Source organism: Dromiciops gliroides, chromosome 6 (genome assembly GCF_019393635.1).
Source record: "Dromiciops gliroides isolate mDroGli1 chromosome 6, mDroGli1.pri, whole genome shotgun sequence".
Taxonomy (NCBI): Eukaryota; Metazoa; Chordata; class Mammalia; order Microbiotheria; family Microbiotheriidae; genus Dromiciops; species Dromiciops gliroides.
Window position 1 is genome coordinate 17,356,235 of NC_057866.1, and position 139,447 is coordinate 17,495,681.

At 46.7% G+C, this 139,447-nt stretch overlaps 7 protein-coding genes across 19 annotated transcripts; 3 read left to right on the forward strand and 4 right to left on the reverse strand.

The window, feature by feature from the left end:
• Nucleotides 1–1,433: 1,433 nt before the first annotated feature.
• Nucleotides 1,434–15,469, reverse strand: SERPING1 (serpin family G member 1). 2 transcript variants are annotated; one of them, XM_043969534.1, is made up of 8 exons: nt 15,348–15,469; nt 14,699–14,785; nt 12,532–13,099; nt 9,984–10,118; nt 8,507–8,710; nt 7,184–7,329; nt 6,164–6,383; nt 1,434–1,941 (listed from the first exon to the last, which is right to left on the reverse strand). In XM_043969534.1, exons 2-8 carry the CDS (start codon nt 14,759–14,761, stop codon nt 1,688–1,690), a joined length of 1,590 nt encoding a protein of 529 aa, XP_043825469.1. In that variant the 5' UTR covers nt 14,762–14,785; nt 15,348–15,469; the 3' UTR covers nt 1,434–1,687. The 2 variants fall into 2 exon arrangements, with proteins under 2 accessions (XP_043825469.1, XP_043825470.1); XM_043969535.1 differs by having other exon boundaries at nt 14,699–14,788; nt 15,348–15,458.
• Nucleotides 15,470–20,007: 4,538 nt separating this feature from the next.
• Nucleotides 20,008–39,933, reverse strand: LOC122730410 (tigger transposable element-derived protein 1-like). Of its 3 annotated transcripts, none has more exons than XM_043969531.1 (5): nt 39,918–39,933; nt 33,662–33,852; nt 31,744–31,891; nt 27,785–27,914; nt 20,008–25,456 (listed from the first exon to the last, which is right to left on the reverse strand). In XM_043969531.1, the coding sequence occupies exon 5, from the start codon at nt 24,451–24,453 to the stop codon at nt 22,687–22,689; it is 1,767 nt and encodes a 588-aa protein (XP_043825466.1). In that variant the 5' UTR covers nt 24,454–25,456; nt 27,785–27,914; nt 31,744–31,891; nt 33,662–33,852; nt 39,918–39,933; the 3' UTR covers nt 20,008–22,686. The 3 variants fall into 3 exon arrangements, with proteins under 3 accessions (XP_043825466.1, XP_043825467.1, XP_043825465.1); XM_043969532.1 differs by having other exon boundaries at nt 31,739–31,891; XM_043969530.1 differs by having other exon boundaries at nt 31,723–31,891.
• Nucleotides 39,933–48,378, forward strand: UBE2L6 (ubiquitin conjugating enzyme E2 L6). 2 transcript variants are annotated; one of them, XM_043969537.1, is made up of 4 exons: nt 39,933–40,063; nt 45,564–45,659; nt 46,197–46,377; nt 47,950–48,378. In XM_043969537.1, the coding sequence occupies exons 1-4, from the start codon at nt 40,037–40,039 to the stop codon at nt 48,105–48,107; spliced, it is 462 nt and encodes a 153-aa protein (XP_043825472.1). In that variant the 5' UTR covers nt 39,933–40,036; the 3' UTR covers nt 48,108–48,378. The 2 variants fall into 2 exon arrangements, with proteins under 2 accessions (XP_043825472.1, XP_043825471.1); XM_043969536.1 differs by lacking the exon at nt 39,933–40,063 and adding an exon at nt 40,552–41,095.
• Nucleotides 48,379–55,746: 7,368 nt separating this feature from the next.
• On the reverse strand, nt 55,747–71,938 carry SMTNL1 (smoothelin like 1). 5 transcript variants are annotated; one of them, XM_043969675.1, is made up of 9 exons: nt 71,785–71,938; nt 63,503–63,852; nt 63,083–63,460; nt 62,718–62,850; nt 62,575–62,605; nt 61,257–61,415; nt 60,104–60,218; nt 59,737–59,888; nt 55,747–56,975 (listed from the first exon to the last, which is right to left on the reverse strand). In XM_043969675.1, exons 2-9 carry the CDS (start codon nt 63,848–63,850, stop codon nt 56,831–56,833), a joined length of 1,461 nt encoding a protein of 486 aa, XP_043825610.1. In that variant the 5' UTR covers nt 63,851–63,852; nt 71,785–71,938; the 3' UTR covers nt 55,747–56,830. The 5 variants fall into 5 exon arrangements, with proteins under 5 accessions (XP_043825610.1, XP_043825606.1, XP_043825609.1 ...); XM_043969671.1 differs by having other exon boundaries at nt 55,748–56,975; nt 63,083–63,897; XM_043969674.1 differs by lacking the exon at nt 71,785–71,938 and adding an exon at nt 66,787–66,923 and having other exon boundaries at nt 55,748–56,975; nt 63,083–63,852.
• A 7,123-nt stretch (nt 71,939–79,061) lies between these two features.
• On the forward strand, nt 79,062–83,026 carry TIMM10 (translocase of inner mitochondrial membrane 10). Of its 2 annotated transcripts, none has more exons than XM_043969781.1 (3): nt 79,062–79,210; nt 81,933–82,044; nt 82,760–83,026. In XM_043969781.1, exons 2-3 carry the CDS (start codon nt 81,974–81,976, stop codon nt 82,959–82,961), a joined length of 273 nt encoding a protein of 90 aa, XP_043825716.1. In that variant the 5' UTR covers nt 79,062–79,210; nt 81,933–81,973; the 3' UTR covers nt 82,962–83,026. The 2 variants fall into 2 exon arrangements, with proteins under 2 accessions (XP_043825716.1, XP_043825717.1); XM_043969782.1 differs by lacking the exon at nt 79,062–79,210 and adding an exon at nt 80,664–80,818.
• A 1,682-nt stretch (nt 83,027–84,708) lies between these two features.
• SLC43A1 (solute carrier family 43 member 1) lies at nt 84,709–108,554 on the forward strand. 4 transcript variants are annotated; one of them, XM_043971028.1, is made up of 15 exons: nt 84,709–84,907; nt 86,593–86,759; nt 92,506–92,692; nt 95,921–95,976; nt 96,206–96,282; nt 99,595–99,687; nt 100,072–100,205; nt 101,764–101,942; nt 102,642–102,788; nt 102,915–102,947; nt 103,588–103,726; nt 104,206–104,347; nt 105,800–105,873; nt 107,207–107,330; nt 107,813–108,554. In XM_043971028.1, the coding sequence occupies exons 2-15, from the start codon at nt 86,606–86,608 to the stop codon at nt 107,948–107,950; spliced, it is 1,677 nt and encodes a 558-aa protein (XP_043826963.1). In that variant the 5' UTR covers nt 84,709–84,907; nt 86,593–86,605; the 3' UTR covers nt 107,951–108,554. The 4 variants fall into 4 exon arrangements, with proteins under 4 accessions (XP_043826963.1, XP_043826964.1, XP_043826965.1 ...); XM_043971029.1 differs by lacking the exon at nt 84,709–84,907 and adding an exon at nt 85,605–85,726; XM_043971030.1 differs by lacking the exon at nt 84,709–84,907 and adding an exon at nt 85,987–86,101.
• A 12,973-nt stretch (nt 108,555–121,527) lies between these two features.
• On the reverse strand, nt 121,528–137,618 carry RTN4RL2 (reticulon 4 receptor like 2). Its single transcript, XM_043971031.1, has 3 exons — nt 137,559–137,618; nt 130,374–130,855; nt 121,528–122,980 (listed from the first exon to the last, which is right to left on the reverse strand). The coding sequence occupies exons 1-3, from the start codon at nt 137,587–137,589 to the stop codon at nt 122,228–122,230; spliced, it is 1,266 nt and encodes a 421-aa protein (XP_043826966.1). The 5' UTR covers nt 137,590–137,618; the 3' UTR covers nt 121,528–122,227.
• Between the last annotated feature and the right edge of the window lie 1,829 nt (nt 137,619–139,447).

Below are 139,447 nucleotides of genomic sequence, written 5' to 3' on the forward strand. Positions count from 1 at the left end.
CCCTGAAAGTGAGCAAGGGAGAGTGAGGTACTTGGAGGACCATAGCAATCAGAAAGTGATATTAGGAGATAAGAGAGGCAGAAATCTAGCACTAAGAGATAAGAGAAAGGCAAATACTGAGACATAAGAGGACCAGATAGCAGGAGATAAGAGACCTGGACACCTTGAGAAGTAAGAGAATAGAGGAGAACTGAGCAAAGGGGAAATCAGATGGGGGACAAGGGCAACGACTGGGACATCAGAGAAGACAAAACAGAGTCCCCAGCAGAAAAGTGCTGAGTGAGTACATCAATCAGTCAGCAGGCTCCTTGGGCCTGGTCAGGAGACAGCTTAAGAACTCTGTGCACCAGACTTCTGATGAATAGGTCCCTGGGTTTAGAGTCAGGAGGTCCTATGCTCAAATTCTTACCCATATGTTTACAGGCAAGTCGCTTACCTCTTTCAGCCTTGCTTTCCTCATCTGTAACATGGGGATAATAGCACCAACCTCATGAGTTGTTTGTGAGGCTCAATCAAGACTTTGCAAACCTTAAAGGTCTATATATCTATTATAGACATGGAGATATAGAGATAGAGACAGAGACAGAGACAGAGACAGACAGACAGACAGACAGATAGATAGATAGATGACAGATAGCTAGCAGCTAAATAGCACAGAGGATAGAGCATGGGATTTAGAGTCAGGAAGACCAGAGTTCGAATCTTCCCTCAAACACTTATTAGATGTGTGTTCTTGAGCAAGTCACCTAGCCCTATGTGCTTTAGTTTCCTCATTTGTAAAATGGAGATGATAATAGCACTTACCACACAGGGTTGTTGCGAGGATCAAAGAGTTAACCAATGTAAAAGTGCTTTGCAAACCTTAAAATATTAGAGAAGTATTAGCTGCCCTAAGAGGAAGAAGAGTTGAGCAGAAAAAGCCCTGAACTTGGAGTCAGAGGACCTGGATTTGAATTCTGGGTCTGCTTCTTTATGTTCATATGAGTTTGGGCAACTCACTAAACCCTCCCGTTTCCTCATCTGTAAAACCAGCCTTTTTTTACGTCAAAGGCTGCATATAGCAGACTAGTGCAGCCTATGGCTTCCTTTTCAAAATTGTATATGTAGGTATATGTAGGTATGTATGCATACACATACATATGCATGCATTACATAGACATACATATAGACATGTGGAAATACTACTACTGTTTAGTCAGAATGTAATGAAAATTAAAATGTAATTTTTCTTTTTCCTATCCAAGTTCACAGGCCTGCTGAAGTCTATCCACAGACCCCAAGAGGTCCTTGGATCCCAGTTAAGGGCCTCTGAATAGGACGGTCTCTAAGACCCCTTTCAGCTCTAGAAGTATAATCAGTGATTCATGGTGAAACTGATCACTCCCACAGTTCCATATGCAAACCCTGATGGGGATAAATAAACGTCCAAAAAGTGTCTGCCCTGCCAAGTTTATTAGTAGAAGCTGGGCTCACATGGGCCCTCAAAGGTAGAAAGGAAGGTTGAAGAAGTTGGTGAGATGTAAAGGTGTTGTTACTCTGCAGTACCCAGACCCCAAAGTCACCTGCTTGAGGCCTAGAAAGGGGAAAAAGTGGCTTGGGCTGGCCTGGGGTGTTCTGCAGCCTTGGAAAGTGGGGGTGAAGGCTGGGGGGGTCAGGAGCTGGTCCTGCCCAGGGGTTCCCCCAAAACTCAAGAGCTGGGGTCATACACACGCCCCATGAAGATAGGGAACTTGTACTTCTGGTGCCACAGCAGGAAGATGAAGGGTTGCCTCACCTCAAAGATGGACATTGTACGGGCTAGGGACACAGTGGAGGCTGCCACCGCCTCTACCCCTGCTTCATTCAGCTCTAGCGTGGTCTGGTGACGGGCAGCAGAAACCTGTATCTCCGGGTCATCGGTCAGCCCACACAGGTTGAGATCATAGGAGAAGTCAAAGAAATCTGGGCCGAAGATTCCAAGGGAGAGAAAGTCAGCATCAGTGACAGGTGGGAGACCAAGGGGCATCCCTGCCCACAGACAGGGGATAGGTCTTGACTTGTGCTCTCAGGCCTGGAGAATGAAGTCCCTCCTACATTCCCACCTCCCAAGCCCAGGAAATGAACTCACAGTCTGCCTCCAACCTCCCTCTCCAGCCTCTTCTACATTCCAATGTAATGGGAGCTCTACCTATTTCCAGAACTCGACATTCCGCCTCCTTCCATTGTATATTGGCAAAGAGGCAGCTCAAACCCTCTGCCTGGAAGGTACTCTTTCCTTGGCTAGGCCTGCTTCTCTCTCTGCAAGGACCAACCCAGGTACCACATCCTCCACTAAGCCGTCCTTGATGCCCACAGCTAGAAGTATTCTCTCCTTCCTGATACATCCTTGAAACACTCAGTCCAGGCCTCTCCATAGCCCCTGTCATATACTGCCTTGAATTATGCTGCTCCTCTAAAGACTGTCATTTTGGGGTCTTTTTTTTTTATCACTAGTGCCTTTACCCAGTAGGTGGTTAATCAATGTTTGTTGACTTGAATTGATTTGAAGTGAGATCACAAATGCTAATTCCTTGAGAACCTTCCAAAGATGTTTTAAGTGATTGCTTCTTCTCATCTATTGAATTCTTCCTCAGCCTTTAAATTCCAACTCAAATCCAGCCACTTCCACAGGGAAGCGCCCAGCTCTTAATGATATTCCCCCACTGGACCTCACATAGCACTTTGTCAGACTATACAATATATCCTCGAGAGCAGAAATTAGACTTTTTCCTCTCCCGTACTTTATTTAAATTTTCAATTAACAAGCACATCTATGGGGCGGCTAGGTGGCACAGTGGATAAAGAACCGGCCTTGGATTCAGGAGGACCTGAGTTCAAATCCGGCCTCAGACACTTGACTTACTAGCTGTGTGACCCTGGGCAAGTCACTTAACCCCCATTGCCCAGCAAAAAAACAAACAAACAAACAAACAAAAAAAAAAACAAGCACATCTTGTTTTTTCCCTTCTCTCCCACCCACCTCAAATGAGATAATATTTGTAAAAGCACTTAGTATACTGCCCAGCACTTTAAATGCTCATCTCCTTCCTTCAATCCTCCAACTTAAAAGTAAAAAAGAAGAGAATGTAGAAATTGTTTCATTCTTTTATTTGTATCCCCAATGTCTTGTGCAAACAATGTGTGGCATACAGTAAGTGCTTAATAAATGTTTGTGATTGATTGATTGATAACTCTATGATGCTTAAGAAATATTGTGTTTTCTAATCATTTATACACATGTCATGTGACTCCTAGACGATAAAGTATTGGAGGACAGTGCCTTTATCTAAATTTTGTGTCTCCTCCCCAGAACAGCCACAATGGGGAGGGGTTGGTACACAGTAGGCATTTAATAAATGCCTGTTCTATAGGTTTCTGTTCCAGCTTCCTGTGCCTGACTTACTCCTGTTATTGTGACTCCTCTTCTTATAGTCTACAAATAGTCCAATCTCTATCCAGAAAAAAGCCTTTACTCTACCCTCCTATCTCCTGCTTCCTTTCTCAGCCAAACTCCTGGAAAATGACTCCTTTATTCCTTGCCTCTCCCCTCCCTTACTTCTTTTTTTTTTTTTTTTTGTGGGGCAATGGGGGTTAAGTGACTTATCCAGGGTCACATAGCTAGTAAGTGTCAAGTGTCTGAGGTCGGATTTGAACTCAGGTCTTCCTGAATCCAGGGTCAGTGCTTTATCCACTATGCCTCCTAGCTGCCCTACCCCTTCTTAACCCTTTGCAAAATGACTTCCAACCTGGGCACTCCAATGAAAGTAATGCCTTCACTGACGGCTTATTTACTAAACCCAATGCTCTTTTGTCTGTTGTCCTTAATCTCTGTGGGGCATTTGAAACTCTCAGATCACCTTGTTTCCCTGGACTCTCTCTCCCCCGAGTCTGGGTGCCGCTCCTCTTTTGCAGGATTCCTGTTTGTCCTTTCTTTCTTGGGTTATTTTGCTGGCTCATGTAAATCAAGTATCTGTGGATGGATCCAGTTCAACATTCTTTTCTCCCTCTACATCTCTCCTGATGACCTCATCAACTGCCTCGGGTTTAATTTTCATTTCCATGCCCCTGATTCTCTATATCCTGCTCTGGTCTCTTTCTTGGGCTCTGCCTATGCATGTCCAATTGCCTATTAGACATTTCAAACTGAATGGCTTATAGATGTCTCAAACACAACGTGTTTAAAGCACAACTCACTGTATCTTTCCCCAGAACCCACCACTCTTCCAAAATCGTCTATTTCTGCCAAGGGCTCCACCATCCTCCCACTCTTCCAGGTTGAAACTCAACTAACTCTCTCTCTCTCTCTCTCTCTCTCTCTCTCTCTCTCTCTCTCTCTCTCTCTCTCTCTCTCTCTCTCTCTCTCTCTCCCCCCCCCCTTCCAATCAGTCGCCCGATCTTGCAATTTCTACCTTCACAATCTTTCACATTCATCCAGTTCTCATTGTTCATTATTATTTCTCCCATGGATTATTGCTATGACCTTATCAGTCTCTCTGCCTCATACCTCTCTTTTCTTCAATCTGCAAAGGATTTCCTCAAGTACAGATTTGATTATGTTACTCTCCTACTCACTGAACTACAGTGGCTCCCTATCATCTCTAGGTTAAAATATAGACTCCTCTGCTTGACTTTTGAAGTCCTTCATGACCCAAGTGGAACTTAGTAGTTTTCAATTTCATTATACGAGACTCTCCCCACAATCTGCTCTGCCTACACAAACAGACCTTCCTGCTGTTTCTCATGAATGACATTCCACCTTATTCCTTCATGCACAGGCCATGGGCTTTATAACCCCAGTGTCTAGTACAGTGTCTGGCTCATAATAGACTTTCTCTTTTTGGAGGAAATTGGGATTAAGTGACTTGACCAGGGTCACAAAGCTAGTAAGTGTCTGAGATTTAATTTGAACTCAGATCTTCCTGACTCTAGGGCCAGGTGTTCTATCCATTATGCTGCTTAGCTGGTCCTCATAATAGACTTTTTTTTTGGTGAGGCAATTGGGGTTAAGTGACTTGCCCAGGGTCACAAAGCTAGTTAGTGTTAAGCGTCTGAGGCCGGATTTGAACTCAGGTCCTCCTGACTCCGGCCAGTGCTCTATCCACTGTGCCACCTAGCTGCCCCTCATAATAGACTTTTTTTCTTTCTTTTTTTTTTTTGGTGAGGCAATTGGGGTTAAGTGACTTGCCCAGGGTCACACAGCTAGTAAGTGTTAAGTATCTGAAGCCAGATTTGAACTCAGGTCCTCCTGACTCCAGGGCCGGTGCTCTATCCACTGTGCCACCTAGCTGCCCCCTCATAATAGACTTTTTTTCTTTCATAATAGTCTTTTTTTTTTTTTTTAGTGAGGTAATTGGGGGTAAGTGACTTGCCCAGGGTCACACAGCATAATAGTCTTTTAATGAATGCTTGTTGACTGACTGATTGATTCCATAGATTACAAGCATGAAAAGGGATTCTCAGACATCCTTTCCATTCCTACCCTCCCAGAGGAGGCTATACTTTTCCCTTGGGGCTGACCAGAGCCATCCATTCCTCCCAGCGTCTTCAGCACAATGAAATGGATCCTGAGCATGTCACTGAATTCTAGGTTTCAGCTCCCTGATCTGTCAAATGGCTTAGAGCTGGAAGAGACTTTAGTGGTCCTTGAGTCTAACACTCTCACTTTACAGATGAGGAAACTGGGGCACAAGGAAGTTACTTGCTCGGGGCCGTGCGTTTAGTATCTGAGGCAGGATTTGAACCCAGGTCTTCCTGACTCCAAGTCCAGTGCCCTCTTCACTCTGCCATGTTGCCCATCTTGGGGGATTGTTGTGAGGACCAGATGTGACAGTGGGCATCAAAGTGTTTAGGAGGGTCCCAAGGCCTATCTGGATGGGCAGCATTCTTTTTTTGTTGTTGTTTGTTTGTTTTGTTTTGTTTGTTTTGTTTTTTTTAGTGAGGCAATTGGGGTTAAGTGACTTGCCCAGGGTCACACAGCTAGTAAGTGTTAAGTGTCTGAGGCTGGATTTGAACTCAGGTACTCCTGACTCCAGGGCCGGTGCTCTATTCACTGCACCACCTAGCTGCCCTGGCAGCATTCTTTATTGCCTCGTCACCCCCGTTCCTGCTCTACACTGAGGAAAAACAGTGAGGTCACAGGGCTTACCCATCTTCTCCAAGATCTCGAGCAGGTCCTGGTTGGTGTTCACCTTGAGTCGAGGCATGGTGAGCAGGGTCGGCTGACTCTTGCTTTTCTCCAGCTTCTCCAAGATGGCTCTGAAGACTTCGATGCTGAAGTCCAGTTCGACCTCAGCAAGCTGAATGCCCAGATGCTGAGGCAGCAGGATCACCAGACTCAGATCATCCGAGAGCTGCAGACGACCGACCTGGGGACCAAGAGATGCGGCCCTTCAGCTAGATCTGAGGCTATCTCTCCTGAGCCCCAGGAAAGGCCTAGTGGGCTACAGGGTCATACGATGAGAAAGCCAGTGCTGGGAGATATCTCAGAAGTCAGCCAATGCAATCCTCCCATTCTTCACATATGGAAACTGAGGCCCAGGAAATGAACCGATTTCCCAAAGGCCACACAAATGTCAGAGAGAGGATTCAGACTCGGATCCTTTGACTCCAAATGGGCAGAAGTTCCTCAAGTGGTGGCAAACATGAACTCTAATGCTTCTGAGGAACTCTGGGGAAGAACAAGTGACCTCAGTTTTCCTCATCTGCACAATGGGGATAATAAGGAAAGCGCTACTTTGGAAGTATGAACTGTGCTTGCTAGTCTCATTCTGTGGAGGAATTGAGGGCAGCACACACATGAATACACATGTGCTCACACACATATACATGCACCACATAGACACATCGCTTTCTCAGCCTTTTTGCTTCTCTCATAGCTTAGCCAGAAAGGGATACCAAGTCTCAATGTGACTCATATGAACTCAGATGCTGCTAGAGAGGTGAAGGAGCCCAGCGACCCCCACTTTCCTCCAGCAACTATTAGAATGAAGAAAGTTATAAAAAGCAGAGTAGAAAGAAGAGGAGGAGGAGAGCTCAGAGGATGAATGGGATTCTATGGTCCTGGAGGGAGGGCAACTAGGCATCTACGAAAACAGGGAACACAGAAAGAGCCCCAGGTGGGGAGTGTAGGGTCGAGATGGCTGGTAGCAAGACCCTTTGTTCTCACCTTAGCTTTCAAGTTGGGGTCTGTGAAATGGGTCACCGGGTATTTCTCACTCTTCATCATGGACACCTTCACCTTCACCTTGGAGGATTTAGGGTAAAAGGGCTCCTGGGAAGTTTTTTTAGGATCAAACTTAGTCTTCCATTTGGCTGAAGGAAAGAAGAGAGAGAGAGTGGGAAGACAGAGGCAGGAAGACAAGGGCCTTATGCTGGAGAAAAGCTTACTAATAGCTCACATGTGTAACCTACTTTCAGCGTTCCAAGTGCTTTCTTCATAATGACAAAAATGTAAATATTTATTAAATTAATAGTGAATGGTGTATTTGCTTAAAATTAAGTCACTTTTTTTTTTTTTTTTTTGCTGGGCAATGAGGGTTAAGTGACTTGCCCAGGGTCACACAGCTAGTAAGCGTCAAGTGTCTGAGGCCGGATTTGAACTCAGGTACTCCTGAATCCAGGGCCGGTGCTTCATCCACTGCACCACCTAGCTGCCCCCAAATTAAGTCACTCTTAACAGTAAAACTAAACAATTAATTGTCCTATTCAATTATTAATTAAATAAATCAAATAAGTTAATTAAATAATTGGTTTAAATAGGTATCTGATTGATAAATGACTGGGATCTGCATGGGTGGCAGTAATATCCACATCCCTGAGTTCACAGAGCTCTCTCAAAGTTTAAACATGGGGAAAGTAAGGCTCAGAGAGATAAAATAATTTGCCCTTGGTCACACAACTAACAAGCAAAAGAACAGGGACTCTTGAGCCCAAGTCTCCTGAACTCTAAATCCCATGCTGTTTGCACCATGCCCAGCAGCCTCTGGGACAAGAGGTATTTTTCAGGCTTTCTAGAGGGTTTTGTAGTGCGTGAACTGTTAACTCTGAGACAGTGTGGAAAATCTTGAGGGGAGGAAGAACCTGTGGAGAAGGGGAAGTTCTAGGACAGGAAGGGGTTGTCCTTGGGGCTCCAACTTGTTCCAAACTTTTAGGGAGCCAGGAATGTAAGGTTATAAAAAGACCCAAAGGTTCTGGGATTTCCTCTGCATAGGGAACTCTTGGTGTGGGAACTTTCCCACAAATCCAGATTCATACCCATTTGTGACTGCGGATAAGCCCCGTGGAAATGGAGTGACTTACCCAGGGTCATACAACTAGAAAGAATCAAGGAGATATTTGAACCCAGGTGTTCCTGACTCCAAGCCCAATGACCCATCCAGTGTGGATGTGGTCTCTGACAGTGGGCAGCAGCAGGAGCTGGTGTTTAAGTAATGCTTTGAAAAACTGATCGTGACTTTTACACAAGTTCTCCTCACATTTGATCCCTTACCGTTAAGGTAGACAGTATTGACTAGGACAAGGCTGATGTCTGATGACAGGCTCTTCAGGACGTTGACGATCTTGTTATTGGTCTGGTTGGCCACCCATGAGTTGATCAAAGCCAAGTTCGCCTCACTGTCATTGTTCAGAATCACGGGCTGGTGGCCGTACAGCATCTGGGAAGCCTTCACAAAGTTCTTCTTTAGAATCAGGTCTGGGAAAAGGATAAGCAGCAAGCTATGGTGAGAGGAGAAGATGGAATCTCCTTATCCCCTTGCCAGAGCAGCCTTTAGTTAAACACATGCATGGACCAGTCTTCCTCTTTCCTACTCCAGAGAATCATAGAAGCTGGCAAGGGACCTTAGTCTACCTCTCTCAACACACAGAGAAAACCGAGGTCCAAGGGGTTTGCCGGAGTGAATCAATCAGCTGGGAGCAGAGCTGGGATGACAACAGTGACAACATCATCAGTCTCCTTTTCTTATAGATGAGGGAATTGAGTCCTGGGATAAGAATCCTGCATGGGCAGGATCTGAATGGATCCTTCCTTAAGCCAAGTCCAAACTTTAACCCTCTCTTTTCCTGTCCCCCACACTGCTACCCTCCCAATCTCTATATTAACATTTTACCAAAGCTGCAGTTTGAATTACACCTAACTCCTAGTCTAGTGCTTAGCCCATTCATCCTCCTCCTCCCAGCTGTTCCATTCCCTTGGGCTCCCCCCAAGTCTTCCCAATGTATACCACAAGCACCTTGGCAATCTTCCTGCCTTGCTGTGCTGATGCTGTTGTACCCTCCAAACTGGACCTCTAGATCTCCCTCCCTGGGACAGTGAATGATGAGAGCCCATTGTATCTAGGTGGCACCCAATCATGCTGCTTCCCATCTATCTTCCTGCTGTGCTGGGGTCTGTACCTAGCTCCTTCCCCTCCTCCTCTTGCTCTGGGAATGGCAAGGAAACGAACACTACCAATGCTTCCAGAAAGAGTATGTGTGTCATGGATTGCCCTATGATCCTACTCAAGATCCCTGTCATTTCCTTTATTATTATTATTATAGCTTTTATTAGCCACTACTCCCCTATATGTGTTATCTCCCACCATTATAATGTAAGCTCCTCTAGGGGAGTTCTCTTTTGGGTTTCTATTACCAGCCTTTGACATAATGTTTAGAACCTAGGAAGTACTTAATAAATGCTTTTTCATTCATTCATTCACTCATTCACTCACTCATTCACTCATTCATTCATTCATTCATTCATTCATTCATTCATTCATTCATTCATTGTCATAAACAGTTCTACCAAAGTCCTACACTTTGGTTTAGCGATTCTTATTGTGCCTCCACCTCCCCATCCTTTCCACTGCTAGGATCTCAACAGGGACTCGGGACCAACAGCAGGCAGTTGCCAAGTACAGAGGACCCTTAAAGCTCCCTTCAGCAGTGAGAAGCAGCTGACTGGTCTACCCTCGGCGATGGCCTCTCACCAGGACTGTGGAAGATCTGAGAGGCTGAGATGAAGCCTTTGGATGATAGGTTCTTCAGGGCCTGGTGGACACAGTCAGAGTCATTGGAATAAGAGAGAATGTCTTCCAGGTTTGCCTTAGTGTTCTTTCCAGCCCCTGGGGTAGATGAGACAAGGTTGAGGGTTAGTAGCTGAGACTGGAGTCAAGGCCAGGACAAGTCACAGAAGAAGGATGTGATGGCATCTGCTGCCTATGGAAGGATCTCTTCTTTTGGGGTCTAGGTTACCCTTTTGATTCTCCCTGCATAACAACTCTCCCACAATTCATCTCTTCCTGTCTACTCACACTTCCAAAACCCAAATTGAAACTCTCTTCAGATTTCTCTCTCCTTTTCATAAAAAAAGGTCCGATGTATGTATGTTTTTCCTATTAATCTCATTAATAAGCAATATGGAGTGGATAAAAAGCTGGCTTCTGAATCAGGAAGATCTGGGTTCAAATCTTATCTCTGGACATGCACTGGCTGTGTGACCCTGGGCAAGGCACCTTACTTTTCATTGACCCCAGGCAATTCTCTAAGGTGATATGTGGCAAATCAAAGGCCAACCTGAATTGGTCAAGGAAATTCCTCACCAAGAGTTCCCTGCACCCATGAAAATCTGCAGTATGCATATATAAAACATATTATACAGGTATAACATATGTATGTGTATCTGTATATATATATATATATGCACACACATATATACATATATATTTACTTTTTACATGACCATAATTTCAAAAACATCCCTCTTCTCTGCTCTATCCATTGAGCTAGCCCTACTTGTGATGACCTCTTACCAAGGCTGTTGAAACAGTTTTCTGACTGTTCTTGCGGCCTCGACTCTTTATCATCTCTGGCCCATCTTTCACAGAATCATGAATCACAGAATCTGAGTTGGAAGGGATCTTATTGGTGTCTCATCTAAGCCACCCTTCAAGAAGAAGGTTATCCACAACATTCTCACCAAAGGGAAGTGGTCCCCCAGGCCCAGGTTGGGAATCTCTAATGGTAGGGAATGAGTAAGTGAGTAAATGAAGCATTTATTTAGCAGTATTTAGCAGCCACCTCCTCCCATATACATACACACACTGCTTTGGTCAGAAGGAAACCACTGTTCTCCTTCCTGAAGGGAGAGTGATGACTAGTCCTTGATAAGAGCGGAGGAAGGGGGCCATGTTAGCTCTGTGCCCTTCTCTGTGGAGAGCACTGACAAGCCACAAAGGGATCCACCAACCAATCATAATGATTGGTTTCTTTTGTAATCCCATGTATTTTATGCTTCTGAGAAGGGTTCCAGGATACAAAAAATGTTACAGATCTCAGTTCTAGAAGCTGACTCTTTTCTTCTAGGCTCCAGGCCTGTGAGTTGCGGTGCCCTTAGATACAGTGGTAGGGGTAAAATAATGAGCTTCCCCCAAGCCTGGAATATCACAGCAACAGCTGTTTCCTAGGATAACCAGAGAGCACTGGAGCAAAGTCCCTAGCATTCTGGTTTGCCCTCCGGAGCCAAACTTATAGAAGGACGTGGATGAAAGTGGCACAGGATGGCCAGGCATGGATTGCCATGGTTGCTATCTATATCAATGGAATGATTCATCAGATTGATGAAATCACATGTCTGGTGGGCTGGAGTATTAACCTTTAGGGTTAGCAGCTCACCTTTCTGTGAAGTAGATAGTGCAAGTATTATTGTTATCTCCATTTTAAAAATGAGGAAATTGAGACATGAAGTGATTTGCCCATAGTCACATAGCTAAAAAAGTAGCAAAACTAGGATTTGAACCCAGATCCTGCACTCTTTCCCTCTATAGTACTATTCTGCTTCTCTGAATGTCCTTCTCCCCCTACCCCATGTTTGTCCTTATTTAATTTGTATTTCTATTTAATTATCTATTTCCTTTTAAGGTCTAGCAATCTTGCTCCATTTTTCACAGAGCTGACCTCACCAGCTGTTTGTTTCTCTGATCTCCTATAACACTTTGTTTGTCCCACTTACAGGGTACTCTTCACACATTGCAGCATACTATCCTTATGTGGGTACATGGCTTTTCTTCTCTACTGGACTGTGGGCTTCTTATTTGTTTTTTGGGGGGTTTTTTGGGTTTTTTGTGGGGCCACACAGGGTCACACAGCTAGTAAGTATCAAGTGTCTGAGGCTGGATTTGAACTCAGGTCCTCCTGAATCCTGGGCTGGTGCTTTATCCACTGCACCACCTAGCTGCCCCTAGACTGTGGGCTTCTTAAAGGCAAAGATAATATCTTGGGCATCTTGATATCACTTGAAACCCCTAGCAAGGAACCTCACACACAGGTGGTGGTCAAGAAACGAGCTAGAGCAAAAAAGGGATGATCAGGAATAGGTTAGCACCTGATACAATCACCACTGTTTATAAGACTTCCTCTTAAAGCCATATTGTTATGGCTGTACTGGGTGTACTCCTCTTCAGTGTGGCTGTGACTGGGGCAGCCGTGAGGACATGGGGGCAGCTGTGAAGGGGAGTAGCCAGGTAGGCCCTTCCTTACCTAATAGGATGTTGGTGAGAAGGCTTGCAATGCTGAATGGAGAAAAGACCATATTGGAGTCTATTTTCTTCACTGACGAAAAGGCATGGTAAAGCTTTAGGGAGAAGTCTGTCAGGGCTCTGCCCAACATGTTCTCTGCTTCTTGAATCTTGGTCTCAGAGCAGGAAGTATCAGGAACCAGGCAGATAGGCCCAGGAGGGGCCTGAGTGGTTGGCTGGGAAGTTGATTGAGTAGGGGCCTCTGTAGGGGATTGAGTAGTTGTTTCGTTGGTAAACTCGATTGGATAGTCTGTTGTGGGGTGAGTTGAGAGGTTGGTGGGAAGCTCTGTGAGATGTTCTGTGAGGGGCTCTGAAGGAGATTCTGTTGAGGAATCCACAGATGACTTCTTGTGCGGTCTCAGGTGGACTTCCACAGTCTCCTCTCCAGTTCTATTTTTTCCCATTTTCTGGGATTTAATGTAGTCTTTAGAGTTATCCAGATCAGCCTCTGATTCATTCTTTCCACTTGGCAGGGTCAATGATATATCAGCCTTATTTGTCTGCTCCTTCTTTCTGCTACCACGGCCCACCTTCAAATGCCCAGAAAAAAGGGAGAAGTTGAGTCTTAAGGACATAGTCCAGGAGAGCTGGCTGCTTAAAAATGTCTAAAGCCACGAAAGGGCTCAGATAATCAGTCACAGAGCAGGAAAGGACCTCAGAGACCAGGAAACCTCATCAGACACAAGACATCCCCAAAGTGGTCAAGTAGCCTTTGTCTGAAGACTTCAAATGAGTGGGACAACCCACCATCTTCAGGGGCAATCCATTCCACTTTGAGATGACTCTTCTTGTCAGGAATTTAGTCCCGACACCAAACAGCCTGTCATAGTGTAAAAAACACTGGTTCTGGAATCTGATGATCTGAGTTCAAGTTCCAACTCTGCCATCTATGTGACTTTGGCCAAGTCACTAACCTCTCTGGGCCTTAGAATCCTCATCTATAAGGGGGCAGCTAGGTGGCGCAGTGGATAGAGCACCGGCCCTGGATTCAGGAGGACCCGAGTTCAAATCCAACCTCAGACACTTGACACTTACTAGCTGTGTGACCCTGGGCAAGTCACTTAACTCTCATTGCCCTGAAAAAAAGAAAAAAGAATCCTCATCTATAAAAAGCGGGGATGGGAAGTCCATGAGGCTGTCTCCAAATTTAACTTTCTGAAACTTCAAGTGAGGAATGATGAGCCAGGTTAGTCTCTAAACTGAGGCTTCTCACTCAAATTCTGGAGGCCTGAAGTGAGGACTGAGTCCTTGTTGTTTGTCCTTCTTTCTCCAAGGTTATGACTTGCTCTGAATTGGATTTTAAGTGAGGGAAGGCTGTGCAAGGTCACCAACCTCACTCTCTTCTCCAGAGCCATCTGGGTCCAGTGGCGAGATATACATGGACATGGCCCTAGATGTTTCGCTTTTTTTTTTCTTAAGGCAATTGGGGTTAAGTGACCTGCCCAGGGTCATACATCTATTAAGTGAGAGATGAGATTTGAACTCAGATCCTTCCAAGTTCAGGGCCAGTGCTCTACCCACAGTTTCCTTCCAGCTCTTTACTGTTCGGGGCATTTCTCTGATCCATGGTCCTATTTCACCCTCATCCCCCTTTCACGTCTCATCTCTAACCACACACACACACAGAGCCACCCACCTTAAGGGCAGGTAATTTGCTTCAGGAAAGGTCTGAAATCATAAGTCCTGGCCCATATTTTAAATGTTTCTTTTTTCTCCCCAGCACTACAAGGGACTCCCCAGGGTCACACAGCTAGTGGTGGCAAGCCAGGCTTAACTCCAGTGACTTCAAAGGAAGAAAGCATGAAGGGGTGCGGTGGAGTAGAGAGACTATCAAATTTGCAGGCTTAAGGGATGGGTCCGATTCCTATCTCCACCACTAACCAGCTGTGTGACCCTGGACAAGTCTCTTCCCCTCCCGGATTTTCATTTTCCTCCCCTGCAAAACGAAAGGGTCAAACTGGACAATCCCTAAGGCTCCGTCCAGTTCGAACAGCCCTACAAACCGAGCGCATTTTGGGCTACGCCACGGTAGCTCCCTGCTCCTCGTCGCGGCACACAAAGAGTTAATCACGTGCCCTTCTTCCCTACCCCGCCCCCAGAGGAGTGTGCATTGGGGTGGGGGCACTTACTTCGGCCCGGGCCACTAGAAAGAGCAGCAGAAGGGTCAGCAGCGGGGTCAGCCGGGCTGCCATCTGGGCGTCGCTGTCCGCCTTGACCTGCTGAACCAATGCCGGGGGTCCCGGGTCAGTTCCCTGCCTGCTGAGACCAAGGGGGCGGGCTCCGGTCCTGGGGGACAGGGGATTGGGGGTGGGGCCCCGGGCAGCCTCAGCCCTCCTTTCTCCTCATTATTTCGTTCCCGATCCTCTCTCCCCGGGCCTTCCCCTCTTGGGCCCCTCCCCTCGGTTTTGTTTTCCTGTAATCTCTTCCATTTCCCAGCACAGCTGGCCTTCCCTCTCCCCTACCCCCACTTCACCCCACCCCAACCCAGCACCTCCCCTCCTCCTCTCCTCCCAGGCCTGGGTCTCTGTCCATCTGTTCAGCGGAGGGGGTCCAGGCTCTGGCAGAAAACAGAAACAGGGCAGCAGGAGATGGGGCCCGGGATTAGGCCGGGGGTGGGGGGTAGGGGGACAGCTGAGGGGCACAGGGGAGGAGGAGAGGAGTCGAAAAACCCTAGGGACGGCAGTGGGGGTGGGATGGGATGGGTTGAGGCTCTAAAGTAAGAATTAAGAGACAAGAGGCCATCCTCTCCTCCAGACCAGGAGAGGTGACCATTCCCACCTTGCCCAGCACCAAACCTGCTCCCCAGCTCCTGATCAGTGAGCAGCTTCCGAGAAGAGTGACCCCAGAGTCCAACCCAGATGGGGTGGAGAGGACCAGCCCTAGCCATGGGCTGGCCCTGGACACTGGCCTGGCCTGTTAAAAATTAAGGATGATTGATTCTTCTGTGATTTCCTGTAAATCAGGCTGGGCTGAAGGAGGACTCTCTGGAGAGCCCCAGATTGTAACCTGCTGGCTGAAGGCCAGGGATGCTGCTAGGACCCCTTTGGGTTGCACAAGGTCAGACACAACAACATGGAAGAATCACCAGCCCCACCTTTTGCAGGAAGTTTGTTTTTCTTCACCAGGAATTCAGTTAGTGGAAAGGATATTGGGTTTGAAGTTGGGAGTTGTGGGTTCAAATCCTAACCTTGCTTTCTACTACCTGTGTGAAGTTGTTCAATCTCTCTAGTCCTCAGTTTCCAAGTCTGGAAAACAAGATGGTTAGACCTCAATCCTATCCCCCTTAATTCTGTGTTTTTCTCATCCTTCTGTAAAGGGAAACTGAGTTACAGATGCTGGGATGAGTTTGTTTGTGGTAACTCAGCAAATCAAACTGGGGGTTCTGACTCTTGGATCTGCCCTCTAGCTACCCCTCAGATGCAGGAGGAGATACAAACACAGTGACTGGTCCCCTAATATCACCCACAGAGTGTGGGCCAATGTCAGTGAATAAGCCGAGGGGCCAGATGATCTCCAGAGAGCTGATCCATGCCTCTGGAAATACGTCTGCTCTAATGATCAAGTCTCTGGGTATCTCAATATTCACTGTTGGTTGGGAAATGGAAGGGGAACCCCTATATGACCTGTTAGGGATCAGTCCCCAACAGATTGGTAGAGCCAGCCCAGGGATTGTGATGATAGCTTTAAATCAACCAGACTTCTCACCCTCGATGACCACTACTTACTTATTCCTGTTGATTCTCGTGGGGACAAATGATACTATCAGAAGGCATATGAAAATCATTGCTGAGTATTACCAGGTTTGGGGCTCAAACCAAAGACCTTAGGAAAAATGGTGGCTTTTCTCATGACTATTGTTAATTAAAGTAAAGGAAATGGGGGCTGCTAGGTGGCGCAGTGGATAGAGCACTGGCCCTGGATTCAGGAGGACCTGAGTTCAGGTCCGGCCTCAGACACTTGACACTTACTAGCTGTGTGACCCTGGGCAAGTCACTTAACCCCCATTGCCCTGCAAAAAAATAAAAATAAATAAATAAAAATAAAGGAAAGGAAATTAGTTCCAAATAGGAAGGCTGACTTGGGAAGTGAACAGCAAGCTAAGAAGATGGTGTCTGAGGATAGGAATTGGATTTCTGGACCACGGTTAGTTTAAAATACAGGAATAATAAGTATTTGATGTAGGATGGAGTACACCTAGCAATAGTCTGTCAAAACATATTTTTCAGGAGATTTTCTAATCAAGAAAATTTTTAATGAAAAAGGGGAGAGGGAGGAAGAAAATTGCTCACATATATCTCCCAAGCCTGATGCCAGAGAAAGGAGCAGTTATAATGCAGGAAGGACTGTAGAAGAAGAGGGCCGGTGATTCATAGAGGGACAGTATCCAGGAAGAGAAGCAGCAGTACCCGAGTGGCCTGGGGCAAATCATGTCTCTTCCCTGAGTTTCAATTTCCTCATCTGCAAAATGAGGGGGTTGGACTCGGTGGCTCCTGTGGGCTTTTTCAGCTCTAGAGCTGAGATCCTGTGATAACATGAGCTAGTTTGCCTGATTCATTACAGGTGCTGACATGCAAATGCACAAATGCATAAGAAACTGGATGAATTAGAGATCCTTCCACAAGGAGGCCAACTTGCTCATAAGCATCATTGTGCCATGATGGCAAGGGACTCAACTGGAATATGGCTCTGGAAGGATAGGCCTTATCACAAAGAAATAGACTAGTTTAAAGGGACAGGAAAATAATAGCATTAACTATGAGGACATGAAGAAAATCCAAAAACCATAGCAGAAAACATTTAGGGGGAAATCAACAGGGGGGAGAAACAGAAACTATATTGTTAAGGAAATATGCTACAGCATGTCTGAACACAAGAGGGAATTAGATAAATAGTTTGGGGAACAGATCAGAAAGCTGGAATGGAGGTGTGATATAACAATAATGGAGGACTTCAATTATTTAAGTTTCTTTTGGAGCTCTCTCCCTGATGAAAGCCAAGCCAAGAAATTTAGATATTCTTCACTCACCTAGATTTGTTTGTTCTTAAAAAAAAAAAATGGAGCAAGTGCCAAGGAGAAGTGTTATTTTGAATTTAGTTCTGACCAGTAAGGAGGAAGTAGTTTGGGGGTGGAAATGATGGGAACTTTGGGGGAAAGTGACAATTTCATTATAAAAGAGGAGAAGAAAGCCAGGAACAGTCTGTTATTGGAGGAGCAGATTTCAAAGAGCTCAGGGAAGATTTAGGCAGGATCAAATGGTTTAATAATCTGTAGAAGTCAGTCCAAAGGGGATAGAAACCTCTCCTGATTTCTTTCCTTCTTCCCTCCCTTGGGGAATCTATTAAACTATACTGACTGGCCCCAGGATTTATGAGGACAAGCTGACAAATACCATTAATGAAAGGTAAACTCAGCAGCAGTTTAAAAAGGTTGACAAGACAACAGAGATAACCCTCTCTGATGATTATCAGAAAAATAAATCACATTTCTTTAAGTGCTTTTAGTCAATAAAACACCTTTCCAACAACAACCCTGTGAGATAGAGAATGCAAGTATTATTCTTAGGTAAGGAAAATGAGGTTCATAGAGGTGAAGTGACTCGCCTAAGATTACACAACTAATATAGTTATCTGAGCTTGGATTTGAACCCAGGTGTCTTGACTCCAAGTCCATTACTATTTCTACCATTCCATGTTGATTTCCCCTTATCAAGAACCAGAGAACTGCCTATAACCACCCAGATTCCCAACCACTTTTTATTTTTTGTCTTTTTTGCAGGGCAATGAGGGCTAAGTGACTCGCCCAAGGTCACACAGCTAGTGTCGAGTGTCTGAAGTTGGATTTGAACTCAGGTCCTCCTGAATCCCAGGCCAGTGCTTTATCCACTGCACTACCTAGCTGCCCCCCCCAACCACTTTTCACATCCACATCCATTTAAAAATAATTACTGCAGTGAGTCCAGCAAATGTGGAGGCCTCCCTACCTCCCAAATGTGTGTCCCAACCAAAGCTGGATGGAGTGCCCTTACCAGCTCTAGGATTCCTGCTAGCTCTCCTGAATCTGAAGGAGTTCAGCACAACCTCCTCACATTCTGAGAAAGAGTAAGCTTCTCTTGGAGTCATGGTCTTTTCAGAAAGCCATTTGCACTGTCTCTTTGAGGGTCTGGCAATTGTGTTCTATTTTTTTCAACAAAAAAATTGTCTCTTCTTCCCACACTCCCTCCTGCCACTGGTGATGGTGGGATCAAAAAGCAAAACCATTGTAACAAATCTGCATAATCAAGCAAAACAAATTCCCCCATTGTCTGTGTTCAAAAATATGTCTAATTCTGCTTCTTGAGTTCCTTATTTCTCTCTCTGGAAGTGGGTAGTATGTTTCATCATCAGACCTCTGCAATTTTGATTAGTCATTTCACTGATCATAGTTTTTAAGTCTTTTAAAGTAATTTGTTTTTATGATGCTGTTGTTATTATATAATGTTTTTGCTCACTCTGTATCAGTTCATACAAGTCTTTTCAGGTTTCTCTGAAATTATCCCTTTCATCACTTCTAATATTCTATTACATTCATATGCTGTATTTTTCAATCATTCCCCAATAGGTTAGTTTCTGGGTTTTGCCATCATAAAAACAGTTAACATAAACATTTTTGTACAAATGGATCCTCAAATTTCTTTGATCTCTTTGGGGTATGGGTCTAGTCATGATATCATTGGGTCAAAAGGGCATGCACAGTTTAGTGACTTTTTGGGGCACAGTTCCAAATTGATTTCCAGAGTAGCTGACAGCTCCACTAACAATGCATTAATGTCCCTATGCAATCTCTCCAACATTTGTCATTTTTCACTCCTGTCATCTTTACTAATCTTATAAGTCTAAAGTGGAACCTGAGGGTCACTTTAATTTTCAGTCTAATTCTTAGTGATTTGGAACAATTTTTTATAAGGCTATTAATAGCTTGGATTTCTTCCTTTGAGAATTTCCTGTTCATATCTTTTGACTTTATCAAGTGGGGAATGATTTTTATTCTTTTAAATCTGAACTATGCCACTGTTCTTGACTTATTCAACTAAAGAGCACAAAAAGATCTCTGAAGGTTTTAAGCCCCCTGCTTTCAGAAAGGAAGCATGCTTAACAGGTGATTTTCTAGCTTATTTTAAGAGGTTTCCATGGAAGGAAGTTAGGAAGTCCTACTACTCTCTTTTCTATGCCATTGTTTAGTTATGCTGATAATCAAAAGTACTTCCTCATGTCCACTTAAGACTGTCTCAATGTAATTTAAGCCCATTTGTTCCTTTTGAAAAGCTTTTTTTAGTGTTTTTATTTTTAAAATTCATCTTTATTTTTATTTCCAATTTTTCTCACTCCCACCTCTCCTTCCTTACTCATTGAGAAGACAAGAAAAACAAAACCTGTTACAAATATGTATAGTCAAGCAAAACAAATTCCTACATTAGCTGTGTCTAGAAAGAAAGAAAATCTTTACTCTGAGTCCATCAGCTCTCTATCTGGAGGCATACAATGGGTGCTTATTAAATGTTTGTTGATTGATTGATTGATATATTAGTATATTTTATTATGAATCGTTTGGATTGTGATTGATCATTGTATTGATCAGAGTTTCTAAGTCTTTCAACATTATCTTTACAATATTATTGTTAATATATAAATTGTTCTCCTGCTTCTGCTCACTTCACTTTGCATTTGTTCATACAAGTCTTCCCAGGTTTCCCCAGAACTTTGCCCTTCATCATTTCTTACAGCATAATAGTATTCCATTGAATTCACATATCATCACTTGTTTAGCCATTCTCCAATTGATGAAGACCATTTGATCTTATCCAGGGCTCTGTGGAGACAGATGACAGGTGCCTGGAGCGGGGAATAGCCATAAATGATGCAGTGTGTTGCAGTGGACAGAGGAGGAAGACCTAGGTTTAAATTCATACTTATATACTTACTAGCTAGACAAGTCTAGGTCTCAGTTACAGAATGTGTAAAATGAAGGGTTTAGAAGAAACCTGTAATCAATCAGTCAATCAATAAGTATTTGTTAAGCACCTACTCTGTGTCAAGCACTGTGTGAGGAGTTGGAAATGAAACTCCAAAGAATGAAACAACCCCTGATCTCAAAGAGCTTTTCTTCTAGTAGGGAAGAAAACAAAAAGATTTAAAATATATACAGCACAAATATAAAATTAATGATACAAATTATTAAAAGAAAGTTAAGTATAAATTATTTAACTTTATAAGTAAAGAAGTTAAGCATAAGGAATTTTGGGATGGAGGGCACTATCAGTTGGGGAATAAAGAAAATCTTCATGCATAAGATAATAATAACTAGAATTTATATAGTACTTTAATATTTTCAAAGCACTTTACAAATATTTTCTCATGTTATTCTCACAACCCTAAGAGGCAAGTGCTGCTATTGTTTCTATATAACGGATTAGGAAATAGATTTTTACAGGTGAGGAATCTGAGGCAGATAGAGGTTAAGTGACTTGCCCAGGGTCACACAGCTGGTAAACATCTGAGGCTGGATTTAAACTTGGGTCTTCCTAACGTCAGGTTCAGCCTTCTATCTATAGTGCCACCGAGCTGCTTTGATGGTGCTTCGGCTTAGTCTTAAAGGAAAAGAGGAATTCTATGAAGGAGGTAGGGAAAGAATCCATTCCAGGTCACATGGAACCTCTAAGATCTCCTTCCAGTTCTCTCACAATCCTTCATCTATCTAAAGATGTATGTTTCCCTTGAGCTTTCTCTTTCTCAAAGTTGAATAACCTCAAATCCTTTCTCCTGTCCATATAGAGTCTATTTTTCATTTCTTATCACTTTGTTCTTTTCTCTTAACCTCCAGGTTTTTTATTTTTTAAAAGGTGGCTCTCTACATATTTCTGTACACAAACTGTATACAATACTCTCATAAAGTTCTGACCCATGACAAGTATAGCAGAAGAATTAATTCCTGGCTCTTATACTTCATATTCTTGAGTCCTTGGAGAGAGGATCTGGGAGGATGATGATCCAAGAATATTACCCATTTTATTCAGTGTTGCTTTTAAGAACTTCAGTCATTTCAAATAATCCAAATGCCTTCCTTGAAGTTGACAGAAGCAAATTCATTTTACCCATCCCAGCATTCAGGATGGGAAACCTGACAACACTGTAGGCTGGGAGACTCTGGAAGGTGGTAAATCATGGAAAGGAAGATTGTGATTGGTGGCCATGCTAAGTCTCTGTTAGGGTGCTTTGTTTAAGATGGAGACGTGCTAGAGGGATGTTTTCACAGTACAGGTAGGAGCATTGGAATCATGTTTATTTTCCAGCTAACTTCTTAGTCATGGCTGAGAGCCAGAAAGGAACCTGTTTGCCACTAGGAATGGCAGAGACCATGAGATCAGATACACCTCTGTTGGCATGGATCCATGGACAATTTTTTTTTTTGAGTCTGTATGTCTCGATGTGTTCAGCAACTTCAACTCTCTGGCCAAAGCTATCCTCATATTCATAAAATTTATAAGTTTTCTCAGCTGTTTGAAGTCTCTGGTGCCTTAGGAGGTTGGAGTTGAGGCTGAGATGTTATCACACTGAAGACACTTATAGGATCTCTTCCCAGTGTGGCTTCTCTGATGTTTGATGAGATCTGACCAATGAATACATTTCTCAGGCAGGGCATGTACAGTCAGTTCTGCTATAATACAATATATACATTCCTAAAAATAACCACACTACACAAAATTGTGTAAGAAAAGCCACAGGGCTATGAGAAAATGGGGTTGGGGTACAACATTTTAAAAACTTCAGCAGCGACACATAAAAAAAGGTAGGAACTTATTTAAAATGGTAGCATGGTTTTTATACATGTCAAGTGGTTAAGAAATACATAAATACTATTGTAGATAATGGTGGGGTCCACAGCCTTGGGTTACTGCTGAGCCTGTACCTCATTTCCCATGGGGGGCTGGAGCTGAGAGGGGTGTAGTGCATGGGTTTGGCCCAGCCCTTCTCCACCCAGAATTCTGCATCAGAAGAAGTGGCATGGATATGGCACTTTACCTTGACAAAGATCTGAAGTTTTCGTGCAGAAGTGGGCTTCTGAAGAGTTGTAGCTTCTGAGTTATTGTGAAGTGGTAGAAGGGGGTTTATTTGAAACAGGACAAGAAGTTGGAATGCCAGATGTGGATGGGTGTGGCTCATTGTCTTCTAGGTGTTTCTTCCGTACTAGCTTAAAATATATATCCAATTTCTGCTGCTTTGCTAGCTTCCTCCTTTCATACAGAAGCTGCCTGTAAGGTTCCAAATTTGTGCGGATGCCATGCACGACTATTCTACTTCGTTCAGCATTATAGTCATTATCTTCGAGCCATTGCAGCTGTTTTTCAATAACACTTAGAACACCCGATAGCTGTGATGTGGCAAGCTGTCGCGGTGTAGACTGGCTTTCGTCATCATCATTGTCGTCACCTTCCTCATCGTCTGCCTCCACTTGGCCATCAGCAAGTTGTTGTAAGTCTTCTGTGGTTAGATCATTTGAGTGAGGTTCCAGAAGCTCGTCTATATCTTCATCGTCGACCTCCTCAAACCCAACTTGTTTTGCCAGCTCAACACAGCTTGCTTTGATTTTTTTTAATTGCTCCGAAGGTTCAAATTCTTTAAAGTCGTGAATCAAGTTAGGGAGCATTTTCTTCCACGCACGATGCAAACACTCTTTGGTGACATCATTCCAGGCTTCAACGATGATATCAATGGCCAATTTGATGTTAAATCTCTTCCAAAATTCGATAACGGTTTCTGCATTCTCACCTCCAGTCGCTGCAATTAACAGCTTAAATGTTCTCTTTAGATAGTAAGCCTTAAACAGGGTCATCACACCGAGATCTAGTGGCTGTATCAGAGACGCGGTTTCTTGAGGCAAAAAAATGAATTTTACTTTCGGGTTGAGTTCAGCTATTGTTGGGGGATGGCTTGGAGCATTATCAATAATTATAAGAATTTTAAAAGCCAAGTTCTTTTTCTTGCAATAGTACTCTATAACAGGGAAGAATTCAGCAAAAATATCAATGCAGATTTGGGCCGTCAACCATCCTTTCTTGCTATATCTGTAATGAACACCGAGGCTGGCTTTAACGATGCCCTTTAAGGCTCGTGGGTTGTCAGAGCGGTAAACCACCACCGGTTTTAGCTTCAGGTCTCCACTGGCATTGGCCCCGAACATCACAGTTAAGCGATCTTTGGAAGCTTTATATCCCGGGGTGTGTTTTTCTGCCTTTGAGATGTAGGTCCTCTGAGGCAGGCGCTTATAATAGATAATCGTTTCATCAAAATTGAAAATCTGATCCAATGTATAGCCTTCTTCTTTAATTAATTTCTGTATCACTGCTGGAAATTCCTTGGCGCCTTTCTGCTCGGTGCTAGTGGTTTCGCTAGAGAAATGAAGGTTTTGGAAATTGTAGCGATGCTTGAAGCCACTGAACCAGCCACAGCTAGCCCTAAAAGGGGCCACTTCGGCTGGATTTGGCGATTTCCGTTTAAGGTCCGCATAGATTGAGAGCGCTTTCCCTTTGATGGTGAGAAAGGTAGTTCTCGATTTTTTCCCTTCGATCCATATGCTCAACAATCTTTCCATCTCTGCTATTTCTTTAGGCCTGATTCTTACTGACTTTGCAGAAATTGTGGTTGTTCCAGTCATAGACGTTTCTTTTATTCTCACGGCGTTGTCTCTGATGGCCCGCAGTGTAGATTCCTTTATGCCTGTTGCTCTGGCGATATCACACGTTCTCTCATTTCTTTCAAAACGCTTTATTATTTCAAGCTTCTCTTCAATACTGAAAGTTTTTCTTTTGCTTCCATGGCTTGATGGTTTTGAACCAGGACGCTTAGACATGTTTGGGATGTAGAATGGGTGTTGTTTTTATATACATATATAGAAAAGTTCACAAATGTAAAAGAAAAAATACAGCAAAACACAACCTTATAGTAGAACACAGTGAACTCATGTAACTGGTTGATATGTAAGGGGTGTGTGTGTTTTATTCTTCCACGACTCTGTTCAGCTGGATGCAGTTTTCTGCATTCTAGGTATTTCTTATGGATAAAATCACGCATAAGCAAATTAAAATTAGCATTATGTTCAAATTGTTGCTTGATATATCAATCATATTGAAACAAATTCCTATTTTCAAAACAAGAGTTATAGCAGAACTGAGTGTATGTGGTTTTTCTCCAGTGTGAGTCCTTTAATAAGTGATGTATGGTGGGTAAAGCTTTTCCCACACTGGGGACATTTATCTTTCCTGTGTGGATTCTTTAGTGGATATGGAGAGATGATATCACATTGAACTGATCTCCAAACTTAGTGCCAGATAGAAAGTAGGGTTTCTCCCTTCATTTGGATTTTTTGATGTTGGAGTTCTCACTAAATCTTCTCCCACTTTCAGGACTTTTATAGATTTTGGGGTTTTCCCCCTTCTTGGTGAGGATTCTAAGGTGTTGAATGTACTAAGTAACTGTAAGTGAACTCCTTTCCACAATCCACACACTTGTAGTATTCGACCCTGACTGGATTTTTGGATACTTTTAAGGATTGGAACGCTGACTGAAGATTTCCCACATTCACTAACGATAGAGGCTTTCTCGAAACTTGGTCTAGTGTTAGGGTTGGTTACAATGAGGTACCCCAGATCCCTTATCTTGGGAATGGATTTTTTCTGCCTATTCCCTAAGACCTTTCTTTGCTGCTTTTCTGAAGTGCACTAACTCACATGGGTTCTTCCAATAATCCAGGAGCTGTCTTCACCTCTTGGGACCTTCCTGTGCACATCCCTTGAGAATACTTATACATGAGACATTTCAGCGGATAACCTTCCTCATTTTCCTCCAGTCTTCAGCTGGAATAAAAAGATGAATGAAATCGACACATATAAATTCATGAATGCCACCAAATAATCGCTGAGGCAAGAAACATACAAAAAAAAATGGAAATCCTGAATCTCATCTCCTTTTCAGAACCTTGTAAAAAACAGAACCTTCTCAGATTGATCAATATGAATACCTGGAAATGTAATGTATTTAGAGTCTGAGGACTTGAGTTTAATTTCAGCTCTATGTTTTACTACTGATGTGACCTTGGGAAAGACTTAACTTCTTTGAACCTCAGTTTCCTCATTTGCAAATGAAGGAAGGCAAATTAGATGGTTTCTAAAGTCTTTTGCAGCTATAAATCTATGGTCATATGATCAGAAGAGAATTTCCCTAGACCTGCTCAGTCTAGGCCTAGAAATCTCAAGGACACTTAAAATGTTTTTAATGAAAACTTTTTTTTTTATTATTTTGTTTTGTTTTGTTTTGTTTTGTTTTTTTGTTTTGTTTTTGCAGGGCAATGGGGGTTAAGTGATTTGCCCAGGGTCACACAGCTAGTAAGTGTCAAGTGTCTGAGGTCGGATTTGAACTCAGGTCCTTCTGAATCCAGGGCTGGTGCTTTATCCACTGCGCCACCTAGCTGCCCCCTTAATGAAAACTTTTAAAAAATCAATGCTCCTCCCCCCCATGTCTATCTATCTATCACGAAATACTAACATAACTAGCTCTCCCCTTCTCCCAAACTCCAATAGAAGTTCTTTCTTGTAACAAATATGTTTAGTCAGGCAAAACCAAATCAATATATTGGCCATGTCAGAGAATGTCTGTGTCTGTCTGTATCACTAGTGGATACATGAGGGGAGAAAAGAGGATATGTAGGAGAGAGATGTTGTGAAGCGAGAAAGGATAAGATCAGCAGTGTGTTGGATGTGGGATCAGAGTGAGGAATCAAGAATTATGATAAAGGTGTGAATCTAAGTAAGCAGGACACCCTCAACATTAATAGCAAAGTTTAGAAGAGGGGAAGGTTTGAGGGAAAAATAATTAGTTCAGTTTTGCCCATATTTAGTTTGAGATGACCATAGGTCATCTAGTCCAAGAGACAGTTGGACTGCAGCTCAGCAGAAAGATTAGGGATAGTATAGGGATGATAGACTGGGAATCATCTACATAGAGATGATAGTAGCAAAAGAATATAAAGTAAAAAGAGAAGGAGGATTAAGGCAGGACCTCGGGTGATACCCATGCTTGGTGGATGGGAGAGGAGTGGAGAACTTTATTTATTTATTTAATTATTTGTTTGTTTATTTACTTATTTGTTTGTTTGTTTATTCATTCAGTCATTCATTCATTTATTTATCTATTAATCTATTTATCTATCTATCTATTTATTTCTGGGGCAATGAGGGTTAAGTGACTTGCCCAGGGTCACACAGCTAGTAAGTGTCAAGTGTCTGGGGCTGGCTTTGAACTCAGGTCCTCCTGAATCCAGGGCCAGTGCTTTGTCCACTGCAACACTTAGCTGCCCCCAATGGAGCACTTTAAATGATCCCTATATAGTTGGCCCTGGAGTCAGTGTACCTTCCTAGTTGAACACCTCAGAAAGTTTTAGCTTGTCAGCCCTTTTTTTTTTTTTTTAGTGAGGCAATTGGGGTTAAGTGACTTGCTCAGGGTCACACAGCTAGTAAGTGTTAAGTGTCTGAGGCCGGATTTGAACTCAGGTACTCCTGACTCCAGGGCCAGTGCTCTATCCACTGCACCACCTAGCTGCCCCAGCACCCTTCTTAAAATGGGCTACTGGGAATTGAATGCTGTAGGACAGGATGCTCCCCTGCTCCCTCCTAACCCTGCTGGAGGTCCAGATTATGTCATCTCCCATTGGTACAGAAGAGATTAATCTTGCCTGAAGCTAATAGGAAAGGTTGTGGATGTGAGGATCTCTGCAATACTGTGTCCAGTCTATAGAGAATCTGAGGTGATAGCGTAATAACAACAGGTGGAAGCAAGACCCAGAAGGGAATTCTCAGGGATTGACTTGTTGTTGTTCCTTCATTCCTGAAGAGGACCGTGATACCGGGTGATGTCATGACTTGGGCTGAATTAGATTTAAGTGAGGGAGGGCTGTGCAAGGTCAACTACCTTGCTCTCTCCTCCAGAGTCATATGGGTCCAGATATACATCAGGACAACTGGAGATGGCCCAAGATATTTAAGGCAATTGGGGTTAAATGACTTACCCAGGGTCACACAGCTAGTAAGTGTCTGAGGTGAGATTTGAATTCAGGTCCTCCCAACTTCAGGGCCAGTGCTCTATCCACTGTGACATCTAGCTGCCCCCAGGGATTCATTAAGACTCACCTGGTCTCCCAAGTTCTGTTCCAGCTGGGGAGTCCTTTGGGATCTTTTGTTTTTTTGGCACCTTCCCAATTCCATGTTCCTTCGCCTTTCTCCATCTGAGTGATGAAGTCTGGGTTGAGAAGAGAGATATCTACAAATGGAAGGAATTAAATTATTAAAAAGAAAAAGAAATTATAAAAAAGAAAAGAAAAAATTAAAAAAGGGGCAGCTAGGTGGCGCAGTGGATAATGACCCTGAATTCAGGAGACCCTGAGTTCAAATATGACCTCAGACACTTGACACTTACTAGCTCTGTGACCCTGGGCAAGTCATTTAACCCTCATTGCTCTGCAAAAAATAAAAATAAATATGCCAATCAATTGGGGGATGGCTGAACAAGTTGTGGTATATGAATGTAATGGAATACTGTTGTGCTGTAAGAAATGATCAGGCAGATTTCAGAAAAACCTGGACTGATGCTGAGTGAAGTGAGCAGAATCAGAACATTGTACACAATAACAATAACATTGTGTGATGATGAACTGTGATAGACTTGGCTCTCCTCAGCAGTGCAATGATCCAAGACAATTCCAAAGAACTCATGATAGAAAATGTTCTCCACATCCAGAAAAAAAGAACTTTGGAATCTGAATGCAGATTGAATCATATTGTTTCTACTTTTTGGCTGTTTTAAAAAAAATTCTTTTTGAGGTTTTCCCCTTGTGTTCTGATTCTTCTTTTGCAATATGATAATGCAGAAATATGTTGGCTGTGATTGTACATATATGACCTATATCAGACTGCCTTCTGTCTTGAGGAGGGGGGAGGAAAGGAAGGGAGGGAGAAAAATTTGGAACTAAAAATCTTATGAAAACAAATCTTGAAAACTATCTTAACATGTAACTGGAAAATAATAAAATACTTTTACGATAAAAAAGAATAATACTATTCTAGAAAGAAATTTGGATTTATGGAAATAAAATGGGTAAAATGTCCATACTCTTTGGCCCAGAGATTCCACTCCTAGACATATATTCCAAGGAGACAGTGAGAAAAAAAAGGCTCTGTATATACCAAAATATTTTTAGCAACACTTGTTTGTGGTAGCAAAGTACTGAGAAAAAAGTAGATGCCCATTGATTGTGGAATGAGTAAACCAATTGTGGTATATGAATATAATGAAATATTAATATGTCATAAGAAATGATGGGAGCGGGGCAGCTAGGTTGCTCAGTGGGTAGAGCACCGGCCCTGGAGCCAGGAGGACCTGAGTTCAAATCTGGCCTCAGACACTTAACACTTACTAGTTGTGTGACCCTAGGCAAGTCATTTAACCCCAATTGCCTCACCCCCAAAAAATGATGGGAGTGATGAACACAGGAAAGCATAGAAAGACTGGCATGAACTGATGCAAAGTGAGGTAAGCAGAACAAGGAAAATAACATGCACAATGACTACAATAATGGAAATAGACCCACAACCACAAAATTGAAATGAATATTGGAAAATTAATTTGAAATTTTAACTGAAGATGAAATTTTGGATGAAAATAAATTTGATGAAATTATAAGGAATAATCTTGGCCCCAGTGAAGAGAAATGAGAAGGGACCTTCTCCACTTCTGTGTAAAGGGGGAAGGCAGTCCATGGGTATGGAATATTGCCTATGATGCCAGTTTGTGTTGCTATTTGGGGATTTTGCTGAATTTCCTCTTTTCTTCTTTCTATTTTTCTTTTTTTTTTTTTGAGACAGTGAGGGTTAAGTGACTTGCCCAGGGTCACACAGCTAGTAAGTGTTAAGTGTCTGAGGCCAGATTTGAACTCAGGTACTCCTGACTCCAGGGCTGATGCTCTATCCATTGCAAGGGCAACCTAGCGGCCCCCTTTTAATTTTTATTTATTTGTTTGTTTATTTGTTTATTTATTTATTCTGCCTATTTTAAAAAAATTCTTTGTTATAAAGGTTATCACAGGAACAAACTTTCTTGGTTAAATACATTCCCTAGATCCAGATCTCTTAACCATTTTTTGTGTATCCTGGGCCCCTTTGGAAGTCAAACGAACTAGAGGCTGGTTATTTTTCCCAAGGAACTATTCCTGTAATTCTAGTAGTTGTTACCAGGTAGGCAACAAAGTCTCTTCATTCCCTCCCCAAGCATCAATTAATCAATCAACAAATATCTATTAGGAGGCAGCTAGGTGGCACAGTGGATAAAGCACTGGCCCTGTATTCAGGAGGACTTGAGTTCAAATATGACCTCAGACACTTGACACTAGCTTTGTGACCCTGGGCAAGTCACTTAACCCCCATTGCCCTGCCCCCCCCCCAAATCTATTAAACATCTATTAATACTATAGACCAGGTACAATGCCAGGTGCCAGATACTAGAACAAAAACTGAAACAATCCCCACTTGCAATAAGCTTCTATATTTAAGAGGAATGTGAGAGAACAGACTGGATGAAACCATCTGATTAGGCTTTTTCTAGAGAAACAGATACTAGCTTTATGGAATAAAAATGTGAATATTAACTAAAGGCTAATTACCTCCATTTACATCTAGAGTATAAGATGAAAGAATTTAAACAAATAATATATAAAGTCATAGATAGATGCTTCCCCTTTAATCACAACAATTCTTTTTAATTCAATCTTTGCTTAACTTATTCTACTCCTGGGTTTGCTTTTCAAGGCTAAGCAATAGCTAGCTGCCTTTGAAATCAACCAGAATAATTTCTCAAGATCAGATGCTTGTTCAGATAAATAAGCTTCTCCTTGCAGTTCTAGCCATAGTTCCAGGTTCTGGATACATTCTGGCAATATTTCATTTCAAAATTTGCCTCTTTGGCTTGTTCTGTTCAGGCCTTCCAGACTTTAAGGAGCACAATTCTTCTTTTGCCTTATTAAAAAAAAAAATGCCATCTGCTATTTCTAATTACCTTTCCATAAAACTCAGCTATCGACTCCCCAACTAGGCTTCTAAATTGTTTCTTTAGCTTTAGTCTTTTTTCTTTCCAGCCAGGAAATACATAGGGGAAAAAACAAACAAACATCTCTACTAGTTATCATTCTCTCTGTTCTGTTATGGTTTCTTATAGTTAGGATGGTAATGGGTGACCACTGCATTGGGTCACCTATTCACCCTCTGTCGAAGCTTCCCAACAAAGTTAAACACACACGTGTTCACAGATTTTAATTACTCATTAATTCATCTTTATAGCTGCTACAATTTTATACACTGTTTGCAACCCTCTGCTTAAAGGAGCTTCCTAGGATCCCCTCACCTTTTTCTTTCTTAATGCTTTCAAACATTTGGAGCATAGCAGAACAGTTTCTTAAACATAGTTTTACAGCAGTTTTCTCATAGACTGTTTTAGGAAATTGCTTCCTTAGGAGAAAAGAGAGGCTCATCTATAGGTAAGAAGGTATAGACCCAGGGGCAGCCAGGTGGTGCAGTGGATAAAGCACTGGCCCTGGATTCAGGAGGACCTGAGTTCAAATTCGGATTCAGGCACTTGATGCTTACTAGCTGTGTGATCCTGGGCAAGTCATTTAACCCTCATTGCCCCACAAGAAAAGAAAAAGAAAGGAAGGAAAGGAAAGGAAAGGAAAGGAAAGGAAAGGAAAGGAAAGGAAAGGAAAGGAAAGGAAAGGAAAGGAAAGGAAAGGAAAGGAAAGGAAAGGAAAGGAAAGGAAAGGAAAGGAAAGGAAAGGAAAGGAAAGGAAAGGAAAGGAAAGGAAAAGGAAAGGAAAGGAAAAGGAAAGGAAAGGAAAAGGAAAAAAAGAAAAGAAAAGAAGTTATAGACCCAGTAAGAGATCAGGCTCATCGCTGGACTACCTTTGGTGTTTGAGTCTACTCTCAGGGAGGAGAATGTAAATTGAGCTAGGGAAAGGGAGACCAGGAGCTCTTATCTGCCCCCAAATTATGTTAGAGGAAAAGTAAAAATTGAATTCGGTTACCAGAGGAAGACACCACCTCACCCAAAGACAGCAGGTTTTACTAATTCTCCTGCATAGCATCCCTGTAGAGGTCTCTTTAAATAATGATCCGTTGTTGCCATTCCTCCTGGGAGAGGTACGCAGCTACATCCTTAGATGTTGGCATCGTCAGAGACAGTGGGTCCCGTGCCTAGGGAGGGGCAGAGAAAAGGATAGGAGTAAATGAATTGGGATTGGGGAAAGCAAAGAGGCCGGGCAGCCAGGAAAGAAGAGGGAGAAAAGGATGAGGTGAGAGAGAAGAAAGGAATGATGCGCAAGGAGACAATATGAGGAAGGGGAATGGAGGTGGTAACACGTATGTACAGGAACACTACCAGATTAGGAGTGGGAGGCCCTGGCTTTAGCTCCTGAAGCAATTCACCTAAGAAACATTTACTGAGAACTTGCTATGTGCAAGACAAAAAGACTGGATGGTTTTTAATGACCCTTTAGTTGATATTAGGGGTTTTTTTAAGTGTCCAGATGGAAAGGGCCATGTAGCCAGTGCCAATCTTTTATATTTACATAGGGATTTTTACAACTCAATATGCTGTCACATTTACCTTTTGATTTTGCCTTTCCAACAGCTGTAAAAGTACCATGGTTCCCATTTTATAGATGGGAAGACTGAGGCAGAGGAAGTCAAATGGCTTCCTTAAGATTATGCTAGTTTAGTGGGAACAATACCCAGGGATTCTAATCCAGAACCAATAAGAGTCCAGTGCTTTTGAGAGAGAAAATGTGTGGTGTTATAGGAAGAGTGTTCCATGAAGCATGAGACAGTTTCTTGTAGTTTGGTCGCGTCTAACTCTTTGTGACGCCATTTGGAGTTTTCTTGGCAGAAAATGGTTTGCCATTTCCTTCTCCAGTTCATTTGACAGATGAGGCAACTGAGGCAAAGAGGACAAAGTGAATTGCCCAGGGTCACTCAGCTAATAAGTACATGAGGTCAAATTTGAACTCAGGTCTTCCTCACTCTAGGCCCAGTTCTCCATACACTGTATACATACACCTAGCAGCCCCAGTCAGACAATTTGAGTCCAAATTCTAGCTCTGATGCTTATTAGCCATATGGCCCTGGGCAAAACACTTCTTTCTGAGCCTCCGGTTTTCTAATTGTCAAATGAGGGGGTTGAACCTTCAATGATTTCTAAGATTCCTTCCATTTCTGACCATCTATATTATAAGGCCTTTTCCACCGTGTACGTTCCATTTTCTGTGTTCTAAGGCAACCGTTTTTAAACGTCTTTTTTTGGTCTCACAGATTCCTTCAGCAGTCTGTTAAAACCTGTGGAACCTTCTAACAATCACGCTTTTAAAATAATGGAAGGAAATGCTCAGTTTAGGTTAGTGAAAATCAAGGCGTAGGTTTTTTTTCTAACTACGTTCACAGACCCCAGAAACAGTATCTAAAGAACCCGGATTCTAAGCCCAGTCTCTTCCAACCCTGTTATTCTGTGCGCTAACGTTTGGTTTTTTTTCTAGTTCTAACATTTTATTTTTTAAAGTCCCACCTGGCTCTGATATTCTATGGACTATTTTCTAAGGTCTTTCCCAGCGCTGACATTCTATGACCCAGGTCCCCTTTCATGTGGATGTATTCATAGGATCTATTCTTGCATGCTTTAGTACAAGGAGGAAGACACAGCCCTGGGAGTCCAGAAGCCTGGGTTACACTCTGGAATAATTTAGCAGTGTGAGTTTAGGCAAATCCCTGGACAATGAGGGGGTTATAGCGGATGACTGGTCAGGGCCCCTCTGATAAATGATCTGAAGGGCACGCCCACCATTGCCTTCTGTGGTTCTCCTTTAACACTGCTCTCTGCACAGCCTTCCTTCTCCGCCCCTTGTCCCCAGCTGCCTCAGTTCCTTCTCGTTCTGCCATAGTCTCTACCTTCCCAGCTCAGAAGGCATTGCTTACCGCAAGAGGGTAGTGTGTAAGGAGGTAGAAGGGAGGGAGTCTTCTGATTCTGAGCCCCAGGAAGGAGATGGAACGGATGCTAAGACTCAGCCCCGAAGCAAGACCCGCTGGCTGATGCTGCTATTGGGATCAGGAGCTGGAAACAGGAAACACTCTTCTGCATCCGGTTGCCTGGGTGGCCTCTCTGGGATCTGGGGAGCAGGAGGGGGGGTGGTGGTGGGATGGCTGAGAAATTAACTCTGCAACTCCCAGCATTAAGGCCGGGGACTGCAAACTCCTGACAAACCCATGTTGTCCCTCCAGTGATGCTGTTCTTCCTTGGGAGCTAGGGAAGGAGAGGAAGCGTGCAGGCAGAGTCTTAATCTCATGAGCAAATTTTCCCCTCCACCTTTCCATGGCATGAAAAGAGGGGGGTTGGACAAAATGATCCCCCTGGCTTCTCTGGCTTCCTTTCTCCAAAACTGAGCGATATATCAACCTCGTCTGACAGCACATGCAATATTCCAAAGTCATTGTTCTCTATTTCCCCAGTGAAGGGAACCAGGTGTATTTTCTCATCTCTTCTTTAGGGGAAAAAAGCTTCTATAAGCATTTATTAACCGCTTGATATATGCCAGATATATTGCTTGCTTGTTGACTAGCTGACTTGACTTCTAAGTGCTGGGGATATGGAAGAAAAAACACAGCTCCTGCCCTCTAGGAGTTTACATCCTGGGGTGGGGTGTGGGTGGGGAGGGAAGGGCAAGTACAGAATAGTTTTTTTGGGGGGGGGCAGGGCAAAGAGGGTTAAGTGACTTGCCCGGGGTCACACAGCTAGTAACTGTCAAGTGTCTGAGTCTGGATTTGAACTCAGGTCCTTCTGAATCCATGGCCTGTGCTTTATCCATGGTGCCACCTAGCTGCCCCTGGAGCAGTTTTTTTTTTTTTTTTTTTAGTGAGGCAATTGGGGTTAAGTGACTTGCCCAGGGTCACACAGCTAGTAAGTGTTAAGTGTCTGAGGCCGGATTTGAACCCAGGTACTCCTGACTCCAGGGCCGGTGCTCTATCCACTGCGCCACCTAGCTGCCCCCCTGGAGCAGTTCTTAAGGGAAGAAATCCAAGTTATCAATAGCCATATTAAAAGAAAAAACACTGAATCACTATTAAAATAGAGAAATACAGATGAAAACATTTCTAAAGTTCCTCCTTTTACCCACTGATTTGGTGAAATCGACAAAAGGGGAAAATGACAAATGCTGGCTGGAATTTAAGGAAACTGACACATTCAACTGTGAACTGGTCCAGGCCTTCTGGAAAGCAATGTGCAATGATATTTTCAAGGTTACTAACCTGTGCCTATGCTTTGACCCAATAATACTACTACTAGCACCAGAGCCCAAAGAGATCAAAGAAATAGAAAGAAGTCCAATATATTTTTTAAATGTTTATAACAGCTCAATTATGGTGACAAAAGCTAGAAATTAATAGGGTGGGGTGTCCATCAGTTGTGGAGTAAATGAACAAATTATGTTACATGCATGTAATAAAATACTATTGTGCCACGAGAAGTGATGAAGGAGATAGTTTCAGGGAAACCTAGGAAGACTTATGGGAGCCACTTTATGCTGTAATAACAGCAACAAAATATTTCAGAACTCTGAATTCCAGTGGCTCCAGAGCACAGAAGTACCCTAACTTCCTCCTGTCTGGGAACCTGAACAAAGGCAACATTCCCTTCTGACAGAAAGGTAAAGGACTAGTATAGAGAATGGGAAGTACATTTTGAGGCATGGCCAACATGGGAATTTGTTTTGCTTGACTCCGCATATTTGTTACAAGGATATTTCTTTCCTTTCTTTTTCAGTTGGAGGAGAGAGAGAAAAGAAATGTTTTTTAATCTGAAAAAAAAAAGAACTTTTTTTTTTAAAGCAAAGAAAATATTGGATTTAAAGAATTGAAGCCATGTGCAAATGATCTCTAGTTCCAAGAACACAGGAAGACAGGTCTCAAGTAATTTTTCTCTGATTCCTCAGTTTCCTCAAGGAATGATTACTTATGAGGTCCCTTTCATCTCTGACTCTGAGGTAGAGAGTATTCTATTTAGTATTTCTATTTTGCAGATGGGAAAAGGGAGACTCAGAGAGTCTCCTTGCCCATAGTCACACAGTTAAGTGTAAGCAGTGGGTTTTATAAAAGTCTCATTTTAACCTTTTATATTATGATGAATTCTTTCCTAAGCATTTTTCACATACATTATCTCAGTGTACTGCTGTGCAGAGAGCACAGGTCATGGGGTAGAGACCTAACTTCACATCCTATGTTGACAGGTTCTAGGTGGAGAGTTACTCAGCTCTCTTAGTCTCAGAGTCTAAGCCCCAGGTTCCTCACCTAGGAGAGACATCCAGGTTTCCTACCCTGCATTATGAGCAAGGGTTCCCAAATTGGGGTTAGTGGAATATTTGACAAATAACGACTTTGGGATAAGGATATAGGCTGAACCTGGGACTTCATTGATCTGGGGAACTCCCTAATAAGGGAATTTCCTCTACAAATGATAATCAGCACAGTCTCTGCAATTTAGAGTCTTAGAGGGTGATCTGGAACACGGGGAAGTTAAGGGATTCACTCAACAGGGTCACATCGACAATATGCATCCAAGGAAGAACCTGAACCCAATCCTCCCTGGTTCTGAGGCCAGCTCACTATCCACTGTACCACTCTGTCTCTCAAAAACTATAATATACTATTAAAAATTTTCGTTTGTTTGTTTTGTTTTGCAGGGCAGTGAAGGTTAAGTGACTTGCCCAGGGTCATACAGCTAGTAAGTTTCAAGTGTCTGAGGCCAGATTTGAACTCAGGTCCTCCTGAATCCAGGGCAGATACTTTATCCACTGTGCCACCTAACTGCCCCCCCCCAAATTATAATATACTATTGAAATATTCCAAAAGTAGGAGTTAGTGGGAAAAGTTTGTAGATAGGATAAATTGATAAACACTTAACTTTATGATACTAAATGTTGTTACATAGCACATAAGAGTCACTTTAATTTCTATTTTGTTTCTCGTATGTATGTACATGGTAAACAGTAGAATTTATTTTTTTCCATGTTGAATAGGGAGTACAGGAAGGGGACAGGGACGCAAAAAAATGTTAGGAACCCTTGGGAAAGAATTCTGAATGTGTAGTCCAGCTTGAGATCATAGCTGGAGGACTGAAAGGGACCTCAGAGGTCATGTGATCCAACCTGCTCATATCACAGATGAGAAAACAGCCCTCTGGAGATGAAGTGACTTGTGCAAGGTTACACAAGCAGTAAGTAGCAGAGCTAGAATTTGCACCCAGATTCTCTGACACCGGATGCAGTCTTCCTTCTGCTCTACCACAATGAACTTGGGTTTGAATCTTGCCCCTCTCCCTGTGCGACCCTGAATTAGTTACTTTATGTCTGTAAGCCTCAGTTTCCTTATCTGCAAAATGAGACTAATAATAGCACCTATCTCACAGGACTGGTGGGAGGATCAGGTGAGATGATGTGAAATTTGTTGCAACCCTCTAAGTGGCACAGCTGTCTAAAGCATCACCACATAATACCCACACTACTTACCTCTAAGGTCCATTGGAAGAGTAGTGCTTTGCGAAGAGATAAAGAAATGGAAGTTATTAAAACCTCATTACCGGGGGCAGCTAGATGACACAGTGGATAGAGCACCGGCCCTGGAGTCAGGAGGACCTGAGTTCAAATCTGGTTTCAGACATTTGACACTTACTAGCTGTGTGACCCTGGGCAAGTCACTTAACCCCAATTGCCTCACAAAACAACAACAACAACAACAATCCTCACCATCACAAGGACCCTAAGAGGTATTAGTCAGAACTTATTGTCCCTATTTTGCAGTTGGGGAAACTGAGTCCTAGAGAGTGGCAGAACCAGAATTATTTCAGAGAAGCCTGGAAAGATTTGCATGAACTGATAACAAACAGAGTGAAATGAGCAGAACCAAGAAAACAAGTAGTACAACAGTGTAAAGAAAAATAAATTTGAAAGACTTAAGAACTCTGATGTAATAAGCAACCAAAATTCCCAGGTACTAGTGATGAAGCACAGTAAGCACCTCCTGACAAAGAGATGATGGATTTTAGAAGCAAAAAAGATATTCATTTTTGGACATAGTCAGTGGGGGAAATTTGTTTTGCTTGGCTATTAATATTTGGTACAAAGGGTTTGCCTTCCCTTCCCCACCTTGGGGGTGGAAAGAGGAGGGCTAGGGAGAGTGGCATTTCTAACCCACCACCCCAAATGAGAAGAGAACAGAAGACCAGAAGGAATCAAAGACAAACAGGACTGCCTTTAATGTTATTTATTGAACTTATTTTGTACTTACAAAGAAAAACAAGTTGCACATAACCCTTCATAATCCTTGCTGTCTGTTCCAAAATGTATATGGAAATGCTAGTTTTATTTTAAAATTGAGAAAAAATAAAAAGAGGGGGGAAATATATGTGCTGGGTATACAAATAGAAAGATGAGACAACCCCTGCCCACAAGGAGCTTATATTTGACTAGGGGAGTGGTGGCCAGAGAAAAGTGTCTTTTCAAAGCTAGTCCATCTCTCAAAACTGTTAAGGGCTAAAATTCTACCTAAACTGTCTAAAATATCTAATGAGTGGTCGCCAATCAATTATAAGCTTTAGCAAGAGTTAGACTTTTAAGCATTTATTAAGGAGAATAAGAATTAGGTAAAGAGAGAGACAAAGGCCTAGATTCCTATCTATTAAAGGGAGAGCACATTTCTAGCTCCCTTCTCCACCAGAGTCCAGAAGAAAGAGCGTGAGACCGAGCGCCCGTCTCTTCCTTCCTCCTCCCACTAGCCCGTGTCACTTCCTGACTCCTGGTCTTGCCCTCAAAGACCTTCCCTTCATGGGCAGAACTCTTCTACAGTAAGTATCCAGCAGGTGGCGTTATTCCAATCGTTACAAAACAGAGCTCTGGAGAGAGGCACAGAAGCAGAAACAAGTCATTTCCTGCTTTTGCACCTCAGTTTCCCCATCTGTAAAAAACGAAAGCCTTGAACCAGATGATCTCTGAGGGGCCTTCCTACTCTGCATCTCTGAGTTGTATGACTCCAGTTAAAGCAACTGAGTAAGACTCCCACCTCAGGTCTCCCTAATTAAAGGCCAGCCCTTTTTCCTGTATTTTACTGAACAGAATTAAAAGCTAGCATTTGCATAGCACTTTCAGATTTTCTTCTTTTTTATTCAGAGGCAATCGGGGTTAAGTGACTTGCCCAGCATCACACAACTAGTGAGTGTCTTAGGTCGCATTTGAACTCAGGTCCTCCTGACTCCAGGGACGGTGTCGTGTGTACTGCCACCTAGTGGTTCTTCGCTTTAAAGTTTTCAAAGTGCCCTACGTGTACTGTGCTGTTTGTTCTTCATAACAACCCTGGAATGTAGGGGCTAATGTTATTCTTTTGAAGCAATTGGGGTTAAATGACTTGCTCAGGGTCACACAGCTAGAAAATATCTGAGACCAAATTTGAACTCAGGTCCTCCTGACTTCAGGGCCGGTGCTCTAAGCACTGCCCTACCTAGCCGCATCCCCCCCCCCCCCCGCCCTTGAGACATTCCTTGTAACAAAGATTGAAAAATAAAAAGAAACGTTTGTTAAAATAATGAATTTATCTACAGTGTGACAGTATAGCAATATTCCATGCCCATAGCCCCCACCTCCTTTTTCTTTTTTTTTTTTTGTTTTTTGCGGGACAATGAGTGACTTGCCCAGGGTCACTCAGCTAGTAAGTGTCTGAGGCTGAATTTGAACTCAGGTGCTCCTGAATCCAGGGCCGGTGCTCTATCCACTGGGCCACCTACCTGCCCCCCCCCCATCTCTTGAATAAAGAGGGGGAGCACTATATAGTTGATTATTTTTCAGAGCCTCTCGTACTTGTCTGCCAAGCTGAGTGAGGCACTCGTTAGGCTCTGCTCGACCGCTGTCTCCAGATCTGCGAGTTAAAAGTTCCCTTAAGCTGCTCTGCATCTTCTTAGCCCTGCTGGGTGTGGAAAGTGCACCTGCAACCAGGACTCCGGGAGGCGGGGCCGAGGCAAGAAGGGGCGGGGCGGGGCGGGGCGGAGCATCGAGAAAAACCTCAAAGGGAGGAGAGACCTCAAAGAGAATCCCAGTCAATTCCTTCATTTTACATTTAGGGAAACAGGACTAGAAGGGAAGGAGGGTCTGGACCAAGATCATCCAGAGAGCACAACTCTCACGACTCCTACCTGGTCCAGGGCAAATCCTCGAGTCCGAAGCCACTTTCAAGGTAACCCGGACTCCAACCTCCCTGCCTCTCCGTCAGCCAGGAGTTCCCCCCAAGCCGCTACTCCTGACATCCCCAGAGATGACTGCACGCAAGCGCGCTGCGAAGGTAAGCACTCTTGGCTGGGAGGAGCTTGTGTGTGTGTGTGTGTGTGTGTGTGTGTGTGTGTGTGTGTGTGAGGGGGGAACGCGCCCTACTCTGAGGCTCCAGGGGTTGCCTCATCCCCTCTGCCCCAGAGCATCAACTACCCACTCTCTTACACCCTATTCTCCCAGGCTCCTGGTCCCCCTCTTACCACACTCCCAGGTCCCTCCACCCCCCGACCTCGCCTCATACCGCCCCGCCCCCCAATACTTCCCTTCTTCTATCCTCCCTCTGGGCTCGCTCATCTGCCCATGGACCCGGACAGGAGCAACAGTTCCTAGATTTCCAACGTACGGAACCCGGGTTCCTTCCCTCCCGAATCCATCCCTTCATCAGAGAAGTGGCAAGTGAGGAGGACAGGAAGAAGCAGACGAGAGCTGGATTGGGGGTGGGGGTGGGGGTGGGCAGACGGAGAGGGTGTCCGCTCGTCCCCCTGGGGTGCACAAGGAGGCACTGGGCTGTGGCGGCCGATGAGTCCGCCTTTGAGTCTCTTTCAGTTTCGTTTCCTTGCTAGAAATGACCACATTCATCGAATAGAAATAATCAGTCAACGAGCGTTTGTTTAAATATTTCCTGTGTGCCGGGCATTGAACTAAGTGCCGGGGAGACTAAGAAAGGAAAAATCCAGGCTTGCTGCCTTCGAGGACCTCACATTCTAATTATATAGAATAGAGGTGGCAGGGGGAGAGGTGAAGAGCACTGGATTCCGAACTTGCTACCTGTGAGATCGGAGGCAAAGGACTTCCTAGCCTCTCCAGGCTTGTTTACTGCACAGATGGATGCTCTCCAACGTTCCTTATAGAGCCTAGTCCTCTGACGCTGAGAGTTCAAGTGAACTGGCTGCGAGGGAGGGCGGAGTTTTGGGGAGAGTCACCCTTGGCAGACCCCTAGAGCCTTGGTATGGTGTGGCACTGTCCATCTTGGGACCAGGTCTCCTGGGATCCAGGCAGGCAGCAGTGGCATCCTGAGAACACTTTAGCTGAGAGACGACTTCAGGTAAGTGTTAAGTGTCTGAGGCTGGATTTGAACTCAGGTCCTCCTGACTCCAGGGCCGGTGCTCTATCCACTGCGCCATCTAGCTGCCCCAAAAGGCTTTTTTAAAAGCTGTATTCAGGACAGAGGCATTCAAAGAAGAAAAAGAGCCCCTGCTCATGTTGATGGAGAAAAGTCAGAACTGCTTAGGGTTGGATTTTTTTTTCCTCTGTCAAGAATGATCTTTGAACTAGAAACAAGAAAATAAAAACAGCTAAAAGGGAGTAAAAATAAACAATCAGTAGGGAAATGATAAGAGCACTAGCTGCCCTGAATGATTCAAGTCTCCAGGCCAAGGTACAACACAGGGTCTGAAAAAGATGGTAGATGTGACTGATGAGTCATCATCAGTGGTTTTCAAAAGGTTCTGCAAAATGATTGAGGTCCCAGAGAAATGGACACAGGCAATGTTGTTCCATTGTTAAGAAATGGCAGGGGCAGCTAGGTGGCACAGTGGATAGAGTACCGGCCCTGGATTCAGAAGTACCTGAGTTCAAATCCAGCCTCAGACCCTTGACACTTACTAGCTGTGTGACCCTGGGCAAGTCACTTAACCCCAATTGCCTCACCAAAAAACAAAACAAACAAACAAACAAGAAATGGTAAGAAAAAGAAATCTACAGGATAAGGCTTCAGTTCCTGGTAAAAATCTAGAACATGCTATGGAAGGAACGTTCAGTGAATATTGAGAAAAAGAGCCAGTGATCACATCAAGAAGAAACCGTGTTACACTAACCTCATTTTCTTTCTTGACAGTGTTACCAGATTGCTAGATAAGGGACCTGCCTCAGACATAGTTACTTAGATTTTGTGACCCAGAAGAGGAAAATGCTTGACTTGAGGTCAGGAAGACCTGGGTTCATATCCTGTCTCTAATAATAATTAGCAGTGTGACCATGGGAAAGTTTTTGAACCTCTTTGTGTTCAGTTTCCTTATCTGTTAGGAAGAAGGCTGGGTTGGCCTGGATGGCCACTGAGGTCTCATCTAGCACTAAATCTATGATCCTATATAATCTGGACATCCAAACCTTGACAGACACCCTAGATTTCAGCTAAGCACTTAATAAAGTGTCTCAGGATACCCTGGTGGACCAGATGGGGAGATGTGGGCAAGTCTGTGGTAACTTAGGTGGAATTTGTTTTTTTTTAAATAAAAGTATTTTATTATTTTCCAGTTACATGTAGAGATAGTTTTCAGCATTTGTTTATATAAGTTTCCAATTTCAGTTTTTTCTCCCTCCCTTCCCTCCCTCTCCCTCTCCCCTAGACAGCAGGCAATCTGATATAGGTTAAAAATATATATATATATACACACACACACATATATACATATACCTATACATAACAACATTAAACATGTTTCTGCATCAGTAATGCTATAAGAGAAGAATCAGAGAAATAAGGAAAAACCTCAAAATAGAAAAACAACAGCACCAAAACCAAAAGAAATAGTATGGTTCAATCAGCATCCATATTCCTCTTAAGTGGAATTTGAATGAGGTGAATTGCTGGAACCAAAGAGTCATCATGACCCATCAACTTAAAGTGAAATCTCTACTGCTGTGACAGAGGAATCTATACTGTTGTACATTTTTCTCAGTGGCTTGGATATTTATTTATTGAGAATGTTCCTCACCTTACACATAAAAACAAATCGTAGCATCGATTTTGAAAACTTTGTGCTCCAAATTCTCTTCCTTCCTCCCTCTCCCTTGCTTAAGAACTCAAGCAATTCAATATAAGTTATACATGTGCAGTCACACAAACAGCAGACAAAAAAACTTTAGAACAAGGAACTAACAACAACAACAAAATATACATCCATCTGTATTCAGATACCATCAGTTCTTTCTCGGTACGTGGATTGCATTTTTCATAAATCCTTCAGAGTTGTCTTGGATCATTGTATTGCTGAACATAATAAAAATCATTCGCAATATATCATCTTCCAATATTGCTGTTATTTTGTATACAGTACATTTCACTTTGCATCAGTTCATGTAAGTCTTTCCAGGTTTTTCTGATAGCATCCTGCTCATCTTTTTTTTTTTTTTTTTTTTTTTTAGTGAGGCAATTGGGGTTAAGTGACTTGCCCAGGGTCACACAGCTAGTAAGTGTCAAGTGTCTGAGGCTGAATTTGAACTCAGGTCCTCCTGAATCCAGGGCCGGTGCTCTATCCACTGCACCACCTAGCTGCCCCCATCTTTTTTTTAATAGTAAACTCCTCCCCCTCCCCCCTTATCTCTTTCCCCTCCCACTTCCTCAAAGGGCAAGATATATTACTGTACCCTCAGTGGCTTGGATAAAAGCATAAACCCTATGGTTATCATATCTGAAGATGACGTAAAGCTGGGGCTAGGGGCTGGGTGTGTGGAGAGAGCAGAAATAAATGCCTTGGCATGTTGAATGACAGATGTTTGAGGCAATCGGAGTTAAGTGACTTGCCCAGGGTTACACAGCTAGTAAGTGTCAGTTGTCTGAGACTGGCTTTGAACTCATTTCCTCCTTGACTTTCAAGTAAATTGGATTTGAGTGAGGCAAGGCTGTGCAAAATCATCAGCCTCATTCTCTCCTCCAGAGCCATCTGGGTCCAGTGGCAAAATGTATGTCACATAATTCTCTTGCAAGTCAAGACATCACCTTCCTGATGTCATTGGTCTTCTTGGAGAATGAAGGACAAACAACAATCTGTGAGAAGTAGTAGCTGCCCCACTGGGGACCCAACTGGCCAGATCCATTTGGGTGATGCTGCTATTTCCTTCCTTCCTTCCTTCCTTCCTTCCTTCCTTCCTTCCTTCCTTCCTTCCTTCCTTCCTTCCTTCCTTCCTTCCTTCCTTCCTTCCTTCCTTCCTCCCTCCCTCCCTCCCTTCCTCCCTCTCTTCCTTCCCTCTTTCTTCCCCCTTCCCTCCCTCCCTTCCTTCCTTCCTCCCTCTCTTCCTTCCCTCTTTCTTCCTCTGCTCACATAGGGAATCATACACTTACATGTGGGTACTGTGACCAAAGGAAAGTGGATTTCTTGAAATAGAGCTCTGGAAATCCAGGCTTTGGTAAGGCCCATTGGGATTCAAATAGAGGTACTTGAGTATGCCTTAAACTCAAATCACTCTGACTCTCACTGATTGGCCAATAATAAGTCCCAACCCAAGCCTCTTGGTCATTGTAAAATAGAGCTATCCCATAATGGAATGGTTTGCCTTGGGATATAATTGGTTTCTCTTGAGTGAAAGTCTTCAATGAAAGGTTAGATGACTCAGGTAGAGAGAGTAAGGCTGATGACTTTGCCTCATTTAAATTGAATTCACCCATGAGGTCACTGGTTCTTTTTAAAAACTAAGGATCAGCATCAGTAGCAATAATAATAACAACAGATGACCACTTTATGACTTGGGCAAATATCTAGCACTATGGGCAGAGTTTAGGGCTTGAAATTAGGCAGACCTGAATTCAAATCCTGCTTCAGAAATTAATTGTGTGACCCTGGGCAAATCTCCTAACCTCTATTTGATATAGTTTCTTCATCTATAAAATGGGGATTAATAATAGTAGCACCTACCTCCCATAGTTGTGAAAAATCAAATCAGTTAATATATGCTTAAGCACGATATGGAATCTTCTTCTTCTTCCTCCTCCTCCTCCTTCCTCTCCTTCTCCTCCTCTTCGTCTCCCTCCTCCTCCTTCCTTCTTCCTTCTTCAACATCATCATCCTCCTTGTTAGGGTATGGTTTGAACTCGATAGACTCCAAGGTCCTTGCTAACTAAGAGTCTATGAGTTTTAGCCATAATAGACACATATTACACTTCAAAATTTACAAAGTCCTTTATACACATGATTTCATGTGAACTTCACAACAACCATGTGAGATAGATACTTCAAGGGTCATTATCCTCCATTTGGCAGATGAGGAAACTGAGGCTTCAAGAAGTTCAGTGGCTTGTCCGTGGTCATACAGCTAAGAAGTGATGAGGCTGGATTTGAACCTGGGTTTTCTAGACTGTAGGTCTACCATTTACATTACCCCATGCTGCCTTTAATAACTATGGGGAGGGGGCAGCTAGGTGGTACAGCGGATAGAGTACTGGCCCTGGATTCAGGAGGACCTGAGTTCAAATCTGGCCTCAGATACTTGTCACTTACTAGCTGTGTGACCCTGGGCAAGTCACTTAAACCCTCATTGCTCTGCAAAAAATAAAATAAAATAAAATAAAATAACTATGGGGACACTGAACTGGGTCACATGATCTTAGGCTGTCTGGCTGGAAGTCGTTTTAGAGAACTTCTTTGTCTTCTGCCTTGACCTTGGTCCCTTTTCTTTTCCCCAAGAGGGCTGTTTGACCCTGGGTTCGAGAAGGCTGGTTTCTGAAACTATAGGGGTTTGAAGGGAGAGGGATAGGGTTGGTGAGCAGAGTGGTTCTCTTGGTGTTTGCCCTGCAGGAGTTGGAGGCACTGCAGGAAGAACTCCCGAGTTACCTTAGGGACCTGAACAGTGAAAACTCCAATGTGCTTGTGTGGAATGCATTGCTTCTCCCGGTGAGTCCCAGATGGGGCCCTTCTCAGGTGCTCTACCTCCCTGAGTCTGGGTTTCCTTGTCTGTAATGGAGAGATACTCATCCTTGTAGAACTCACCAGACAGACTTGTCGTCTGTGGTCCTAACACCAGATATTATTCTTATTTCGACCACTATATTATCTCACTATAGTGAATATATTTCCCAAGAATCACTTCCTGAATTCAATTGTACCTAAGGTTGGGTATCCCAGGTGTGGAAGCGGGTGGGTGGTGCTGTGGGTTTGGGGTTCAATTCCTCCCTGTCTCCCAGCTTGGTATAGTGGAGAGATCACTGCGTTTTGGGAACCTAGATTTTAATCCTGGCTCTGCTACGTACCACCTATTTGACTGTGGACAAGTCCCTCTATGTTCCCTGACTTCAGTTTCCACATTTATAAAATGAGGAGGTTAGATTAGATGATTCTAAGGTCTAATTCTCTATTCCCAAACACGCTCTCAGTTGCATGGCATTAACTCCCTAGGAGAGCTATGACTTCTCTCTTCTCTTTTCCTCCCAGGACCAAGAACCCTACAACCTTAGGGCTTTCAAGTTTAGAATCACCTTTCCACAAAACTACCCCTTCAGCCCTCCGCAGCTGAATTTCATAACCAAGATATATCACCCCAATGTGACTGAGGATGGAGAAGTGTGCCTGCCTCTCCTCCAATCCTGGACAGCCCGCACCAAAATTCGTGAAGGTGAGCGCCAGGGCCCGTGCCAACCACCAAGGACTGGATTTTCTTTGGAGAGTGACTCACAGGGCAGGAAGGGCTCATAGAGGATGGGTGGATGGTAGTGAGTGAGGACTAGTGAAGCTTGAGAAGGTAAGAGTCAAACTGTCATGTCCTAGGGGAAACAGCAGCCAGATCAAAAATGGGTCATGAGATGCAGGTGCAGACCCGGCCACAGAACTAGTTTTCCTTTTAATTTTTTAAAAAAATTGTTTCATTGATGATTTTTGTTTTTTCACACTGCTACCCTTTCCCAGTACTGTCCTACCTCCCGCAGAACCCTCCACCATGAGAAAGAAAAACAGTTAATCCAAACAGGCCAACATAGTGGCTGTGACAGACAACATATACAAGACTCAACAACAGTAGTTCACCACCTCTTGGCCGAAAGGAGGGAAATGTATTTTTTCACGGAGCCTTTAGAACTTAATGCAATGTCACGCGTCATCTTTTTTTATTATTATTTACTTATTTTTTTTTTTTAGTGAGACAATTGGGGTTAAGAGACTTGCCCAGGGTCACACAGCTAGTAAGTGTTAAATGTCTGAGGCCAGATTTGAACTCAGGTCCTCCTGACTCCAGGGTCAATGCTCTATCCACTGCACCACCTAGCTGCCCCTTCATAGTCATTGTTTCTTATAGCAAGGTAATATTGCATCACATTCATATACTACAGTTTGTTCAACCATCCCTCTCCCCCCAAGTTGGTGGGTTTCCATTTTGTTTCCAGTTCTCTGCAACTACAGAGAGCTACTTTTTAGTGGGAAGTATTGCGGGCAAGAGTGGTAAAAGAAGGAGTTAAGACTTTGGGCATCATGATCAAGGGAGCTAGTTGGTGTTGGAATTCAATGAGTTTGGAGGCACCACCCAGGATTGAACTTCTTCGGGTGGTATCACTGAAATTACACCTGGGAGGACGCTCTGGATTTTGAGAGTGCAATATGGTGGGCTGGCTGCCCACAGGACTGGGGAGCCAGTGGATATCCCTCTGCCAATGTCTCTTTCCTCAGCTCTGACTCCTGGCTCTTTCTTGGAGCAAAACACTTTCCTTGTCCTCACTGCCAGATCTATCTATCTCTATCTCTATCTCTATCTCTATCTCTATCTCTATCTCTATCTCTATCTCTATCTCTATCTCTATCTCTATCTCTATCTCTATCTCTATCTCTATCTCTATCTCTATCTCTATCTCTATCTCTATCTCTATCCCTATCTCTATCTCTATCTCTATCTCTATCTCTATCTCTATCTCTATCTCTATCTACATCTACATCTACATCTACATCTACATCTACATCTACATCTATATATCATCTATCTATCTATATTTTAGTGAGGCAATTGGGGTTAAGTGACTTGCCCAGGGTCACACAGCTAGTAAGTGTTAAACTTCCCGATCTATATTGTCTCGTCTGTTAGGTGCAAAGCTTCCTGAGGGCAGGAACTCTGGCTCTTTTGTATTTGTATCCCCAAGACTTAGCCCAATGGTGAGCGCTTCAGAAACATTTTTGTCATGAATTCCTTCATTTCCCTCTCCAGTGCTGAAGGCTCTCATCGACCTGGTGAACACCCTTAAAGAAGGTCTGCCGCTCCGGCCAGACCTGGCTAACATGTACTTTAAGAACCGAAGTCAGTTCATGAAGGATGCTGAGAAATTCACTCTCAAGTTTGGGGAAGATCGACCTGTTAGCCAGTGATTCTGATCATCTCCTCCTCGTGTCCGTCTACTTGACTTTTCCACAAAGAGTCACTTCTCTGATGAACGGACGTGGCCTCCTGGGTGGGGATGGCTCCCTTGATTCTGATGTCAAGGTCTGGACCTGCTTAGGAAAATGACGTACGGGGCCAGAAAAAGATCTTAAAGAGCAGGCCTTATGAAAGGGAATCTTATTTTAAAAAATGAAGGTTGAAAACTATCTTTACATGTAATTGGAAAAAAACAAGATACTATTTACATAAAAAAGCGAAGAAAACATATGCTGGAATAAATTACTTCCTTTGGGGTTACAAGCTCCCCAAAGGTAGAGACGGAGGCCTGGCCTTCTCCCTGCTGAGTAAATCTGTTTTGAACTCCCCTGGCTCTATGCTCCTTCTAGGCATAGGGTTATAGAAGGGAAGTATTTGGAGCAGACAGAGGGCTGACCATCTGGTGAAGAGAAGGCTGAAGTCTGCAATATTTATCTTCAAAGAGGGCAGCTAGGGGGCGCAGTGGATAAAGCACCAGCCCCGAATTCAGGAGGACCTGAGTTCAAATCCAGACTCAGACACTTGACACTTAGCAGCTGTGTGACCCTGGGCAAGTCACTTAACCCTCATTGCCCCGCCCCAAACAAAGCAAAAACAAAAAAACCAACCAAACAAAAAAAAATATTTATCTTCAAAAACATGAAGTGGGTCATCCTGTCTTTGTATTCCCTAAGCTGTTTTTCTAGCAGGCTTGAGGAGTTAGGCTAAACCAATCTTGCTTTCCCTCATTCTTCTTCTTTTAATTTAACTTAGTTTTTGCGGGGCAATGAGGGTTAAATGACTTGCCCAGGTTCACACAGCTAGTGTCAAGTGTTTGAGGTCAGATTTGAACTCAGGTCCTCCTGACTCCAGGGTGCCACCTAGCTGCCCCCCCATTCTTCTTCTAACCCAAGTATGAAGAGAAGTCCCACTTAGAGACTTTATTTACATGGTGTCAGATGCTCTACAGTATAAAAAATATCCATACACTGCCTTGTAAGGGAGGGAGGGAGTTTAGTAGAAATCCTACACATTTTTCAAGACTCAATTCAAATAAAGTATTATTTTCTCTCCTCATTTTATAGATAGGGAAACTGAGGCTCAAAGGGCCAAAGTGAGCTTTCTAGCTCAATGAGCTAATGCCCAATGCTGTGATAGAACTCAGGTATCCTGACTCCAAAGTCTGAGTCTTTTCAACCATACCACAGGCCCCTCTTTCCGCCCCCCCCCCCCACGGGGCAATGAGGATTATGTGACTTGCCCAGGGTCACACAGCTAGTGAGTGTCAAGTGTCTGAGACTGGATTTGAACTCAGGTCCTCCTGAATCCAGGGCCAGTGCTTTATCCACTGTGCCACCTAGCTTCCCCGCTCCTCCCACTGGCCCCTCTTAATGGGGTTGGGGGGAGCATCCCTTGATGAGAGTGATAGTGACTTCAGGATGCAGGTTTTTTTGGTTTGGTTTTGTTTTGTTTTGTTTCACAGGACAATGAGAGTTAAGTGACTTGCCCAGGGTCATACAGCTAGTAAGTGTCAAGTGTCTGAGACTGGATTTGAACTCAGGTCCTCCTGAATCCAGGGCCAGTGCTTTATCCACTGTGCCACCTAGCTGCCCAGTGATTTCAGCAATGCATTTCTTCCCTGGAGGCACTGAGGTGTTATAGTAGATAGATCACTGTCCCTAAAGTTGGGAAGACCTGAGTTTCAATCTTGCCTCAGACACTGACTAGCTGTGTGATCCTGGGCAAGTCACTTAACCCCAACTGTCTTAAACATCCTGGCCATCTCCAGTCATCCGGATATATATCTTGCCACTGGTCCCAGAGGGTTCTAGAGGAGGGAATGAGGTTGGTGACTTGGTACAGCCCTCCCTCACTTCAATCCAAATCACTGCAAGTTATGACATCACCTCCAGATGTGTCATGGTCCTCTTCTAGAACAAAGGACAAACAACAACATTTTTCCCAGAACCCAGATCATCCTAAAGCTGGAAGAGGCTGCAAAAAGTCATCTGGCCCAGCTTTTTGCCTGGAAGCAAACAAAAGATTAGTCTCCCAGTTTTATAGAGGAGAAGACTAAGTCAGGGTCAGGTAGGTAGGAGCCTGCGGGTTATCTTTCTTCATTCCCCTCAGGTTTTACGGGCAGCAGTTCCAGATCCTCAAAATTCCACCTCTCTAATCTCTTAAACTTTCACCTGACCCCCATTTCCTCTTCTCCATGGTCTCTGCCCACAGAGCCAGCCTTTAACCCTCCCATCAGAATAATCCATTTTCTGTGTAGATCTCTGTAGCTTCGACCATGCCGCCCTCTGAGACAATAAACTCCTTTGGCTCCCTATCACCTCCAGGACCAAATACAAAATCTTGTGCTTGGCATTCTAAGCCTTTCAGAGCTTGGACCCCACCCCCTACCCCCTGCCCCTTACTCTTCCATCTAGTGACACCAGCTTTCCGGCTTCTGTCTGTGCGGGGAGTTGGGTTTTTGTTTGTTTTTGTTTTTGTTTTGCCTGAAACACATCCATTCTTCCCTCTCTGCCTGCCGGCTTCCCTGACTTCCTTCATGTCTCAACTAAAATCTCACCTTATACAGGAAGCCTTTCCCTCGGTTAATTATTCCCTATTCATCTTGAATAGAGCTTGCTTTGTACATTTTTGTTTGCTTCTGGTCTTTCCCCTTAGATTGTGAACGCCTTGAGGGCAGGGACTGTCTTTTCCCTCTTTTTGTATCCCCAACACTAAGTACCACAGGAAGTGCATGATAAATGCTTGCTGACTAGATCTGGTTAGACCACTCCTTGCCTCAACAATCTTCAGTGGCTCCCTATGGCTCTCTTGGTAAAATCCAAGCTCCTCTGAACGGTATTTGCGAATGACTCTCCATAGTCAGCTGCCTTTCCTGCCTCCTCTCCTACTCCCTTTTCCAACTCTGGCTCCTGGAAGCAGGCTGTTCTTCTATGGCCCTGCCTGGGGTCCTCTTCCCTGGTGCTTAAAACTCCCTTCCCTTTTTTCTCCTGTTGGATTCCTATCTGCCTGAATCCAGATTCAACTGTCCCTTTCTGCTGAGTCTCTTCACATTGAGCAGGGAAGCTGACTGAAGGATCAGGTTAAAAGCCGGGGCTTCATCTGCACCCCACTCTAACCAACTGAGCTGAGGAGACCAGGCCCCAAAGAGAAAATGTAATGCCCCCGAGGATGGGGGCCAAGCATCAGTAGTTGCTGACAGTTAGGTGGTGTTTTAAGGTTTGCTCCGAATATCAATCAACGGGTGCAAAAGGTCAAACTGGGGGGCAGCTAGGTGGTGCAGTGGATAGAGCACCATCCCTAGATTCAGGAGGACCTGAGTTCAAATCTGGCCTCAGACATTTAACACTTACTAGCTGTGTGACCCTCGGCAAGTCACTTAACCCCAATTGCCTCACTAAAAAAAAAAAAAAAGGCCAAACTGCAGCTGGAGGGATTTTAGGGAGATATGAGACAGAACCTTCCAGAACTGGCGGTAGAGAATTATGCGGTTAAAGTGGAGATTGTCTTCCTTGAAGAACTTTAGAGAGAGAAGAGCTGTCACAATGTCATCTTTGAGTCCAGGGAGCTGATCTCCTATCTCCTTACTCGGGGTCTTCATCATGAGAAGGTGTGAACTGAAGAAAAGGGGAAGGAACTCTGGGCAGGTGCCCTGCTCTTTGATAGAAAGGCAGGCAGCATGGTGGGGGGAACTGAGAGTCAGGAGTCTCTGACACTCACTAGGTATAGTTGAGGACTGCTGGATGACCCAGGGGATGGGGTGCTGGGTCTGGAGTCAGGAAGGCTGACTGAGTTCCTATCTGCCTCAGACACTTACTAGCTGTGTGACCGTGGGCAAGTCACTTCACCCTGTTTGCCTCAGTTTCATCATCTGCCAAATGAGCTGAAAATGGTAAACCACTTCAGTATCTTTGCCAAGAAAACCCCAAATGGGATCATAGAGAGTTAGACTTGACTGAAATACAACAACGAGATGGGGATACTTAATACTATTGCAGGGTGGTAGAGCAGAAGCGTTCTGGGCTCCTAACTTTGAGGGTGATGGAGTGAACCTACTCTCTGCTCATTCATCATTGGAGACAGCAGGTACAGTGAGAGGAGTGCTGGATCTGGAGTTGGGGGACCTGGGTTCTAATTCAGGTTCTTCCTCTTAACAAGTGACTTAACCTGTTAACTCAGTTTCTTCATCTGTTCAATGAGGGCTTAGATGACTTTATAGCTTCCTTCCAGCTCTTCATTTATGATTCTACTACACAAGGTTGTTTGTAACCCTTCAAATTATATTGAAGTGGGAGCCAGTATGAGGATTCTGAGTGCCCTTATGGGCAGGTTGAATGGGAGACCAAATCCCATTGGGCACAGCAGCGCCAACAACAGGCCACTGGGTGCTCTAAGTTTTGAGGACTTGGCCAGGAGGATAGAGTGGAATTTGTACCATTTTCTGACTTAAGAACTCTGGTTTCTAGCTGAGACTGTGGGCTAGTTGTTGCCTCTCCCTGGGCCTCAGTTTCCCCTTCTGGAAAAGGAGGGGGTTGTACTAGATCTTAGCTTCTTAAAATGTGGGTTGAGACGCTCCTATGGGGCGGCATAACTGAATTTGGGAGTTGCAGAAAATTGGGCAACAGTAAAAAGTTATGTATGGGGACAGCTAGGTGGCGCAGTGGATAGAACACTGGCCCTGGATTCAGGAGTACCTGAGTTCAAATCCAGCTTCAGACACTTGACACTTACTAGCTGTGTGACCTTGGGCAAGTCACTTAACCCTCATTGCCCAACCAAAAAAACCAAACCAAAACAAAAAGTTATGTATGCCTATTTGACATATCTATATACCTGGGGTGGCGTAAAATTTTCTTGGGTGAAAGGGGTCACGAGTAGAAAAAGTTTAAGAAGTCCTGCATTAAATGATCATAAGGGTCCCTTCTACTTCTCTGGCTCTGTCCTGTGAGTGCCCCTTTTCCAGGCCCCCTGACAAAGATAGCGACAACAGCTGTTCCTGCCCCCTGCCTTGCTGGTTCTTAGTGAATGCCCCCTCCCAAGCCTGATCTTTTCCTGGAAAAGCCTTGCCCCACCCCTCCCTGCTCAGGCCTTCCTTTCACAAAGGTAGGGGGTGGGGGAACCACACTTGCTGGTGACACTCAGACGTTGGCATTTGCTGCTGTCTTTGCTACTTGGAGAGATCCCTTGGGGCTTCAGGCGCACCGCACCCCAGTAGGATGGAGAATCACTGCTGCACCCTTCCTCCCCAGGCAAACCAACCCTTGGAATCTCTTCTGGGGGGAGGCTGCTCAAAATACTCCTAATGGGGGGGGGCGGTGGCTGGAGGGCACAGTGGATAATGCACTGGCCCTGGATTCAGGAGGACCTGAGTTCAAATCTGATCTAAGACACTTGACACTTACTAGCTGTGTGACCCTGGGCAAGTCACTTAACCCTCATTGCCCCGGAAAAAAAAAAAAAAAACCTGGCTAAAGAGAAAATGGTGGCCACAATGTAGGTATAAGCCCCTGACAAAGGAAGCAAGCTTTGAGACTAAGCCTATGGAAGCAACAAGATATGCAGAATTGAATGGCTCAGTCTTCTGGGAGTAGGGGAGGCACTTCTTAGGTAACACCCCCAACCCTGTGGGGTCATATCAGAGTGAAGAACAATGGAACTGATGCCTGAAGACTTGGGCTTGCATCCTGACCTGGCTATTTATCACCTTTGGCAAGTCGCTTAACTTCTCTGATCTTCTTATTCTTCATTTAGGAAATGAAGGGGTTGCAATCTTTCACTTCTAGGGTCTCTGGACCTGGAGCCACAAGACTTGAGTCTAATCAGGCCTCAGGCACTTACTGGCTGTGTTGGCCTGAGCAAATCACTTCACCGTCTGCCTCAGTTTCCTCACCCATAAAATGGAGATAATAGTAACACATCCCACCCAAGGTTGTTGTGAGAATAAATATTTGAGGATATTTATAAATCACTTTGCAAACCTTCAAAGTTAAAACCCTATATAAATGGTAGCTATTGTTATTATTATTATTATTATTACCTAAGGTCTTTTCCATTTCTAAATCCTTATGACTGCTAGGTCAGGGATAGTCCCCAGAGAGATAAGAGTGACAGTTGAATGGGCTGACAGGGTGAGGAAGGAAGCTTTTCTCACCAGGAGAAGCAAGATAAGGAAGTTTCTGCCAATGGAGAGTGGAGAGGGAATCTAAAACCTGGAATGTATCCCTCAGATTCCCTCATTCTTTCTACCTTGGGAAACACAGTTTCTGACAACCAAGTGTCAGTGTCAGATACATCCATTTCCCTAACAAATATATAACTTTAAAAGTTGAAAGAATGGATGACGCTCTCAGATTTGAAAGAAGAAACCTCATAGGCCATCCAGCCTGACCCACATCAAAACAGGAATTCCCTCTGCAATCTTCTCCCCTCCACCCTCACCCTTTCACCACTCCTTCTTCTTGAAAACCTTCAGGGAGAGATAACCTACTACTTCCCAAAATGGCACAAGCCAACCTGGGGATAATTCTATCATAAGAAAGTATTTCCTGGTGCAGCTAGATGGTACAATGGATAGAGCACTGGCCCTGGATTCAGGAGGACCTGAGTTCAAATCTGGCCTTAGACACTTAACACTTACTAGCTGTGTGACCCTGAGCAAGTCACTTAACCCTCATTGCCCCGCCAAAACAAAAACAAACAAAAAGGAAAGTATTTCCTTATATCTAGTGGAATTCTGCTCCCTTTGATTCATCCACCCATTACTCATGAAGTTGCCCCCTCGGGCCAAATAGGAAAAGTCTAACCCTTTTCCTACATATGTGTAGGTTCAGCCATTTTTCAGTCACCTCTGACTCTTTTGTGACCCCATTTGGAGTTTTCTTGGCAAAGATACTAGAGGGATTTGCCATTTCCTTCTCTAGCTTATTTGGCAGTTGAGGAAACTGAGGCAAACAGGTTAAGTGACTTGTCTGGGGTCATACCTAGCAGTAAGTATCTGAGTTTGGATTGGAACTCAGGTCTTCCTGACTCCAGGCCCTGGGCTCTATCCACTGCACCACTCACCTGCCCCTTTTCCTATATAAGAGCCCTTCAAACACTTGAAGAGAGATATTGGGGGCAGCTAGGTGGCGCAGTGGATAAAGCACCAGCCCTGGATTCAGGAGGACCTGAGTTCAAATCCGACCTCAGACACTTGACACTTACTAGCTGTGTGACCCTGGGCAAGTCACTTAACCACCATTGCCCCACCAAAAAAAAAAAAATCAAGAGAGATATTAAGTCCTGCAGAAGTCTTCTCTTCTCCAAATGAACCACCCCCATCTCCTTCAGCAGATCCTTTCATAAAATGATCTTCTCCCCATCCTGATGGGTACAGTCCTGATTATCAGTGTCCTTCCTACAATATGGTGGCTAGAACCAAGACCAATAGTTTAGTTGTAGCCTGACTGAGTACAGAGGGACTGCTGTCTCCCACATTCAGGACAATGTGCGTTCATCAGTCCAAGATCACATTAGGTTTTTTGGCTGCCAAAAAAAAAATATGGTTTCATATTGAGTTTCATTTCATGAGAACCCTCCATCTTTTTCAGATGAATAGTGAATGAATGGTTGATTTATTGAATGAATGAATGAATGGCTAAGTTACCCCAAAGGACATTTGTCAGTGGCTAGAGATGTAGCCTAAGTTGCAGGATGATGGAAAAGCAGTCATTTTTCATCCCACTTTTTTTTTGGGGGGGGGTGCAATTGAGGTTAAGTAAGTTGCCCAGGGTCACACAGCTAGTAAGCATCTGAGGCTAGATTTGAACTCAGGTCCTTCTGACTCCAGGGCGGATGCTCTAACCACTTTGCCACCTAGTTGCTTCCCCACCCAGCTTCTAAACCCTGACCTTCTTATGACTTTGTGTGGGTTGTCTCCAGTGCCCAGAAGTTCAGCCCCAGTCTGGTTTGTACTAGGCATAATGGTGTCTCATGGCCAAAGGACTGAATGCAGAATCACTGGAAATGGGTTCAAATTTCAACCTTACTACTTATTACTCTTTGGCAAGTCACTTGGTCTCTCTGGTTTTCCTCACCTGGAAAACAGATACTCTATAACAGTAGATATTTGCTAAGTTCATTTTCTATGCTCTTATTATCTATGATCCCTACAATCTCTAACTCCCATGGACTAGGATTCTGTGAAAGAGCAGGGAGTTGAAAGTCAGAAGATCTGGGTTCTTGTTTCAGTCCTGCCCCCAAATTAGTCGTGTGATCTTGGTCAAGTCATTTGTTCCTTAGTGATGTTTGGTTCCTAATCTGTAAATTGGTGATAATAGTTGGGGATAATAATATCTGTCCCAAGGACCTCCCACGATTTGTGTAGGATGCTATAGGCTCGAGAGGCGATTTGAGAAGTTAAGAAAGCAGACAGGATGGAGTGTTCTTAGGAAAGTTTGTTTGGCCTGTTCTGTGGAGACTCTTCCTTATCTTGGGGTGAAAGTGGGGTATACTGAGAGGCTGGGGCATGGGCCCCGGGGACCCCAGGCTGTGACTCTGCAGCCCCCTTTGCCCCTCTCCTCCCCTCACCTTTAGTCATCTGCTAAATAGCTGAGGGATGCCCAAGAGCAAGGGGAAGCCCCCTCAGCATCAACCAGATGTCCTTCTGGGCTGCTCCTGCTGGAGGCGCCCACGTTCCTTATTTCTTCTTGGTTTTCACCAGTCCCTTTTGCACAAGGCTGCGGTAGAGCTCCTGGATGTAGGTGTAGACACATTTGGAGTCAGGGACACTCAGCCGGACCATGTCATCCACTTCCAGCAGCTGGGCACAGTCAGCCAGATTCCTGAGGATGGGAAAGGATTGAGAATCAGTGGGACAGCGGCTGCAGAACAGACTGCACTGGTCACAGGAAGACTCCGGCTCAAGGGCCAGCTCTCCTCCATATGCACTGTGGGACCTTGGGGTCAGTTCTCGGGAACTTGGTTCTCTCCACTGGAAAGTGAGGAGGTCGCACTGGATGATCTTCAGGGTCCTTTCTAAGGCTAAGTCCTATGCCCGTGTGTGTGTGTGTGTGTGTGTGTGTGTGTGTGTGTGTGTGTGTGTGTGTGTGTCTGTGTCTGTGTCTGTGTCTGTGTCTGTGTCTGTGTGTCTGTGTGGGAGAAACAGAGACAGAGAGTGAGAGACAGAGAAAGAGATGGGGACACAGAGAGAGAGAGAGAGAGAGAGAGAGAGAGAGAGAGAGGCGTCTAAGTATGTCTCCTGCCTTTAGGACAGTTCAGTTCCTCAGGGTTGTAACACAAGGCTTATGTGCCTTATTGAATCTCTAGGATATACATGGGACTCATCAGATGTCAGAGGTGGGAGAGTTGTTCATCAAGCAATTTTAATTGTATTTCCCTTCTGAGCAAAGTCTAATCAACTAAGCAGTACTACGTCTAGGGGGCTATGTAGGACCTTGCCCACGGTAGTACTTATGGGAGAGGGAGGAGAATTGCACTGTTTATCTATGGGCTGCTGGGAATCCTTCCTATGTTTTCTGTGGGGCAGAATAAAGGCTGTCCTATACTACATATACACATTATTGCCTTGAATGCTTGTATAGGAACTTTTACCTACATCTACAGAGAGGTAGAAAAAAGCTATATTTGAGTTATTATTCTGAGATTTCCCAGAAGCAGCTGAATGAAACAATATATTCTGAAGAGAATTTGACTGGGGGGAGGGAGGTAGCCTTCAAATCCATGTCAGCCCCCACTGTGACCTCCTGTTCCTCTCAGCAAGTTTTATCCTCGATTCTCAGGCAGAGCCCTTTGGTTACTATTCTACAACATTTTGCCCCCATTTGTGACCCCATTTGGTGATGAAGCAGCACAATGGGGCGGGGGGGGGGCAGGGATTGGGAGCCGGGAGATCACAGTTCAAGTCCCAGCTTTGATACTTCTGAGCTGTATGACTTTTCACAAATATTTTACCTCTCTTACCCTCAACTTTCCCATATAGGCAATAATTATGACAAAGCTTGTACTATTCATCTTAAGTGGGTGTAGGACAGATTAAATAAGATAGTGTCTATAAGGTTTTTTAAAATGAAGTGCTTATGTGCATATTTACATACATTTAATCACATATGTGTATATACACCTATTTTATATTATTGTTTTCCCCTTTAAGAAAACTGACATCTAAGGTATAAGGGTGTACCTAGGAATGGGACCCAGGTGTTTTGAATCAGGATGCCCATGTGCCTCAGGGCAGAAGTGAAGAGCAGCACAGCTCTGACATTTCATTCAGTGTTGCCTAGAAAGAGTTAATAGTAACAATGCTAGCTACTATTTATACTATGTCCCAAAAGTCTTAAGCTTGAATGGCTTAAAATTTCACTATCTTTTGGGACATTTTATACAACCTTTAAAATTTGCAAAGTGCTTTGCATGTATTCTTTCACTTGATTCTTACAATAACCCTGTGAAGTAGCAGCTATTATAACTTCTCTTAAAAAGATGATGAAGCTAAGGCTGAAAATTAAAGTGACTTGTCTAAGGTCTCACATTTACTCCCTCAGGAGGATTGGAATTCAGTGCTTCCTGATGTCGAGTCAGGCACACTGTCCACTGTACCAGGCTACACAAGGAATAGCTGTTCACATGTGATGGCTTTGATGTGTGTTGCTTCTCTACTGTTCTCTGGGAGAAAAGAGGACCCGTTGGAGATGCTCTTTTGGGGGACAAGCCAACTGGGCTAAACCTCAAGCCTGGAGTCGTTTCCAGGTGTGCCATGCACCAGGGCTCTGGGAGGATTTCAAAGAATGAGATGAAGCCAGTTCTGTCACTATGGTGCCTTGAGGAAGAAAAGCAATTCCTCATTTCTTGGGAGCCAAGATTTCCCCAAAGAATCCGTCATGTTGTGGAGATACCTGACAACATCTCAATCTTGCCCAAGACTATGTCAGTAGGGCTAACAGTGGGGAGGCAGCACCTGAACTTTAGCAATTCTTCCAAGTCTTTTTAGATTCTCCTACTCATCAGACCTAGCTTGGGAAACTTTCCCATACCTAGGTCAGGACTGGCCCCTCTGCCCTTTGAGGGAAAAGATACTGTTAGAACTGAAAGGGATCTACACACAGGGAATGTCAGAGCTGTAAAGGACCCTGGAACATAGAACATAGAACGTTTGAGCTAGAAGGATCTTAGAATACAGTGTTAGAGCTGGCTACATCCAGACACACCACAGTACAATGACCTAATTGGACAGGTCCCTATGATAACTAATATTTATAGAGCACTTTACAATAGTACACATATTTCTCATTTGAGCCTCACGGCAAACCTGCTACACGGGCATCACAGGGATCATTTCCATTTTACAAAAAAAAGGAACTAAGGCTCAGAAAGGTTAACTCACTTACCCAAGGTCACCCAGCTAGTAATTCTGGGAGGTGGGATTTGAGTTCAGTTCTTCCTGGGTCCAAGTCCAACACTCCATGCACTGAGCCATACTTTCCTCAGATGAAGGAACTGAGACTCCAAGATGCCCATCACCCATTGCCTTAGCATTCCCCCATCCCGGGCGTAGGAACACCACCCTTTTAGAGTTCTCTGACTTACTCAGCAGTAGAGAAAGCCAGGGTGAAGTTCTCCCGGCGCTTCTTGGGATCGAGGGCAGTGTAGTCAAAGGAGTCGGGGAAGAACTTGTGGATGAGGGCACAGAAAGCCATCCCGCTGCTCCAGCTGGAGGAGAAGTTCTGTATGTCCACATGCTAAGGAATTGAACAGTGGGCTCACCGTGAATCTCCAAGGCCCTTGGCCCCACTGGGAGGCTAAGGGCTGGAGAAAGGCTCTTTGTGGGCTCCGCTGCCCTCCTGTCTCCCCACCGTTAGCTCTCAACTGCATGTGCAGAAGCCGTCCTGGAGAAGGGCTCCCTGCTCTCCCCCCAGTGGCCCTGGTCCTCCCCAGTTCCCCTCGTGGCCCCCACCTCATAGTTCCGGGTCATGGCTCTGCACCACTCAAGCAGCATGTTTCTGACGCTGCCCACGGCTGCCCCTGCTGCCTTTGCGTTCCGGAAGAGGGGGGCAGGGCCCGTTGCTGCCCTGTTTGGAAGAGACAAGGGTTGAGGGCAAAGAAGGGATGGAAGATCAGAGAGTGGTCAAACTGGGAGCAACCTTAGAGACCATATTGTCCTAGGCATATAGGGCCCCAGGATAGAACTGTCCCTACTGAAGCTGCTAGGGGGCGCCATCATGCACAGAGTGCTGGGCCTGGAGTCAGGAAGACTCATTTTCCTGAGTTCAAATCCGACCTCAGACACTTGCTAGTTGTATGACCCTGGGCAAATCACTTAACCATGTTTGCCTCAGCTTCCTTATTTGTAAAATGTATTTTTTGCCAAGAAAACCCTAAAATGGGGTCATGAAGAGACAGATACAACCGAAGAACAATAACTAGGAAGGCTATTTCCCATTTTACAGATGAACAAAGTGAGGCCCAGAGAAGTGATATGATTTCCCCAAGATTATACATGGAATAATAAGAATTAATAATAATAGAACTTTGAAGTCTGCCAAAGTTATTTATATATGTTATCTCATTTGAGCTTCCCAATAACCCCATAAAGGAGGTGCTATTGTCTCCATTTTGCACCTGAAGAAACTAAGGCTGAGAGAGGTTATGGTGACATATGATCACAGGTCACACGGCTACCAAATAGCTGAGGCAAGATTCTAACTCACCTCTAAGCTCAACACTCTTTCCACTGTGTCACTAGCTGCCTGAGCAGGTGTGGGGCTGGCATTCCAACGCACGGGTTCTGATTCCAGATCAGGGCTATTTTTCTTCTACCACATTGCTTTCCACTCTTTGTTTTATAAAGGAGGAAACTGAGGCATCGGGGAGGAAGATGGCTTGCCCTGGGTCTTACAGCAGTGGAGTTGGGACTAGAACCCATCTCTCCCAATTATTTGTATCAGGGACCTTCTTCTGCAGTCTGCTTTCAGCCTGGCCTCCGTTCCCCCTTTCATCAGTTCAATTCTGGCCCCAGCCGGAACCCTCTGACAGAAGATATTCTAGAAGCCTCACCCTTTACCTTGGGCTCAGCCAGCCTCAGTGCCTCCTGTAAGCCTGATTCTTACCCCCCAAACTTGTCCATGATGGCTTTTTTGTTCTGAGCCCTGGGCCCTCTGGGTCGGCTTGGAGCAGAGACTCTGTATTCTGATGGCTTCTCCTTCTTCTTCTCCTCAGAGGGTGGGGGACCTGTGGGACTCTGGGGCACATCACTGGGGCAGGAGTCACTACAGAGAGACGGAAGTCAAGAGAGAGGTGCAGAGGGACCTGGAGGCTGGAGGCTGGGGGGACGAGACAGGTTAGAACAGAGGCTCTGTGTGGGGGGTGGGGGGAGTTCCTTACAAATTAACCAATCAAACAACATGTGCCCGGCATGGGGATACAAAGAGAGCTGGGAAACATTCCCTGGATTTGGGGAGCATCTTATATTCTATGTGAACACTCTTGACACTCAAGTCAAACCGTCCTTGCTGTTCTCTAAACTCAACACTGCATATTTTGCCTCGAGGCGAGGGACTGTCCTTTGCCTCTTTTTGTACCCTGACAGTTGGCACAGTGCCTACATAGCAGGGGCATCATAAATGTCGATTGACTGCTACCTTCCCTTCCCCACAGTGGGAATAGTTATCCTTCTAACCTGTGCCTCTTAGAAGTCCTACTTTTCTTCCAGACTCAGCTCAAAGCTCAGATGCCATCTCCTATACTCAAAGCCTTTTGCTCTCTCTCAATCCCTCCTCCCTAAACTATCAAGTCTGCTTATCTGTTTGTACTGTTGTATCCTGTTCTATTCCCTCCCTCCCCCATTAGAATGTAAGCTCACTGAGGGCAGGGACTAGTGTGGGCTTGTCTTTGTATCCTCCTGGCCCAGCAAAATGCTTGGCATATAATGGGTACCAAAGGAATAGTTGTTGGACTCAATTGATAATTCTGGGCCCTCATTTTATAAATGGCCTCATATTTAAGTGGAGTGTAGTTTAAATTGTAGTCCAAACCTTAGCTTCTTAAACTGGGGGTCCCATAACTGGGGGTCATGAAAAAGTTGGCAACAGTAAAAGGTTACGTATACCTATTTTATTTACCTATATGCCTGGAGCTGTGTGAAAATTTCTCAGGCAAAAAGGGCTCACGAGTGGAAAAAGCTTAAGAAGCCCTGGAAACAAGGGTGGAGGGATTTTGTGTCACTGGAAATTCAGGAATATTGTGTGATTGGCAGTGGAGGAATACTTAGACACAGCCTTGGTCCAGAGGAAGTGTGACAGAAGAGGCCTGATGAACTTAGAGAGTAGGGGTTGGAAGGCTGATGTAGAGGGTGAAGGTCAGAGAATGGGGGTGGGGGGTTGGGATTGGAGGCAGTCTTGGGGAGGGAGCCACAAGACTCAATCTTACCTGGTTGTTGGGCTCTCTGGACCAATAGTATCTGAAGAAATAAAAGGAGGCAGCTGTGGCTGTTGGAACTGTGCTTTCTTTCCACCATGACATTCTCCCCTGCACCCCAACTTTGCACTCCTCCACTCTAGAGCTGAACTTACCTGGGCTGAGTTCCTGTCCCTCTCCTGTGGGGCTCTCTGGCCACTCCTCTGGTGAGCTGGGCATTGCTCCTGAGCCTTCTCCTTGCTCCTTCTCAGCTCCATGGCCTGGCTCTCCTTCAGTACCACCTATGTCCTGAGAGGATACAGGCTCCTGTGGGTCCCAGGCATGCACATGCATAGGTGTAGCCAATTCCCAGGAACCCACCCACTGCAAGTTGTTGGGGGGATGTAGAAGTTGTGTTCTCATGCCCCCATTGTCCTGTAGCCCCCTGGACCAGACCACACCTCTCACTTTGCTGCTATGGATATGTATAGAGGGAGGGGGACTTAGAGACCTGCAACAGGGAAAAGCTGGGCTTCCCCACCTGGGTGACTTGAGTGTCTGAAATGGTTTCTGTCTCCAATTCTGAGCCGGAAGTCTCCTTATTCTCCTTCTCTGACTCCTTTGTTGTCTCCTCTATTGAGTCATGTTTGGCTTCTTCTTTATCATTCCCTTTCTTGGCTTCAGACTTGGCTCCTTCTTTCCCATCAGCCTCTTCTTTGGGTTCAGACTTGGCTCCTTCTTTCCCATCAGCCTCTTCTTTGGCTTCAGACTTGGCTCCTTCTTTCCCATCAGCCTCTTCTTTGGGTTCAGACTTGGCTCCTTCTTTCCCATCAGCCTCTTCTTTGGGTTCAGACTTGGCTCCTTCTTTCCCATCAGCCTCTTCTTTGGGTTCAGACTTGGCTCCTTCTTTCCCATCAGCCTCTTCTTTGGGTTCAGACTTGGCTCCTTCTTTCCCATCAGCCTCTTTTTTCAATTCAGACTCAGCCTCTTTTTCCCCACCTGCCTCTCCCTGAGGTACAGATTTGGCCTCCTCTTTTGCATCAACCTCCTTCTTGGGATCAGACTTGGCTTCCTCGTCATTCTCTATCTTGGCCTCAGACTGGGCCTCCCCTGTTCTCTTTTCTTCCTTCTTGGGCTCAGCCCCAACCACTTCCGCAGAATCTTTGTCAGACATCTTCTGGGCCATGTCTTTGGCCGATTCTTCCTCTGTGGAACATCCATTTCCCACAGTCCCAGAAGTATCTGCTGCATGGGTTGGTGTAGAGGGAGCAGTCCCATCCTGAAGGGGCTTCCCGTTTTCCAGTTCCATCTCTAGAAGGAGACAACATGCGACATGATTTGGCTACTTGCCCAGTCCTGCCACAGAGCAAGGAAAAACAAATATTTATTTATTTAATTAATTTATAATTTTTTTTTTTAGTGAGGCAATTGGGGTTAAGTGACTTGCCCAGGGTCACACAGCTAGTAAGTGTTAAGTGTCTGAGGCTGGATTTGAACTCAGGTACTCCTGACTCCAAGGCCAGTGCTCTATCCACTGCCATCTAGCTGCCCCAAAACAAATATTTATTAAGCATCTACTGTGTGTAAAACCCAGGGCAAGATGTTGGGAAAGATACAAAATTTAAATAATAATAGGTAACATTTATGTAGTGCTTTAAGGTTTCCCAAAGTGCTTCACTTGTGTTTGTTTATTATCTTATTTGATCTTCACAGCAACCCTGTGAAGGAGGTGCAATAATTTATCCCTTTTTACAGATAAGGAAACTGAGGCTGGGGGAGGTTGAGGGATTTGCCCAGAGACACACAGCTGCTAAGTGTCTGAGGCTAGATTTGAACTCAGGGTTTCTTCATTTTAAATCTACAACTTCAGCACCTGCACCATCTAATTGCTTCAGAGGGATGAAGAAACAGTCCTTTTTTTTTTTAGCACTTCTTAGTAAGAAGATTTGATGTATACATAAATAACTCTATTTAACAACAACATATGATTGGTATACAAAAGAGGAGGTGTAGGGGGCTGTGGAGAGGTGGCCATGGGGTAAGGGACTGTATCTGAGTTGAGGGTTTTTTTTTTTTAAAGTGAGGCAATTGGGGTTAAGTGACTTGCCCAGGGTCACACAGCTAGTAAGTGTTAAGCGTCTGAGGGGCAGCTAGATGGTGCAGTGGATAGAGCACCAGCCCTGGAGTCAGGAGTACCTGAGTTCAAATCCGACCTCAGATACTTGACACTTACTAGCTGTGTGACCCTGGGCAAGTCATTTAACCCCAATTGCCTCACTAAAAAAACCAAAACAAAAAAAGTGTTAAGCGTCTGAGGCCGAATTTGAACTCAGGTCCTCCTGAATCCAGGGCCGTTGCTCTATCCACTGCGCCACCTAGCTGCCCCTGAGTTGAGTTTTAAAGGAAGAGAAAGCTTTCACCAGGAGGAAAGGGAGAAGGAAGCGGGGTAGTGAGAAGAAGGCTGGATGTGGTGCTCCAGGTCCCGAGTTTGAATCTTTGGCTCCCTCCCTACTGACTGACTGGAGCAATTCGCTTTACCCCTGTGGGGCTCAGTTTCCTCTTCTATAAAAGGAAGGGACTGGACTAAGGACTTGACCTCGGGGGTCCCTTTCACCTCAAGATCTGTGATTCTATGAAGACATTCCAGGCATAGGGAACAGTTTGAGCAAAGGCCCCGAGAGGAAAGCACGGGCTGCAGGAGGGAGGGAGCAGATAGTCCGGGGATCAAAGGATTTGGAACTGGGAGGGCCCTCAGAGATCGTGTAATCCAAGCCTCTAAATTTTGTAGATGAGGAAACACTGGATATAGCTAAGTGTATTAGGAGGGATAACAGGAGATGAAACTGGACAGGCAGGTTGGTGCCAGCCTAGCCCTTGGTACAGGACCAGGTATGACCTGGAAAAGGTGTCTGGGGCTTTTAATAAAAGCCCTTTCGGTGTTACCCTATGGCGCACTGTGTCATACATCTCTATTAGGGTTAAATCTAGTTTCTTTGTGGACTAAAAATAATATCCTTTAAGAGAGAATCTCCAGTAAATGGTCCCCTTGAATTTGAAGGCTGCCAAGAGCTTTACATAATCATTTTTGTTGTTGAGTCATTTCTGTTGTGTCCGACTCTTCATGCCCTCACTTGGGGTTTTCTTGGCAAACATACTGGAATGGTTTGCCATTTTCTTCTCAGCTCATTTGACAGATGAGGAAACCGAGGCAAACAGGGTTAAGAGACTTGCTTAAGTTCACAAAGCTAGTAAGTGTCTAAGGCAGGATTTGAACTTGGGTCTTCCTGACTCCAGGTCCGGTGCTCTATCCATAGAGTAAACACTGTGTAACTGCCCATTCCCTTCTCTATACATAGTGATAAACAGTTATCACTTTCACATCTCGACTTTCCCCATCAAAGTTTTGACATATCATGGGTCAGTATAAGAGATGAAATGGGAACTTTTGGGAAGTTTTGCAGAAGCTGCAGACAACATGCAATATGACACAGGAAAAAGACAGCAGATAAGACTCAGAAATGCATAAAGTATACGTATAGCATTGTATAATATCAACATATTTTATCTTTTAATACCATAATAACTCAGATTTCTTCTCTGATCCAAAGGGAGGATCAAACAATTTTACACGGATTTTCCAGATTGTGGTGATGTGGGAGGGATAAGTGTATGATGACAATAATAACTTACATTTATATGGTGCTTTCTATGTGCCAGGCATTGTGCTAAGTACCTTATAATAATTATCTCATTTGATCCTCACAATGACCCTGAGAGGTAGGTGTGATTATTATCCCCATTTTACTGTTGAGGAAACCGAGGTAAACAGAGTAAGTGACTCACCCAGGGTCACATAGTGTTAGAGGCCATATTTTAACTCAACATATACACACATAATACATGCATATCCACATATACCCACATATACATACACACGTATACTTAAAATGGATCCATGTGTTTATATACATGTGTACATAAACACACATATACACATATCTATTATTCTAGCTCTGTCCAACTTCCCATGTTCTGGCCCATACTAATGGGCATCCCCAAATTAGACTTGCTGGACACAGCGGGTTGGGGGAATCATATTTCCTGTGTGAAAGGCACAAGTTTTCTTCCCTCACGTTCTCCAGGCCTCACCCTAGCTGTGGGCTCCGGACGGAACAAGACAAGGTAAGGAATGCATACAATTAAGCTGGGTCCTATTTACTCATGGTGCCCTAGACATATACTTACTGTGGTTTCTATGCCTGGCCGTTTGCCGGGGACAGTTTCTCCGGTCCCTTGCCCCTCTTGGGGGTCATGTTACAAAGAAAACAACTCTCAAATAGGGTCCCTAGTGGTGACTCAGGCAGGAGGAGGGGCGGCCAATCCCGTCACTGGTTAAAAATACTCCCTGACCTTTGCAAAGCTATCTTCTGAGCTGACGTGATGCTGGGCACCTGGATGTATGCGTGGATATGGGGTGGGTGAGACAGAGGCAGGAGAGAGGGGAACAAGGAATGGTCTCCACTGATCACCCTGGTCTTTGCTGCGTGGGGAATCGTAGGACCAAAGACATGGGGCAGGAAGGGACCTCAGAGGCCAGCTAGTTGAACCCCCTCATTTTACAGATGAGAAAACAGGCTCAGGAAGATGAAGTCATTTGCCAAGGTCATCTGCTGGGAGAAGTGGGATTTGGACCCAGGTCTTCTCTTCTGAATGCAGCCCTTTTCCTGCTTCCCTCCCTCCCATATAAGGAGGAAACCCTTTAGTCTTAGCTTTTACTTTGGGTATCTTCGTTTTCAATCCCCTTGAAGGCAGTTCGGTGGACCAGCTTTCTTCTTTCTGTCTCTCTCCAGCGGATACATGGTCCCTTCCCTTCTGTGCTTTACTCCACGCTCCTTGCCCATAGCCTGTGGGCCGCTTCTTCCTGTCTGTTCTACAACGGGGGTTACCTAACCTAGAAAGAACACTGAACTAGGAGTTAGGAGAGCTGAACAATACTTTCGGCTTTGTCACTGATGAGTGGTGGGACATTGCCCATCTCGTTTCCCCTCTTTGAGCCTGTTTTCTCATCTGTAAAAATGATAGGTTGAGGGGCAGCTAGGTGGCACAGTGGATAAAGCACTGGCCCTGGATTCGGGAGGACCTGACTTTAAATCTGGCCTCAGACACTTGACACCAGCTGTGTGACCCTGGGCAAGTCACTTAACCCTCATTGCCTTGCAAACAAACAAACAAACAAACCAAAAACCAAAAACAACAAAAAAAGATAGGTTGGATTTGATTACTTCTGACCCCGGATTTTTTAACCTGGGGTTCACGGTCTCCCACCTCCCCAAAGGAGACTGTCGATATGTTTCACAGGATCTGTGAAATTGGATGGGAAAAAATAATTTTAGTTTCACTAAACTTGAACCAAAACAAGTACTTCCTTGAATTCAAACTGTAGACAAGAAATGATTATTATGAGAAGAGGTCCCTAGGCTTCCCCAGACTGACAAAGGCACCCATGATGCAAAAAAAATGGTTAAGAATCTGTTCTAGGGGGCAGCTAGGTGGTGCAGTGGATAGAGCACCAGCCCTGGATTCAGGAGGACCTGAGTTCAAATCTGGCCTCAGACACTTGACACTTACTAGCTGTGTGGCCCTGGGCAAGTCACTTAACTCTCATTGCCCCACAAAAAAAAAAAATCCATTCTAACCCCTTATCCAGAGACAACACGCTATGTTCTCATGTCTTATCTAGCTCTGATAGTCATATTCTAAAGTCCCTCTCAGCTCTGCCATTCATGTTTAGTCTCCTTCCAGGCTCAGCCATTCTCTCTTCTAACAGTTCCCCCCAGTTATGCCATTCTATGTTCTAAGGTACCTTCTACTCAGGGAGACAGTACTATGTTCTAGGCATCGTGGGGGCAGAGAGAAAAACGGATGACTGTTCCTGCTCTCAAGGAGCTCACAGTCCAGGTGGAAAGTAAGACATATATATGAAGCCTTAAAGATAATATTCATTGATAGGAATAATTGCATGCCATCGGTAAGAAATCCATGCAAAACAAATCAATTCCTGGCATTTTCCCAGGATACACCTGTTTGGTGCATTTGCTCTTTTCTAATCCATCCATCTGTTCAACCCAGCCACACTTGCCCTTCCAATCACTACATGTATGCCTGCGTATAGACTGCATGCTCACATATACCCATCTCTTTCCACCAGTGATCTTCTGGGATGCCTCTAATCGAGGAGACCTTGCCAGCAGACCCCCAAGCTCTGTTAGGTTTGTAGAAATATAAAATCTAAGTGTTGGAAATGAGCAGCTCATACCTGGTCAGGAATTGCCTTCTATAATACCCCAAGGTCTTCGTGAAGACCTCTGGTGGTAGGGAACTCACCACATCCCCTTTTCCTTTGTGACAGTTCTAAGTCCTGATCATGAAGCCAAAGTCGGCTTTTCCGTAACTTCTACCCATTGAATTATTATTATTTCTGCTCTACCTGGACCTAGCAGGACAAGTCAAATCCTCCTTCCATGGGACAGCCCTTCAGATATTTAGAGATGGCCACTATAAGCCCTATTGAACCGGCTCTCCTCTAAGCTAAGCCTCCCCATCCTTGTTGATATGTTGTACTCTTTATATGACCAGATCTTCAGTCCTCTCCCCAAACTGGTTGCCCTTCTCTGGATGTACCCCAGCCGGTCAATTACTTCTTTTTTTTCTTTTTGCGGGGCAATGGGGGTTAAGTGACTTGCCCAGGGTCACACAGCTAGTAAGTGTCAAGTGTCTGAGGTCGGATTTGAACTCAGGTACTCCTGAATCCAGGGCCAGTGCTTTATCCACTGTGCCACCTAGCTGCCCCCAATTACTTCTTAAAATGTGGTTACCACAATTGAACACACCATTCTATATGTGGTCAAACCAGAGCAGAGGACAATAGGAATTCTGTGTTCTGGGCATCTGGTCTCTCTTAATGTAGCCTAAGATCACATTAGCTATTCTTGGCCGCCATATTGCAGTGCTGACTCATATTGAGTCTGCAGTGTATGGCCTATTTTGGATTAACCCTGGCCAGCCATGCTTCCCCCATCTTCAAGCCATGGAGTTAATTTTTACAACCTAAGTATAGAACTTTGTACTTATCTCAATTAAATTTTATCTTACTAGATTCAGCTCATGGTTCATCAAGGGTTTTCTTTATTTATTTACTTGTTTTTATCCTGACCCTATCATCTAATATAGTGGTTTGTCCCTGTAATCCATCAGGCAATCCACAAATATTCATGAAGCACCTACTATACTCTAGGCAATGTACTAGGCATTGGAGACATAAGTACAAAGCATCAAGCAATCCTGACTTGCAAAAGGCTTACATTCTGATGGGGGAGATAAAAAATACACATATGAATATATATGACATACATATAAAGCTGACAAATAGAAATATCAACAGAGTAGTTGAATACAAGGTTATTAGAGATGGGCAGCTAGGTGATACAATAGGTACAGTGCTGGACCTAGGGTCAGGAAGATTCATTTTCATAAGTTCAAATCTGGCCTCAGACACTTACTAGCTGTGTGACCCTGGGCAAGTCATTTCACCCTGTTTCCCTCAGTTTCCTCAGCTGCCAAATGAACTGGAGAAGGAAATCGCCAACCACTCTAGTATCTTTGCCAAGAAAACCCCAAATGGGGTCATGAGAAGTCGGACACAACTGAAACAACTCAACAACAAAATCAACAATTATAGAGGGAGAGACTTTATATGTATGTCTGCTTGGGGCAGCTAGATGGCGCAATGGATAAAGCACTGGCCCTGGATTCAGGAGTACCTGAGTTCAAATCCGACCTCAGACACTTAACACTTACTAGCTGTGTGACCCTGGGCAAGTCACTTAACCCCAATTGCCTCTCAAAAAAAAAAAGTATATGTATGTCTGCTGTCTGGAGATCAGCCTAGCTAGGAATAAAAAGGATCATCACCAGAATGGCTACAGGTAAATTGATGTTTGACCACCATAACTCTCAAAGATCATCTTCCAAGTCATGGAGGGCCACAAGTGGCAAGCTACTCCAGAGAAGGGAGTATCCACAGGGATGAAACTGGAAATCCTTGGGAGTCCTAAAGTGGTGTGCACACACACAGAGACACAGTACACCAACACTTGTACATCCTTTTCCACGCCCATTTGCAGGCTCACATTTAGTGAACTTCCGTCATCATCCACCCCAGCTCTGCCCATAGACTAACAAAGGATCATGAAGTAGCCCAAGACTGCAGGATGTATCAAGGATGCCTAGATAGAGCAGTGACATGCAATGGTGAGGATCCAATGTCTCCCTGTGCTCCCACCTTCCCTGTAACCCCAATTCCCTGAGCCCCTTCCATCTCCCCAGCACAGGATAAGATGTCAGGTTGTAGCTGGGTCTAGATTTGGGAATAAGGGGCTAGAGATGACTTCCTATCTTCTTTCCTCCCCTGGGTGCGTCATACTCCAACTAAACCCATTCTTGATCAAACCAAATGAAACCTCTCATCCCATCTTAGCTTCCTTGGCAGAACCCAGAGGGAATAAAATCATTCCAAGGAAGCACAGGCCATCCCTAAGGATGCCAAACATCTGGTTGGGGTGCGACCTTTGCCTTCTTCTGGGGAATTCTCCCAGATGGAGGCTATCTTGGTCATAGATATTCTTCTTGACTGACCCACAGGTGAGTTATCTTCAAGGATTTTCAATGGGCAGTCAAGTGAGACCTGCTAGCTTCTTACACTGTGGGTATGGGGTAGCATAACTGCATGTGGGGGTCGTGAAAAATTTGGCAACAGTAAAAGGTTATGTATACCTGTTTTATATGCCCACACACCCAGGGTCGTGTAAAAATTTCTTGGGCAAGAAGGGGTTGCAAGGGGAACAAGTTTAAGAAGCCCTGCTCTAGATGGCTAGTCGTTAGGGAACACCACTGTCCCTAGACCATCAAATCTACAGTCTCCCAGCTTTGTCATTGATTAGGCACATGACTTTGGGACATTTACTTCTTCTCCATGGATCTCAGTTTCCCCTACTGTAAAATGAAAGACTTGGACTAGTTGATCTCTGAGTTCTCTTCCACCAATCTATGACTCTATGACTAAGTCTGCTCTACTCCCAGATTGAGCCTCTGGACCTTAGGAGATGACAAGAGATTGGAGTTGGGGAAGCAGGAAGATAAGGATAGAGTTGGGATGGAGGAGAATGGGGCTGGTGTGCCGCCTACCTGCTGCTGCCCTAGTATGTGCTTCTGTCGGCTTCTTCCTTCCTCCAGCTGTACTGCCTCACTCCCCTCTCTTTAAGCCCATGCCGCCTCTTGCCTTTAACTCTGGCTGAGGAGTCCACCTCCTGCCTCCTCCGTCATCCTCTCCGCCAGGACTCCAGCCAGCCAGGACTCATTGTTTATGGCTCGGTTGGTACAACACCCGTCTGGGCTTAGAGGTTCATGTTTCCAACAAGAGACTGACAGGTGGCATCTCTCAGTCTCCCCTCCCCCTCCTTCAGGCAGCCCCTGCCCTCTACTCACCTTTCTACTAGTTCCTCTAGCCTAGAGTCTCTTACTCCGATCTGCCCCCCCCATCAAGCCCTTATCTATCCTTCCAGGAGTTAGTTGCTTTGGATTCTGCAGGGAAGTCCCCCTTGTTTTCTATCAGACTATAGCCCTTCTGTAGGATCCTGCCCATCCCAAGAGACTCGTGGCTTCTCTTTCCTTCCCAGACACTTCCCAAGTTTCTGCAATCTACCCCCTTCTTCTCGCCAGAGAGAGGCAGCTGCACGAGGGTAGATTAGGGAAAGGAGTTAGAAGCAGGGAGATTGCTGCCAGCTTCAGGGATCTATCACGTTCTGGGAAATGATGGATGATATTAATAATAGTAACTGACATTTACATAGTGCTTTGTGGTTTATGAAATACTACACACATACACACATGCACAGCACACACATACACATGCGTGCATACATACATACCCATACATACACACATACATATTCCCTGATTGGATCCTCATAACCACCCTTTTAGGAAAATAGAGCAGGTGATAGTATTCTCATTTGACAGGTGGGGAAACTGAGGCTCAGTGAGGAGAAGGCCCTCTTATGTAATCCATACCTGTGGTCCCATTGCCATTAGGGTTAGAGTTCCTAATTGTCAAGTTCTTAACAATTGTTATTACATACACACACACACACACACATATATGCATATATATACATATACACACATACATATCCCTTATTTACTTATCAGTGAAACTGTAATTGCCTTAAGGTCAGAGACTATCTTCATTTTGTCTTTGTATTTTTAGTGCCTCTCACAGTGCACATAGTAGGTCCTGAAGAAATTGTTGATTGATTGACTGTATGAAAGTCCTCTCTAAAACACCCCTAGTAGTTGGGCATCCAACCTCTTCTTGACTGTCTCTAGTGATGGGGAACTCACTATGGCATGAGGTATCCCAGCCCATTCTGGACAGATCTTTTATTAGAATGTGTTTTTTTTCCCTTACTTTGAGCTGAAACTTCTTCACTTTCAACTCCTCCTGGCTCTGCCCTTTGGGGGTTAATCAGGAAAAAAAAACCTCTCTTTCATATAGTCATTCAAATACTTGAAGAAAGTGATCATGTCCCTCCTAAGTCTTTTATTCTTCAGGTTGTTATAATTGCTGTTTAGTAGTTTTTGCCATGCCCTACTCTTCATGACCCCATTTGGGGTTTGTTTGATTATTTGTTTTAGCAAAGATACTGGAGTGGTTTGGCATTTCCTTCTCCAGCTCATTTTATAGATGAGGAACTGAGGTGAATGGGAATAAATAACTTGTTTGGGGTTACACACCTAGTAGTGTCTGAGGCAAAGATTTGAACTCAGAAAGATGAGTCTTCTTGACTCCAAGCCCTGCCTTTTATCCTCTGCCACCTACCTTCCCTAACTAATCTAGCTTCTTCCAAGTTAAATCTCCCCAGTTCTTTTAATTGATATACTTTATGCCTCCAGTAAGAAGTTAGGTCTTCAAAACCAGGAAAGATTTACATAAACTGACGCATGGTGAAGTGAACAGAACCAGGAGAATGTTGTACACAGTAACAGCAATATTTTTTGAAGAATTGTGAATAATTTAGCTATTCTAAGTAATACAATAACCTAAAACAATCCCAAAGGACTGATTGAATACAGATCAAAGCAGTCTATTTCTCACTTTTTTCTCTCTTGTTTTTTTTTCTTTTATTCTATTCTTTTGTACAAAATTACTCATATGGAGATATTTTACATAATTGCATATGTACAACCTATATCTGATTGCTTACTGAGGGAGGGAGGCACAGAATTTGGAACTCAAAACTTTAAATAAAAATGGAAAAAAAAAAGTTATCTCATTGAGGGCAGATATGGCTTTTTGTTTTTGTTGTTGTATCTGTATTGCCTAGCACAATGCCTTGAACAAGGGGGTACTTTAAAATTCCTGTGGAATTTCAATTGAATTGCTGAAAGCCATCTCAGCATCATGGTCATTCTCCACCTTGGAAAAAAAATCCTTCCTACAATATGACCTCCTCAAGGCTACATAGCTAGGAAGTGGTGGAGCCAAGATCCAAGCTCAGGTCTTCTTTGTGAAGACTTTCAGTGGGCTCCTTCCACTGTGACAGAGAGGAAAAAAGAGGATGAGGGAGGAAGAGAAGGCAAGTTGTTGGCTTGTAAGTTGACTTTCGGGCTCTGCTGCTGGCCAGCTCCACTGAACAGAAGACCAGAATCCATGACAAGAAGACTAGACATTTATCCACAACCTTGTCCCCAGTACAAAGAGTATCATGTTCATTTTATAGATGAGGAAGAGGAATGTCATGGCACAGTATGCAATGTATTGGAGTGGGAGTCAAAGCCCTGTTTCAAGCTCTGCTTCCAACATTCATTAGCTGACTGACCAGGGGTCTGCCATTCCAGCTGTTTCTCAACCCCAAGTTAACTCTCTAAAATAATGAATTACAGACGAGTTGTGAGCTGGGGAAGTGGAGGGCATTCCCACAGGTCTGTGGTATATTGACATTTGGGGAAACTGAGGCTCTGAGAGGTTAAGTGATTTGCCTGGGGTCATACAATTGATAAGTGTCTGAGCTGGTGTTTGAACTGAAGCCTCCTGCCCCCCAAGTCCTGTTGTCTCGATTCTGCTGTGCTCCCAGACAGAAAGCTCTTCCATATGTCCCAAACTCGCCTGCTGTCATTTAATCCCATCCCCTCTTGTTCTGCCCTCATTGGAGATGGAAAGCAGCTGGTCACCATCTCCCCTTCTAAAACCCAATGCTATCCCACTTATTAAAGCTACCACCCGCTTTCTCCTCTTCTGGCTAAATACAATAGTTCCCTTGGAGTCTGATTCTTCAATCTTTTTATCACCTTAGTGGGGCTTTTACTAGATCTCCTCCAATTTCTCCCCATCCTCTTTAAAATCCAGGGAGCTTGTGGGGACTCGATAAATGTCTGGGAGAGGGAGCTTGACCGTGTTTCCTGAGTGATTGTGTCCAGGCTCCCTTTCTCATCCTGTGCCTGGGTTTTCTCCATCTAAGAGAGAACAATACTGACCCCTGGTGAAATACAATGATAAAACTCCTTTCCATGAAGGAAGGAGAGAATATGGAAGAAACTTTGGCATAGCCAGGTTGGGGAAATGAGCTGGGCAGAATCTGGACAAAGCACAGGAGCAAGTGACTGCCAAGGGGGCGTATCTGGGGCAGAAACTGGAGAAGGATGAAGGGGGAAGAGCATGAGTTCGTAACTGAAGGACGTTAGTTTGGTGACCTCTGTCTGCCAAGTCTCCTGTTCTTTCTGAGCATCGATTTCCACCTTTATAGAATTAGGGATTGGGCTAAATCATTTCCAAGATCCCTTCCTCCTATAGATCTCTGAATTCTATCAGTGAAATAAGAGCTGCTGTGGGACAATATGTTCCTACATGAGAAAAAAAAAGACAGGAGAGAGAGGAAAAGAGGAAGTTTGGGGAAAACATATCATTTCTTCTCTGAACCTTTCAAAAGCGAGGAGGCAGGAGAGAGAGGATCAGTATGAATTCACAAATAGTTATGTAAGATGTCCAAACCGGCTATTAGTCTACCTAGAACTGTGCAATTTTAAGCTTGAAGGGACCCAAAGTGATTATCTGGTGCAACCTGTTGATTTTACATACGAGGAAGTTGAGCCTTAAAGAGATGAAATGATTTGTTCATGACCACACTATAGATTGATGGCAGAACTAGAACAAGAACTCAGGTGTAACCTTGTGTTTGAGAGTCAAAAAAGGAAGCCATAGTGCAGAGAAAGTAACAGTTTTAAAACAGCTCCCCTCCCCTCTCCTCCCTTTTCTTCCCTCCCCCTTTCCTCCCCTCTCCTCCCCTCCTATCTCCTTTCTCTTCTTCCTTCCCTCCCCTCCCTTCCTCTCTCCTTTCCTCTCCCTTCCTTCTTCTCTCCTTCTTTCCCCTCCTCTCTTCTTCCCTCCCCTTGCCTTCCTTTCCCCTATTTATCAATCCACCAACAAGCATTCATAAAGGACCTACTATGTGCCAAGAACTGCACTAGGTTCTAAAACTACAAAGAAAAAAGGAAACCGTTCCTGTGCTCAAGAAGCTTACATTGTATCAGGGAAGACATTTGCCATATGTAAACATATTAGTATACATATAATATAAATACAAGGCATATTCACGGACAGGGGTTTCCTAATTCTTTATGGTTTAGAGTAACTTGAATTTTGTTTAACACAGTGCTCATCACATAGTAGGAGCTTAATAAATGTTGGCTGCCCCCAGTGAATTGAAGGCAAAGGCCAGTATCAGTCATTTCTTTAGCTGTGACAAAGGAACCAGACTGCATGTTTCTCTTTAGAACATATTGCTGTGCTCTCTCTGTCTCCTTTTCTCCTCTGGGCTAGTAAAAATCCATCAATTAGGATTATAGATTGAAAGCTGGAAGTGACCTTAAAGTTCATCTGGTCCAGTCCCTTTGTTTTATAGATGAGAAAACTGAAGTTCAGAGAGGCTACATGATTTTGCCAAGGTCACACAATTAATAAGTGGCAGAGTCAGGATTCAAACTCTCAGTCAATGAGAGAGTTGACTATGGGGTCTATAAAGTTCTTCCCAGTTCTCCCATTTCATGTTGCAAGATCCCTGCCGGGTCTAAGGTTCTATGGATCTGGAAGGAGGGGGTAGATAGCCAAAGGCAGGAAGGAATAGCTTGGATGAAGGACTCCTGGTTTTAAGGCCAGAGGCTCTAGATTCAAACTCTAGCCCTGCAACTGCCCTTTGGAGAAGCTAATACTGAACGGCTTTCTTTATTAGAGAGTTTGTGAGGAGGTAAGTAAAGGCAAATTCTTTGACTATCAGCTCTTAATGTCCAAGATCTCATAGTTGGTTTAGTGAGTCAGTTTCCCTTACATGGTAAAATCTATTTGGAGGCAGTAAAATGGTCCTGGTGATAAGGCAGTGTGGTGCAATGGGTAGAGCAATGGCTTTTTGTCAGAGGATCTGGGTTTGAATCCTAGATGAAAAGTAACACAATTATAGAAACTTGGAGCTGAAGGCCATGTAATCCAACAGGAACCAGAATCCTTTTGACAACTTCTCTGACAAGTGGCTAAACAGGCTTTATTCTGTTTGAAGACCTCCTGTGAGGGGGAAGCCTCCTAACACTCCAGCCAGTCAGTCAATAAACATTCATTCATTCACTCATTCATTCATATATATATATATATATATATGTATATATATATATATACACACACACACACACACACATATATATATATATATATATATTTGGGGGGGGATAGTGAGGGTTAAATGACTTGCCCAGGGTCACAGAACTAGTAAGTGTCAGGTGTTTGAGGATGGATTTGAATTCAGGTTCTCCCAAATTCAGGGCAGGTACTTTATCTACTGTGCCACCTAGCTGCCCCCTCAATAAGCATTTATTAATTGCCTACTATATGCCAGGCTAGATGGCTCAGTGGATAGAGTGCTGCTACTGGAGTTAATAAGACCTGAGCTCAAATACTCACTAGCTGTGTGACCCTGGGCAAGTCATTTAACCTCTGTTTGCCTTAATCTACTGAAGATGGAAATGGCAAAGCACTCCAGTATCTTGGCCAAGAAAACCCCATGAGTCATGAAGAATCAGATGGGACTGAATAAAAAAAAATTGTCAGGCACTGCAATCTATTCCTCTACTGATCAGCTGGAATTGATACTAAAGGTTTATTTACACTAAGTCTAAATCTGTGCAGATTTAGGGGCAGTGAGGTGGTACAGTGGATAGAGCACTGACCCTGAAGCTGGGAGCACCTGAGTTCAAATGTGACCTAAGACACTTATTAGTTCTGTGACCCTGGGCAAGTCACTTAATCCCAATTGCCTTAAGCATCCCAGGCCATCTCCAGTTCTCCTGATGATGTATCTTGCCACTGGACCCAGATGGCTCTAGAGGAAAGTGAGGCTGGTGACTTTGCACAGCCCTTCCTTATATCCAATTCATTGCCAGTCACGACATCTGTCATGGCCCTCTTTGAGAACAAAGGACAAACAACAACAAAATCTGCTTCTGCAACTTGGGGGTTTTGCTCCCAGTTTTGTTATGGGGACAAATACAATAAGCCCAACGTCTTTTCTGCTGTGTGACCTCACTGGATCTGTTTCCTCGTGGAACATCCAGTCTAGGCACCTCCTCCACACGCCCACATTTTAGAGGTGAGGAAACCAAGATTCAGAAAAGTGACTTGTCCAAAACGACCCAGGGAGTGACAATGGAGCTGGGATTCGAACCCAGGTCTTCGGACTCCAAAACCACAACCTCTTTCATTGGAATAAGCTGCCTCTTCACTAAAAGACAGTTCAACTCTCAGGTGACCTCCAATAATGCAGAAATGATGCCCAAATCTGGGCACATAAACACCCTCCACCCCCCGTGCTTTGGCGGGCTCGTCCACTGCGCTATTTCACAGGGAACAGGGGTGCCTGGTGGGGTGGGGGGTGATCTGTAACGTCTGGCCCCCACGGAAACACTAACAGGGAGAGGCAACTGACGATGCTGGGTGGGCTGGAGGCAGAGGAGGGAGAGGAGCGTCAGGCTTTGCCTGTGACCCCCGGGAAGCTGGGTGTGGAGATGACCGGCTCACAGGCGACATGAGCTCTTCAGGGGCAGAGGCATGCCATTCTTTATAGCCCCGGCGCTTGGCCTGACACACAGTGGGAGATTAACAAATACTCGGGTGGCAGAGGCATGGAGGCGAAACCACTGCGGCGCCAATTGCTGCGACCGCGCGGGAGCAGGGGCTGGAAGGCCCGACTTGGAGCAGGGTCGGTTTCAGCGCCCGCGCCCTCCAGTCCACGTGGAGCTCAGCAGCCCGGCCCTGCCAGCCAGAAGCCCCGCCCCTCGTTAAGCCCTCTGTGACGTCACAAAGGGCTCTGCAACTCGGATCTCCCGCCTCTAGACCCCATTTCCCTCTCCTTCCGCCCGCCTTCCGTCTCTATGGTCGCGGCCCCTGTTTTCCTAGAGCGGACTCGGGGGGGCCCTACGCGTCCCGCCCCCCGCCCCCTGCTGGGGGCAGGACTTCCTGTTTCCCCGGAAGTGTTGCCGGACTCCGGCTGCCAAGGTCCCACGCTTCTCCCAGGTGAGTCGGTGTTGTTGCCGGGGCCGCCTGTGACACCCGGGCCGGGAGTGTGTCGGGGGAATCCGAACGTGCCCTTCGTCCCCTAACGGTCCCTGCGCTGGGGAATGGGGGGGAGGGCGGGGAGGGGACGGGAGGAGGAAACAGCGCCCCCACACTGGCCGTGGCCCATGGACGACCCCGTAATCTCTGACGTTGGACCCTCATTCCTTCACCCCACCCCCCCTTCGACCTCCTGACCGGTCGGCGTCTCCTGGTGAGGCGTAACCCACTCCTAAGTGTAACCTTTGACCTTCGTTCACCAGCGACCCCTCCCCCGGGGTCAGACGGGGTCGTGAGTCCGCATCGAGGAGGGACCTCGGAGGCCATCGGGGGCAGATGAGGAAACTGAGGCCCGGCCCAGGGCGGGTCCTTTCTGCCTTGGGCCTCAGTTGCCAGATCTGCCAGTGCTTCTGGTGACGTGCCCTGGCACAGCGCGTGGCGCTTTGCCAGAGGTAGATTAACTCTTTGCCCGTATCATGGATGCCCATCGTAATCCTGTGCATTAACTCAGAAAACCACAAATTCGAGTCATCTGTGTTGTGTTTTTATTTATTTTGTTAAACATTTCCCAGTTTTACGTGTTAATCTGGTTCAGGGTTCAAGTCTGACACCTAAACTCCAGAAAGTTCTTTAAGATGATAAATTATAGAGAAAATGCTACCCCGGGAAAAGGGGGGGGGGTGTTCCTGCTTGAGGTAAAATCTGTTCTTTAACCTTGCATTACCTCCCTACCCTGAGTGGTGACCGGTCCCAAGGAGATAATGGATGTGAGATGCTTTAGAAATGGAGCCCAGCTCCGTGCTCAAAACAAACAGCCCCTGACCTTAAGGAACTTACTGGAAAGTGAGTTTCACAAATGTCACCAATTGCTGTTGCTCAGGTCTAAGGTCCCACAGCCCTTTAATGGGAAAGTCTGTTTTCCTTGTTTTTTTTTTTTTTAAGTGAGGCAATTGGGGTTAAGTGACTTGCCCAGGGTCACACAGCTAGTAAGTGTTAAGTGTCTGAGGTCGGATTTGAACTCAGGTCCTCCTGACTCCAGGGCCGGTGCTCTATCCACTGCGCCACCTATCTGCCCCTTCCTTGGGTTTGAAAGGGCATGCAAGGAAAGGTTCATGTAAGGAAGGCTCTTGGCCCTTCCTGGAGGTCTGTTAGGCTAGAGTACCTCAGGTTTGCCGGGCGGTCCTTGCCCAAAATGCCAACGCTAAACTATCCAACAGAAACAGGTCCAAGTCAGTAAAGTAGTAGAAGGACAAGGAGCCCAAGTCCAACACATTTAGTGCAGCCCCTTCATTGTAGAGATGAAGGAAACTGAGGCCTGGAGAGGAGATTGATTCTTCCATTTGGGGGCTCTGGTCCCCAGGATACTTAATAATAATATAACAACGGCCGCCCACTTTTGTATCCCCTCCTCCAGTGACACTCCTCACTCACAACACTCCATCATTTCCCATTTCTGGGCTTCCTCACGTCGGCTGGTGTTTCTTCCCCCCACTTCCATCCCTGGCTTCCGTCAAGACTCAGCTCAGAATCCCATTTTCTCTAGAAGACCCTCCAGCTGGGTCCTCTGAGGTGATCTCCAGTCTCCCCTGTATGTTTCTTATCTGTACGTAATTGTTTGCGTGTTGTCTCTTTCATTAGATTGTGAGGTCCTCAAAGGCAAGGATCATTCTTTTGTTTTCCAGTGTGCACTTAGCATGTTGCCTGGCATGGAGTAAGTGCTTAATAAATGTTTGGTGACTTGACTTCTTAGCACCTATCAGAACTTTGGCTCCACTCTTACACCTTTGAGAGCCAAGGGACTCAGTGCCCAGACACATTGGGGGAAGACTTAAGATCGCCAAGTAGTAGTAGAAACCCAGTGACAGACTATATGCCTGGTGAGGGCAAGACCAGAATCGCTAAATGGGAATGACCCCTCTCTTTGTTGGCCACGGAATGATGAACTCTTCGGCCACAGCTGAAGATTATCACCTTTGGCACAAAGGGATTGCAATAGAGCTGGTGGAGGGAATTCATCAGTGAAATACCAAAGTGCCCTTCTGACGGTGTGGGGCTGTGGTGGTTCCTGTGGGACTTTGACCCTTCTCACAGGCCTTGCTAGAGAATTATAAGCTCTGGCGTGTCCTTCCAGTTTGGAAAGGGGGGCTTAGGACAAACTGTTTGCTTGTTGATTAATTAACTTGTCAGAAGGCTAGCCTAGTTAGGCTGATGGAGAGTCATCAGAGAGGATTGGCCCAAAGTTATCGAGATGTGGCAACTTGTGAAACCATTGACATAAGGCAAGAAGTCAATGAGATCTTTGTGGTGAGGGTAGTATCCCTACTGATGAAAGTATGGCTCTTTTAACTACTAATGGTAATAATTACACATTAGCTCCCCTTTTGTAGGGTTTGATCATTTATCTAGAAGCTTCCTTTTGAGAGCCCTGTAACTCCCCCCCTCCCCATTACAAGTATTATCCCCCTTTTACAAGCACAGCCTGAAGAAGTTCAGTCTATGCCTGAGATTACCCAGGAAGTGCCAGTGGCATGACTAGAACCTAGTGCTTCTGACTCTACTCTACTTTTCATGTTGCTGGGATAAGCAATTCCTAGCTGGCTTTAAAACTGGGATAGAAGAGGGAGGGAAATGGGTTATTAAAGATGGGCAACAAGTTATATCTGACTTCCTCTCTCCACCCCAGGACCAAGGAAGCCGGGAACCACCAAGGTGTGAGGGACCGTGATGGATCCGGTTAGGGCCCAACAGCTGGCAGCTGAGCTGGAGGTAGAGATGATGGCCGACATGTACAACAGGTACCGGGAGATTGTCCTCTCCAACACAAACACACAGAAGGCTCACCTGGCTCATATTAGCACATGCTCAATTTCAGGAACAAACCATGGCATCCCTTGGTGTGGTCCCATAAGAAGAAAGAAACCCACCTGATTCATGGTGGGGCCAGATGCAGATTGTTCATTGCACATCAGTGACCCAGTCTGTAGGGAGGGGACCCTCCTCCTCCATCCACCTCTGTATCTCCTCACAGTCTTGTTTGAACTTAAATGCAAACAAAGCCAATCCTAATGAGAATAAACACACAAAAACTAAACCAAATCCCCCAAATACAATTGGAAACATATTTGGAATAAAAGCATTGCAAATCAGCAAAAGTACACACAGTTGGTGTATATACAGATACCGCAGTATTTTTTTTAAAGTCACACTTGGCGAGGTAACATCATAGATTGTAAGCGTTTTCTAGAGTCTGAGGTGGTTTGGGTTTGGGCAAAAGAGAAGGAAAGAATGGGATAGAATTCAGGGTGTGTGTGGCCACGGGTGGGCTAGATTTGGGCCAGTGGGGTGGGGATGACTGCTGGTTTTTGTTTGGGGGGGAAGGGAGGTCAAAAGAGTTGAGCCTTAACTTACCGTGTCCCTGCCAGAGCCCATCACCTAGTTGTGGGTGGGGCCTCTTGCAGTGAGGGCACTTGAGGCTCTGCAGGGTGCTCAGTGGGCTCTGGCTTTCCCCAGGATGACCAGCGCGTGCCACCGGAAGTGCGTCCCTCCCCATTACAAGGAAGCCGAACTTTCCAAGGGTGAATCTGTGTGTCTGGATCGGTGTGTCTCCAAGTACTTGGACATTCATGAGCGAATGGGTAAAAAACTGACAGAGCTGTCGATGCAGGATGAAGAGCTGATGAAGAGACTGCAGCAGGGCTCAGGGCCCGTGTGAAGGCCCCGCCCTAGGCTGCAGCGCTGACCCTTTTGCACTTGTCAATAAAGATACCGGTGACTCTAGGCTCTGTGTGTGAGGAGTGGGTTCTTTCTGCCGCCCTCAGAGATGGCCCTGGGCCAGGGGTTTATCGAGAGCCCCTTGGGCCTCAGCACCCAGCTTCAGATAACTTGCCTCCAGGCATCTAGGGACGGCGAAGGGTCTCGCGAATGTGGTCGCTGTGCAGTTGTGAGAGCTGACCCGGCGAGAAGGTACAGAGTTTGGGTTGCAAGGGTTTCCTGTACATTCTGTTCCTTTTTCCACTGTAGTGGATGGGAGATTCATACCTTGTCTTGCCAAGCACAAACAGGCGCTGGGCTACAGGTTTCTGTCAGCAGATGGCGCCATCAGCTCATCCAGAGCTTTGGCTTATTTAGGTCTGGGAGAAGTGGGAGAATGGATCTGTTCTCCCAGGATCATTGAGGTTTTGAAGATCCAACTAGCTTCCCTGACTAGCCTAAGGTGGTGATAAGAGGTGTCACTCTGCTGGGTTGCTTCCTCATGTGATCTCTCTCAGGCTGTTAATACATTCATGTGCTTATTACTGATTATGCCCCAAATTCTGGGCTGGATACAAAAATGAATAAGGTTTATAGGATTTAGGGCTGCCACAGACTCAGTCTAATCCAACCTGCCCATCATACAGATACAGTTTAGGTCCACAAAAGGGAAGTGACTCGTCCCTGGTGACACAGGAAGGAAGTAGCCAAGAACCCTGTAAATCCGTTAACTCCAAATGGGCAGCACCAGTTACCCCTGAGAGCATAGCTCGCCCTCAGGAAGCTTAAGCTTTGTAGAGGAGGAAAAACGAAGCTGAAATTGTGAAGACTGCCTTCTGAGTGGTAGAAACAAAATATTGGAGTGTAGAAGAATGAGCTACCCCAAATGTTTACTGCTTCTCCCTGATGTCCACCCAAGTTGGCCCTCAGCACTGTTTTCTGATGGGGTGCTTTGGAACATGACCCACCTGGAAGAGCAGAAGAGTAATAATAGCTCATGGGTCATATATATCTCTCTCCTGGCATAATCAACTTCTGGTCTGATCCCAGGGAAGTTCCTGTTTTAGAAAGGTGGGTTAGGTTGCTCCTTTTTCTGTGATCAAAATTGTTCTAACCCAGTGTTATTGATGGTGTGAGAAAGGGACTGTTTGCTTTGCACCAGTAACCCTAACCGCTCAGCCCCTAGCACTGGCTGGCACCCTGTGATACTTCCAACGTTAATTATGTTGAAAAGTTTAAGAGATGTTGGGGAGGGGGAAGAGATGCAGGGACTAAAAATGACGTTTCCTTAGTTCATGGGCGGAGGGAAGACTTCCTAGTCAATTACAGAGGAGTTTCAAGGCCCCCTCACCCTCAACAGCTCCAGCATGACGGTCACCTTCCCCATTTGAAGTCGCTTTATTTTGCACATGGATGGAGCAGACTGTTGACTTTTTTCTTAGGGGCCCAGAATTTAGACTCACTCTGGGGTGGGCTCTGAATGGGTGAACGGTTTGGAACCAGAGGGACGGTCACGTGTCAGCGAAAGTGCACTTAGAGGGCGAAGAAGCATCTGAATGACTAATGAGCTCCCGGCCTCACGGGGCAGGCTGGGAGCGGGGTGTGACCCCACTATCAATTCTCTAAGGACCTCCGCTCTGCTGATTGGTCAAATGTGGGGGACTGGGGCCGGGCCGGGCTCCCTGACATCATTTTCAGAGGTGGGCTGAAGCCAGGGTGAGCACTCCCATCAGCGTGTGGCTTGGACGGGATCTTAGAGGGCCTTTAAAAAGAGAGGGCAGCTCAGTGGGACTCCTCATTGAGGACCATAGCCTGGCTGGGGAACGGAGGCAGAGGGGACTGACGGGGGGCGTTGGAGGCGAGCCCCCAACTGTGAAACAAACTCGCCTGAAAAGAAAGGAGCCGAAGGTGAGTTCCGGGAGTGGGGGTGGGCTGCAGGCTCAGAGAGGTGGCTGCGGAGGCGGGCTCCGCGGTGTACTGCCCCCGCCCACTAGGCTCTCTGACCGGGTGCTGCAGGACGACCCCGCCTCCTTTCTCTTTGCCCGTGTGGTGGGTCTCACCTCCTCCCTTTGTCCCGTCGTTCAGCCCTTTCCATCTCGCAGAGGAAAGTCAGGAGATCTGGGTTCGAATCCCATCTCGTCTGCTGCTTCTAGCTGTGTGACTTTGGGCAAGTCCCTGCCCCTCTCTGGGTTTGGTTGATCGCTGTGACAAGCAGGCGGGGGTTGTTGCCTTCTTAGGGCCTTTCCCTTCCAGGTCTCACGATCCGCTAATGCCGCTTTCTTCACCTTCCTCTCCTCTCCCACCTCTGCCCGGTTAGCCCTCCCCAGGCTATCCTGTCCTCTCACCCGGGCCTGTCCTGCCTGGTCAGCTCCGTCCCAGGCCAGCCTCCTGCTGCTGCCCCCCGTCTCCGCCCCCGCACCGCCCCGTACTGTCCCGTACCTCCCGCCCCACACTGGTGGCCCAGACTGGGGGAATTCTACACACACACACACCACACACATACACACACCTCTCTCTCTCTCTCTCTCTCTCTCTCTCTCTCTCTCTCTCTCTCTCTCTCTCTCTCTCTCTCTCTCTCTCTCTCTCTCTCTCTCTCTCTTTGCGACTCACACTAGTCCAACCGCCTTATAAAGTCAGCGGCTGACAGACTTCCTGCCCCAGCCCCCAGCCCCTTCCCCGGCCCCGGCCGCATTGGGTTCCAGAGCAGGCAGGAAAGTCCACAGCGGGGTGAGTGGGGCTCCAAGAGGAGGGGGCGGGGAGGAGAGCTGGGATGGGGGGAGGAGGAGGCAAGGAGCCCAGCTCGGGTCCCCATCCACGTGGCAACTGCAGGCTCAGCCAGGGAAACTTAACTTTTGGGACACACACGGGTCTCTGAGGGGAGAGCAAGGGAAAAGGTCCCGGGTGGAGTGGGGGCTGTGGGGGAGGAAGGCATTTGTAGTGGGGGAGGGGGGCCGGGAGCACATGGATGGGGAGAGCCGACCTGGGCAGGAGGGAGCACACTTGGAGGAAGGTGCTTTAGTCAAGGCACAACAGGAAGAGGGGGCTGGGACCCTCCCAGACTTCCCTTTCCTCTTTGTACTTGCCTTTTAGGGGTGCTTCTGGGTGAGAGAGCTGAAAGGCAGGGATGTGGGTGGCCCTAGCCCTCTCTCTGCCCCCTCCTGACCCTTGTGGACACTAGGCTCTTCATCCCACAAGGGGGGCTGCTGGTTTTCCCGGCCTGGGGGAGACCCTACCATTCCTAAGGGGAGGAGAATGGCCCGTTTCCAGGGACCTGGGGAGACCCCATCATTCCTGGGGGGAGGGGAATGGCAGAGTGCCAGAAACTGGCACACAGGACTGCCTTTATCTCACAAGGAGCCCTGGAGAGGTCCCTGGCAGCCCTGACAGTGCCAATTCAGCCCCGTCCTTGCATTGGTGCTATCTGGGAGTCCCAGCCCCCAGGAGCAGAGTGAAAGCTCTTCAGGGTAGCCCTCGTGGTCCCTGAGTCTGTATCCGAAAGGGAAAGGGAAGATCAGCGCTGAGGCTACCATGGTCCCGGGCTACTCGCAGTCTGATCTCAGGCGCCCCGCACTCACTGTTCTGTTCCTTGGCAGCCTAGAAGCCAGCATGGCCCCTACACTTGCGCAGGCCTACCAGCGGCGATGGTGGATGGCCTGCACAGCCATGGTGGAGAACCTGTTCTTCTCCGCGGTTCTCCTTGGCTGGGGATCCCTGCTCATCATGCTGCAGATGGAAGGCTTCTATTCCCACTTCTGCCCAGGTAGGCGGCCAAAGCCTGACTGATGTGTCTCTCTTCTTACCACTGTGGCTTCCAGAGCCTCACAGAGGGGGATAGGGGTACAGTGGAACAACGGTTCTTTTGGATCCAGGGTCCCGGGTTCAAATCTTGACTCTCCTACTTATTTCGGGTGTAACCTTGAACAAGTGATTGAGCTTCATTTACTAAGCATCAGCTTCCTCTACCATCAAGTGAAGGGAGTGTGCTAGATTGCTTCCAAAGTTCCTTCCGGCTCAAAATCTATAATCCCCTGGTCTCCTTTAGTCTTCCTAAGGTGCCATTTCCCAGGAGCTGAGGGCAGGGAGGCTGAAGGGAAATGGTGGATGAGGAAGAAAAAAAGGGAATGAGGGAGGAGAAAAGTAGCACAATGGAGTGAGAAAGCATTGGACTTGGAGTCATGAAGAGCTGGGGCCAAACCCTGCCAGAGAAACTTACCAAATGTATGACCCCGGAAAAGTCACTTACCCACTCTGGGTTAACATCCTCGTGTGTAAATGAGGAGGTTGTACTTGAAGGCCTTGAAAGTACGTTCCATGATCCAATGAGGGGATCAGGGAGGAGAGTGTTGCAATAGGTCAGGGGTCGGAAGGCTGGAATGCTTTTCTGGGATTAGCTGGGGGTGCAAAACCTTGGATAAGTCACTTGTTTTCTGAACTCTCTCAAATGAAGGTAAAATGGCAAAGTGAATAGTATGCTGGCCCTGGAGTCAGGAAGATCTGAGTTCAAATCCTGCCTCAGGCACTTATTAGCTATGTGATCCTGGGCAAGTCACTTAGCCCTGTCTGCCTCAGTTTCATCATCTAGAAAGAGCTGGAAAGGGAATCAGCAGTTATCTTTGCCCAAGTGAATCCCAGATGGAGTCTTGAGGAGTCAGACGGACTATTGGAGTAAGCAACAACAATATCTAATTAGCAGACTCTTATGGGGTTTGTTGTGAGGGCCAATGAAGTTATATATGAGACAGTGCTTTTGAAAAGTGATTATACTTTTTTCTGATGTTAAGCCGCCAGATCTAATCCCTCTTAGAGAAAGAAATTTTATGTTGCTGCAAGACATATCAAGAAAACTAGACAGCTTCATTCCCCAGCCCCACCCCATGTCCCCACCACTTTCCAGCTATGTGACCTTGTCCAAGTGACTTTTTAGTTCTCTGAGATGCCATGGCCTCATGAAAAATGCAGTTAATAATATTGTACTACCTACCTCTTCCAGTGCTGGAGTGGAAGATACATTGCAAATCTTACCTATTTCAGAAGTGGGAGTTGTTATTCTCTGTGCCTTTTGGATTCAGTGCCCAAACATGAGCTCAGAGGACCTCACTGTAGCTTCAGGAGCTGGGAAAAGTCTCAGTATGGAAATTTAATGTATTTCAGTTGCTCAGTTGAGAAGCCCAGGTAGGCACTGTTACTTGTTACCTGTCTACTCAGTCACCCAGTGGACAAGGACTCTGCTAGGATCTAGCTGGGCTTGGTGACACCTGAAATCTGACAGTAATACTCTACTAGTTCTAGGGCATATGCCCAGTGAGGGAGGAATTTTGGACGCAGGGGAGCTGTGTTTTGGAAACCAACTTGGACCAGCTCAGCTTGTTGGGACCAGCCCATCAGTCAGTCTCTCTCTCTCACTTTGCTCCTTCCCCGGGCTGGGACCACTCAGCAAGATACAGGGAAAATGGACTTAGAGTCAGAAGACCTTGGTTCAGATCCCAGCTCTGACATTTATGAACTATGTGACCCCTCTCTGGGTCTCACTCCCATTATATATGGGATTATACTGGGACCTCCAAGGTCCCATAGACTCTGAGAGTCTGTGTTCTAAAGGCCCTTTCAGCTCTAAGTCCTCTGTTCATTTCCATAGGCACCGTTTAGCCAGCCCTTCAATGACCTCATACAATCATAGATTTAGAACCGGAAGGAAAGACCCTCAGAGACCATCTCATCCATCCCCTCTCATTTTACATATGAGAAAACTGAGTCTTTAAGGTACTCGCCCTAGGTCATCTCAGTAGTAATCATCCAGGATGGGATTTGAATCCAGATCCCCTGAGTCTGGAGTCACATTACTTCAGTCCAGGTCTGCTATAGCAGGGACCCTGCCCCTTGGATGTTGGGGGAAAATAACTTTCTCTTCTCCCCGACCCAAAGCCCCTGGGGAGGAAGGGGTGTGTGTGTGTGGATAATCCTAATCTTCCTCCTTCTAAGACCTCAATGGCACCCATAGCACCCTGGGGGTTTTGATCTTGTTGTCCAAGCACTTACTGGGGTTACTCAAGGAAAGAGCAGGTGGAGAAGGGGTGGAGACTTGCCTCTAACTCCTGGAACTAATTGCAGGGTGATAGGGGGAGAAAGAGGGATAGAGATTAACACTGGCTGCCTGCCTGCAATGTTATTGCCAACCAGGGCCAGGGGGAGAAGGCAGGTTGGGCAGGGAGGGGTTGGGCCTGGGCTGTAGTGATAGGGGCCTGGGGAAAAATGAGGGTAGCTGGGAGTGTATATGGGCTGCAATGTGTGTGTGTGTGTGTGTGTGTGTGTGTGTGTGTGTTAGGGAAAGGGAGAATGAGGGGAGAGCTTAGGAGAAGGGAGTCTTCTTTCTCAGCTTTTACAATATAAGTTCCAGGGGCCCATTCCCCAGAGCAGAGCATGAGAGCAGATTTCCATGTCCCTAGTCCAAAGACACAGCTATTGAGCTCTTTTTAGCTCTCCCCATCTGATGCCTAATGTTCCCCTGGGCTGTCCAGATGTCAGGCACTCAGGATCATCCCTCTCTTTCATGCTCCTCCTCCTCATTCTTAAGAACCTGGAGGATCCCCAGCAGTGGGACAGAGGACAGAGCCACACTGCTCCATGGAAGGAACATGGGGGCATTAGGAGATAGAGAACATCTTACAGTGTCACGGGGGCAGCTAGGTGGTGCCGTGGATAGAGCCCTGGCCCTAGAGTCAGGAGGTGCTGAGTTCAACCCGGGCCTCTGACACTTGACACTTACTAGCTGTGTGACCCCAAGCAAGTCACCTCACCCCAATTGCCTTAAACATTTGGGGCTATCTCTAGTCATCCTGATGTATATCTTGCCACTGGACCCAGATGTCTGTTTCTTTATGTGTAAAATGGGAAAGATATCATCCTATCCTAACTCACATCCAGTGGATTAAAAGAGAAATGAAAGTACTTTTGTTAAAAAAGTGGAAAACGGCTTGGTTATAGAATTATAGGAAGGCACCTGAGAAGTCTTCTAGTCATAGCCCCTCATTTTACAGACGAGGAAATGGATACCCAAGAAGGGAAGTAAGTTGTTCAAGATCATGAGGTCTTGAGAGGTGAAGGGTGAGATTCAAACCCAGGTCCTCTGACTCCCAGAACCTAGAATTTTTCCACTATATCTTGATACTTCCCAAATCACACTGTATGATGTTAGGTATCATTATTATAATCCCTTTAGCTCCCTTTCTTTTTTTTTTTTTAAATATAATGGCTATGATCAAGGGAAACCTGGTCCTGTTCTCCATGACTAGAATACATCCCATGGAGCTTACTTAGAAGGGCCTAGGGGCAGCTAGGTGGCACAGTGGATAGAGCACCGGCCCTGGAGTCAGGAGTGCCTGAGTTCAAATCCGGCCTCAGACACTTAGCACTTACTAGCTGTGTGACCCTGGGCAAGTCACTTAACCCCAATTGCCTCACTAAGAAAACCAAAACAAAAAACCAAAAACTTAGAAGGGCCTAGATCTGGACAAAGTTCATAGGTGTTCTCCAATGAGACTTACTGTGGTGATTATATTATATACATAAAATGTATAAAAAGCCCCATCAGCATCACTTCCCAATAACACCAACCCCCATCTTCCCCAATTAAGTCCTTGTTACTCTCCCTCCCTATTTCCACCATTTGCATTTTTGGGGATGGGTGCTTTCTCCCTGGGGCAATGCCATCACCCCAGAATTGGGACTCAGTGTAGAAGGTACCTATGACTCAGTTTTGGGGGAAATGGGTGTGGTGAGGTTCAAAATAGAATTTGCCAACCCTTTATTAAGCACATGTGTGCCCAGCACTGGACTAAGGTGGCAGAACAATACTGAAGGCTATTGCAGTTTGATCTCAGGGCAGCTAGGTAGCAAAGTGCATAGAGTGCTGGCCAGAGTCAGAAAGACTTATTTTCCAAATCCAGCCTCAGAAACTTCCTAGCTATGTGACCCTGGGCAAGTCACTTAATTCTGTTTGCCTCAGTGCTTCATCTGTAAAATGAGCTGGAAGGGCAGCTGGATGGTGTATGAAGAGTTGGACATTACTGAAACAACTTAGCAACAACAACAAAATGAGCTGGAGAAGGAAATGGCCAACCACTCCAGTATCTTTGCCAAGAAAACCCCAAATGGGGTCATGAAGAGTCAAATGTGATTGAAAAATGACTAAACAAGCAAAACTGGAAGAACAGTGAGTGCAAGGCTAAAGCTGTGGATTTCAGCTGGATGGATGGAAGGTAAAACAGCCAAGAAATTAGAACTGGCCGAGAGTGGAATGGATTGCCACCGGAAGTCTCCCTTCATTAGAGACCTTTAGCCTCAGGCTTGCTGAAGAAGGGATCCCTTCTTCAGGTGGGCCTGGTGGGGGCTCTGCTTAGTGCTTTCTGAGGTCCATTTTTCAACTTAAGGGTTCTGAAGTTCTGAGCTAAGAGTCTAGGTGGGAAGATGAGGCAAAAAAAACCCCAAATACTGGAGGCCAATTGTAAGGCAATGGCGTAGGCATGCCTGTGTGTGTTTGTGTATGTGTGTGTATGTTCCTGAGTGAGTGTTCACCAGGTACAGGTGGTGCATAAATACAGAGGGAAGAAACAGTTGGATCTGGTAGAAAGATGCCTTGGCTGGAAGACAGGAGATTTAGTTCAAGTCCTTTGCTCTTCATGGGCCTCACTTTGTTGTTGTTCAGTCGGGTTTGACTCTCTGTGAACCCATCTGGGGTTTTGTTGGCAGAGATACTGGAGTGGTTGGCCATTTCCTTCTCCAGCTCATTTTTACAAGTGAGGAAAGAGTCAATCAGGGTTAAATGACTTGCTGAGGGTCACACGGTTAGCAAGTGTTTGAGGCTAGATTTGAACTCAAGAAAATGAGTCTTCCTGACGTTAGTCCCGATGCTCTATAGACTTTGATATCTAACGCTCTCCTTATTTGCAAAGTGGGGTTTGGGTTGGGGAGAATCGGACTTAAATGTTCTCTTCTGTTGCAATTAACAGGGACAGAGGCCTAGAAGTGGTTTTTAGTCATCATGGTTTGGTTACAACTTGGTTTGCTTGGCAGCACCCAAGCCTGGAAACCTTGTTCCTTAGTCTATATCCCTTGGGCACTGGGGGTAGGGGCAGGGGTAGTGGGGTGGAGGAGGGAGAGGTAGAATCATCCAAGCTAAGCTCATAAGAGCCTGACTAATAAACCAAGGGGCCAATGTTTAAGTTAATTCTGAAAAATATAAATGCCATTCAGACAGGAGAACACTCCTATCTGCCGGCTAGAGCATTTTCTCCCCTGTAGTAATGCCAAGCCAAAATGACATCGGAGAAAAGGAAATCCAGTCGTCTTGTATTTCCATATCCCTCTCCACGTTGCTTCTCCCCAGCATAATGTCAGCTCTTTGGGGGAAGGGACTCTTTGTTCTTGTCTTTTCGTCCTTGGTGCCAAGCACACAGTCAGGGCTTTAATGTTTCTTGGAGTTTTCGAATGCCTCTTCCTGTCTTCCCCAGAGAAGAATGGCACCAACATTACTGAATACCAGCTTCAGACTGAGCATCAGTGGCCCACCTGTGAGAGCCAGGAGGAGATGTTGAACTTGGGCTTCACCATTGGCTCTTTTGTTCTGAGCGCCACCACCCTGCCCCTGGGCATCCTCATGGACCGATTCGGACCCCGACCTATTCGCCTAGTTGGCAGGTAAAGAAGGGGAAAGGGGGAGCACAATCCAGGGGAGGGGGTCCTGGAGAGATACCCCCGGGAGCAGACTGGTCCAAAGCTCTTCAAGGAGGGCAGCTTGCTGAGCATTGAGCATTTGGTCAGAAGGCTTGGATTTGAGCCTTTTTTTCAATTGTAAACTGTGTGATGGTGAACAAGTCACTCACTCCACCTCTGTGTACTAGGATTTAATCTCTCTGAGCCTCAGCTATCTGAGCTGCAAAGTGAGGTTAGTAATCCCTCCATCTAATGTATGGACTTCAGATATGGGCACAGTTATTGCATCTGGGTTGAAGAGCAGATTAATGCATTTTGGGGACATTTGTCAGCACAAGGTTGGCAACCAGATGATCCTAATCAATTTAGCAAACATTTATTAGCCTCCTATTTTCCTTAAGGACTTTATAATTTCCTAGGTGGCGTGAGGCACCCATAACCCATAAATTGGAAAATGCCTAAAGGCAAAGGGAAAGTCAAAGAGAATTGCCCAATGGAAAGAAAAAGTGGGGAAGGAGGGATGAATTTTTGGCTTCTGTGACTAATGAAACTGAAGGCACAAGAGTTGCCTTGGGGACTACTGATGAAGTCAGTCATCTTTTGAAGCAGAACTTGCCACCATGAACAACTAAACATTTACTAAGCCCTACTATGTGGAAGACCCTGTTCGAGATGCAAGAGATGCAAAGATGGAGGTGGGGAGCTTCCTATTCAAGGTGCCTACAATTCAATTGAGGGGAATACACGTCCATGTTATAAATGCAGTCTGAGAAAGGGAGTTAGCTAAGTGGCACAGTGGATAAAATGTTGGACCTGGAGTCAGTAGGACCAGTCTTTGAATCCTGGCCCAGGCACTTTTAGCTGGGTGGGTGACTCTGGGGCAAGTTGAGGAATCTTTCTATAAACTTGGGCCATTGAGGTAATATATGCAGAGTTCTTTGTAAACCATAAACACTTAAATGCTATTCGTTGATGATGACAATGGTGATAACAACAAAGGACAGAGCAGAAGAGTTCTCCATTGGAGAAGGGACAGAACCCTTCCATCCTAACCTTAGGGAGACAGTGTGGTAACAGTGGATAGGTAAATTCAAATCTAGCCTCAGACACTAGCTAACTGTGTGACCCTGGGCAAGTCACTTAACTCTGCCTCAGTTTCCTCATCTGTCCAATGATCTGGAGAAGGAAAAGGCAAATCACTCCCATATCTTTGCCAAGAAAACCCCAAATAGGGTTAGGAAAAGTCAGACGATATGAAACAACAAGTTCAAGTTCTGATTCTAGCATTTACAACCTGCATGACCTTGAGTGAGGCATTTAGCCCCTTGGGCCTCAGTCTGTCATCTGTTAAATCAGGGGGTTGGACCAGAAAGGTCCCTTATGACTCTAAATCTATGGTCTCTGGCCCTTAGTTTCCACCTCTGTAAAATGGGAGGGAAGTTGGTCCCGATGATCTCCACTGTCCCTTCCAGCTCTAAAGAATATGATCAAGTCAATTCACAAGCACTTATTATGCACCTACTGGCACTGGGGAATACTAAGACAAAAATGAAATGGTCCCTGCTCCCATGGAGCTTACATTCTATTGGTGGGAAGAAGGAAAAATAAGTCAATACAAAGTTATTTCAGGGGAGGACACCAGCAATTGGGGGAAGGGAAATCAGGACATAGCACCTGAGCCGAGCTGTAAAGAGAACAGGGGTTCCTAAGAAAAAGATGTAAGGAGAGAGAGCATTTCAGACATTTGGGGAGAGTCTCTACAAAGTCACAGAGTAGGAGATGGAACACCATATACAGGGAAGAACAGACAGGCCAGCTTGGAATGTAGAAATCCTATGGGTAAAGTGCAGTAAGGCAGACTGCCATAAGACGGACTTTAAATGCCAACTAGACAAGTCGGTATTTTATCCTAAGGGCAAAAAGGGAGCACTGGGGGTTCTTAAGTGGGAGAAGGTGGGGACATGGTCAGACATTTCGGAATATCACTTTAGCAGGTGGATGAAGGATGGATTGAATAAAGATGGGACTTGATTTGGGTGGGTGCTGGGATAATTAGAAGACTAATGCTTTCTAATGAGAAGTGATGAGAACTTTAGGGATTAAACTTCATACAAGTAGTAAGAAGGGGCCAGATGTGAGAGATATGTGAAGGTAGAATCAACCAGACTTGGCAACTGATAGGATATGTGGTGTGATGGAGAGTTGAGGACAAGACTCTGAAGTTTCCAAGATTTGGGCGGGAGTGGGGGGGGGGAGGATGGTATTCTCAACAGAAATAGATAAACTACGAAGCTACTTCAGGGGGTGAAGGGTGAGGAGAATGAGTTATTTTTTGTTGTTTGTTTGTTTAAGGGATGGGAACGGAATATTGGGATCAGGAGAATCTCCATGATTCTCTTGGCATCCTTTTTTTTTTTTTTTTTTAGTGAGGCAATTGGGGTTAAGTGACTTCCCAGGGTCACACAGCTAGTGTTAAGTGTCTGAGGTCAGATTTGAACTCAGGTCCTCCTGACTCCAGGGCCAGTGCTCTATCCACTGCGCCACCTAGCTGCCCCGGCATCCTTTCTTTGAAAACAAACCATGTTATTGATAGCATTTGTCTTTACATCACTTGCATTTCTAAATATTCTGTCCCATCCACTTCCACCCAGAGAACCATCCCTTGTAACAAGGAATAAAAAAAGAAGAAAAAGAAATAGACAACCGTCTGTTTTGGACAGTTATTGATGGAGATGACCAGTAAGCAGGTGGTAATGGAGGGCTTGTTTGTCCTTCGTTCTCAAAGAGGATCATCACATCAGGGTGATGTCATGACTTGCACTGAATTAGATTTAAGTGAGGGAGGGCTGTGCAGGGTCACCAACTTCACTGTCTCAGCTATCTGGGTCCAGTGGCAAGATTTATGTTAGGATGACTGGAGGTGGCCCCAGATGTTTAAGGCAATTGGGGTCAAATGACTTACCCAGGGTCACACAGTGTCTGAGGTGAGAGTTTAACTCAGGTCCTCCCAACTTCAGGACCAGTGCTCTATCCACTTGGACACCTGAGGGAGGACTAGAGCAAAGGAAGACTCTGAGTCTAGGTTCATCAGTTAAAGCAACAGTTGTGTTGAGGAAAGCTTTTTGCAAACTGTAAAGCATAATATAAGGATAAGGCTATCATCCAGGATCATTATCTCTCTCCACCATCTCTTACCATCCTTTGTCTCTGCAGCTCCAGCTTTGCAGCTTCCTGTGCCCTGATGGCTCTGGCCTCTCAGAATCCCTTGGGTGAGAGAGATCCCTCCGGGGTCTGTTCCTTCCACCTCCCAATCCTATTCCGTTTCCATGGGTCACAGTCCCACATTTTCCCTCACTGTGGACCCCCCACCTGCAGATTTCTGAAGGGAAAGAATCCTGGAGGCTCCTGGGGGTGGGCTGGGAAGCACCACTTGTCCTTCCCCCTACACACGTTGCCCCGACTTTGCCCTCACACCTTGCTCTCTCTGTCGGCCCCTAGTTTTGTCTCCGCTCATCTTTCTGGCCCTGTCTCTGAATGGCTTCGGTGGCATCTGTCTGACCTTCACTTCGCTCACTGTGAGTTCTGGGCCCCTGCTGGGAGCTGCCTGACGATGAGGGGGTACAGTCGAGAAGGGGAGCCAAGGAGTAGAGTGTAACTGCTTCCCTGGTGTGATTGTGTGTGTGAGAGGGGGAGCGGGAGTAGTGGTGACGTGTGTGTGTGTGTGTGTGTGTGTGTGTGTGTGTGTGTGTGTGTGTGAGAGAGAGAGAGAGAGAGGGGGGGGGGCGGGACCGGGACCGGGAGGAGTGGCATTGGTAATGTGTATTGTAGCTGGGGGAGGTGTGTCTGTGCCGGTCAGCGCGCCTGCCCTTAGACTGGTGAGGCTCAGCCAAGGCCATGTTTATCTGTGTGGCTTTGGCTCATCCGGGTGCTTTGGGCTGACTCTCCCCCACCCCGAGGGGTAGCATTTCACTCCTGCCCCGGGACATTGCACAACTCCTGGGAATGAGAAATGCTGCGGCACGAAGCCAAAGGCACCCAGATTAGCCTTCCTTGCGCTTTCGTCTTGGTCCGCTCTCAGCCCCGGCCCACCTCTGCTTCCCGGCCACAAGACTGGGTGCTTCCTCTTTCCCTCTTCCTACCTTTCTTCCTTCCCTTCCTCTCTGCCCCCCACCCCCCGCCCCGGCCACATCCTTTCCCCTCCCCCTTTCTCTTTTCAATCCATGCTGCTTCCCCCAGGTCCCGACTCTAGGGGTCGAGAGCAATCCGGGTATCCTCCCCTGGGGGCAGGAGGAGGAGGCCCTCATCCCGGGCCAGGAAACTCTGCCTGATAACTGGCTCCTGCAACAGGCCCCTTCAGGCACACCCCCCCACTTCCCCCCCCCCCGCGGGGAGCCACTGACCAATGGGAGGACTGGACCTCCCGCCCCGCCCCTCAAGGGCCCCGCCCCGTATCCCCTCCCACCTCCACCACTCCTCCCTCGCCTTCTCTTGCTGGGGCAGCGGTTTCGGCTGTGTTGGGACATCTTGTGCCTCCCGACCCACTGTTTGCTAAAGCCCGAAACCGACTGGAAGCCAGGACTGGCCCTCCCTCCCCCTCCTGGGGAAGCCTCGCGCTGGCCCTCCCCTCAAGCTGGGGGAGATGGGTCCGGCCTTTTGGGGACCTTGGCACCTTTCCTTGCTACCCCTGGCAGCCGCCTCTCAGATACAGGAAACAGGGAAACATCTGCCCCAGTGTGGGTGGCCGCTTACCACCATTTCCTTTCCCAAGGTCCTGCAGCTCCCAGGTCTTTAGCTTTTAGGCTAGACCACCCTCTCCACGACCTTTTTCTTGGAAAGGTCCCCAGGGCCTGATCTGGGGGAGGAGGAGAAGAGGGAGAACAGGCTGGAAGGACACCATGACTTTGTTCTCCCCTTCCTCCGGGGCCTGACTGGACTCGAGTTGAGCAAAACATGTCATTAATTATTTCTTTGGTGGTGAACCTGCTCTGAGGTCCTCCTCCCATTCATTGCCTCTTAGTGGCTTGGGGGTGACCCCGAGTCCTTGCAGGCTGTACCAGCCCACGGGCACAAACTCTGGGAGAAGAGGGGTGGAGATCTGGAGAGTATCATCAGAAGGGCTTAAACACTGGTTTAAGCTTCCCCCCCCAGCACCTCCATCAGGGTCCTGGACTCATTTTCCTCGGACTGTGTAGGGGCCCGTCTCCTTAAGGGCAGAATTAGAAGCCATTTGGCTAGAAGGGCCAAAGCGACAGGTTTAGATCCCATGTCAGGAGAAGCTTCCTAATAAACAGAGCTATAAAAAAGTCAGGAATGCTTTCCGGGGAGCTCACACTGCACCCCCTCCCCTTCGACTCTTCAGGCAGAGCTTGGATGGCCAGTTTGGGTTTTGTTTTTGGTGTGGGGGTGGGATATTGTAAAGGGGATTGTCATTCAGGTATGGGTCGTGCCCTGTGTGCCCCCTCTCCCCCCTCCCTCAGTGCCTTCCAACTTTGAGACTTTGAGATTCTGTGAATTTCTCACTTTTTTCCAGACTTTATGAAGACCACCCCCTCCTTCTTCCTCCTGACACCAGAGTGTTTCCAATAATATTATGGATCCCACATTAGTTACATTCAGATTCATGTCTCCCAGCTAAGGTTTGGGAGATGACCTAGACTCCTTGGGATTTGGGGGAGCTGGCTTCCTTTTATCACCAATAGATTGGGAGGGCTCAGTTTACCTGATTGTATGTGAATTCTTGTGAGTCCAGTCATCCTGACCTAACTTGGTGTGCTGTGTGTAGAGAGGCCAGCAGCTTCTCCTCTTCTCTCCCTGGCCTCCCCCTAACCCCCCATTCTTTTTTTGTGTGTGGGGGGCAGTGAGGGTTAAGTGACTTGCCCAGGTTCACACAGTTAGTAAATGTCAATTGTCTGAAGCCGGATTTGAACTCAGGCCCTCCTGAATCCAGGGCTGGTGCTCTATCCACTTCGCCATCTAGCTGGCCTCCCCCCAGCCCCCAATTCTTATTGCTATGATTCTATAAATCCCCCTTCTTGCCTTCCCATCCCTTCCTGAGCTCTTTCCCTGTCCCTTCTGTCAGGTTTGTACAGAAGGTTGGGCAGGTGGGAGACTTCCCCTCCAGGCTGGGCTCCCTATAGCAGCAGGTGGGATTGCTGGCGTGTGTGTGTGTGTGTGTGTGTGTGTGTGTGTGTGTGTGTGTGTGTGTGTGTGTTGGGGGTGGGGCTAGTAACAGTGTTAGGGCTAGAATCTTGGCATCTCTGAGTTGGAAAGGACCCCTACAACTCTTGGTTCAGCCCAACCTGAGAGTCTTGTCATAGACTCAAGAATACCAAGTCAACCCTCCACAGGCCCTCAGCTGCTGAGGTGATATGTCTGGAGGCCTTCAGGATAGAGGTGGCTAGAAACTAGATAGAGCATCACCGAGGGATGGCCATGAGGTCCTGGGAAAAACCCAGGACTTCGAGTCAGGAGACGTGGGATCTGGCCCCAGCTCTGTCAACCTTCAGCTGGTCTCATTCAGCCAATGGCTTTCTTTCCTGGGACTCTTTTGTCAAGTGTTTTGTTTTTGTTTTTGTTTCTTTTATTGAGGCAATTGGGGTTGTGACTTGCTCAGGGTCACACAGCTAGTAAGTGTTAGGTGTCTGAGGCCGGATTTGAACTCAGGTCCTCCTGACTCCAGGGCCGGTGCTCTTTCCACTGTGCCATCTAGCTGCCCCTCTCTTTTGTCAAGTGGAGGAGGTGGACTCAGTGACCTCTCAGGTCCCTTCTGTCTTAGGATCCTGGGATGGTCCCCAATGTCTGAGATAGCCTCCGGTTCTCAGGATCTGTAATTCTCCAGTGTAAGGAGCCTCTAACAAACTGCTTCATCCACGCATTTCTCCCCTCAGCTGCCGAACATGTTTGGAAACCTGCGTGCCACCATCATGTCGATAATGATAGGCTCCTATGCGTCTTCTGCCATCACATTCCCCGGAGTTAAGGTAGAGGCCGATGCCTCCAGCAGCCCTGGCAGAGGGTGGGGTGGGGGGGACCTGTACCTGTTCCTCCTGCTCCCAAGGAAGAGCTGGGATAGGGGACCGGCATCTGTTGCTAGGACTTCTGGGGTTCAGAGATCAGAGGCCCCCTTCACACACCATTTGGGGAGACTGTGGTTTGATGGGAGAAATGTATGGGACAGGAAACCAGGGAGTGTAGGGCAGTGGAAAGGGCCCTCAACTTGGAAACCCCGGAGTGTGAGTCCTGGTTGCGATACATTGGACAGTGTGTTGCAATGATTGGGGAGTCAAGAGGAAAGCACTTTGACAGCCTCTAACTTTCTTGTTGTTCTTTCTTTTGTCTTCTGGCTCTGGTGTCTCATGATGTAGCTGATCTATGATGCCGGGGTGTCCTTTGTAGTCATCATGTTCACCTGGTCTGCTTTGGCCTGTCTCATTTTTGTCAATTGTGCCCTCAATTGGCCCAGTGAAGCCTTCCCTGCCCCAGAGGAGGCCAATTACATGTAAGTGACGTGTGTGTGTGTGTGTGTGTGTGTGTGTGTGTGTGTGCGCGCGCGTATCTACAGCTGGGGAGAGAAGGATAAGGCCTCTCCCCTCTTCCTGTCCCCAAAAGAAGAAGGTTGGGAGGAAGAACCATTGGGTTTAGGAAGCAGTGATTGGGCATTGGGTTCACCTCACTACACTGGACACTAGGATGGAAGGACTGGTTCTGTCGCTTGCTGGCTGTGGGACTTTGGGCAAGTCACTTTCTCTTTCTGAGCCTCAGTTTCTCCAACTCTAAATCAAAGGGTTTGGACTAGATGAGCTTTAGGGTCTTTTCCCATTAGGAATCCTGTGATCCTTATGGAAGGGAAGACAGGCTTCTCTTTCTGAAAAGCCAACAAAGCACAAACATATCAAAACAACTTCAGTTTAATGACGTGCTCCCTGCAGAATCCCTGAGGACCAAGGAAAGAGGACTGCAAGTTCAAAATGAGTTATCAGTTGTGCTTGGTGTAAGCTCTCCGAGGACAGGGACAGTTTCCTTTTTGTCTCCATATCCATAGTGCCTGGCACAGAAAGGGAGTTTAATAAATACTTGTTCAGTGAATGAATGAATATGGCAGCTTCCCAAAAGCTAATGTGATCTTGGGCTGCATTAAGAAAGGCAAAGTTTCTAGGAATTCCAAGGTGATGTATGCCTCTGAGTGTCTCCCTCCCTGGTCAGACTACATCAGCAGTGTTATGTTTAGTTCTGGGTACCACGTCTTAGAAAGGATATTGATGAGATGGCCATCAGTTAGAGGGAGGTGATCAGATGGTAAAGAGTCTGGGGTCCATGCCATATGATGGACATATGATGAGGGTAGTTAGACATAAGAAGAGAAGACTTAGTAGTGAAATGATAGCTGTCCTTACGTATTTGAAGGGTGATAGAAATGGAGGAGGGTAGGTGCAGCTGGGTGGTGCAATAGATAGAGCACCGAGACTGGAGTCAGGAGGACCCGATTTCAAATCCAGCCTCAGACACTTATTAGATGTTTGAGTGTAGTCACTTAACCCCCATTGCCTCAAAAAAAAAAATGAAAAAAGCGATTGGAAGTGTTCACTTTCCCTTCTAAATGTGGAACCAGAAGCAATTGGTAGAAGATGCAGAGGCAAATTTATTCTAGGTTTAAAGAAAAAACTTCTAAGCAGTAATATTGTCCCAAACTGAAAGAAGGGGCAGCCTAGGACTAGGAAGACCTGGGTTCAAATCCTGCCTGCTGGCTATCCCTTCACCGGCTCCGGTCTTAGACAATGCTCCAAGACAATAAATTGCAGAGAAGGTGGTGCCCTGCACTGGCACAGGGAGGTCTATAACCCAGTGAAATCACAGGCCCAGTTCCTGTTCCCCCATTGCACTCTGGAGTGGCCTGCCCTGAGAATTGCTGGGTTCCCCTTCACCAGAGGCTGGATGGTGATTCCTCATTAGGTGTGCATTTGACCAGCTGCATTTGCTGGGTTCCCTTATGGTTGCTGTGTGTGATCAGATACCACGAGCTCGAATCTCCCGTGTGCTCTGCCCCTTGTCCCCCCTAGGAAAAAGATCAAGGTGAATGGGCTGGCTTTAGACCACAAGGTGACTGGCGACCGATCTCTTGTCCACGTCACTACCACGAGTCAACAACTTAACCAGAAGACCCCAAGTGTAGAGGAAGAAAGGGAGTTCTTTTCATTATCTCAAGAGGCAGGAGGCACCTTGGCTGCAGCTCCCGAGAGTGAGTATCAGATTCCTCAGGTCATATTCCAGAGCTGCTGGGGCCCACTGTTGTATTACAGGACTGTGCATGGATGCTGGGGAGGGGCTCGGTGGGTGGGGTCTCCCAGACGCCTTTGGGCGTCGTCGGTTATAACTCTTGGCAGCTGCCGCTTTCCCCAACAGCTGCTTTGCTTCCCAGCCCCCCTGCAATCCCAGGGCGCCTTGCATCACCAGACTCTGGTCAAAGTCTCTGGGAGGGGGTACCTTCGTGCCTAGCTTGACGGGTCCCTCTGCTGGTGGACACTAGATGCTGCACTCACGCCCTGGCCCTTGTTTTGGGACTTGATGAGATAGAAAAGGAGAGCCAGAATGCTAGAGGAATACTGTAGGAAGGAGACGATACTTCCACCTCGGGGAAAGGGAGGAGTGCTGGAGATAGAGAGAGGAGACGCTTTATGATAGAGGTGGGTCTTGAAAGAAGAGCAGGGTTGTCATTCCAGGCATGAGGACCTGCCTGCACACATGTCAGGTGGCCGGAACTGTCCCAAGACCACAGAAAGGTGGCCAAGTGCTCCTGTTCTCCCTGTGTGTAGGACTTGCATGGGCTGAGATAGGAGACAGGGAAGGGAAGAGATTTGAAGATCAGGACTCAAAGACAGGGAGTGGGTGAGGTCCTGCTCTCTGGGTTCAGGGAGGGACTCCCCTCTTTGTGTTGCAGAATCTGTCCCTTTTCGGAAAAGCCTCTTTTCCCCCATATTTCTGTGGAGTCTCCTTACCATGGGTATGACCCAGCTCCGGGTGATTTTCTACATGGCTGCCATGAACAAGATGCTGGAGTTCTTAATAACTGGTGGCCAAAAGCTGGGTAAGAACTTCCGGGAAGGAGGGAGGATATAGGAAAAGATGCGATAGGGGAGGGGAAGAGGTTTCTTCAATTGGCCTTCCCTCTATTCAACCCTCTCTGTCTTCTCCCCTCCCCAACTCTCCATAGGAACAGATGAGGTACATCACATGAAGGAGAAAGGTATGTGGTCTCAGGAGGGGTAAGAGGACATGGGGGTATCACATCTTATAGAGCCATAGATGTTAGAGCTAGAAGAGATCCTTAGGCCCTAGAAAGCCAGAGCTAGAAGGGACCCTTAGAACATCGAATGTGAGAGCTGGGCTGGGGCCTTGGAATATCAAAGCTGAGAGAGAGAAGGGCCTTTCCTAACTATCTTGGCCAATTTTTTTGGTGGGGTGGGCAGGACAATGAGGGTTAAGTGACTTGCCCCGGGTCACATAGCTAGTAAGTGTCAAGTGTCTGAAGCTGGATTTGAACTCAGGTTCTCCTGAATCCAGGGTCAGTGTTTTATCTACTGTGCCACCTAGCTGTCCCATATCTTGGCCAATTCTTACATTTTACAGAAGGGGGTGCTGACCTTGCTCCCTGTATCAGCTGCATTGGCCCTCCCACCCAGTTCTAGGGATAATCTCCTAGTCTTAAAAGTACCTTGATCTCTTTGAGGGTTTGGGCATTTCTGCCAGACCAGAGAAAGGGCATTGCACAGATTTCTTGCCCCTCTCCCTTGTCCTGCTGGAGAGAAAGTCACCTAAGGCAGTGCCTGAGGGGGTATATCCTCACGGACACCTCCTTGTCCCACTTCTCCTCTTGCCGGTGCCAGTCGGATTCTACTCCTCCATCTTTGGTGCCATGCAGCTGCTGTGCCTCCTTACCTGCCCTTTAATTGGCTACATCATGGACTGGAGAATCAAAGAATGTGTGGATGCACCTAGTGACGCCAACATCCTGGAAGAGACCAGGTGACTCTGAGAATGGCAGTCTTATCTGGACTTGGGGTGGGATAGGCTGGAGAGCTCCCATGCACTGTCTTATTCTGCCAGCAAGCAGGTGATGTCCTTTATCCTGGCACCACTCTTGCAAAGGGTAGGTTAGGCAGGAATCCCAAACAGGGGCAGCCCAGCTTTGCTGGGGCTCATGAAGTGTTTGTCCTCTGCAGCTCTTGCTGGTGGGTTCCATTTTGGTGGGCTTCTTGCTCTCACCCTGCTCCTACTGCCTTCTCTGTATAGGATCCTCCCATCCTGGGCTCTCTCTCGACAAGGCTTAGGATGGAGGCTGTCCTTAGCATGCAGTGAGAGATGGTAACCTCATGAGCCTTCTTGGTTCAGTCATAGAAGCCTAGAGGAAGCAATGACGAGGCCATTTCCATTACTATCTAATTCCCAGTCAGAGAGGTAAATGGATCTCTCCAGAGCCCAGGATGACTCTTTGATCTTGACAGGGATGGGATTGCTAAGAAGGGGACCAAAATTCGTTACGGAAAGATCCAGAAACTCACCAATGCTATCTATGCCTTTCTTCTGACCAACACGCTGCTCGTGGTCTTTGGGATCACCTGCCTCATTCACAATTTGCACCTGCAGGTAACTTCATTACCCTAGTCCTGCCCCATCCCTGAGCCATTGCCTTTGCTTCCTGCCTTCTGCATGAATGCTATGGGCCAATTCCTCCCAGTTCCTTGTCTAGCAAGCAGCCTGGGGGCAGGCAGGTGTGGGGATTCCTGAAAAAGACCTGATGCAGTGAAAGGAGACCTGGGCTTACAGTAGGAAGCCCTAGGTTTGAATCCCGACTTTCTCGCTTGCTGCTTTGGTGACCTTGGACAAGTCACTTCAGCAATACGGGCCTCCATGTCCTTGTCTGCTAAATGAGGGACATAGACTTGGTGGTGATGATGACAATGATAGCACCAACAATAATCGTTATAAACACAAACTTTGAAGAGGAGATCTAAATCACACGGGGACAAGGTGAGGTGCACAAAGTGGTGTGGTGGCTCCCAGCTACCCGGGGAAAAAATGTACCCAGGACACACTTTTACATTTAATTTACATGAGGGGCATCTAGGTGGTGCAGTGGATAGAGCACCAGCGCTGGAGTCAGGAGGACCTGAGTTCAAATCCGGCCTCAGACGCTTAACACTTAACTAGCTGTGTGACCCTGGGCAAGTCACTTAACCCCAATTGCCTCACCAAAAAAAGAAAGAAAGAAAGAAAAGAACATTTAATTTACATGATATTCATCTCCCTGATCACTTTTTTGGGGGCGGTGCAATGAGGGTTAATCAAGCCCTTCTTAATGTTTGCCCATTTCCAAGGTGTAAATGCTCACTTTGGAAATTTAGCAATTGGCTCTGAGATCCAGCACACCCTTGGGTGCAAATCATCCCATCTGCTACAAAAAGGAGACTATAATGTCAATCAGGCAACAAGCATTTAAGTGCCTACTGCTTAGAGATGCAAAGACAAAACTGAGTAGCCCCTCAGGCCCCTCTCCCATCAAAATCACCTCCTACTTACTTCCTATATACTTTGTTTTTACTTTCACAGGTGTAGGTTGCTTCCCTCCAGCGCTCTCTCCACTGCCTCGACACCCCCCTTCCCCCACCTCCCACAGTTTTAGCCCCCTTTAGTCAACAGATTCCACCACATCACTTTGGTGGCCAAATAACTAGAGTTAGCACCTTTGCGGGGCTTCAAGGTGTGCAAAGCAATTTGTGTGTAGTAGCTCCTTTGATTTGCTTAGGAGACCCCTGCAAGAGTTCAGGTGGGAGCGGGAGCAGTTCAAGTGCTACAGCTTTCAGTCTGGACTGAATCACTTTCAGGCCAGAGGGATCATCCACTTACCCTTCCGAGATTTCTTCGCACCCTCATCATGTGACCTGTCTGTTCCTAGGGAAATGTCTCTGGACTTGTTTGGGCTAGGAGCGGACAGGAAGAGTAATTGTCCCACCTAAGTCAGTCAGACTCCTGTTTCCTCCCCATCATCTCTCAGCTTTAACGAACCTGTCTCTCTTCTTCTCGATTTCTTGTTCGCAGCTCTTAACCTTCATCCTACACACAATGATTCGAGGTTTCTTCCACTCTGCCTGTGGGGGGCTCTATGCTGCTGTGTAAGTCATTGGGGCTGAACCCCTGGGGTAGAATACAGAGAACCATGGCTTTAGGGATCTGGATTTGGCCCCAACCTCCGTTCTTTGCCACCTGTATGTTACTAGGCTGCTGTCTTCTGTTTCTGGACCTCAGTTTCCTCAAGTGTAAAATATGCTAGATGAGCTTTCTGGTCTTGTCTGGTTCTAATGTGGATCATCTTATGGGTTGGGGTGTATTCCACTACTCTCTGTTTCCCCTTGTAGACAGCTCATAGTACCTCAGAGTTTGGCTAATATTTAGACCTTCTAATTTAGGGTGGGTGTCATGGGACCCCTTAGACAGTTTAGTGAAGCCTAGGGATCCCCTCTCAGAACAATGTTTTTGTTTGTTTTTGCGGGGCAATGAGGGTTAAGTGACTTGCCCAGGGTCACACAGCTAGTAAGTGTCAAGTGTCTGAGGCCAGATTTAAACTCAGGTCCTCCTCAATCCAGGGCCGGTGCTTTATCCACTGCGCCCCCTAGCTGCCCCTAAGAACAATATTTTTAAATGAATAAAATATAATACCCAGGATAAAAAAGGAAACCCATCATATTCAAATACATATAGCAAAATATTAAAAGCCAAGTACATTGAGTCCCTAGGTTAAAAGCCTACCTCCTAATGCAGAAATGGTTCTCCCACATTCCTGACTGCTGTCCATTCAATCTCTGCTAGTCATGGGAATCCCACCATCTCTTTTCATAAGCCTCGCTCAAAAGCTAGAGTCCATACCGAGATCCTGTTCTGATGTAGACGCTCATGTTGAGATACAATTTTGCGCCCAGCCGCAGTTGTGCTTTCTGGAAGAACACTGAACAAAGTCTTCTGGGCAACATTCCTTCAGATTTCAGAAGACCACCACCTATGCCCCCTGTTGCCTTCCCTTCTCCCAGTTAAATGTTCCTGCTTGTGTTGTTCTGTCATTTCATATTCTTCTTGACTCCGTTTGGGGTCTTCTTGACAAAGACACTGGAGCAGTTCACATTTCCTTCTCCAGATTGTTTTACAGATGAGGAAACTGAGGCAAACAGGGCTAAGTGACTTGCCCAGGGTCGCTCAGCTAGTGGATCTCTGAGGCTGTATTTGAACTCAGGTCTTTCTGATTCTAGGCCAGCCCTCTATCCACTATGCCAACTAGCTGCCCTACCTCCCGCAAATGACCATAATTTGGCTGTAACTGTCTTGCCATGCTCCATAATGTTGGGGTATATGTGTGTGAGGGGGGTAGAGGGGTGGGAAGGGGTGGAGAACTGTATTGTACTGGAGGAGAGAAAGCTTCATGAGTCTGGGGCCCTGGGCCTCTTTAATTGACAGGTTTCCTTCTAACCATTTCGGGACTCTGACTGGCCTGCAGTCCACAATCAGCGCCATCTTTGCCCTTTTGCAGCAGCCTCTTTTCATGCTGATGTTGGGACCTCTACACGGAGACCCTTTCTGGGTAAGAGGGGGCATCAGGCCACTGATAAAGGGAAGTGCTGATGATGGAGGGGGGAGGGCTGTAGCCTTGCCCTTCCTCTGGCCCTCCACCCCTCCAGGGGCTGAGGGAGAGGGTTCAGGTGTTGTTGGGTCTGGTGATATCATGAAACGAATGCCGGATCTCTGGTCCGAAGACCTCAGTTCCATTGCTACTGCTTGCTTTATGTGAGGCCTCGGGCAAATCATTTCTCTTCTTTTCCACTTGTGCCAAAAATAAGTTTGGACTAGGTGGCCTTTAAGGCCTAATAGTCAAACTAGTCCAGCCACCACTTCGTTGTACAAATGAAGAAACTGAGGTCCAGGGAAAGGAAGTGAACTGTCCAAGGTCACACTAAGAGAAAGTAGCAGAGCTGGTTTTTGAACCCAGGCCTTCTTGAGTCCAACCTCACATTTGTCACTGAATTTGTCATGTCCGATGAGTACCTCCTCTTTCCCTTTCCTCAGGTGAATTTGGGTCTGCTTTTCTTCTCCCTTCTGGGATACCTGCTGCCCTCCTACCTCTTCTTCTATCGGGCCAAGCTGCAGAAAAGGTTCCCCTGGAAGGTGTCAGAAGCATACGGTTTGCAGGAAACAGTTGCCTAGTTGGAAGGAGGAGCGTCCCCACTCGGTACACCCCAGGAGAACAGGAGGAATTGCCCCAGCTTGGAGTTTCTACCTGCAACATATGCACATAGCCACGGGACATGGATTTATAAATACATAAGTTCTATTTTTGTAGGAACTTGCAAAAAAAAAAAACAAAACCAAAAAAAAAAAACCCCAACCCCCAAAACCAAACCACCCCACAACCACCACCAAAAGAAAACACATACACACACGCACAACGCTCCATTGATGAAGGCCAGGCTAGGTGGCTTGTTGGCAGATCCAGAATGGAAAGACTTGTCTTCTTCTCTTGAAACCACAAGGCTGCCTAGGGCCAGGGCTACCCATTGCTCTATGTGGATAGAGGTGCCACTCTGGTAACAGACATTTCTGGAGACAGTTGTAGGCTCAAGAGAGACCCATAGGGTGTCCTCCCACCCCCTGCATAGGGACTGTGGGGTTGGGCCTAGGATGGGCATCTGGGCCAGAGCCTAGAAGGGGAGCCTGACTTTGGGGGTGGGAGGGCAGGTTCCCTCCTTGTTGTTACTGCTGTGGAGGCTGCCACCATGGTTGCCACAGTGGAAATAAAAAAGGGAAGCGAGAGATACTCGTGTCTGTGCCTCAGGGCAGAGCTGCTACCTGGGAGCCTCCCACGCACAGCCCTCCCCTCCTCCTTTTTCCTACCACTTACTCCCCACCCCCCAAGCTCCTTGCCATTAAATGGGACACAGACACAGCTGAGCCCTGAACTCAAGTGTGCAAATGCCTTGGGTGTCAGTCTGTGCCCCTCAGGGCTCTGTCTGGCTCCTCCTCACCTTGTTCTCTCCCTGTCACTCTGTGTAACAGGGGCAGCTTGGAAAATTGCTCAGATCCTAAGCCTTTCCCTTTCAAGTAAGAAGAAATGCATCCCAAGCATGGGAGACTTCCTTGTGCAAAGTCATGGAGTTGGGAGTGTCATAGGGAATAATCATACAGAGGCCAGGTTGACTGGACCATACGGTAGTGAAAGGGAGTAATGTGTAATAAGAGAGGTGGGCTGGACCTTTAAATGCCAAGGCTTATGAGGTTTGTATTTTCATCCGAGATCCAAGATGAAGTCACTGCAGCTTCTTGTTTAGGAGAGAGATGTGATCTGATCTGTGCTTTGGTAATAATCATTTGGTAGCTATGTAGAAGATAGATGCAAAAGCGGGGGTGGGGGGGGGTGCTGAAGCAGGTACATCATGAGAAGACTATTTCGAGTTCAGACTACAGGTAATGTAGCCTCAAAAGAAGTTGGTGACCAAGTGAGTAGAGACACAGGGAGGAATAGCAGAGTTATTAGTGAGGGAGAATGGACAAGACATGGCAATTGATTAGGGGAAGGAGAGTGAAGAGCCCCTGCCCTCCTGGATTTTAGATTCTGCTGAGAGATGTGGCATAGGGGAGTCAGGAAGACCTGAGTTTACATCCTAACTCAGACACTAGCTTTGTGCCTCAGGACAATTTACTTAACTTTTCTGTGCCTCAATTTCTTCATCTGTAAAAGGAGGGAATTGAACTTTATGACCTCTAAGGTTCCTTTCAGCTCTAAATCATTGAGCCTATGGATGAATAAGTATACACACTATGAGGATGTACATATAATATGTAATATAACATATATCCTAATGATATATTATATGCATAATTCGAGGATGGAGAGACCACCAACGACAAGGGGGTAAAAATAAAGACTTCCTGTAGGAGGTGCCACATGAGCTGAGCCTTAAAGGAACCTAACTATTCTAAGAGGATGAGGTGAGGAATCATGCCTTCCAGGCAAGGACCAAAATCTGTGCCAAGGAATGGAGATGGAGTATGGTTAAAAAAAACAACTAGCCTAGTCTAGCTAAACATACAGCATATGAAGGGGGTGGGGTGAGGAGTGTACATTGGGTCTGAAAAGGTAGGCAGGACCCAAGGTGGGAAGGGCATCAGAGGCCAAGCTCAGGTGGTTATTCTTTAAGTCTTTTTTAAAAAAATTTTTAAATAAAAAAATAATCTTAAAATCAGTAGAGACCTCCCTCCTGCCCCAGAGGTGACATTAGGTCTCTGGAAGGTAGAGGTGGGACAAAGATTTGAGAGAAGTTAAAAATTGTATTCTCTGTGCATTACTGCTCAGCTGTCAGCAAATACTACTTCTACTACTATTAGTAGGAACCAACATTAATATAGCCCTTTAAGGTTTGCAAAGTGCTTTATATAGCTTCTCATTGTATCTTCACAATAACCCGAGGAGGTGTTATTAGTTTCTTCATTTTACAGATGAGGAAGGAGAGTTTAAGTGACTAGCCCATTGGCAGTCAGTCAATACATATTTATGAAGAACTAATACATGTCAGGCTCTGTGCTAAGCACAAGGGATACAAAAAGAGGCAAAAGACGGTCCCTGACTTCGAGGAGCTCACAGCTGAAGTATACAAATATATACAATCCATGTATAGTATAAATAGAAAAGAGGAGAAGAAAAGCACTATAATTCAGAGGGGCGTAGAAAGACTTCCTGTAGAAGTTGATTTTGTTTTTTTTTTTTTAGGCAATTTTGGTCAAGTGACTTGCCCAGGGTCACACAGCTAGTAAGTGTTAAGTGTCTGAGGTTGGATTCGAACTCAGGTCCTCCTGAATCCAGGGCTGGCGTTCTGTCCACTGCACCACCTAGCTGTCCCTGAAGTTGATATTTTAATTGGGACCTAAAGGAAGCCAGTAGGTGAAGAGGAGGGAGAACATTCCAAGCATGTGGGACAGCAAGAGGAAATCAAGAGACAGAGTGTGGGTCATAGCTAGAAAGTATCTTAGGCAGAATTTGAACTTAGGCCTTTCTGTCTCCCATTCCAGCACTACTTCCACTGCATCTAATGACTGAAAATGAAGAGACTGGATCAATCACTGCATAAATACTTATGGGTCGAAGCTAGGTGGCACAGTGGATAAAGTACCAGTCCAGGATTCAGGAGGACCTGAGTTCAAATCTTGACACTTACTAGCTGTGTGGCCCTGGGCAAGTCATTTAACCCTCATTTCCCCGCCCCCCCCAAAACCACCCACAAAACAAAAACAATACTTATGGGTAATAAAAATGGAATATTCTGTCGTTAACTATGCCCATTGAACCCACCATCAAATCTAGAAGCTCTACCTTTAGAGTGTTGTCCCCTAGAAAGCTCTCTTTCTTGACAAGCCCTCATGCTGGTTCAGGTTGAAGATTCTGCTACTTTTTATTTATCCATTTATTCACTCATTCGTTTGTTTATTCCTTTATTCGCTAACTTATTGGCTAGCGTTTATATGGAAGCACTTTACATGTGTTATCTCATTTGATCCCCTCAACCCTATGAGGTTGGTGCTATTATTCCCATTTCACAAATAAGGAAATCGAAGAAACGGGAAGTTGTGACTCCTTCCCGTGTGACCTTGGGTAAGTCGTTTTCCCCGCCTCAGGGTCTCAGACTTCTTCTTTTGACAAAATTCGGAGTGGATGAGATGAACTTTCCTTTCGGCTCAGAACTAGGCAACCTTAATCAAGCAGACTGGTTTCATCCCCTGAATTCCAGGCGCCTCGGTCAGAATGCCCAGAGGTTAAGAGCTCTAAGTCCTCCCTTCCTCAGAGCACACACGCACGCACAGGGTTGCGGGGGTGGGAGAAGAAGGGGCGGAGAGAGAGAGAGAGAGAGAGAGAGAGAGAGAGAGAGAGAGAGAGAGAGAGAGAGAGATGCAAATGTTTCTCTGGCATTTTCAATTGCATGTGGAGTATCTAATCTAGGTTTACGGAGGATACCGAGGCAGAGCTGATGAGAGGCAAGGGCGGGGATGGGGATGGGGATGTCTAAGATTACGTGGCAGATTTCTCCCTCTAGAGGCGGGGCCCCAGATAAATGCGTGTGTGTGTGTGTGTGTGTGTGTGTGTGTGTGTGTGTGTGTGTGTAGGGGGAGGGGTGGTCCTGGGAGCTGCCACCTCCCTTCTCAACCAGAGGAAGAACGGGACTTTGAGAAGATATTGGGGAATCTAAGCTTGGGGGCAAGATAGAAGCCTCTCCTGGAATCTTTTGGTATCCCCTGACAGCTCTAATCCTTTAGGGCTTGAGGCTGAGGCGGAACTATGGACAGCGCCCTGGAAGCCTCGTGCCCGACACTGTGCGCCCAGCAGGCGGCGCTGCGGAGCCGGGGAGGATTGCACTACCCAGTCTTTCCGCGATTCTCCGGACCCATTCCTGGAGCCCAGCCCTGAGTAGTCCTTGCCTGAGGGAGTGGTCTTCCCCTTTCCTTGCTCCTCCTTAGCCCGAGAGAATTTAGAGAGGAAGCCCGGAAGTGAAAGACCCTCTAGTAGGGGTCTCCCTCCCTACCTTGAAGTCTTTTGGAGTTTGGGGAGGGGGCTGAGCAGGGGCGGGATGGAGCGAGAGCCGTGTTTGTAGCTGCGGAAAGGAACAGATGGCTGGGAAGGGGAAACTGCGTGGGGAGGGGGAGGGGTGCGGGGGACGGAAAATGAGGAACGAGGAATTTCGACGCCCAGAGTCTCCCAGGAGAAACCCCCTCCCCCATCTCCACCCTCCCTGAAAAGATGAGTGGGTCGGGCCGGCTAGCGTCCTCCTAGGAAATATCGCTAAGCGCCCCCTCTCCTGCCTCAACCTTTTGGGATCCCCCTACCCTACCCACACACTCTGAATCCTTGAGAGGACCAAAAAACCCAAACCCAACTGTTATCTGCGTAAAGGTTTTACAATGATGTAACCTAGCTCCGTGTGACCTTGGACAAACCATTTCCCTTCCTCTAGGCCTCAGTTTCCTCTTTTGTAAACTGTGGGTGTTGGACTAGATAATTTTCGAGGTCCTTTTTAGCTCTAAACCCTATGATCCCATTACCTTCGAGGCGGGGCACCAGGTCAGCGAAGCCAACATCGAGTTCAAAGGCCCAGGATCCGAAGGGTTAATGGGGCCGGCCTTGGAGGTGGGGGCTGTGGGTGGGAAGCTGGCTTACTGAGGCTGGGAACCAGCTCAGGGATCGCAAATAGCAAAAGGAAAACGTGTTAATTGGAACTTTATGCAGATGAATTGGAGCTAAGAGCTGGGGGGGGGGGCGAGGCAGAGAAAAGATGGGGGTGGGGAGAGGTCAGATGGAAGGGAGAAGGGGCATGCGAAGGGGGCTTGTCTCTCCCGGTGAGAAGTGACTCTGAAGGTGGGCAGGGCTTTTCAGTCCTGTGTGTGTGTGTGTGTGCTCGAGCCCGTCTGTGAGTCTATAGACACATAGGCATGTAGCTGTCGATGTGTGATACCATACATATACATAGTAAATGAGATTATGGGAATGCAATTTGTAAACTGTAATGTGTTATACAAATGCAAATTAACACTATGTGTACATAGTGTGACCATGTATGATGTGTGTGAGAATATGTGTATGGGTGTGACCCCTTCCTTACTGGATCTGAGTGCTTGGTGCTAAGGCAACTTCCCTGCTCCAAGACCCAGTGATTGAATGTGAAGCTTGCACTTCCAAATCTCTGATTCTGCTGGCAGCACCCCACCCCTCTGGCTCTCTTTCTTCTCTCTGCCACCATGTCTCTCTTTGCCTCCTCTCAGCCTCTTTCTCTTCTCTCCATTATTTCCCTTCTTTCTCCCCTTCTCCTGAGTCTTCATTTCATACCCCCAGCCCCCAATAACTCTACCTCTTTTCATTTCAATATTAACGGTCCCTTTGTTTCATCCAACTCATCACCCCATTTGGAATTTTATTGGCAAAGATATTGGAGTGATTTGCCCTTTCCTTCTCCAGTTCATTTTAAGATGAGGAAACTGAGGCAAAAAGGGTTAAGTGACTTGCCCAGGGTCATACAGTTGAGAAGTGACTGAGGCCAAATTTGAACTCAGTCTTCTTGACTCCAGGACTGGCACTCTACCCACTGCAACATCTTATGGTCCCTAGAAAGTTCCAAATAGGAAACCAGGAATTTCTTCCCCAATTTGTTCTAACTCCCCATTGCCTCCAGAGACCATCCCACCTCTGAGAATGTGGAGACAATTAGCCTACCCTTTCCCTGTTATCCATGGATTGAAAGCTTGAAGGAATCCAAGAGGCCATCAATCCAACCCATGCCCAATAGCATAATATCATAACTTTACGGTTAGAAGGGAACAGAGAGATTGATTAGTCCAACTCTTTCATTTTACAGATGAGAGAACTGAGGTCCAAAAAGGTTTAAGTCACTTGCAAAAAGTCACACAGGTAGTAAGTGACAGAGCTGGAATTCCAAACATAGTTCTTGCTTCTTTGTTCTTGGCCCTTTGCTAGCATCCTCTCTTCTCTGGTTCCTTCCATCCTCTGCCTGCTGCTGACTGTCTCTGTCTGCTTTGTGGTGTGTCTGTCTGTCCCTGGCTCTCTGTTCTTTGCCATCTGTCTCCATGGGCCTTCCCCTCCTCCCGCTCTTGCTTTCTTTTTACTCTCCAAACTCCCCTCCCCTGCATCTCTTTTTTTCTTTCTCTCATTGCCAATCCTTTCTATCTTTCCCTAGTTTCTCCCTCCTCCTACTCTAACCTCCCTCTTCCTGATTTACAGATCAAGAAGGGACTAGGGAGTCATGCTCTGAGCTGTCTACTGAGCATCTTTGGGGGGGGGGGGTATCTCACCTCCCGTCTTCTCTCTTCCAGAGGCCACCTTTGAGGGAGGGAGGCAGGCAGGGCTTGAACAGGAGGTGACTAGAACAGCAGGGATTAGAGAATACTCTAAAACTGAGAGGGAGGAAGGGAGAGGAGGGGGACAGGGACAGCCAATCTAGAAGGCAGGTTCCCTAGTCAGATCCAAAGCAGGCCTCCTGAAACTCTTTCATTTTAGGTCACTACGTAATTCTCAAGGTCAATTCTGCTCCCTCCCTCTTTCCCTGCCCGGTCCTCCTTCTCTAAAAACACCCCCCCCCCAAGTACAAGTTATCCAGCATACCCCTGGGCAGATGTCTTCTCGTCCTTAGGGGCTCTTCCTTACCCACCCCCTCCACCCAGGTATCAAAGGTCATACCTATACACAGACATAGAACTGGGCTCAGGTTTCTGAAACATCTGACAGGTCTGCATGGAAGCATGAAACATTTATGTGGAAAGATAACCCCAGCCTAGCCCCAGGGCTGCCACCTGTGCAGTTCCTTAGCTAGTGTCACCTTTCACAGCAAAAGCAGGAGCTTTCCTTCATTGATAAGCTGAGAGTCCCCCTCCCCCTTCTTGCTGTCTTTGGGCTTCTGAGCAGGGAAGGGACTTTAGTGTGTGTGTGTGTGTGTGTGTGTGTGTGTGTGAGTGTGTGAGAGAAAGAGAGAGAGAGAGAGAGAGAATATGAGTGTGTATCTTTCTCTATTACATATGGCCCTAGGCAAGGCACTTCTATTCTTTAAGACTTCACTTTTCCAAATCTGTGAAATGGGTAGTATTACTATTTAAATTGCTGTGAGACAGCATCCCTCTGAAAGCTTGCAGAGGTGGGAGGGGATGGGTATTTATCTGGTTTCTAGGAGTAAGAATCCCAGACTAAAGGAGGCCCTGCACTCTCTGTAGATGTCTAATAGCCTGATAGGTTTAAAAGCTCAACCCTGTAAGCTGGTTTATCCCTCTCAGGCCTGACTCCTTATGCCCTGGGTGCCTCTGACAGATGCTCACCTTCTGCCTTAGCCTTTCTGTGTAGGGGACAAGGGTCTGGATTGTTTTCTTGGGGCCAGAGTGGGGAAGTTAGGGAACACTGGTCAGGTGGGGGGCACAATCTGTGGGGGTTTGAAGTTTGAGAATTGCCTCAGTTCCAGATATCTGTTATCAGGAAGTAGGGAGAGAGTCCCTTAGCAACAGGGGCTGAGTGAGTAGTTATGGATCTTAGTAGGGCTTTTTGGGGAGGGGTGAAAATTGGTAGTATTTATGGGATATTTATGGGATATTTGGACCTATACCAAGCATGGCTGAATGGAACAGAGGGTTTCCAGTGGGACATAAGGTTAGAAAGGCAGATGGTATTCTGGCCTTGAATGCCAGGGTAAATTTGTGCTTTGAGCTGTAAGCAAAAGGAAATCATTGTCATTTCTTGAGTGACAATGAAAATGTCTCCTAAAATTCTGTGACTGATGCTTCTAGAAGCTTAATCTAGGTAGGAAAAAAGTTAAGGAAATATATTTCCATCCTTTCCCACTTAGGCAGCTAGGGGGTACACTGGATGGAGTGCTGGACCTGGAGTCAAGAAGACCTGAGTTCAAATCCAGCTAACTATGTGACCCTAGGCAAGTCACTAAACCTAAACTGCCTCAGTTTCTCAATTGCAAAATGGAGATAATAACAGCCCCAACCTCTCAGGGCTGTTGTGAGAATCAAATGAGATAGTTGTAAAGTGCCTAGCATAGTGCCTAGCATATAGTAAGTGCTTAGTAAAATCCTGGATAAAGCACCAGCCCTGGATTCAGGAGGATCTGAGTTCAAGTCTGGACTCAGACTCTTAACACTTACTAGCTGCGTGATCCTGGGCAAGTCACTTAACCCTCATTGCCCTGCAAAAAACAAACAAAAAGAAACAACCCCCCCAAAAAAAACCCTTATTCTTTCCCCTTTCACTATAAATGTGGGTATGGAGTGTTGAGTATATCATCCAATGATATCAATGTGTCTGTTTCACTTAGCTGTGATTTTTTGGGTACTTTTTACAAAGGGAAACTTGTGGTTGGGGTGGGAGGAAATGTAGGTGTATAGCCAGAAATTATTTTGATGTGAAAACAAAAAGCATTACATTTTTGTTTTAATAATAAAAAAAAAGGATTGATCTGGTTATTAATTTGTTTTTGTGTCTCACCTCCCCCCAATTCGACTGGGAGTTCCTTGAAGTCAGGGACATATTAGCTAAACATTGGCTAACTCCCTAGTGCTTAGAACAGTGCTCTGAACACTCACAGTGCCAAATGTTTGTCAAGGAATGAGTGAATAAATTAATGAATGGTGATGAACAGGATGAACTGAAGATGGGAGAGTCTCCAGGCAAGGTGAGGAGACCAGTAAAGGTCCTGGACCAGGGTGGTAGAAGCCTTGGATCAGAGAAGGGAATTTTAGTGTGCTGAAAGAACACTCTTGGCATTGGAAGACCTGGTGTCAAAACTCAGCTCTGCTAAGTGTCTGTATAACCTTGGACAGCCCACTTCCCCTCTCTGCACCTCAGTTTCCTCAGCAGTAAATGGGGGGAGGGGAAAGCAGGAGTCTGGACTTGATGAGCTCTCTATTAAATGTATGCTTCCATGGTGGAGGCTGTGGCTCTGAGTCTTCCCCAGGGGTGGGGGTTGGGGTAAGGAGATGGGTGGGACTAGGAAGCAGAGAGCCTGTGTGTTCCCATTGTAGCTTTGCATGTAGATGCGGGTGCGGTATCTCTGGGTGTGGTCTCTGCTTGGATATGAGAGCAGCTGGTGGGGGTGAGCACGTGTGTAATTTGGGAGATACATGTCTGTTTTGTGCCTTGTTGGGGCTCTATGGGCTTGCACACATGCTGTGGGTCATCTTTGAGAGTGCTTCTGTGTTTGGGCACGTGCCACAGTCCATGATGGGTGTCTATGTGTCCGTCTGTGCTGGTTGTGTGGGGGTGGGCTGGGGAGCCAATGCCTATAGCCTCCTTCCTGAAACTGTCTTGCTCACTCATCTTGCTCTCACGGCTGTTCTGAAATAGCATCTGGACTGAAGGCCCATGAATTTTTCACAAGGATAATTACATGGCCTGGGAAGGCTGGCTGTGATTTACCAGCACCTGCCCTCCCCTGGTCCATGGTGCAGCTCATCAACCTCATACTTACCTGTCTCCATCTTGAACCCTTTCTTCCCCCAATACCGCACTGTCCATGGTCCTATTTACAGGTTTTCTTCCCATTCACACAGCCTACTGCCCTAACACAAACCAAACAACTCTAGCTAGGACCCAAAGGTGACCTTCTCAGAGAAAGCCTTGGACTAGCAGACAGAAGACCTGGGTTTTCTGCCTCTAACTCACTGTGTGACACTGGATATGTCATTTCCCTTCTCTGACCTCAAGTTCCCTATCATTTTCAAAAGTAAGGGTGGTTAGAGCAGATGATCTCCAAGGTCCCTTGCAGCACTTTCTTCTTTTTCAGTTCTAAGGTCTTCCCCAGCTCTATTTCATGTTCTAAGCTTCCTTCCAGCTCTAACATTGTGGATTCTTTGTTTTAAAGGCCTTTCTAGCCAAATAGTCCGTGTTCCATTTTCAAAGGCTCCATCCAGACCTGACATTTGGGGTTCTGCATTTGAAAGTCCCTTTCCTTCTCTAACATTCCAAGTTCTGAAGTTCCTTTCACCCCAACATTTTGGGTTCTATGTTAGGAGAACTCTCCCATCTCTAATAGTCTATGTTCTAAGATCCTTTCCAGCCTTAACATTCTGGGTTCTCTGTTCAGCATAGCACTGTGTGTTCCAGCAGCTGAAGTGAGAGTCTAGGTCATGACATTCTGAGCTAGAGACCAAACTTGATCTATTCCCCAACCCTGAGCTCTCCCAGCTGTAAGCTCCTTCCATCTCTAGGTCCCTACTTTATCCCTACTCACTCTTCTTATCTCAACCTTAGTACCCAACCCAATCAATTTACATCCTTAACCTCTGTTTAGCTAAATCCTAATCCAGCTGCAACAACAGAGTCCACATTAACCCAGGGCAACAACCTGCTAATCCTCCCTCTTTTAGCTCCTTCCTTCAGAGTAGCTGACTCCCATTCTCTCAGACCCTAAAAGTTTCCCCTTCCCCTCCTCCAACCCCCAAATTCAAAATCTTCAGTACTGGAAATTTCCTCCATATGAATATACATTCTCTTATCTATTGATGCATAAATCACAGCTTCTTCTTCGCACCTTAGTATTTGGTCTTGGTGAGTTGCTAGGGACCAAAGACCCTTTATCACCCTGTAGACAACCTTGTGATAAGCTCTTCTGAATTTAGCCAGCCTGGTTTTCAGCTGAAGGGCACACAGTCTTTAGCTAGAGTCATACTATTAACCTTTCCATCTTAGTATGGCCTGCCAGACTAGGTGCTGTTCTAGGAAACAATGACCACATCCATACATTTATGAAGTACTTTTGTGACACTCTAAAAATCAAGATCAATCCTTATAGATAGACAAACACTAACCCTCCAGTGTTCCTGACCAAGACAACTCTCAGTCCTAGTTTCCCACCTTTGACCTTCTTGCCCTAACCTACTTCCCAACGATGCCCTTAATATCACACACTCTGACACCCCAAAATGTCACATCTCTCCCTCCTGGATCTACATAGTACCATGAATTCCAGAAGAACAAGAGGAAGCCTGGACCATCATCCAAATAGGATCTGCTCCCCAACTAAATTAGTCCAGAAGAGAAGAAGGATCTAGGGCTCTCTTGCTTATTGCCCTCTTCCTCTACCAAAGGTTTTTAACCTGGGGTCCAGGAATTTGGGGTTTTTTTAAACCATTTTTCATAATGATTTCAATATAATTATATTCCTTTGTAATTCCATGTATTTTACTTAATGCCTTTAAAAATATGATTCTGTGAAGACCTCCATAGGCTTTACCAAACCGATAGGCAAAGGGGTCTATGGCACTGAAAAGGTTAAGAACTCCTGCTCTAGCCTGTTCTGCTAATACTTGCTCCAGTCTGGTCTGTCTGTTAGTGCTACCCACCATACGAGAAAGCCTCATCACGGTCTAATCAAGTGAGCTTTGAAACAGTCTCACATTTGGTCCCCCCCACCCCACCTCTAGGCTCTCCCCTCTGTAGTCCTTCCTCCACACTACTGCCAAATGGATTGCCCTAAACCAGAGCCCATGTCATCTTTGGGCTCCAGAAGCTTCTGTGGCTTCTAGTCTTTATGATAGACTTGTTTGCCATTGACTGTTCTATACCATCTGATTCCAACCTAGTTTTCCAGACTTATTCCACATCCCTCTCCCTTCCACCCTCGAATCCTGTGTCTGAGCCAAGGCAGCTGTCCCCCATGCATGGCTTTCCATCTCCCAGTTATGTGTTTCTGTATGGGCCATTTTCTGTGCCTCGACTGTTCCCCTTCCTCACTTTGGCCTCTTGGAACCTCTTGCTCCCTTCATGGGTCAACTGAAGTGCCACCTCTTACACAAGGACTTGCCAGATCACCTGAGCTGTGTTCTCCACCTCTAAAATGCCAGTGTATTTATTTTCTTTTTTTTCCCCAGGGAAATGAGGGTTAAGTGACTTGCCCAGGGTCACACAGCTAGTAAATGTCAAGTGTCTGAGGGCGGATTTGAACTCAGGTCCTCCTGAATCCAGGGCCGGTGCTTTATCCACTGAGCCACCTAGCTGCCCCCTAGTGTATTTATTTTCTACATATGATTGCCTATGGACCTGGGGTTTCCCCACAGCCAAATGTCATTTCCTTGAGGGAAGGAACTACTCAATTTAACCTTCATCACCCCATTACCTAGCACAGTGCCTGGCATACAGTAAAGAGCTTAATAAATGCTTGGTTAGGGGGCAGCTAGGTGGCACAGTGGATAAAGCACTGGCCCTAGATTCAGGAGGACCTGAGTTCAAATCCGGCCTCAGACACTTGACACTAGCTGTGTGATACTGGGCAAGTCATTTAACCCTCATTGCCCCGCCCACCCCCAATAAATAAATGCTTGCTTAATTGTTGTATGGGATGATGAGAAGCACAAAGATGGCATTTCCGCCTATACTCTATTATGGAGTATTTCTCTTATATATACATATATGTTATATATTAAGTTCTTGCTGATAGCAGAAGGGTCAGGGGTAGGGATATGAGAGAGATTATTCTTAGCCAAGCTGCCTTCTTCAGCCTTACCTGGAGGATGGAGATAATTTCACTTTTCTTTTTGTATTGTCAGTGCCTAGTAAGGTGCCAGATATGCAGTAGGTGCCTAATAAGGCTTCTTGATTATTGATTTCTGCCGGCTGGCGTGGTCTGATGTAAGACCTTGCTGACTTCAATCAACATAAAGAAGAAGGAGCAGTATTTTAAGGAGTAAGCTTCCCATGTGTCAGGAGAAGGACTCTGACTTCCCCTCTCCCCATTCCTCCCCCCCCCCAAGTTGGGAAATACATTCATCTCTTAGGCCTTTAGATCCTACTATTTTGTGGGCACCAGTTCCTCAATCACCAGCCAAGTTCAATGTCTAGATGCTAAAGGTTTTATTCCTGTTCCCTAAGTTTTCCTGACTTTTGTGGGGGCTTCTTTCCTTGCTTGGAAGGATTCTGAGCCTCTGATACAGAGGCAGAGAATGTGAGTTCAGTCCTGGCTTGGTTAACACTTCTGTCACCCTAGATCTCAGGTGGTCTTTACAATAGCTCTAGATTCTTAGAGGACCCTGAGTTCAGGCCCCGACTCTACTCTTTGCCGGTTGTGAGACCTTGAATAAATCCCTTTCCTTCTCTTGGCTTATCCAGGATAAGCCAAGAGAAGGAAAGGGATTTAGGTGATCTAGAAATGTCTTTGTAGCTCAGAAGCCTCGGATTTGAGGATCTATGACAGTCTACCCCTTGGGGACTAAAAGTGAAGGAGTCCCATAGACATATCTAAAATAATATAATTTTTTAATAAATTTGTTTTCAAACAATTTTTTGTTCTTTGCCGCATGGGGCATGGTGGAGAAGAAAGGTCTCCGGGGGTGGGGCCCTCAACCCAAAAAAATGTCCAGGAGAGATGCATGAGGAAAGCTTCCCTTCCTTCTCAGGGGTTTGGGGAGGGCCAGGCGAAGCTGGGGCCTGAGGGGGCATCCCTTGCCAGGATGAGAGTGGCCTTCTTAGGGGTACTGCCCCATAGTGTTCTTTGATGGGGATGTAGGGCAGGTCTTTGTCCAGCCTGTAGTTGCACTAGAAACTCTAATCCACTGGGTACCTCCAGCTGACAACTCAGAAAATTCAATATTCCCTCCCTCCCTGAAGGGCCAGAAGGCGGATTTGTGAACAGCCTAATCCCAGCCCTAGGAAGAGGAGAGAGGAGTTAATGGATGGAGTTAGGGATGAAGACCGAGGAGGAATGCCCATATTAAGCATTCTGGGGATAAAAGTAAGGGAATGGAAGAATGATGCTGTCCCTTGGAAGAGTGTCCTGAAAGGGGTGGGGACAGGAAATGAATCAGGGGGAATGTAGCAGCAGAAAGGAGGGTAGTAATCTCAAAAGAGATGGAGGCAGGAGGTCATTTAGACCAACATTGCCTCTCAGCCTCCATCCTTGGCTGCCCTCCTCACACTTGCTACCCTCTCTAGCATCATTCTGCCCATCAGGGGCCATAGGGGACCAGCAACAAGAGGCAGAACAGAGGGGTGGGCAGACCATGGTGTTGGGAAGGACCTCCGGAGTCCAGTGAGGTGGGGCAGGCTGGACCAGGGCACACCTCTCCCCTCCTTCGGTCCTCACCCCCATAGCCACCCCAGTAGTCTTCTTCCGTGGGTGTGTCACCCCCCTGGGGTCCCCTGGGGTCCTCAGCCGGCAAGTCCCGGTATAAGGTAGAGGGATCCACAGGAGGAACTCCCCCGGCTTCTCCCACCCCATACAGGTGGTTCGAGGAACTGTTGTCACGGGCACGGCCACCTGGTCGGGTTGGAGCAGCAGGGGGGCAAGCCTCAAAGTCAGATTCCCGGAGGGCCCGAAGGTCACGGCCCTGGCGTTCAGGCGGGGTGGCACAGGTGACATCTGAGCTGGAGACTCGGGCCCTCTGAAACCAGGCCCAGAGAGGGCGGGCACGGCAGTCACATGCCCAGGGGTTGTCATTCAGCCTCAGGAACTCCAGGGCAGGGAGGTCTGCCAGTGCCTCCCCTGGCAGTGATGCCAAGCTGTTGTTGAATAGGTAGAGGATGGTGAGGCGGGCCAGGCCTCGGAAGGCTGCTCGGTGTACACCCTGCAGGCGGTTCCCATGCAGCAGGAGCCGATCCAGCCCCGCCAGGCCCCTAAAGACGTGTTCGGTGAGCAGTCGGAGGCGATTCCCATGCAGGAAGAGGTGACTCAGGTTGGCCAAGTCAGCAAACAGATCATCCTGGGACGGCAGGAGATGGGAAAGAAAAAGAGTGGGTGCAGGAGATGTAATGGGGAACCCCTTTTCAGACAGGCCAAAGGGTAGGGGGTGGCAGAATCCTAGAAGTGGGAAATGGTTCCTGGGAGACCATAACCAGAGAGAAGAAGGTGCTGTTTAGTTATCCAGAAGTGACAATGATACAACGTAAAACCTATGGATTTGGAGTCAAGAGGTCCTGGGGTCAGATTCAGTCAAGGCTCTGCCATTTATTGCAAAAGTCACTTTATCTCTTTGGACCTGTATCCTCCAGTGAAAAATGAGGGAGTTGGATAAGGTGACCAATCCTCTTGCTGCCTCATTCAAACCCTCTTGCTGACGGATGCAAACCTCAACTCTTCCTCTGTGAGTTGGCCACGCTCCTTAGCCTCAGTTTCCTCGCCAGAAAAATGATGATCTCTGGCCAGCATGATACATTGCGATGGGTTTGGAGCTAGTACTACCTGTTTGGCCTGGGGCAAGTTACTTTACTGCTGGACCTCCGCTTTCTCATTCGTAAGGGAAATGAGGTCAGGCAAGATCATCTCTAAGGTCCCTTCCTGCCCTAAATCCTCTGATGCTCTTGGCTTCTCACCTCCTGGTCATGTGATAACTCTTCTCCCAGAGAAAGGAGGTGGGAAGAGCACCAAACCAGTTACTTGGTGTCTCATGAGGATCTCTTCCCTGGAGATCAGGAGCCTGGATGGAAACCAAGTCTGAAGGGAGTTGGGGGAAACAGCAGCCTGGCTGGGGAGGGAGCTGATTTATCTCAGTCCAACACCTGTCCATTTGCCCATTTACCATAGATGCACAGATATGGGAAGGGTCTCAGACGCCGCGGAGACCAACTCCTCGTTTTATGGATGAGGACACTGAGGCAAGGGGAGGTTAAGTAACTTCCCTAGGCACAGTCAGGAAGTGTCTGAGTTGGGATTTGAAAGCAGATCTTCCTGACTCCAAGTTCAGCACCATAACCCCCTATCTGCTATTCCATGCTGACTTGAGATGCAGCTATAGGATGCTGGGACCCTGAAGCTTATGTCTATTATTCCAGCATCAAGTTCCATCTAGATGTACCTGATGGAAGCTGTCTCACTCTGCCTTTTCTGAATCTTTTTTTGTTTGTTTGTTTTTGTGGGGCAATGAAGGCTAAGTGACTTGCCCAGGGTCACACAGCTAGTAAGCATGAGGCCAGACCTGAACTCAGGTCTTCCTGCTTCCAGGCCCAGTGTTCTTTCTACTGTGCCACCTAGCTGTGTGACCCTGGGTAAGACATTTAACTACTCTTGGCCTCAGTTTCTTTATGTGTAAAATGAAGAGAATAATAACACCTGCTTTGGAGTGTTGTGATTAGGACTAAATGAGATTATAAATGTAAAGAGCTTTTCGAACTTGGAAAAGCTATATAAATGCTAGCTAATATATGTATATTTATGCATACATATATATCATATGTATGTAATTATGTATAAATGTATATCTAGCATTCATATTCTTATTGGGCTTGAAGGTTGACAAGACAATTTCCTCACAACAACCCTTCGAGGTAGTCAGATCATGGATGACTATCCTCATTTTATAGGTAAGGAAACTGATAGTCAGAATAAATGACTTGCCCAGAGTGATATAGTTGGTTAATGCCAAAGCTGGGATTTGAACCCAGGTCTCTCCTGACTTCATATTCCATGTTTGATGTGCTCCTATATCTGACCCTTCCACATTTCTTACCAGGGGCTGGGGTAGGGGAGGAAGAGGGAGGTTGGGTTTTCCCCAGTATGTAGGACAAGTTTTTGTGTGTATGTTTATGTGTGTGTCTGGGCCTGGGGGGGGGGGGGAGGGTGCGGGGGAGGGGGAGGCACTGAGATGTTTGTGGGTTTTTTTTCCCAGCTGGTAATCTATGTTCTGGGTGAGCTTGGAATGTCTCTTTGGGGCAAGGCTGTTAATAGACACACAACTGGAGGGGTACTGGTTGTTCTGGGGCTTTGAGAGCTAGATTGGGGATTCCTGAGGAAGCTTTCCTTTCTGAGGTTAAACCCAACCCCAGCCCAGATAGGAAAGTGGTCTCTGGTGAAGGGCAGGGATCCTCGGTCCCCAGGGCTAACTCTTCTTTCAGGGAAACCGTCTTTCCCCCCCCCCCCCCCAAGAGATCCCAGTTCCCTGAAGTCTGGTCTGAGAAGTTTGGGTGGGGAGAACCTCAACTCCCAGCCTCCACTTCCTGTCCTCCTGCTTTCTCCTCGCCCCCCTCCCATCTGGCTGCCGCCCTCTCCTCTCTACAGGAACCAAGCTTGCCAAGATCTCCTCCTCTTAGCCACATCCAACCCCCCTCCCCCTCCCCCTTGCCTCTGACACTACAGTGCTCTTCTCTCTTCATCCTTGGAGTTTTCCATAGCGCTGTCCTCTGCTCCCCTCACATCTCTGACCTCTCTGTTGTTGTTTAGTCGTTCCTGACTCTTCCTGACCCCATTTGGAGTTTTCTTGGCAAAGATACTGGAGTGGTTTGCCATTTCCTCCTCCAGCTCATTTGACAGAGTCACAACCCCGTTTGCCTCAGTTTCCTCATCTGCCAAATGAACTGCAGAAGGAAATGGCAACAACACCACATAATTTCAGGGGCTGAAGTTGGAACACCTCCCCACCCCACCCCATTCAAGCTGTCGCCCAAATCCTGCATCTTCTTCTACCACGCCTCTCAAATCCGCTCCTTCCTCTCCCCACTGCTAAAACCTCTCTCTGTGCATTAATCAGCTCTTGACTTTCACAGCCCTCTCTCCCCCCCTTCCTTCCCCTTCCCCCCTCCCCCTCCCCCCCTTGCTGGCTTGAATGCTTTCAATCACCTTCCATTTCTACAACCACATTTTCCTGATCTCCCTCCATCCCTTCCCCCAACTGGTTCATTTAAAATCTCCATTCTGCATCTCTCCCTCTCTGGCTAACGTTTCTCCCTCCCCACCCCGCCACCTCAGACTGAATCGTCTTTGCTGCTTGCCCGACTTCAGTTTCCCCATTTCAGCTTCTTCCACACCTGAAACACCCTCCCCACCCCCACCTTTGCTTTCCTCAAATAGCTCCTTTCAACCCAGTGTTGTAGGGGAGGAAGGTGTCCATCCTAAGCCACACCTGCTCCCAATGGGTGTCACCCCAGCTCTCAGGCTTCCTCACCTGCCTGTTACTTGTGTTGGCCTAATTCAGACAATCAGTTCCCAGGAAGAAGCTGTCTTTCCACGTAGGACCAAATGGCAAGGTGCATGTCACTGGGGCCAATGACCATCATCTGAGGTGCCGGGGGAGCTCCCTTGCTCAGCCTCCCAACCCCCATGCCGGATGATGAAACCCCAGGGACTTTGCTTTGGGTTCTAAGGATAGACTTTAAGCATTAATCGTTATATAGAAATAGAGCTAGAGACTAGACCTTTGGTTTTATTGGCATAGGGGTCTCCCAAGGAGAAAACTCCTTCTACCAATTCAGGCTGGCACCTTCCCTGAAACTATAGTCTTAGAGATTTGCCTAGGACACTGAAAAGTCAATGGACTTGTCCAAGGTAACATAGACATTCGTCAGGGGGTTAATATAAAATAATATGTAGCACTTTAAGGTTTGCAAAGCATTTCACTAATATTACTTAATGGGATTCTCATAACAACCCTGGGAGATAGGTGCTATTATCATGGGTGAAAGATGTGCCCCATAGAACTTCTGGGGTGCTCTGGGCCCATAACACTATAATTATTGTTCCCATTTTATAGATGGGGGAACAAACTGAGGCAAAGAGATTAGGTGACTTGCCCAGGGTCACACAGCTACTAAGTATCTGAGGCAGAGTTTAAACTCAAGTCTTCCAGACACCAGGTCCCATGTTCTATCCCTGCACTGCCCAGCTGCTTCTGAACTCAAAGTCTAACTGCATCGGTGTAATTCAGGTTTTCCTGGCTCCAAGGCCAGCTCACTGGCCAGTACTCTGTGCTGCCCCTCAAAACACTATATTATCCCAAGCTCATTCTTCTTGTCTTTTGGTGGCAAGAAGACAGAAATGGTCCAAGGACAAGTTGCTGTCCTGCTATGATTCTTTATATTTAATGTTCCGCAAACTGTTTTGCAAATGTGCAAAACGATATTTTTGTAATGGAATAAATCCATTAGTATATCAGCTTCTGTAGCTTTAACTGGAAGCCCGTTAGTATTACTATTAGGAGCTTGAGAGTTGGCCGGAAGTCCTGTCTCTGAGACCTCCTGGCTCTGTAGGTATTTCGATGCTCAAAGGAGCAAGGCATTTAACTTCTCAGTATAACTCTCTCAAATGCTAAGCCGCACAGCAGGTTCTAGGCTATACCAGTAGGAGTTTCTTCACCTGCAAGTCCCTCCCACCACTGAAATCAACTGATCTGGTTAAGAAAAGTATTCCAAGTGACTGTGATTTTGTTCCTTTCCCAATACAGAGCAGCCAATCTGGCAATGAGCCTCCTGGAACTTGGCTGGGGTGACTAGAGGAGATTAGACACACCGTTTGTCACCAAGCCCATACTGGAAGCCTTTCCAAGTTGGGAGAAAGAGCCAGGGCTTACCCTACACCCATCTCACCTTTGAGAGCCCAAGCTTGTATCCATGCCCCTGTGGGGCATCAGAGGAGAGGGTTCTTATTACCATCCTTTGGTTCTCATCTTTTGTGATGGGCTTCATACAGAAATGGTCTGAGGACACAGCCTTTTCTATTGAATGTTCTTTGTGCTGTTGCCCAGTCTGATAAAACAACTACTTTTTGTAATTGAATAAGAGTATTGTGATCATCGTCACTATTGTTATTGCCTTTTGGCCATACATATGATTTCTCTGGCATAGAAAACTCCTTGGTGAGGGGAACTCCCTCCACCAATTCAGAGCAGCAACTCATAGGCTTAGAAAGTAGCTTGGGGTGTTGAGAGGTGAAGCCACTTTCAAGGGGCAACACAGCAGGTAATTAGAGTCTAGATTAGAACCCAGGTCTTAGAAAAATAGATTTAGAGCTAGAAAGGACCTCACAGGCCATCTAGTACAAACCCTCAGTTTATAGGGGAGGGATGTTAGATGACTAGGGATGTGAGGTGACTTGTCCAAGGTCACACAAGCAACAAAGGTGTGATTTAAAGCCTGGCCCTCTGACTTTAGGATCACAGTTCTTTCCATTTTCTTACAGTGCCTTCCTGACTTGGAGGCCAGCTCTCTTTCACTATGCCATTCTGCCTTAGCAATTATTATACCAATAATTATTCTAATTAATAATTTAATTATGAAAAAATAATAATGTGATAGCATAACTATTAAAATAATTACATCTGGAAAGAATCACAATAGAGCCTGTGTGGCATGGTGAAAAGAGCTGGCTTCAGAGTCAGAAACACTTGGTCCAGGTCCCAAGTCTGACCCATATGGGCTGTATGACCCTGGGCAAGTCACTTAGCTTTTCAACAACTTAGGCAGCAACCTGAGACAGTCAGGGGTAGAGAGGTTGGGGGTAAAGGGATGCTCCTCATCAGTGTGCTTCCAATACTGATGGAATCCCAGGTCGGGATCAAGAAAGAATGCCAATGGCTGATGCGGGGAGGTGTGTGTATGTCAGTGGTCCCACTTTGGGACTGAGTAGAGGATTTTGCCTTAAGTTTTCATAGTCTGGGAGGGAGGTAGGGCTAGAGAGAGAATATTTAGGGCACCCAATCCTTTTCTGTGAGGGCGTGTGTAACGACCAGAGATTTAGAGCTGGGAAGGGTCTCCCAGAACCTCTAATACAAGCCCCTTATTTTAGAGACGAAGAAACGAAAGCAGAGGGAGACTGGATGACTTGTCCCAGGTTCAGGGAGGGCAGAGCAGGCATCTAGAACTGAAATCCAGAAGCCTTGATTTCCCCTCGTCTTTGGTGTCCACAGCTTATAAGCAAGCCTGCCTCATAGAGGAGGCCCCTTCGGTATATCAGTACCAACTTTCCTTGGAAAGAGTCCAAGACGGGCCCCACATTCTACTAAGTGATGCTCTGCAGCACCTTCCATTATATAGAGATGGCCAGTGTGGTCATCGACGGCACCACCCCCTTGAGCCTCTGCCCCAAAGATGGGAGAACAGGCTGGGCCCTTGAAGAAAAGCTCTGCGTGAATTCACAAAGAACTGGAATGATTCAGTACCTCCCTCCCCCAACTCCCCTGCTGCCAACACACCCTCAAAAGCAGCAACCTTTCCCAAGTTTGTTTCCCTGAGCATGGTTTTAGAGAGTGTGTTGTGACTTTGGGGAGGGGAGGGGGTGGACAGAATAGGAAAAAAATCAGGTCGAAAAGAACCATTAATCACTCTTGATAAGAGTATTAATAAAACTCATAATAGTTGTCATTGCCATTCCTTCAATTTCCATAGCACTGTTCTCCCAGAAGCTTAGCACCATTCTACATTTAATTCTTAATCCCACCACCCAGACAGATTGAATGGGCCTGGGAAGATTCTGCCCATTTCACCTGAGCAAAAACTGAAGACAGGAAGGGCAAAGGTTTTTATCCCCCACCCCCTCCAAGTTACCCAGCAAATCGGAGGTGGGAAGAGGCCTTTGATGAGATCATCTTTTCCATTTGCTCTGCCCACCTCCCTACCCTACCCCCATATTCCATGTGCTGGCCTCTGAAGAATATATGGGGATAGGGGAGGAGAAAGTATCAAGAGATCTTTGTGATGCAACCAGTGGAGAAAGGGAGAATGAATGAAGAGAAGATTGGTATGTTGGCAGAGGGAGACAGTGAGGTGCTGAGAGATACAGAAAGAAATAGGAAAGGCAAGAAGGAGTGAAGGAAAGAAGAGTGGGGAAGGAGAGAGGGGACGGAGAGGAAGGAGGGGAAGAAAAGGGAGAGAGAGGGAAAGAAGGGGAGAAAGGAAAGGAAAGAGGAAATGGAAGGAAAGGAGAGAGGAAAGGAAAAGGGAAGAGGAGGAAAGGAAGAGGAGAAAGGGAAGGGGAGGAGGAGAGAGGGAAGGAAAGGAGAGAAGGAAGTGGAGGGGGAGAGAGGGGAGGAAGGAAGAGGAGAAAAGGAAAAGAAGTTTAAAGAAAAATGGAAAAGGTTTAAAAAGGGAAGAGAAAAATGCAGAAAGAAATAAAAAGGAGGAGAAGGAAAGGAAAGGAAAGGATGGTAGCAAAGGGGAGGAACAGGATAGTGGATGGAGATAGTAAAGAGATGGGCACAGGAAGGGAGAGAGAGCTAATAGCAGAGCCAGAGCCAGAAAAGAACAGTAAAGGATAGAGAGAAAGAGAGACCAGGAGAGCCATGGGAAGGTCGAATGGGCAGGAAGGCAGAAGGATAAGAAGAAAATCAAAAGCTCAAATAGAAAGAAGAAAAGTGGGGGGAGAGGACAGGGTAGTGAGGGCAAAGGTCTCACCTGGAGGTGGAGCAGCTGGTTCTCCTGGAGGTAGAGGTACTGTAGGCTGACCAGGCCACGGAAGATGTTGCTGGGTAGACTGCTGAGCTGGCAGCGGTACAGGTGGAGAGACTGTAGCCGTTCGAGGCCCTGGAAGGCGTCAGGGTCTAGGGAACGCAAGTGCCGGTTGTCCCCGAGGTCCAACTCCTCTAGGGCCTGCAGGTGTCGGAAGGTGCCAGGGTAGATAGTAGAGAGGTTGTTGGAGAAGAGCCACAGGGTGAGCAGGCTGCTGCCAAAGGTGCCGGGCCGCAGTGAGCGGATGAGGTTGTTCTGAAGGAAGAGGCGCTGGGTGTGGGGAGGCAGTACCAAGGGCACAGCTGAGAAGTTGTTGGCCTGGCAACTGACTGTTGGTGGGGAGAGGTAGCAGGTGCACAGCATGGGACAGGTAGGGGCCACTAGAGGCAGAGCCAGCAGCAGGAGCAGCAGGCAGGCTGAGGCAGGACCTGTAGGGAGAGAAAAGAACGGTATGGCTGGACTCCAGAAGGATCATGTCCTCTAGTCTGCAATGCTCACAGAAGACCTGGGTTCAAACCCCACTTTCACTAACTGTGTAGCCTCAGTCAACTTACAACACCTCTCTGAGCTTCACGTCCGCGGTCCCATTCTCTGATGACTCCCTGGCTAGTCAACAAACATTGACTATGTCAATGGGATCAGTGGGTACCCTCACCCATGGATCTAGAAATGATACCCATTTCTTTAGCACATTAAGATTTTTTTCTTTTCTTTTTTCAGGACAATGGGGGTTAAGTGACTTGCCCAGGTTCACACAACCAGTAAGTGTGGAGTGTCTGAGGCTGGATTTGAACTCAGGTCCTCCTGAATCCAGGGCCAGTGCTCTACCCACTGTGCCACCTAGCTGCCCCACCACATTAAGATTTACAGAGCACTTTACTCCCAAGAGCCCTGTTAGGAAGGGCAACACATTGGACTTACAGTTAGGACAGGCTTCTATTTAATCTTAGGCTCCCACACACTCACTTTGTGACCTTGGGCAGATTTCTCTTCCCTAATCTTTAAAATGGGGATGATGAAGATAAAAAGGTAATAATGGGGGGGCAGCTAGGTGGCGAAGCAGATAAAGCACTGATCCTGTGTTCAGGAGGATCTGAGTTCAAATCTGACCTCAGACACTTGACACTTGGTAGCTGTGTGACCCTGGGCAACTCACTTAATCCTCATTGCCCCGCCCCCCCAAAAAAAAGAAAAAGAAAAAAGTAATAATAATAATAATAATAGAGGTATCAAGGTGCTGTCAAGTGGATAGAACCCTGGGCTTGGAGATAGGAAAATTTTAGTTCAAATCCTTCAGCCATGACCTGCTTATTAGCTTTGTGACCCTGGCTTGGTATCTTAAGTTCCTTCAGTCTCCAGATCAATAAAATGGGGATAATAATCTCTGCTTCTGAGGGTTGTTGTGAGGGTCAGATGAAATCACATATGAATTGCATTTTGCAAGAGATGAATAATGTAGCATTATTATTATTATTACTATTATTATCATTATTATTAGTGGTAGTAGTAGCAATCACTTCCAGGCTTTCAAAGCACTTTACATACACCATCTCATTTGATCTTTACAATATCCTCTGATGTGATGCTGCAGGTCCTCATTAAGAGTCCCTATTTCTGCATTTCCTACTTCACAGTGCTGTGGTAAGGATCAAATGAGACGATATGTGCAAAACATTTTACCAATCTTAAAAGCCCTACTGCTATTCTCTTCTTGTCTCCATTTTTTTCAATGAAGACACAAAATGAAATGACTGGCCCAGGGTCACACAGGATGCAAGTTTCGAAAGTGGGAAACAAACCCTTCTCACTGAATCATTCCACCTTTCTGAGCTTGTGTCCCTGGGAGGTTATCTTTCTGGGTCATCATCTTTTGGGATGAATTTGTAAATATCTCCATGCCTGATGGAGAAAAGATGTTCCCAGCATCAGCATCAGCATCACCACCACTTCCACCATGATGGGTTCACATGAATGTAGGAGAGATTTTAGGTGCTTGGGTGGCCACTTTGTATATGGACTGGCCTACCTGTGTTCTGCATCGAGGTGTACATGTTTGCCATCTAGAATGTTGCTATATCTATGGCGTCAGCCACCCTGAAGTGTAACATCATAGGTCCCCATCCGGTCTCATCTACAAGACGGTGGAGCACTATGGGACAAGGCATGTGAGACATCGCTGCTCCAGGTTTGTGTGTTATCGAGAAGAGGGGTCCACGGCTGTTGGATAGGACCTCTGCATAGGATCCCAGCACCTGCCTTGCAGCCCTGCTAGGGGTCCAAGCCCATACATGAGCATGCATGTTCTGGATGTCCCCCATCGTCCCCCCTCGTGTGAGTGAGTGCTGGGCCCCGTGCGTGTGTAGGCAGGGGTGTGATGTAATACTCAGTGACACAGGCGGCGGCTGTTCCATTCGTTCACACCACCTCCGCGATTCTCGGCCCTTCTCACCCCTCCCCCGAGCAGCGTTTCACGATCACTTTCTCCTCCCCAGTTCTCCTGAGCCGCATGGGGTGAGGTGGGGGGGGGGCAGGCCTCTCACCCCCTCTCCATTACTCCTACAGTGGGGAGGCTAAGCCCTTAGCCCAACAAGGGTCCTTTGGGGGACGGGGGCGATGCAGTCCCTCACTAGTGGTACATTGTCCCAGTGGAGACAACCCCTATTACTTTCCTCCCTCTCCCTAGTGCTTCTTCCCCTTGGGGTTGACACTCTACGAAGCCAAATTCCTTTCCTGATCCCTTAATCCCACCCAGATCTAGAGGCTTGCCAAGACTCTCCCGGATTAGAAGCTCTCTCTCTCTCTCTCTCTCTCTCTCTCTCTCTCTCTCTCTCTTTCTGTCGCTCTGTTTCTGTGTCTCTTTCTGTGTCTCTGTTTTTGTCTCTCTGTCTCTGTCAATCTCTGTGTTTGTGTCTCTCTCTGTCTCTGACTGTCCGTCTCTCTGTGTCTCTGTTTCTCTCTCTCTCTCTCTGTCGCTCTGTTTCTGTCTCTTTCTCTGTCTCTGTCTGTCTTTCTCTCTGTCTTTCTGTCTCTGTCGATCTCTGTGTTTGTGTGTCTCTCTGTCTCTGACTGTCCATCTCTCTGTGTCTCTGTCTCTCTGTTTCTTTCTTTGCCTGTCTCTGTCTCTCTGTCTCTGTGTCTCTTTCCTAAAGGAAGACCCAAGGGGCTGTCAGTCATCACGGAAAAGAGGAAAGAAAGAGCATGTGTCTGTCAGCGCCAGTCCTGACTGCATCCAGTATCTGAGGGCAGGGTTTGGTTAGGGGAGAGAAATGGTGGTCAAGCCTTTCTTCTTCCTGCCTCATCTCATAATTCTATCTCACACACCCCAGGGACAGCTGTCTTCCCCTCCTCCCTATCTCTTCTCCTCTCCTCCCTCAAAAAAAAAAAAAAGCAAAAGAGGAATTTCCCATCATCCCAGACTCACAGAGATCTGTTGGACTGTCAGTCTCCAGGGACCTCAACGCTCATCTAATCCAACAAACTCATTTGGCAGCTGAGGGAACTGAGACCCAGAAAGGGGAAGTGACTTGCCCAAGGTCACATAGCAGCATAACTGGGATACTCCATATAGAAGATTCTTTGCCTACACTGTAGAGCTTCTTGGCCCCGCCTTCCCCCGAGTAGCCACACCCTCGGCTCTTCCCAAAGTATCTCTTCTCATCAAACATGAAGAGGGACTGGGTTCAGGGAGCTGGGGCTAGGCTAGGATACGGAATGGGGCGGGGGGTGGGGAGGGTGTTTGATGGGCCAGAAGCTGGGGGAGGGGTGCCTTGGCCGCCGCTGCAGAGCTGTGGCTGATGCCATTTCTAGTCCTTGCCCGTGTACAGTGGCTGTAACCCAAGGAGCTTCATCCATAATTCAGGCTTCGGGCTCTCACTGGAGGCCGTGTGGAGGGAAAGGTGGGGGCTTAGAGCGCTCTGCCCCCAGGCCCAGCTCAGCCTAGCTCCTGGTTAGAGGCTGCCGACGCCTGGGAAGCGCCCCCTTCTCCCCACTCTGGTCTTGCACCCTCATTTTCTTGGCTCCCCCTCACCCCAAAATTCCCCTCCTTTCCATTCTCTCCCCCACCATTCCTTCCATGCTTACATTTTCTCTCCTCTCCTCTTTCTTCTCCTCTCTCTCTTGCTCCCTCCAACCTCCTACCCCACCCCCTTCCTTTCCCTCTCCAGTACTCTCTCAATGAACTGCTATGATATGTCTTAATGTTATGGAGAATCCTGAACACAGGACTTCAGGTAGAGTGGTGGTATGATAGGTTAGCTGCTCAATCTTTTCAGAGCAAGGAAAAGCCCTTCCAGAGACTGGTTATCAGATAGGGAAGAAAATAAAGATGAGAACCAGGAGGAAGCCTGCATGGGGTAGTAAGAAGAACACTGGATGCCTTGACTTATGTCTGGGCTGGCTAACTGTGGAATCATTGGGCCAATTAGAACCTGCTCCATAGGTCTCAGCTTCCCCATCTGTAAAGTGAAGACATTGGAGTGGTTGCTCAGTAAGGTTTCGTCCTGCATGAAGTACTACGATCTATTTCTGCTTCTTTCATTGGAGATAGACCAGCCCTGAACTGGGAGGAACAATGTCCGTGGACACAAGTGGGGGCAGAACCTGGGCTCCACCACAAATGGGGGGTGGGGGAGCTGTGCAAGCTCCCATGCTGAATTGGGCTGGCAGAGCAGTGTCAGAGGCAAAGGGCCAAGATTTCTGGGTTTTCTTTTATTTTGAATCTCCCTGGGCGTCTGTAGTCTGTAACTCTCAGGGACCATGAGAATGGAAGGTGTCCCTTGGTGGAAGAAAAACAGTATGATAGTGGATAGAACAATAGAATTGGAGTCAAGAAGGCTTAGCTTCAAATCCTACCACAGATTCTTACTGGCTGTGTGACCCTGGGGGAGTCACTTAACTGGGCCTCGGTTTCATTTGTAAAGTGAGAGAGTTTAACTCAATGGCTTCTAAGGACCTTTCCAGCTTCAAATCTGTGACCCCATGATTCCTCTAGCAAGGCAAGCCTAGATCACAAGCTTTCAGAAAATCATGGAGAGGGATGGAAGATCCCAGCAAGATGAGGTATAAGGAATGTGGCCCCCAGAGTAGAGGATACATGTCACCATCATATGGATCTCAGACACCAAAGTTCTGAGGCAAGGAAGAGGTTCTGAGAAAATTCTAGAATTCAGATGACACCTTTAGCTTTAAAGATGCCAGGACCGGGGCAGCTAGGTGGCGCAATGGATAAAGCACCAGCCTTGGATTCAGGAGTACCTGAGTTCAAATCCGGCCTCAGACACTTGACACTTACTAGCTGTGTGACCCTGGGCAAGTCACTTAACCCCCATTGCCCCGCAAAAAAAAAAAAAAAAAAAAAGATGCCAGGACCTCTGAGACTTTGATCATGGAGGTAAGGAAAAGAACTTCACTAGAAGGAGGAGAAGGAACTAAGCTTCAACTATGACTAAAGGAAGCCAGAGATGGGGAGGGGGGGGGGGCGGGGCAGTGATCTGTCTAGTGACTCCAGAAAACGGACTAGAGAAAGAATCCTGAAGAGGAATTCCATTCAGGCCCTGAGTCTAAAGAATGAGAAGCATGCGGTCTTGGTGGAGAAGCTTCAGAATCTCTTTGTAGGTTGCTGAAGACGGCTTAAAGGCACAGTTTCCAGGGAGAGGCAGGGGGTTAAGGGCACGGGCTGCTGCCAGGCAGATGCTGAGGGGGCAAAGGAGGTGGGAGAGGAGTGGGGACGGAGGTGGAGGTGGTGGCGCTGACGCATCGACCCAGGAAGGCAGTGACGCTGGTGCGGGTGGTGAGCTTCAGAGCCACCACAAACAGTTTCTCACTCTGCCAGAATAGAATACCCCCAAATAAGCAGCCACCCGAGGTCCCCAATAGTGCTTCATCTGCTCAGGGGCTGGGGCTGGGGATGATAAAAATGGCAATGCCTCATCCACCAGGGCTTCTGCCCGACTCCCTGCTTCCACCACCCTACTCTGCTGGCCAGGCCTAGCCTGCCCACTCCCAAGACCCTGGGCCTAGCTAGTTCCTGGGCCCTGAATCTTGGGACTCTTGAAATCTTGGGATAAAGATGATGGGGAGGTTTGCCTCTCCTGTGAGGTGTGTATGTGAGCCCTCCAAAAATGCACTGAATTAGCACTAACATGGTGTAAGGGTTCTTTGGTTCTTTATCGAAGACTCTCTCTTTTGACTTCCTGGCGCCTGCTGCCCTAGTCCCTCTTGCCCATTCTCCCTGCCCTAGTTGCTTCCTCTGCTCCAACCATAAGCCCTACCTCCCTGTCCCCTTGTCCTTTGGCCCTGTCATCCCACCCCAGTCCTTCCGTCTCATGTTCCCCCGTTTCTGTGTTCTCGTCTTACTGCCCGGTCTCGTCTCGTCTGCGAGTGTCCCACTGTCTCCTCTCTCTGTCCCCGAGTCTCCTCCATTATCCCTGTCCCCTCACTCCCCCCCCCCCGCCCCGCAAGCGGGCCGCCCCGTAATCCTCGCAGTCAGTCTCTTGCCCGTCTGGCTGCCTCCATTGCCTCCTGCCGGTTCTCATCCCTTCTTGGGAACGCATCCCCTCCACCCAGTCCCTCCCAGGTGACTGAAGGTGCGGAGCCGAGAGAAAAGCCACACACCGGCCGTTCTGGAGTTGCTGAGTCGGCGTTTTCCCGGGCCGGAGGAGTCCTCCGTGCCCCTCTCGGCACTGCCCCCACTCCCCTAGCAGGCGAAGCCGGGACGGCAGAACCCGATCTTCCCTCCCCTATCCCGGCCAACCCTTGGACCCAGCCCTCTCCGCCCGCCGGCCCGTCGCCCAGGGCTACACAGTCACGAGCTAGCTCTCGGTCCGCCCGCCTCTGCGGGCTCAGCTCCCCTGCCGCGGGGCGGCCGTAGGGGCGGAGGCGCGGCTGGACCGTGCCCTCCTGGCCCCTGGAGCGATTTGGGGGGTCACCAGTCGGTCTGGAGGAGCTCATCCCGTCCCAGTGCCCCCCTTCCCCTTGGGCATCTCTGGCCCCCTCCTTCGTCTCTTCCTACTCGTCCGTTCTCCATCCCTCCCGTCTTCCTCTGACCCCCCCCCCGCTCTTCTGTCATTCCCCACAACCTGGTTCTTTGGGGATCCCCCTTCCCCCAGCCCAGTCCGAGCAGGGGATCCTTACCTTGCAGCAGGCGCCGGAGCCAGGCGAGCATCTTGTCTCGGAGCTGGGGGAGGGGGACGGGGCGGGGCAGGGTGGGGAGCAGTGGGGGGGGGGCTCCCACGCGCTCCCTTGTCCCCTTCGGAGTCTACGGCTTGGGGCGAGGGGTGGGACTGGACTCCGAGCCCCTCGACTGGGGGGTCTGGGCTGTCCGCTGAGCTCTACCCTGCGCCCCCGGGGCTCCGCGGCTCAGGGGTAGCCATCAGCCCCGACGTATAGGACACAGGACGGGACCGGATGAGATGGGACAGGCGGCGGCGGCCCGGTGCTCGGGTCCCCACCCCCACCCCAATCAGGGCACAAGGGTCCTGGGCTCCGTCCGCCCCGGCCGGCTAGCCCTGGGAGAGTGAGGACAGCAGGGAAGCGCTTCCCTACCCCGCACCCCCCACCTCCTTCCCCTCCCTCTGGCTCCTCCCTCGCTAGACTACTTAACCCTTTGATGGCAAATCGGGGGGGCGGGAGCAGGGCCCCCCTCCCCACCCTGCCCACCCCATCCCATCCTACCACCAAGTCTAACCTCTTCCTACAGCTGCCAGGGACCTAGGGGACGTTCTTTCTATCCAAGCTCTGCTCTTATTGGGAAAACTCTCCAGGGGGTGGGAGGAAAGGGAGGGAACCCTCTTTCGGGCTAACCCTGTCATATTCGAATCCTCCCCCCACACCCCAACTCCATTTACACACACCTTCGTCCCCTAGGGGGCTGTGGGAGGGGGGATGGAATCCTAATTTGTATGTCTCTCAGCTTTGCCCTCCTCCCAATCCTAGGCATCCCCGATCCCCTCCTTTCCCCGCCCTCCCCCCAGGAAGATCTGGCTTGGAGGGGAAAAATAAACCAGACCTTCTTTTCTGGGACCCCAGCCTATCTCCCGGCCCTCTAAACGAGAACTCCAGGGTGTGTGCATGCCTGTATTCTCCTTTAAAAATATATATATATATATATATATATATATATATATATATATATATATATATATATATATATATATATATATTTAATGACAGGGTTTATAGCTGGGAGAGGCCTTAGAGATGGGCCAATTTCCTGATTTTGCATTTGTGAGAACTGACATAAAGTGGTGAGATGACTCGCCCAAGGTCACGCTAGAAGTAAGGAAGAGAGTCAGGGTTCGCGCCTGAGTCGCTGACTCTAGAGCTCTATGCTCTGCAGCGTATGCTAGCTTGTCAGTCAGGCCCCATTCGATTCCCTGCTCCCTTTTGTTATGGTAGAATAAGAATTATTAATTAGTATTAATGCAGCCACGTTGATCTCGGGCCTCTCTCCACAGTTCCTCGGCGCAGCTTTACCAGAGAGTTCTCCCACCCTCTCTGCTACAGTAGGGACTATTAGCTCCGGTGAGGGGCGAGGGGCAAGGGGGGACCGGTGGGCGGGGGCGGGTAGCCAGGCCAGATGTAACCCTGAAGCTTGGCTAGCCACCCTGGACCGAGAGAGGAAGGAAGAAAGGATGCGAGCTGCCCTCAGGCATCCCGGGGGCCCCCGTCAGCCCTCTCCTTTCGTACCAAGACCGCCAGCTAGGAGCACCCGAAAAAAGGCGGTCGTTTGCTTGGGAGGGGGAGCCAGGGAGACTGGGGGTTGGGGGGGCGGGGAGGACTGAAGAGAGGAACGGATGCCAAGCGGCGCCAGGACTGGGCACGGGCTGGGACCGCCAAGAGCCATCTGCTGCACAGCCCCATGCCCCCCTCAGCTCAGAGACCCGCCCAGCCTAGCCAGGGCTGTTTCTCTGGGTGCAGAAAGGAAACTCCTTATTCCTTCTTCTTCCCCTCCTTCCCTCTCTCCTGTTCCTCTCCTCACTCTGTCCTCCTCTTTCTTCTTTTACTCCTCTTCTCTCTCTTCT

Bases quoted from the DNA above. Each gene is read 5' to 3' on its own strand.
- TIMM10 (XM_043969781.1), top strand. From the start codon at position 81,974: ATGGATCCGGTTAGGGCCCAACAGCTGGCAGCTGAGCTGGAGGTAGAG. The intron at 82,045-82,759 runs GTACCGGGAGAT...GGCTTTCCCCAG, and splicing joins ATGGCCGACATGTACAACAG to GATGACCAGCGCGTGCCACC.
- SLC43A1 (XM_043971027.1), top strand. From the start codon at position 86,528: ATGGTCCCGGGCTACTCGCAGTCTGATCTCAGGCGCCCCGCACTCACT. The intron at 95,977-96,205 runs GTGAGAGAGATC...GTCGGCCCCTAG, and splicing joins GGCCTCTCAGAATCCCTTGG to TTTTGTCTCCGCTCATCTTT. The intron at 99,688-100,071 runs GTAGAGGCCGAT...CTCATGATGTAG, and splicing joins TCACATTCCCCGGAGTTAAG to CTGATCTATGATGCCGGGGT.
- SMTNL1 (XM_043969671.1), bottom strand. From the start codon at position 63,850: ATGGAACTGGAAAACGGGAAGCCCCTTCAGGATGGGACTGCTCCCTCT. The intron at 62,851-63,082 runs GTGGGGAAGCCC...GTATCCTCTCAG, and splicing joins CAGACACTCAAGTCACCCAG to GACATAGGTGGTACTGAAGG. The intron at 59,889-60,103 runs GTGGGGGCCACG...TCAATTCCTTAG, and splicing joins CCATGACCCGGAACTATGAG to CATGTGGACATACAGAACTT.
- LOC122730410 (XM_043969531.1), bottom strand. From the start codon at position 24,453: ATGTCTAAGCGTCCTGGTTCAAAACCATCAAGCCATGGAAGCAAAAGA.
- UBE2L6 (XM_043969536.1), top strand. From the start codon at position 41,000: ATGGTGTGGCACTGTCCATCTTGGGACCAGGTCTCCTGGGATCCAGGC. The intron at 41,096-45,563 runs GTAAGTGTTAAG...TTTGCCCTGCAG, and splicing joins TAGCTGAGAGACGACTTCAG to GAGTTGGAGGCACTGCAGGA. The intron at 46,378-47,949 runs GTGAGCGCCAGG...TTCCCTCTCCAG, and splicing joins CCGCACCAAAATTCGTGAAG to TGCTGAAGGCTCTCATCGAC.
- SERPING1 (XM_043969534.1), bottom strand. From the start codon at position 14,761: ATGGCAGCCCGGCTGACCCCGCTGCTGACCCTTCTGCTGCTCTTTCTA. The intron at 10,119-12,531 runs GTAAGGAAGGGC...CATCTACCCCAG, and splicing joins TCTCACCAACATCCTATTAG to GGGCTGGAAAGAACACTAAG. The intron at 6,384-7,183 runs GTGAGAACAAAG...CTTGGTCCCCAG, and splicing joins ACCCCAACTTGAAAGCTAAG to GTCGGTCGTCTGCAGCTCTC.
- RTN4RL2 (XM_043971031.1), bottom strand. From the start codon at position 137,589: ATGCTCGCCTGGCTCCGGCGCCTGCTGCAAG. The intron at 130,856-137,558 runs GTAAGGATCCCC...CTCTCCCTACAG, and splicing joins GCTCCGGCGCCTGCTGCAAG to GTCCTGCCTCAGCCTGCCTG. The intron at 122,981-130,373 runs GTGAGACCTTTG...CTGCCGTCCCAG, and splicing joins ACCAGCTGCTCCACCTCCAG to GATGATCTGTTTGCTGACTT.